Below are 144179 nucleotides of genomic sequence, written 5' to 3' on the forward strand. Positions count from 1 at the left end.
TCCCAGCTTGAGTTTTTCTCTGTCGGTCAGTGCTTCCTTGTAAAATAAATATATTTCAGTAGTGGGGTTCTTTCCAAACTGTCATTATTAAACGATTAGGAATCATGTAAGTTATTGGTAAGGAATACTGACAGATGAAAGTGATTGCAGGTGTTGATTTGGTGGTACAAAGGCCTTGAATATTTAATGGATCCTGCTGCAATCTGAACTATCAGCATTGTTTAAATAGGAGGCATCAATGATATTTTATGAGGAATAATGACAGTTTAAAGTGAGTTTTATGCTGTACTGCTCTGTTGTTTATTTTGGGCCTGCAATTAAATTCTAATCGTATTTGACTTGTTGAGTAATCTCGTGGTGGTGAAATTAAACTCGTGTTAACAAACCAGGGGTTAATGAAACGGTGATCTGTGACAGGATATGAGAGTGGTTCAGTTGTCTAACAAAATGCGGATTTTGAACGAAATGATCAGAATCGAATACTGTTTTGATGTGTAACTTGATAAAAATAATATCGTTCATGCTAGGTGATTGAGCTAATCTCAACCAAGTGCCTCTGTGTACACGATATCTCATCTTCCAATAAACGGAATGACTTGAAATTTCGAACTTAAGGTCCTTACAATAAAAGGATCCGACACGAACAATTTCGATCAAATGCAATTCAAGATGGCGGCTAAAGTGGAGAAAATGTTATCAAAAACAGGGTTTTTCGCGATTTTCTCGAAAACGGCTTCAACGATTTTTATTTAATTTTTACCTAGAATAGTCATTGATGAGCTCTATCAACTGTCACCAGTCTCATATGTGTAAAAATCTCAGGAGCCCCGCCCCATCTATGCAGAGTTTGATTTTAGATTCCCAATTATCAGGCTTCAGATTCAATTTAAACAAAAACTTTCGAGTGGAAAAGATTGAGCATGAAAATCTCTACAATTAATGTTCAGTAACATTTTCACCTAAACCAGATTTTTTCTAATTTGAATGGGAGCCGTTTTGGTTGGAAGCCTATGGTACTTTTCTGTAAGTTGTGTAACTTTAAACGATTGAATAAATAAATAAATAAATAAATTTCCCTAGAGTGGGGTGATTGCTGTACACTGCACCAGGCATTATAGAAGGTCACGCTCTATACTTTCTCCACTTTTTTCTAACCTCTCTCACTATCTACACTACACTCGTAAAAAATCAACCATTAAATTTGAGCCGACGTTTTCAAAATATGCAGCACAAGTATCACGTTTCCTGCAGTTTGAATAGAAAGGAATAGAATTTCAAAATATCTTGAAGCCGTTTCAAGAGATCCTGTTGAAGAGAACCACGTTTCTCGGTAGTAATTTGAAACTCGTTGTAGTGAGAGTCACTACATTCTGTCAGCACTGATTGGATGGGTAGCATTGGAGATCTTAATGAGGAATGCTGAGAGTTTAGAGTGAATGTTTCTGAGAAGAGCGCTTTCACCTTCAAGACTGTGTTTCAGGTGAATTTCAACCTTTCTTTCATCAAGCTTCTCATTCTTCTACGATCTTTGTTCTTTTCTTTCTATTCTCACATTGTCAGTTCTATTCTATTCATCTTCGTACCAGGATTTTCTTCAATTTATAATAATCATTACGATATTCTTGTCGAAGTTCATCATATAATATAATCCTTGATAATATATAGAGTGGTAATATAATATGGTGATAATATATAAGTTGGAGACTGTTGTAAATATAATACTGTAACTTACAGGATAAGTTATTCAATTTCAATTTTTTTTTTTCAATTCATTAAAAACACACAAAACAAGATGAAACAAAGTTACAAAGAATTAGGAAACAAATGAAACACAATAAAATGTTACAAATATAAAAAAACATGGGCTTTGTTAGTTATTGAATCGTAAATACTGTACTTTTTGACGTACAACTTAATTTCCACCCCTCATCAGGAGGTGACTTAGGGGTTGTAATTCGAATATTTTGAACGTAAACACCCATTGTGTGGTACATCAGTCAAAAACAAGAAAGATGACATCGATAAAAATGTTCTATGATACTTCCAAAATGGCGGCCAATTAAAGTTTTAATTTTTGAAGAAGTGAGGGGGTGTAACTCAAATATTTTCAATGTAAACACCCATGTGTGATACTTCATTCTCAAGGCTTTTTTTGAATGAGGAAGGTGACATCAACAGAAATGTTCTGTGATACTTTTATTCAAAATGGCGGCTGATTGAACTTTATCAATTATTTCTTTTAAAACTGAAAATTCATTCAGCCGCCATTTTTGATACAAGTATCATAGAACATTTTTATCGAAGTAATTTTTCTTGTTTCAGGAAGGCCTCAAAAATGATATACCATACAACACTGGTGTTCACATTTTTGGAATATTCGAATGACAAACCCTGAGGGGTTTGAAATTCAGTTGTACGTCAAAAGGTAGAGTTTCTTGACAAATAACTTATCCTGAAAGTTACAGTATTATATCTACAACAGTCTCCAACTTATTGAAGGGTTCCAATACATCATATGACTCACTCTGTACATTCATCAGTGTTTTCTTTAATCTGTAATATCAATCTATCTTCTATCTATATCTATATATTATATAAAAGCGAAATAGCACTCACTCACTGACTGACTGACTCACTCACTCACTCACTCGCAGAACTAAAAATCTACCGGACCAAAAACGTTCAAATTTGGTAGGTATGTTCAATTGGCCCTCTAGAGGCGCACTAAGAAATCTTTTGGCAATATTTTCACTCTAAGGGTGGTTTTTAATGGTTTAAAGTTCGTCTCTTAGCATGTATGTTCTTCTTATTCTCTCAATTGATGATTGAAAAATGTCCATACCATATGTTAATATAGAAACACTTATTGAAATGGGCTGCTTTTAAATTAATAAAACAAAATAAAACTTGTAGCACCCTTTATTTATTAAAAAACTTAAAATAGTTGAACAGCTAGTTTCGGTTCTAAAACCATCTTCAGGTTCTAAAATAAATAAATAAAATTCAATAACTGTTTACTAACTGATATAAAACTGACATATGTTTAAATTCATATGACTAATTATTTATGGTAAAAGTTATTAAATTTAAATTTAAATTTATATTTTAAAATTTTAATTTTATTTATTCATTTTTAATTTTATCAAAAATAGGATTATTTAAGTCAAATTGGATTATATTTATTAAATTATTCTTATTCAATTTTGCAGTTTTATAGATATAAAATTCTTCTTTTACATTCAATTTATTACTCTCACTACCAATGCTTAATATTTTCATATTAGAATTTATATTGATATAATTATGATTATTCTCAATCAAATGTTCAAAAAATACAACAAGAACAATTTAAAAAATCAGGCGTTTATAAACTGGAATGTGGTAATTGTGAAAAATTTTACATTGGTCAAACACGTAGATGTTTTCAAAAAAGGTTCAATGAACATATTCAGGCTTTAAATTCAAAAATACTACTCAAAAATCAGCGTTTGCTGAACATTTGATTGAGAATAATCATAATTATATCATATAAATTCTAATATGAAAATATTAAGCATTGGTAGTGAAAGTAATAAATTGAATGTAAAAGAAGAATTTTATATCTATAAAACTGCAAAATTGAATAAGAATAATTTAATAAATATAATCCAATTTGACTTAAATAATCCTATTTTTGATAAAATTAAAAATGAATAAATAAAATTAAAATTTTAAAATGTAAATTTAAATTTAAATTTAATAACTTTTACCATAAATAATTAGTCATATGAATTTAAACATATGTCAGTTTTATATCAGTTAGTAAACAGTTATTGAATTTTATTTATTTATTTTAGAACCTGAAGATGGTTTTAGAACCGAAACTAGTTGTTCAACTATTTTAAGTTTTTTAATAAATAAAGGGTGCTACAAGTTTTATTTTGTTTTGTTAATATAGAACTATAATTTAGAGAGAGTTCCTCTTCGAAACAGTTGTTCTGGTAACTAAATTAATAATTCTGTCAGGTTGGAATTAAGTGAGTTCACTTTGTTAGGTTGGCACCAAGTTGAAGATTGGAATGTATTTATCGCGGAAAAATTGATTGGGCACTGCTACTTCAATCAGAGCTATCCCTGGGAATATTATATTACTAGCCGTCCGGCTCGCTTCGCATGCCATATCTGTTTAGCCAGACGTTTAGTCTGGACCCCCGACTGGATCGTCCTAACGTATGATAAAAATGCTTAAATGAAAAATGCAGGCGAGCGAAGCGAGCCTGCTGATCTCTTTCTTGGACGATCCAGTCGGGGGTCCAGGGGGCGGAGCACCCTGGCTAGACGGATATGGCGAGCGAAGCGAGCCTGATGGCTAGTACTACGATAAAGGAACGTAGGCTCATACATGAACGGGATAGGAAGTTCACGAATGATGCATCATCACGTTCGAACTACTCAACTGATTGAAATATTTCATATACTGATTCTCAATTCACCGAGGATACTTATTTGTCTGTTTTTAATTATTCAAGGTTTCAGTCCAGATTCCAATTCGTCAAGTTTTAAATTATTATTGGACTCTTGCGGTAGATGGGATACCCGCTAGTCTGTAATAAGCAACACGTAACTTTTGTCAGAATCCATCATCAGAGATCACAGAAATAATCTTATAGTAAAAACAAAATTTACTTTATGCTATCATTTAAATATCACCCATCTTTGACAAATGGAAAATAAAAAAGTTTTTTTTTTTAAATGATCAATAACATTCTTGTGAATGGTAGAAACAATAAGAAAGTGATCAAGCCGCGTTTGTGGATTGTATTGGTAGACTCAAAATCACAGAATGATTGGAAGAAGAGAGAAAAAACATAGAAACTGTGAGAAAGAGTGAATGAAACAAATAAGAGAGAAGATTTTACAAAAGAGTAGTTGTGATAATGCTCCATTGAGTGGAAAAAACGGAAAACTGGAGCTGTAATAAAAGTTAGTCAGGAAATGAGAGCAATGGTGAGGAGTGAGAGAGAGGGTGGATCAGGAAGTGCGTGAGAGAAAGAGAGAGAGAGTGAGTGGAAGAGAAAGTGAATGAGTGAGAATGAGAAAAGAGATTAACAAAGTGATAGTGAAAATACCACACCCTACAACCTTTGAACAAAATTTGAATTAGCCTTTCTCTCCCCATCCAAACATCCTTCCCAGTACTTCAACCTTTCCTATACTACTTTGTCGTTCCCTTCTTCAACTGTTCCGTCTTCTTTTTTCTTCTTTCTTCTTCCTCTTTCTTCCTTCCTCTTCTCTAACCTTTTCTTCTTCTTCTTCTTCTCCCTCGTATTCTTCTTCTTCTTCTCCTTCTTCTTTTTCTTCTTCCTCTTCCTCTCCCTCTCCCACTCCCACTCCCACTTCCTCATCATCTTCCTCGTCCTCTTCCTCTTCCTCTTCCTCTCCCTCTTCCTCTTCCCCATCCCCTTCCTCATCCTCATCCTCTTCCTCTTCCTCTTCATCCTCCTCTTCCTCTTCCTCTTCCCCTTCCTCTTCACCCTTTGTATTCCTCGCTAATCCTCAACACTGTTGAAAGGGCAATATGAATACGCACGTGTCATCAGGAATGTTCCTTTTACACGCATCAATACTTACCTATTCCACACCCCTTTTCTCCTCCTCCTAATATTATATTTTTTATCTTCACCCCTTCTCTACTTCTCCACCAATTTCACACTTCTTCCTCTACTCATACCATTTTTCATTTCTAATTTTCATTACAGTGTCTATTCTTACCTTCTTCAACTTTCTTTTGCATTCCTTTATTCCTCTCTTTTTTCAACCTTTTTTTATTTTCCAATCACCACACACATCTTGATTCTCTTCCACTGCCATATTTTCTTCTCTCTTCATCACGCATTCTCTCTTCTGCTCTCCTCCGTCACACTCATTCGACCTCTCCCTCACACCCCCCTCCTGTTTCTTCTCCCTCTGCTTACCACTACTGCTTTTCCACTCTTTCTTGCATACATACTCATCTACATATTATCTCTCTCGCGTTTTCTTTCTCTCCCTCTCACTCTTCCTTCTTTTCAACCTTCTCATCTTATTCACATCATCCTTTATCTTTTTCCTCACTCCACTAATCAATTCCGTTCATTCTTCTAATCCCTCATGCATTAATTTTCACTTTCCTCTTTTTCATCTTGCATTTCCTTCTCCCTTCACTCTTTTTTTCTTTTTTTCTCCTCTCTTCCTTTCTTCCTCTCTTCCACTGTAAAAACTTTGCCATGGCATCAAGTAAAGAAGTCATTCTATCCTTTTCTTACTTTCTCATATTCTTCCCTTTCTCTTCCATCTTTCTCCTTCCTCTCCCATCATCTCTCCTCATTTTTCTCACTCACTTTCTCACGCACCCCTTCTTCCATTTCTGTAAAAGCTGTCTCACATTTTGCGTTACTTTTTCCCTAACAAAATGACTCCTCATTAGGCAGGGAGAGTGCCCATCGTATGAGGCAGACCTCCCTCACTTATGTGAGGTGTTTCCCTCCAATAATCGGTTTGCTATCGATTCTGAAGCACGACAAACCAGAATAGCAGGCGTTTTTGATGAGTGCTTTTATGGTTGACTTGGGGTCTCAGCAAAATGTATACCGAACGATGAGAACAAAATTTTGGGTGAAAAGGCCTTGAGTTTTCGAAAACCTGAGATTCATCAAGATATGTATTGGGATACTAGTTTTCAATATTACATCATTATATTATAATAAGAAATAAAAATCTGGTGTGGCGCACTCACACAACTTTCCTTGCCGTTATGAGAATTTATCACCTGACACTAGTGTTCCCGCGCATCTCAAGTGAACTATTCAAAGCCAAGCCAGCTGGTGACAGGACAATAAGGCTGGAGACACACGAAGTTTGCTATCTCTTCATAGTGAATGATTTAATAGAATCAACAGTTGCTAACAGTTTGAAATAATAACATTTTCTCGAATTTCGAGCTTATTTTCAATTTTAGGTGAAAATGTTACTGAACATTAATTGAAGAGATTTTCATGCTCAATCTTTTCCACTTGGAATTTTTTGTTTTAATTGTATCTCAAGCCTGATAATTGGGAATCTAAAATCAAACTTTGCATAGATGGAGCGGAGCTCCTGAAATTGTTTACAGATATGGGACTTGTGGCAGTTGATAGAGCTTATCAATGACTACTCTAGGTATGAATTTGATCAGAATCGTTGTTGCCGTTTTCGAGAAAATCGCAAAAAAAATTTTTTTGACAACATTTTCACTATTTTATCCGCCATCTTGAATTGCATCAGATCAAAATTTTTCGTGTCAGATCCTTATATTGTAAGGACCTTGAGTTCCAAATTTCAAGTCATTTCGTTAATTGGGAGATGAGATATCGTGTACACAGACGCACATACACTCATACACACACACACACACATACACACACACACACACACACACACCACACACACACACCACACACACACACACACACACACCACACACACACACACACACACACACACACACCACACACACACACCACACACACACACCACACACACACCACACCACACACACACACACACACACCACACACACACACACACACACACACACACACACACACACACACCACACACACACACACACACACACACACACCACACACACACACACACAACACACACACACACACACACACAGACTAATACCCAAAAACCACTTTTTTGGACTCAGGGGACCTTGGAACGTATAGAAATTTGAAAATTTAGGTGACACACCAAGGTTATAAGGGTACCTTATTTTTTCGGATAGCAATAGCCTACTTTCCTTACCTATGGTAATAGGAAAGTAAAAAATCTTCGTACCCTTGAAAAAGTTTTATTCATTAATATTGGAACATGTTGTGGATGTAGATCAACCAATCAAACAATAATTCTATTCAATTTAACACAATATACATTAGAGAAATCCAATTACAAAAATCACAATCAAAAATGAATTTTCAATAAAATACAAAAAACAGGCTTCATGTTAAGGTGTGCTGGGAAGAAAGAAAGGAGATACCTAGCCTACCATGGTTTTCCATGTAATAGGCGGGTAGAGGGTATAAAAGTAAGGAATGAAGGGTTAAGAGGGGAAGAAAAGGGAAATATTGGAGATGAAGGTAGGAGAAAATAGGGAAAAAATGAGCAAAAATTGTAAGCGAGTCCACTTTCAACAAATGTGTCTGAAAGAAATGGCCTTGCAAACAGTAGTTGTTGCAGAAATCTCGAGATTCATACGTTGATATGGAAGAGGAAGTTACTGTAGGTCCAGGTTTCTATTTATAGTTTAGTTTTTCTTATAATAATTTGCCAACTTTACGGAATTTGAAAAAGGTACAGTCATCCCTGCTCCGTCTGATGACAGACAATGATATTAATCCAATTTGAATCTGGTGCTGAATTTATCAGGCTTCCCCGAATCTCACAAGGGATACATTCTATAGTGAGGTTCACGTTATAATGGTAGTGTTTAATTAGCTATGGTATTGCTATCCTTGTCTATCATTCAACAAAGCGGATAGCGCTATCTTTTTCTCGCTTTGCTCTGTTGTCAAATCGTCTTTCAATAATATAGAATTGATAATTAAATGGACTGAATATTCCATTATAGCTATGGAAATTCATTATGAAGTTATTGAAAAATATATTTTATTGTTTAATAAAATATAATCGATTATTAAAACGAGAATGAACAGTTGATATCACATGAACCCTAAAGAGACACACTGGGGTGTTTCACACCCCAGGGATTTTTTTTCTGTTCTGCAGTTGACAATATCAAACAGGTAGGAATTTTTGCCCAGTCTAAATAAGGTTTGAAGCATTGTAAACTGCTCTCCACCACTTCCAGTCAGTAATAGCATTCTACAAGGTCACCAGCTCATCTTGTTCTAAGTTTGGGGTGTCTAACACCCCAAAGTGTCTTTCACGTAGGACTTTTATCAAATACTTTTTTACAAAGATTTACTTGTATTGACCACTACGAATGTGGTATGGGATGATGGATAAGATTGGAATAAATGCTATGATACTCTACAACTTGAGATTCAAAACAATGAAATGAAGAGACTTGAGTTTTTGATGGAGTTGTCATTGGCAATGATCAAGCCATTCCTTCAAATCAGATTAGGAGCTTCAACACTCAGGCGGAACATACGTACTTCTAAAATTAGTATAAATAAATATTGATAAGCAGTGCTTACTTTCGATTTCTGTATGCACTTGGAACAAAAATGATTGAGAAATGATTAAGTATGGGCTAAGTACTTTTTTCTCTATATTTTTCAAAGAAACAAGCAAAATTGAATTAGGGTGTTCAACACCCCAGTGTGTACTATGTTAGCATAAAGTAAGTGTGTCGCTGTAGGGTTAATATAATATAAGCCTGTATCATTTACCGTCTGTAGAAGGCATTGACTAGGCAGAGGATCGGCAACGATGATCTCCTGTCTTCCTCCACTGACATCATATCGTGAACCCCACTATAGATATTTTTTCCAGAGTTCAATCACATCACACTCCAACTCTCCTCACCAAAATGACAGACATGTAGCATATTCCCAGATGAATAGGGACTTAGCCTTTTCGGCTGCTATACTACAAAAGGTACATTATCAACAGAGATTACACTGAAGTTGAAAAGCCAGCCCAATAATAAAAGGGCAGATATCATGGTCTAGATATTACGGCGGGAATGTTGAAAAGATCTCACAGAAATGCTAAAAAGGTGAATGAACAGAAACCTAAACACAGGCGGGATCTTTTGTGCGGGTGTGACATGAATACTACTTTTCCGCACCCTTTCTACGTTTCTCCCTCTTTTAACTCCCTTCTCCCTCTCATTTTCCCTCTTATTTATATGCTTTTCACCATTCAGGATGCAACCATTCATATTATGACGACACGAAGTTTGAATGTCATCCATCCGGTGACATCTCCGAATTTATCTCCCCTCCATGTTCTCTCTCCTGGTTTCTTTTATCTTTCTCTCTCATACAATCTCATCTTGTACCTATTTATTTGCGTGTTTCCTCTCTCATTCTGGCTCTTTCTCTGCTTTCTTTTTGTTTATTTTAAATAGTCTTGTATACTCCATATCCCTATCCTTTCAGTATATTCATGTTTTTTTCAAGATTCTTCCCAATATCTGGTTTATTGCTCTTGATTATATTCTCTATTCCATCATTTACCCCTCATTCTCACTAACGTTGGTTACCTCTACCCTTCCTTTCCAATTTCTTTTTAAAAAATCATATTCAATCATAATTTAGGCCCCTCCCCCATCATTGAAATTGATTATTTTCAACTTTGCTTTCTGTTTCATGTATATCACAGTTGGGTTTTTGCGATATTCTACACTTATGCTCTTTAACCCTAAGACTATCAAAAGGGACAGTATGTCCCAGCAGAAATGACCAACCTCAGACTACAACTGGGGAAATATTTATTTATTTATTTTATACATTAATAGATACAATCATTCTCAACTATGAATGATTGGGAAAGGAACAACAGGCTTAAAGCCCAAAACTGTTCCTTTCCCAAATTTAGATAGAAATTGTCCAAAAATAGGTTATGTTTACACTACACGTTTTTTGTCCAATTTTGATTCCAAAATATTTATAAACTAGGAATTTAGAATTCAGGAAAGTTGAAAACCAAATTAAATAAGAATACTTCACTAAATCATCACTAATAACTGAAAATACTGTATTAATAATTGAAAATTTTAAAACGCGAAAAGAAACTCAAACGTACTCCTAAAACAACCAATATGTCCCAATAGAAGTTCATCGAATCCCAGTAGGTGAATAGATCATCTAAACTACACAGCAATGCATCCCAGCGGTTGTCTAGGGTCTATTCTGTAAAATACATCAGCTGTTTAGAACTATCTGATCGCCATATTATTGTGAATTGTGGTTATAATATGCTCTCATGCATGCATGTGTCAGATGCTGGTTTTTGATTATTTTGTATTTGACGGGACAAGCTTCATTGACCCTATTTGGTTATCTAAGTGCTAAACCTGTATTCTGCATCCTGACAACTGTATTTAGACAGTCTATGTTTTCTCTCACTCATTATTCATCCTCCAACTTTGCTTTTTTCTCTCCTCATTTCCAATGGAACATTCTCATAAATTATTTCTGCTTCTACTAATTTAATTCATCTTCCTATTCAGCTTCCCGATTTTTTAACTGGTTTCAATTTCATCTTCTCCCATCTATGATTTGTTTTATACTCATTCACTTTCTTACTTGGCAACAACAATCATTCACATATCCCACGTATTTCGATAGAAGTCATTTTTGAATTCATTCTCTGCATTCACTTCCAAACTGTTGAAGTAGCATCTATAGCAGAATATCACGAAGCTTTGGTTGGATTTAATTTTGAACCGTCAGTATTTCCCATGAATGACATACATGCTTCCTTTTCAAACAATGCTGACCTATTGCAGTGAATCTCACTTTAAATCCAGATCCTCTGTTCATTTATAGATTTTCCAACGCTTCGTGACAGACACTGCACTCTGTTGGTGTTTTGTGGAAGCTCCTCCTGGTGTTTCATGTTTTCATTCTAGAAACAGTACAATAAAATTCTCCAGGATTCAATTTAGAAGCACATCTGAAGTTATCATACATTCTGTTGTTGACTGTTCAAAGTAGAATTTTTAAATTGCAACAGTTGTGACAAAAATCTCTTCACTAACAACTATAGTGAAATCCATGTAAGGGAATACTTCATGTCAATATTAAGGGAATTTATTATTGAAGTCATGAAAAATATATTCTATTGTCAAAATAAATATATTTGAAATAGAATCTATCATCAATCCAATGAATCAATATAAAATCAGATTTTTAATCACAGCTAACTACTATAGAAGGCTGTGAAGAAAGATACCTTTTTTCTTGTCTTCCTATAATTTATATTGCTTTCTAACGTGAATGAAATTAGTTTGTACAATATTAAAATAATAAAACAACATTGAAACTTGAAGTACCCTTTATTATTTAAAATATTACAAAGACTTGGAAATGACCTATGGTCGAAACTAGTCGTTGTAATATTTTAAATAATAAAGGGTACTTCAAGTTTCAATATTGTTCTATTAATTTTCAAAAGTAGCCCACGCAAGTGAAGTGTTTTTATAATATTAAAATATTCTGGGTAACTGCATGAATTTTATCTCAATAATAAAATGTCATATTAGTCGATAATGATACATCAATAATGAGTAGCCATATAAAGGAAAACTGAATATTTTTAAAAATCACTCCTCAATCACTCTTCAGTAATTTCACTAATGTTTGATAGTGCTCACAGTCTGTTTATATCTTCTCCTATTTTCAATCAGGATAAAATCTGGTGTGGAACACTCACACAACTTTCCTTGCTCATATTCGAAACTACGATCAGACTTTTGTATATGTGTATATATAATTGTTTTCAGAGTACTTTTTCCTTTGTGTAAATTGTGAAATTCAATGATTTTTCTAGTCGTCATTTTTTTAAAGTCGTCAAAACAGCTGTTCTACAGATAAAATATCTCGACTATGTGTTCTTTTTATGAACTGCTCTACCTACCTACCTCATGCACGAGAAGGAGGTTACAAAGTCCATTTCTCAAGGATGGGGTGGACCCCCCATTAGTTTCCCAGAAAGGAGACTCACGCCAGTTGATAGAGCTGATAAATAACTATACAGAGTATGAATTTGAAAAAAATCGGTCAAGTTATTTTGAAAAAATCGTGAAAAACATGGTTTTTTAGTAATTATCCGCCATTTTTCTCAAGAATATTACGGAGCTCCTGCAATTTTCCAAGGAAAAAACTCGTGTCATTCGATAGGACTTATGAATAGCTACCATGGCTTGAATTTGAAGAAAATCGTTAGAGCCGTTTTCGAGAAAACCGTGAAAAACCTGGTTTTTGGTCATTATCCGCCATTTTTCTCATGAATATTACGGAGCTCATGGAATTTTCCCAGAAATGAGACTCATGCCAGTTGATAGTGCTTATGAATATCTATCCATGGTATGAATTTGAAGTAAATCGTTAGAGCAGTTTTCGAGAAAACGGTGAAAAACATGGATTTTCAGTCATTATCCGCCATTTTTCTCAAGAATATTACGGAGCTCCTGAAATTTTCCCAGAAATGAAACTTATGCCAGTTGATAGGGCTTTAACATAGCTATCCATGGTATAAATTTGAAGAAAATCGTTGGAGCCGTTTTCGAGAAAACCGTGAAAAACATGGTTTTCAGTCATTTTCCGCCATTTTTCTCAAGAATATTACGGAGCTCCTGAAATTTTCCCAGACATGAGACTTATGCTAGTTGATAGGGCTTATAAATAGCTATTCATGATATAAATTTGAAGAAAATCGTTAGAGCCATTCTCGAGAAAAACGTGAAAAACATGGTTTTTAGTAATTATCCGCCATTTTTTCCGCCATCTTGAATTGAATTTCATTGAATTTCTTATTGTCGGGTCCTCATGGTATAGGGACCTTAAGTTCAAAATTTAAAGTCGATCGGTTAATTAGGAATGGAGTTATCGTGTTCACAGACATACACACACACACACATACACACACACACATACACACACACACAGAACAATACCCAAAAATCATGTTTTTGGACTCAGGGGACCTTGAAACGTATAGAAAACTTGAAATTGGGGTACCTAAATTTTTTTTGGAAAGCAATACTTTCCTTACCTATGGTAGTAGGGCAAGGAAAGTAAAAATTAGAAGACACTGATTTGGCATAACCCACTAGGCCTACTACAGTCAGCTATTCAGGCATAATTCATTGTCCAAGGAACTGGGTAGGCAACCCGCAATACATAATCTGCATGATGATTTTAATTATTGAAAATCTAGAAATCTTTCTAAACTACATAGGCATTCACAACTCACAATTTGTAATTTTTATATTATTGTTTCCTCAATTTTTAATTTTATTTTATAGCTTTTGCTACCATGATAGCTCGAAATTCATTGACTCTATTGCTATTGAAAACCAAAACAGAACCACTTCTTTATTTTTAAAAGCTATGTGCATGTAGAAACCTTGTATGAATACCAAATTTATTTGAAGAACTTGAATCGAATCAGATACTTCGCAGTATTATTTTCTCATCCATCAATGATACTTAAGTCCAACATATAAGCTGTTGGAGACGTTTTCAGACGAGTCGGCAGGGCAGTAAGATATCTGATTGGATGATTGAATTGACATTCGGGTATCAGCAGATAATCAGCCAATCAGAGAGCTTCTTGCCTAGATGACTCCTCTGGAAATGCCTGGAAAACCGCTTTGTGTTGTTTGACCATTGAGGTGCATACTGAACGGGTAAGTCTCGATAGAGATCGATGTCACTAAACAAGTGTGCAATGATAAAAGCATTTGGAGTCATTATAATAGACAGAGGAGGTCGATGCCGACCTGAGATATACATCAACTCATACCCATCTATATAAGAGAGAGTGGGGTTGTGTTTGTTCGCATCAAAAAATGTCAACTTGTGGATTGCATACCGGAAAGACTGGAATGATTTAGAATCCAAAAATTGCACATAGATTCTAAAAATATCAATCTCATGCATATAGAAGCCTACATTTTAAATTTACTTTCCAAATTTGTTATAATTATGTTCAAATTCAATTCATGGGACCTGAATATATAATATATATTGCAATTGAAATTTTCATACCATAACTATAATCTAGATCCAGAGAGACTACCTCTTAGAAACAGAATGTTGAAATTTTTTCAGGTTGAAATATTAACCTTCCGGCAGTCGCGCTGTTGTTAAAAGTACAACAGTGTTGGTTTTTTTGCTGCACCAAACTAATGGGGTGGTATCAGTGAATGAGTCACCTATGCAATCCAAAACTTTCCCCCCATCACTCTACTGAAATGCAGTATCAACTGATTCAGTCTTTAGGTGCCATTTAGTCGCGACAGGGCATAAGTCGCACTATGCATAAGATAGGGAAAGACTGTATATGGGGACTGTAAACAACCAATAACACAGAATTGATGGCTTTGCTTGATGTACTTTATTGGGCTATGAAATGGTAATCATTCAAATGTTCATAGGCTTAAAATAGTCAAAGAAGATGGAAAAGTATTTATACAATTAATTAACATGTTTTGACAGTAAACAGGATACATAACACTTGGATAAATGGATGTTGTACAAAATACAACTCGCGTCTGCTCGTGTGATAAGATAGGGCGCGACTACCGGAAGGTTAAGTTAAGGGAGGTTTCTAAACAAGATTTGAGTTCTTTCACTTCATTATGTAAGTACAAAGTTGAAGAACTTATCTTGTAATAATGGAAAGAACTGGCTTATACACGTACGGGATAGGAAAATTATGTTTGACGCATGATCACGTCTAAACTACTGGACTGAAATTTCGCAAAATAGATCAACCGAGGATGGCTCTAGACCTACTTCGAACTCTCAAAGATTCCACTAGGTCTAGTTTTCAGTTTATCAAGTTTCAAAATATACCCTTGTGGAGCACGGGTTACCTGCTAGTATGATTATATATAGATTTTGGGACATTAGGATATTTGTACCTACCTTAAGGGTACGAAGTGAAATACTTTTCAAGTGATACGTGAGAGCATGAGATACATGAAAGCTTGAGATACATGAGAGCATAAGATACATGAGAGCTTGAGATACATGAGAGCATAAGATACATGAAAGCTTGAGATACATGAGAGCATGAGATACATGAGAGCTTGAGATACATGAGAGCATGAGATACATGAGAGCTTGAGATACATAAGAATTGAGATCTCTTACTACTTTCACTCCTGGATACAACCACGTGTATCCACATCCAAATGCTTCTATCCATGACTTAAGCCTCGGGCTTCACAAAGACAACATTATTGTTAATAGTACTAATGGAAGTCCAATCCCTGCACTCTCCTCACCCCACTCCTCTCAATCACTCTCTCACTCTCACAGCTCATCTATTACTCTATCTTCCACTTACCCCTCTCACACTCTCCTCCCTCTCGCTTACTCTCCCACACTCTCCCTTCCACCATTTCTCTCGCCATGATTGAGATCATGCTTTCTGTTTCAATTTCTCTTACCTTTTCGCTCACTCTTTCTCACTCGCTCCAACTCTCTCTCTTTCTCGTTAATAGTATTTATTAACCTTGTTTGTGATTATTGTATATATTTTTTCTCAATATCATTTGTTTATCCCAGTAATTATTTAGCGTTGTATTGGAGGGTTGAGTGTGAGAGAGGGCCGGCTGCGCCCTAACTCCGCCCTCCTAGGTAGAAGTATTCTATTATTCTATTCACGATCTCTCATTCTCTCACTCTCTCTCATTCTCTCGCACTCTCTCTTCCACTCTCTAACACCCTTCCACTCTCTCTCTCACTCTCTCACTCTCTCTTGATCTCTCACTCTCACACTCTCTCTCACTCTCTCTCACTTTCACTCACTCTTTCACTCTCTTTCACTCTCCCAAGCTCTCTCACTCTCTTTCGTTCTCTCACTCTCTCTCACTTGGAAGAGAGTTAGTGGGGAGGATATTTTTAATATTCTTTCCGAAGATTGGACATTGATATGTCCAAAGCTCCGCCAATTTATGTAGATGCATAACAATGTAATTATCTATAGTTATTATATTACAAATTACTTTTTCATATCATATACAGTTCAATAATCATTTTCTTAGTCTATATTATGTAAATTCATCTATAATTTTGCTGTATTGTAAGCTATTGTATATAAGTGTATAAGCCAGTATATATTGTAATCTACATAAATAAAGTACTCAATCAATCAATCTCACACTCTCTCTCACTCTCTCTCACTTTCACTCACTCTTTCACTCTCTTTCGTTCTCTCACTTTCTCAAGCTCTCTCAAGCTCTCTCATTCTCTTTCGTTCTCTCACTCTCTCTCACTCTCGCATTTCAATTTCTCCCTACATCCGATTTTATTTTTATTCGCTGTCTGTCTCATCCACTCTGAATTCCGATAAGAATTTTTTGAAAAATTTTCCCCTCACAATCATAATAATTTGTCTCGTATTTGTCTGAAACTTCCTTGGATATCTACTAATTCATATTCTTCCTTTCCTGTCCACCCTTTCATTTTGTATGAGACGCAATTCTCCTTCCTTTTCAATCTTCTTCCAATTTGTCTTCTCTCACATCTTCCTTCATAATATCTTATCACTATTATCACTTATTCCTACCCCAATACATCTCTTTCACATCGTAATATCCTTCCTTGTACCGAATCAAACTCACCTTCTCAAGGTCTCTTCTCTAATTTCAAACTCCCTCACATTTTCTCTCCATCTCCAGTAAAGTGCTCATAGAAATAATATTCCTCATTAAAACTTTGAGATGATGGACGGTTGATCACTATTCAAGCCTCTGCCAATTTGTCTCAAGACAATAACATTCATATACTTGTAGTGTGTACTGTGATTTATCTCCAACTATTGATCAATAATGCTTCAAATCATATCTTGCACTTGTAAGATTGTAACTCATTCAATAGTTGTCTATATACTTTCCAATTGAATTATCTGACACACCTGATGTTGTTATCCACATAAATGGAGAAAATTTTTCCAAACTACTCTTTAGTCTTTCAGGAAAAACTTTTCATTTTCAATAGGTTTCCACATTTTTCTCATTCTAAAGTTTTTCACCCTTCTTCTTCCAAAAACAATCTCCAAGTTTCTCTCCTCAATTCTCTCTAAATTCTCATTTAGTTGTTTCCTTCTAATTTTTAATTATCATTTAATTTCAAATTTCAATCAATCAAAATTTTTTTATTCACAATACAAACAGTTGAGGGTCCTGCCAAACCCAAAGGTTTTTCGGCGGGTGCCCAGTTACAGGAAAAAAAATGAGTTACAAAAGATAAATAAACTTAGGCAAAATAAATATCACACTTCAAAGATTTCAAGTAAAAAATGAAAGAAAACTAATGCAAAATGAAAAAATAAAATAAAAAATATACATCAGATTGTTATATATATATTGTTATTTTTATGTAACTCATCATCGTGGGTTAAATGGGAGAGGGGGGTTTTATTGCCTCAATTTCGCCCACATCACTTTTATTGTAAAGTGTAAATGAAAGTAATTTATCTATTTACCTATCTAAACCTTCTATACCCTCTCATTCCATCCCATTGTTCCTCTCTCACACAACTTCATATAAACTCTCTTTCTCATTCATCTATTGCTCTTATCCTTATGTTTCCACACGATCTTGTCTTGCCAATCTCTTCCTCTCGATTCATCTCTAATTTTCTGTTTCAAATTACACCTCCCCATTCCAGTTCACTCTCCTGTTTCCAACCTCTTCTCTCTCTTACTGTCGCCCCTATTTCGCTTCTCTCTCCCTCTAACAAATCTCTCCCTCCTTCATCTTTCTCACGAATACTCATTAACGTTTACAACTCCTTCCTCTCTTACATTTCTCATTCATCTATTCCTTTTATCTTAATTTCTCCACACGACCTTGTCTTGCCAATCTCTTCCTCTCGATACATCTCTGTTTATCTGTCTCAAATTACACCTCCCCATTCCAGTTAACTCTCCTCTTTCCAACCTCTTACCTCTCTCACTGTCGCCCCTATTTCGCTTCTCTCTCCCTCTCTAACAAATCTCTTACTCCTCCATCTTTTTCACAAATACTCATCAATGTTTTCAACTCTTTCCTCTCTTACATAACTCAATATTTTCTTTGTTTTTAAATCACATCTTTGGTCTGCAGTTCTCTATTCTTGTTCTCTCTCACTCAGCGGCTACAGGTTGCACCGAGCTACTAGTGCCGACTGGTGGCAAAACGGGGAACTAGCTGCAGCTTTCCACCTGTGGATCTGATCAATAAGGTGATGTCGACTGCTTTCTAGTAAGGAGCCCCTATTATGTGGGAGAGTGCCTCTCTCTGGCTTATTCTCTCACTCTTTTTCACTTATCATCCCTCTCTCACACTTCAACACACTCTCTTCTACTCCGTCTCACTCGAATTCACACGCTCTCAACATTCTCTGTCTCATTGGGTCTCTCGTAACTCTTTCATAGTCTTATACCTTCCTCTCCCTCTCTCTTGGTGTCTCTTTTAGCCCTCCTGAAATATCTCACCTTCCATCCTAGGTACCACTCGCTCCTCTCATTTCCTTTCTCTCTCTCTGTCTCTTATTCACTCTTTCTCTCTCTCTCTCTATCTCTCTTTTAATCAATCAATCAATTTTACATTCACTCTTTCTCTCTCTCTCTCTCTCTCTCTCTCCTCTCTCTCTCTCTCTATCTCTCTTTTAATCAATCAATCAATTTTACATTCACTCTTTCTCTCTCTCATTCACTCTTTTTCTCTCTCTTTCACTGAATCTTTCCCATTCCTCCTGGAGTCTTATCTCTCTCGCGGAGTGAGGTCTCTATCGGTCCCCTGAAATCTTTCACCTCCCTTAGTGAGTATCTATCAAGTCTCTATTATCTCTCTCCTCTATTTTACTATAATCGTTTTCTCTCAGCCCTCCTGTCATACCTTCCGCTCTCTTCATCTATCTTTCTCATACCTTCCTCACTCTCTCTCTCTCTCTCTCTCTCTTTTTTGGTAGAGAGTTAGTGGGGAGGATATTTTTAATATTCTTCCCAAAGAATGGACATTGATATGTCCAAAGCTCCGCCAATTTATGTAGATGCATAACAATATGATTATTATCTATAGTTATTATATTACAAATTGCTTTTTCATATAATATAAAGTTCAATAGTTATTTTCTTAGTCTATATTATGTAAATTCATCTATAACTTTGCTGTATTGTAAGCTATTGTATACAAGTGTATAAGCCAGTATATATTGTAATCTACATAAATAAAGTACTCAATCAATCAATCAATCAATCTCTCTCTCTCTCTATAGTTTATTCCTTACCTATTCCATCTACCCTCTATTGTATTGTATTATGAAGTTCAACATTTCATGGTATACTTTCATGATAAGTTTCAATTCACATGGATGCAAATAACATATTTTCTTTCATCCAGTATTGCCAATGTGATCTAGTATATTGTTCATGGCTTGATGTATACTATGTTATTTTCTTTGATAATGAATTTGTAATTGATTATACTGATGCAGAACTGTTAAATAATTATTTATCTCTTAAGTTTGATTTAATTTTATTGTCAATTTTTGTAAATGTTACCATAGGCAACAGCCTTGTAACAATTATCAATAAATATCTATCTATCTATCTATCCATCCATCTCTCTCTCTCTCTCTCTCTCTCTCTCTCTCTCTCTCCTCTCTCTTCTCTCTCTCTCTCTCTATCTTTAGGGTTGTGTGGCAGAGAGGACCAGCAGTCCTAACTCCGCCCTAATAAAGGTATATAACCAATCAATCAATCTCTTTCTCTCATGTAGTCTCGACCCCCTGAATTCAGGGTTTCAAGTATCTCACCTACCTCAGTGGTTCTCTATTAACCCCTCCGGTCTCTATCATCTCTTCTCCCTATCCGCCCAATCTCCTATCTTTCTCTCTCAGTCTCTGTTAACACCCCCAAGTTCCCAATCCTCTCTCCCATATCTGTTTCCCTCTCTACCCCCTGAAGCTCTCTCCCTCCCACTCTTTCAACATCGTTAGTACCAGATTGCATGTTGAGCTCTTGGATAGCTGTAGTATGGCCATTCATTGAATCACAATATATCGTTAGTGAAGTAAAAGCAAAATATGTTGTTCGTAAGATACCTTCTCAATATTTGAACAATAATTTGTTTTTTAACTTCAATAGTTTTATTCACACAACCCTGGATTCAATGCTCCTGAGATTAATTGAAAGTTGAATTTGAGTTTTCATTGAATCGTCATAAGTGACCCTCAGTAACTAGTTCCAACTCACACTACAACTGATGATAATAATAAATTGCGGGTTATCACGTCGAATCGAATTAGGTTTCTCAAATGACAACATTATATGATACAAAAATACATAGAAAGTTCATTGAATAGCTTTTGATAATAATAATAATAATATCGAGTGACCTGGCTGGCTCAAGTCTGGTGTCAGAGTTTTCAGGTCGCAACTGATCAATTTCAGGGCCTCTGACATGACCTAACGACTGCTTTTTAGGCAGCCGGGAGCGACAGCTTAACGTGTCCATCCGAAACACGGGAGTGGCCCGAGATAAATAGCTTTTGATGAAAAATATCTTTTTGAAGTATTGAATAAATTTGAAAGACAATGAAGTGTTGAACAGTTATCGGTATCAAATCAAATTTAATAAAATTATATAAATAGAGGAACTGGGTGGAAAAACGATCTCAGGCGGCTGAGGTCGTTTTTGCATCAAACGGTTCAAATCATTCTCCATCATTTCAAGCACATGCCATTAAAATCTCATCGCTGTATCTTGAAAACTGACCAAGTTATACGGAATTTTCTGTCAGCATGCTGGCAGACTCTTCAGCACTTATGAACGTCAAGTCGTTGACTCTGATGGCATCGCAGCACTGCACCTACGGTTTGCTAGGTTATGCTCCAGGTTATTATGAGTATCAATCTTAATAGTTGAATAGTTCATTACTCTAAACAATAGATCAATAAACGTATTGAATATATTTGAGAGACATGACTTTCTGCCTTGAAACTGTTGATGGATGCAAAAAAGACCTCAGTGGACTTATTTTCTATGATAAATGTAAAAGTAATAAAAAACGATTTATTCATCATTTCAGTAGCAAAATAAAGACAAAATATTCAATTTTCATTAATATAAACACTTCTAGAAATTGGGTGTGATAATATTGAGAAAAAGTATGAGAAAATCTTTACATGTAATTTTCTCAAAACTACGTTTTGTGACTGAGGTCTTTTTTGCACCAAACTCCTCTATGGTAAAAATGTATGATTCGACAATTAATGAATGGATGTCGGGGAAAATATAGCTGGATATTACACTGATTACTTGAATTCCTCTGCTGGAAATGATGCCCACATAAGATCTAGGCTTGTACTTGGATGATGTGGAGGATAATGATAAGAGATGAGTTGCCCTACAGTTCCTCTTTTCCTGGAGATCTGTAGAAAAATTATTCATTATTTTTAGATTTGATAGAGGTAGCATTTCAAAATACTTCCAAATAAAAATAGATATTCACACGTGAAAATATAGATCATTACTTATTTATCTCTTTTCTGTATAGGGCTACTTGTGATATAAATATAAAGAAAAATAAAATCTCAGTACCCTTTTTTGAAATATTTTATCATAAAATATTTCAAAAAGGGTACTGAGGTTTTATTTTTATTTATATCATTGGTTATATATTGTTTTGTGTTGGATAAGCATAGTGTTGTTTTTTATGTACTGTATTTTAGAATTGTACTGTATTTTATTTTATCAATGAAGTTTTTGATTTGATTCTGACAAATTCAAGCGATAGATCAAGAATTTATTGTTAAAACTTTTTGAGAATTCCCCGCATAATGTGGTTCCATCCTTCATGAAGTAATGAAACAATATAATATAACTTAATTACATAGCTATAAGTTCGCACTTACGTAATTAATTTTAGGTTCACGTACACCATAAGAGAACCAAGAGGAACCGTTACATTACTGTGATTGAAATTCAAAACCCTTCATCAACATGATGCAATAATAATGATAATTACCTGTATTCTCTGACTTCTCCTTCTTCCTCCTCCTCCTCCTCCTCATCCTCCTCCTCTTCCACCTCCACCTCCTCATAATCCTCCTCCTCCTCCTCCTCTTAATATATCAGAGTAATACCAAGTAATATATCAGAGTAATATCAAGAGTAATACTCTTGACGGGTCAGAACGAGTGAACAAAACTTGTAAAAAGGTATTCTCAGCCATGCATGCATTGAAGAAAATGCACGATATCCTCCCTAGAAACATTAAATTATTATTGGTTCAATCTCTCATCTTCCCACATTTAATGTATTGTAATTCTGTTCTTAATGATATGCAAGTCACTCTGAATGATAAACTACAGCGTTGCCAAAATTATTGTCTACGTTTCGTCTACTCTCTCCAACGCCATGATCATATCACCCCAGCCCACATTGCTAGTTCAACATTGAAGCTTCCCGATCAGAGGCTTTTTCGAATAGTCAAGCTTGTTAGAGATATCTTGAAATACGGTAATCCGAATTATTTTAAAGATGATTTCAAATTTGTCTCTGAAGGTAGGAGGATAGATGCTTCACATACTAGAACCGGAGAAAGTACTTTAAGGATACCCAATCATCGAACTACTATTTTCACAAAATCCTTCTTAGTCAGTGCCTGTCGTGCATGGAATACACTTCCTGTTTCTATCAGGTCTATCGAGAGCCGAGCGAGCTTCAACCTGACTTTAAAAAAACATATTTTGGAACAAATGACTGAAACTGTCCGGCCCTAGAACGATCACATGACAACCATCCCTCACCCATTCCACCAATATAAACCTTTAAACCATGTTATAGAACGAATTGTATATATATATTATATAAACTCATGCTATTCCAATTATCCACTGCATACTGCTGTATATTACTGAAATTTGATAACCCTGATCTACTTTCAGCCTACTTCATTTTATTAATCAATTATTTGATCTTATCTACCTATATAATTATTTTACTTTATCAATTTTCTGTTTTTTTTTCTCTTCAATATTCATATTGATTAAAACTTTCACAATATTTCCATTAATCAATAAATCCTTAGTTTAAATAACGAAATTAACGTTTTGGTAGAGAGTTAGTGGGGAGGATGATTTTTAATATTCTTCCCAAAGAATGGACATTGATATGTCCAAAGCTCCGCCAATTTATGTAGATGCATAACAATATGATTATTATCTATAGTTATTATATTACAAATTTCTTTTTCATATCATATACAGTTCAATAGTTATTTTCTTAGTCTATATTATGTAAATTCATCTATAATGAATTAGATATTCATCTTCTCCTCCTCATCCTCCTCCTCCTCCTCCTCCTCCTCCTCCTGTTCTTCTTCTTCTACTACTACTAGTTATTCTTCTTATTTTTTCTTCTTCTTTTTCTCCTTCACCTTCTTTTCCTCAATTCTTTCCTCCATAAATTGATAATCTCAAATCATCTCCAAACTCTAGCTTCCCACATCCATCCTCTTTTATCCTCTTTATCCACTTCCTTTTCATGACCATCTTTTTTATCATATTCCTTCTCATGTCTATCATCTCACATCCTCTTCATCCTTCTCCTTTTCACGACCATTCTCTCTCATTCTATTCTAGTTCGAGTCCATCATTTTCCATTTCCTGCCCATCCTCTCTCTTCTAGAGAGTCTCTCTCTTATCCTCACTCATCCTCCCGATCAGAGGCTTTTTCGAATAGTCAAGCTTGTTGGAGATATCTTGAAATACGGTAATCCGAAATATTTTAAAGATGATTTCAAATTTGTCTCTGAAGATAGGAGGATATGTGCCTTCTTCACATACTAGAACCGGAGAAAGTACTTTAAGGATACCCAATCATCGAACTACTATTTTCACAAAAACCTTCTTAGTCAGTGCCTGTCGTGCATGGAATACACTTCCTGTTTCTATCAGGAAAAAAACATATTTTGGAACAAATGACTGGGACTGTCCGGCCCTAGAACGATCACATGACAACCATCCCTCACCCATTCCACCAATATAAACCTTGAAACCATGTTATAGAACAAATTGTATATATATATATTATATAAACTCATGTTCTTTCAATTATCCACTGCATACTGCTGTATATTACTGAAATTTGATAACCCTGATCTACTTTCAGCCTACTTCATTTTATTAATCAATTATTTGATCTTATCTACCTATATAATTATTTTACTTTATCAATTTTCTGTTTTTTTTTCTCTTCAATATTCATATTGATTAAAACTTTTAAAATATTTCCATTAATAAATAAATCCTTAGTTTAAATAACGAAATTAACGTTTTGGTAGAGAGTTAGTGGGGAGAATATTTTTAATATTCTTCCCAAAGAATGGACATTGATATGTCCAAAGCTCCGCCAATTTATGTAGATGCATAACAATATGATTATTATCTATAGTTATTATATTACAAATTTCTTTTTCATATCATTTTATACAGTTCAATAGTTATTTTCTTAGTCTATATTATGTAAATTCATCTATAACTTTGCTGTATTGTAAACTATTGTATATAAATGTATAAGCCAGTATATATTGTAATCTACATAAATAAAGTACTCAATCAATCAATCAATCTCTCTTTTGGTAGAGAGTTAGTGGGGAGGATATTTTTAATATTCTTTCCGAAGAATGGACATTGATATGTCCAAAGCTCCACCAATTTATGTAGATGCATAAATATATAATTATCTATAGTTATTATATTAAAAATTACTTTTTCATATCATATACAGTTCAATGATTATTTTCTTAATAATGTGTAATCGTATAATAATGTAATAATAATTGTGTAAATTCATCTATAATTTTGCTGTATTGTAAGCTATTGTATATAAGTGTATAAGCCAGTATATATTGTAATCTACATAAATAAAGTACTCAATCAATCAATCAATCCTCCCCCTCCTACTCCTCCTCCTCCACCTTCTCCTCCTCATCCTCCTCTTCCTCCTCCTCCTTCTCCTCCTGTTCTTCTTCTTCTTCTCCTACTACTTATTCTTTTTCCTTCTTCTTCTTCTCCTTCACCTTATTTTTCTCAATTCTTTTCTCCATAACTTGATAATCTCATATCATCTTCAAACTCTACCTTCCCACATCCATCCTCTTTCATCCTTTTTATCCACTTCTTTTTCATTATCATCCTCTTCTTTCATATTCCTTCTTATGTCCATCATCTTTCATCCTCTCCATCCTTCTCCTTTTCACGATCTTTTCCATACTTTTCCATCCTCTCTCATCCTATTCTTTCGTTTATCGATTTCACATACAGCGAATTACGCCAGACCCTCACAAACACAGGCTTAAGCCTACATGTGAGTCTCTCACAACGTAAGGGTATAATATATAAATGTACAGTAACTGTACTGTATTATTTGTAAATTGTGAGAATAAAATTTGATTTGATTTGATTTGATTTGATTCTCTTTTGAGTCCATCCTTTTCCATTTCCTTTCCTGTCCATCCTCTCTCTTCTACCCTTCGTCCATCCACTTTCTCTTTATGTCACCATTCAACTCCTGATGGAAGTGCGATTTTGGAGCGAGAGTGCGGCTGGTAGGTACAAATAAATTTGCAGATGGTATTTGTTCAGCTGTGCTTCAGAATCCATCAACCACGTGACTCGTGGTTTTGCTTTGCAGTATCGAAGGTAATATTATTGTAGCATCGAGGGCTACGATCTTTCCACCCCTACAAACACAATTCTCTCACTTTTACTGGTTTCTCACTTGTTCCTTAACTTGCTTTCTTCTCTCTTCTCAATCACATCTCAATTCTCCTCCCACTCCCCTTCATTCTATGTTTTTGTTGCTCTCTCATTCGTTTTCTCAAGTCTTTTCTATTCTCAATTACCTGTTTTGCTTCCTCTTCTCTTCTAGATTCCATCTTTCTCTCTCGCCCTCAACTATTTAAGTTCTTATTCGTGTACATTTCGTATTCCTATTCGATAAATTTTCATTTGTTTCCATGCCTCGCATCTTAGAAATTGTGAATTTTTGAAATCTCATAGGCAGAAATTCCTATCACAACATCTGAATATAGAAATATTAAACATTTTTCTTTTTTATTTCTGACCAATTCGATGGTTTTTTCTGTCTAGTATCTTGAAAACAACGAATTTTGAATCATTATTGCTCTTCCCTTTCATTCTCCTGTTCTTTCTTTCAACTTCCATCTGTCCAGGAAAAAGACCAGCTAAACTATTCAATTATCAAGTAAAATATATCTGATGGTTCATGGAAAAGTAATCTAGAACACCATATTTCTAATACCAAGAAGAAAAACGATGTTAGATACTTACTAATATTTTGAAGATTTCAATACCCGACCGTCAGTAAACAAAACGAAAATAGTGAATTCCAAACAGTAAACAAACTATTCAGTGATGCTGAACTGCAATGGTCACCAAAACTGGGCCACAGCGCATTTGTGCAGAATTGATGCATTATGGGTATGTTTTAAAGAAAGGTATCTGATAGTTAACTGAGGGATAACATCTGATACGTTGAAAATATGCTCACCAAAACTGTGCCACAGCGCATGTGCAGAAAAGAAGCATTGTGGGTAAGTTTCAAAGAAAGGTATCTGATAGATAACTGAAAGATAGCATTTGTTATGTTGGGAAACGGCCATTAATGATATCTAACTGATGTATATCAGAGACATATCATGTGATATGTATATTTTACATCTGTGTGGGATCATTCTCTTTATTCAGTTTTTTTCTTTTCTTTCTATCCTACTCTCTTATTTTAGTTTCTTTCTTATTTCAAGCGTCTCCATGCAGCTCCATCCTTGTATTCTCTCAATACAAGTCAATTAATTCTAACATCTCCTTCCATAATATTTTCTCCTCTTCTATGTGTCATGTCTTTCTCTTTCTTCTCCGTTTCTTTCTCTTTCTCTCTCTCTCCTTCATCTCTTCCTCTCTCTCCTCAATTCCTTTCTGTCTTTCCTTTATTTCTCTCTTTCTCTTCTTAATTCCTTCCTCTCTCTTCTCCATTTATTTCTCCCTCTCCTACATTTCCTTCTTCTAGATGTAATTTATTCCCTTTTTGAAACCTCTGTCACTGTGTAGCTTACATCCCAGTGTCTCTCTCACTCACTAACTATCTCTCTCTCTCTTTTCTCTCCATCCTCTCACACTATTCCCATCTTTTCTCTCTCTCTCTCTCCTCTACAGGTAAAGGATTTAACTCGTGTATTGACTCCTTTTCCTCTACTAAATCGTTTCTCAAATGTAAACTTACATTCACCAACAAGTAAACATATCGACTTTGCAATCTGCCCCGTATCAAATTCTCATGGCCCGGTTATATCTGTGCAACTGGATAACGGTTTCCCATTTAAATAAATTCCCTTTATGAGCTGTAAGGTAATGTGGGAATCGTGTATGTATGTTCAAGGTTAATTTGCAGTTGCAATCTCATCTGGAAAGATGGATAAATATTTTATCATATAATCTTAATCTATATATATATAAAAGCGAAATGGCACTCACTCACTGACTGACTGACTCACTCGCAGAACTAAAAATCTACCGGACCAAAAACGTTCAAATTTGGTAGGTATGTTCAGTTGGCCCTTAAGACGCGAAATAACAAATCTTTTGGCAATAATTTAATTCTAAGGGTGGTTTTTAAGGGTTTAAAGTTCGTCTTTTAGCATGTATGTTCTTCTTATTCTCTTAATTTATAATTGAAAAGTGTCCATACCATATGTTAATATAGAACTATAATCTAGAGAGAGTACCTCTTCAAAACAGTTGTTAACTGGTAACTGAATTAATAATTTTGTCAGGTTGGCATTGAGTTGAGTTGACTTTTGTTAGGTTGGCACCAAGTTGAAGATTGAAATACATTTATCGCGGAAAAATTGATTGGGCACTGCTACTTTAATCAGAGCTATTCCTGGGAATATTATATTACTAGCCGTCAGGCTCGCTTCGCTTGCCATATCCGTTTAGCCAGACGTTTAGTCTGGACCTCCGACTGGATCGTCCTGACATAATGATAAAAAATGCTCAAATGAAAAATGCAGGCGAGCGAAGCGAGCCTGCTGATCTTATTCTTGGACGATCCAGTCGGGGGTCCAGGGGGAGGAGACCCTTGGCTAGACGGATATGGCGAGCGAAGCGAGCCTGACGGCTAGTTCTCTATAATTTGATAAAGGAAAGAATCATCTTGAACATGTACGGGATAGGAATATTACAGGATTGACGGAGAAGACACAGGCAAAGACAGAAAAAGTAAAACCAAGCACCCTTATTGGTATTGAGTTATCTATCAAGAATCGAACGAACTCAAATTCATTGTTCATGTACATTTCTGGTCCTCTATCTCGTCCTCCAAGAGTCTATGTGCCTGTTGCACAAATACCGGTTGACTTTTAACCGTGATTAATTCCATCCACGAGAACCAATCAGAGAAGCCGTCTTCCCTAAAACACCTTCTCTGATTGGTTCTCGTAAAGTTAGTCACGGTTAAAATTTAACTAGCTTTTGTGCAACCGGGCCTATGAATTATAGATTTATGAATATTATGGTTGAAATTATAATTTTATTGTGAGTTATATTGTGGTATTGTTTCGAAGACTGAACACAAAGTATGATTATCTAAAGGTGCGTACAGACTTTCGCTCTGCTCCGCAACCGAACGTCACTCGAGCAGATCGATTGATGATCGACCGGGGGAGCAAGAGTGGAACGCGAGAAGAGCTAACATCTTCCGTAACGTTCATGATCAGTGCTAGTACAGCGCGGGGGCGGAGCGATTGCGGAGCGATGACGGGACGAGGGCAGAGCGTGCGCGGCGCGGGTTGGAAGCGCGTACATCTGTACGCAGCTTAATATATCAATTCTGGCTAACTCGACTCGATACCACAGCGAAGAAGACAACTGAGAAATGAAATAAACAAATTGAAACAGAAACATTTTATTTCTTCTCTTACCTTGGAGATCAAACACAATGATAAACGTAATAAATGTGGTATCAGTATTGAATTATAGTTATTTCCATTCATGACCCTAATCATTCCCAATATATTCATTCAGAGTATTCCCTATAGTATTCTTTCAGAAGCGTAGTGCTCTCATGAGTGATCCTCTATCTTATTCTGAATATATCTAGCTTATCCTTGAACGATATTTCGATATTCTATTAATCGATTTGAATAGTTAATAAACGGATATGGAACTCATATTGCAACATGATATATAATTATAACAACTGAGCTATTATAACATAATTGTTAGCATTGATCAACATTTCCTGGTTTTTCTGTTATTTTATCTTGATAATATCAATCTACAAATTTCTGTGATCGAGAGACAGGAAATAAAGCGAGATAAGAGACAAGATAAGTCCTGCTGTCCTTTGTATTGCAGACTCTTAAATCATTCCAATCAATCATTATCCAGTTCTTCTACATACTCAAATGAAAAGGTCGTGAAAAATACGGTCCCACCTCACTTCAGACAGGATCTGCATGAGAAAAACAAAATACGTTCAAAGCAGATTACGCAACAGACTAACTGAAGCTTTCATCGAGTTTTCTCCACTTCTAAATCAAGACAGATACACTTTCAACTGTCAGCATCCCTTATGAATAATATAAATGCTTCCGATTCAACCAATGCTGACAGGTTATGGTGAATCACCACTTGTGAAACTGAGTGAGATTCACTTTTAAATTCACCAATACTGACAATTCAAAGTGGATTTTCATTTCATACGACAGAGCTCTCTCTCACACAAGAGGCTAGTTACTATTTTTGTCACTCACACAAGATTTGTAAATAATCTATCTTTATCTCCCACTCAAAGGAAGTGAATAAACCATCCTCGTCTCTCACCCAGGCTGGTGAATATACTGTCTTTCACCAACCTAGCGAATCGCTATCCTTGTCTCTCAATCTAGGTTTGTGAATTACTATCTTGTCTTTCTCTAATCCTTGTCTCTTACTAACATAGTAAATCGCTATCTTTGTCTCTCAGCCTAGGTTTGTGAATTACTATCTTGTCTCTCTCTAATCCTTGTCTATCATTAACATAGTAAATCGCTATCCTTGTCTCTCAGCCTGGGTTTGTAAATTACTATCTTGTCTCTCTCTAATCCTTGTCTATCACTAACATTGTTAATCGCTATCCTTGTCTCTTACACAAGATTTCAAATATACTATCCTTGTCTCTCACCAACGTATTGTTAAGTATTCATGAGGATGAGACTATTGCATGCAAATATATTCGAATTTTGAAACAGTTGTGTCTTTGTTGTGTGTCTAATGTATTCGATTTGTTCTCTGCGCAGGTAAGCGACGTCTTAACACATGTTTGGCATGATGCAACAAGCCGCGTTTACGACTACGACGCTGACTACATTTGAGGTAAGTGAGGTTAATCTTCTGCATGAGGTGTGAACGTGTGTAAGTAATAGAGCTCACTGTAAGCTGTCATCATTGTGATACAACACTAGAATATTGCTACCTTTCAACTTTTTAATGAATTTGTGATATTTTAAAAAAATCTTGTGTTTTATTATGGATGAATATCACTGTATCTCACCGAAGACAGTATCTCTGCTGTCATCATTGGATGAATTAGAAACATCAACTTATCTCTTCCATTTATGAATGTAAGATTCATGATGAAAATTTTTTATTGGCAGAAATATAAAATTACAACATCTTAGAAATACATAATAAAAGCAATACAAATTTTACAACATGATAAAATACTATTACAAAATAAAATGCAATGCCAATTGAGTATTTGCATCTCGAGGTACTGAACCTGTTTGAGATGGTGCTATAAAATTGATTACAAATCTATAGCGCTAAAATGTAGTTACTGAGGCAAATACTTGCTTTGGTTGAATTGTGACCATTGACTCATCTTGAAATCTGGAAATTGTAATGTTGACATTATCTTCACGGATTATAGGTGTCATAGAGTATATCAACTAACCTTTTGCATGTGTACACATGAGATTTACATAAAACTTTTGGTTCAATCGTAAATTTAATAAAAGAAACAATCCAATGGCCCATATGAATGAAACCAGAGCAAATGCTCATGAGCAAGAGCATGGAGCATAAGGTTTTACTCATGAGCAAAAGGTAGAAGCAAAAGCATTTGCTCATTTTCATATGAATAAGCTTTACCTTATACTCTTACCTTATGCTCCTGAACTCTGGAGCGAATGCTCACGTATTTTAAAGATTTTTCATCAGCTGATTCGCTTTTGTAGCCTTAATATTTTTGTTTTTATAGCTTACGGAAGCGCTAAATATGCAAGTAGGGTGCACCGCTTGTGTTTGCGTCGTCTGCTCTGTTTTCTATTTATGAATAGAGCTTTAGGTTAGTTGAGTTTAGAATTTTGAAATAATAGCATGACAAAATGTCATCTCTATAATAATCTTCAGCATATTCTTATAATATCAATAGCCTCCATATAATCGTCTACACTCTCATCTTCTTAAATGCCTATTTCCTATTTTCTGTTGGCTATCTTCATAATAGGTAGCTATCTTTTTTTTATTCTTTTGTAGGGATAATGGTGATATATATAATGGTTGAATCTAAAAAGAGTTTTATAGTTCTCTACTATTGGTTGTGATTGTATCTGGTATAGTTTCCTCTTCCTCATACGAATTGAGCCATTTTACTATGGGCAGAAGGTGATAAGCTGCTCTAGACTATACTCACCTTTTTGAAGCATTTGCTTCAAAAGTTTAGCAAATGCTCTAGTTTATTCATACAATTTTGAGCAAAAGCTTTTACTTTTGAGCAAATGCTCAAACTATTTTCTTGATGAGCATGAGCAAAAGGTTTTGCTCACGTTCATTCATAGAAAATGAATGAAATGCTCCATATTTTAGAAGTATAAGCAAATGCTCAACTTCATTCATATGGCCCATTGACTCATCTTCTACATGTACACAACTAAGATTTAGTTGAAAGTGTTAGTATCGATGATGGGAAATCTTGAATAATCTTTTTCATTTGTACAAGTAAAATTCATTTCGAAATGTTAGCATAAGTTGAATTGGGAGTATTGATGTTATAAATAAGGAATGCCGGAAATTGTAAGTTTATCTCACCATAGTTTCACCATGACTCATTCAGATCGTCTGTCATCTTTTATATCGAATGAATAGATAGTAGTCGACTGTTCTGTATCATTAAGTGAGGATTCACTAGACACTTTCAGAAGGTTTTTAGTATGGACAATCATCATAGACAGGATAGTAAACTATATTGAAATCGAATAAAAATATGTTGAAAAAGAAAAATCGTTTTTTTGCACTTGAAAAAAGCTCTAATGAGTCGGAGCATGTTAGAATATGAGAAGTGTAGGCTATTTGATTATGAACTACAATTCCGTCTTGACAACAAAGCATATATTCTGCTGACAGTCAGTTTGGTGTGGATAAAACTATAAGACAATAAGAGTGTATGTAGTAGCGGAGAGGACTTAGTAATTACTTCAATTCAATTTTTTCAATTCAATTCATTTCTACATGAAATTACAAATTTGTACAATATAGTTAAGTTACAATAGCACAATAAATATAAAGATAAATTACTTTACTATTTTGTTTAAAATTATAACATTATTGAAAAGTGGAATCCCCCAAGAAGACTATATTTCTGTGAATGGGGAAGAGTTCCTATGAGCAAGCTAATAACAAAAAGAAAATTAAGTTTGAAATAGTTATAAGCAAAATAATATATATATATATTATATATATATATATATATATATATATATATATATATATATATATAAATATATATATTCTTAATACTAAGTTAACCTAACATTATATGCTAGTATGATAGAGTGCAATCTACAGACTATTGCACTTCCCTGCCACTGTTTTTGTCACCATCTGTGAAGAGTGCTTAAATGGAAAGAAAGAGCTACAAAAAAAGAGCAAAAGGACTCAAGACTTTGACAATTTATTTTTATTAAATTGTAGAGATTTGAGAAGCATAGGAATGGAGTGAGCCCTCGGTTCCAGCCCAACCTATGCCAATCAACCATTTAAACAGCTTCCTTTTATACACCACTTCACTGCAGCTCTCAGCCTCCCTGATATCATTGGGCAAATTTCTATAGACGATTTGTGCTAGAAAGTGAACTTAGTAGAACTTATTTCATCTGTGATAGTAGTATTTCTTCAATTTTGGACGAGTCCAGCAACACGTTTTACATTCTATAATTAGAATAAACCTTCATTGAGTTCAAAATTTTAATGAGTTGCAGATTAGTAGATGGGAGAGTTCGAGGAAAATTCCATTCGTTTTCAAAGAAGTTGCAGCTTAGTAGAATGAAGAACGCAGGCAGGTCGGCCAATTATCATTGAGAAGTAGAAGAGAATATTTTATATTTGAAAGATGAATGATAATAAAAAGATGAAAAGAATGATAAATATTTGGAGAGGAGCATTCCTTGCTGCAACCGGAATTAGACTCATAGACTTGTCAGAACATGAATCCAGGAAAAACGTAGCGGCCATTATTAATGATGTTGAAAAGTTTCCTGCGCTGCGGAAAAAGAACTGAAATGAGCTTCCCTCACAGAAAAACGAACGTTGAAGCGTCTTTCTCTTTCAAGAAACTTCAAAATTAATCTTCTCCTGATTGTTATGGTTGGATTCCCATCATTTCCTATCGGGAAGATGAAGATGAATTAGATAAAAATCCTCCATTTATTCCTGGACAGATTTGATAATGTATTGCACTCCTTGAAAATTATTTTCCAACTCACTTTGATACCGAGATTAGGGAACTGGGAGTTTTTTAATTTTGGAAATTGAGTTTTGCACTTACCTTTTTACTCTTTTCAAAATATTGAGGAACTCTTATTGAATTACAGGAAATGTATTTTTTTAAGTAATGAGATTACATTTTTCCTTCCCTATTCTGACCCTACTGCTCTCCATTATTTTATAATTTCAACTGAAATAATGATTCGAATGAATATTTTATTTATTCATAATTTACAATCAACTTAAGGACAAAAAACAGACTACAGTCCAAAACTTCTTTTCATCCCAATTTCATAAAATAAATTATCCAAATAAAGGTTATGTGCGACTTTTTATTCTTCACTAACTAATATAATATAATATAATTTATCAAGATTATGATCCTATTTGAATTCCAATGTTGTGAGTGAAAAGTCTTATGTTCAAACTGTTGCTATTATCATCTATTATATTGAGTCAAATTCCGAGATAAAGGTCATCTTCATCTATAAGATCTAAATAATTTACCACTGTATGAATCAGATACTCACACCTACCATAGAGAGATCCACGTTATAATGGCAGTATTTGATTAATATTACTGTTGCGATCCTTGTCTATAATTTGACAAAGCTGTCAAATGTCTAGCTCTGCAGCCGTTGCCGGATTTTGAAAAATATTTTTTGTGTAGTTGAGAAGTTGATATTGTGGTAATTATTCATATTAAATGAAAATACTTTAAATTGTCAAAAACCACAGATTTATTGATATTTAGAAAGACCGGTTTCGGTTGTTACGCTATTGTCAATCTCTGATAAACTAAAACTAAATACAAGAGCAGCAGAATTTATACTAGTAGGCGAATACTGCTATTGGTCAAGGGCATGTACGCCTGCCATTGGCCCAGCTAGACAGTCTCCTCCCACTTAACGGTGTCAAAAAATGGTGGCTGCTTAAGCAACAGACTCGCCATGATAACAAAATTTGTTCATGCCCTAGACAGACCAATAGCAGTACTCGCCTACTAGTATAAATTATGCTGCTCTTGTATTGTATTCAGTTTGAGTTAATCAGAGATTGTCAATGGCGTAACAACCGAAACCAGTCTTTCCAAATATCAATAAATTTTTGATTTTTGACAATTTCTTAGTATTTTTATTTAATCCAGAAACATAATTGATTAACAAAATATTCAATCCCAATTATGGGAATTGATCAATTAACCATTGAGGAATATAATATTCTCTTGACAAATTAAATATAATAGATTATTTGAAATTATGATAATAATAATTCCTCTGATTGCCAATGAATTTCAATCAGAGGAGTTTATTGACAAAACATATACAGCATTATTATATTATACATAAAGAAGTTGCTAATACTAAACTTAGTTCCAATTATGATACCCTACTATAATAATATGTGTCGGGGTGATCATAATTTATTCTTTCTTTCTATTTGTTCTTAGAATGAACAGTTAATATCACATAAGAAATACTGGTATCACCAATATTCTATAGTAGGCAGAGAATCGGCAACACCGTTCTCCTATCATTCTCCACTGCCCTTATAACGTGGACCTTACTATTGTATAAAAAAACTCTAGGGATAGAGTACTGCATTCCAGTGAAATAAGACATATATATTTCATCAATTATTTTTGTACTAGCCGATTTTAGTGAGAAGCTATTATCAGATGAATTGGATTGTTGAGTTCTAAAAATGATTTAAAAAAACTATCCAGTCCATAATCCTATTGCTCTCTTTTATACATAATTTTTGTCATAGTCATTCAATCTCAGCTGTTTTTCATGCAATAAATCAAGCCGGTAAACAGCTGTTTGCAGAACATATAAACATATGATTCTCATTACAGCATATTCTACTGTAATGGAACCATATGTTTTCTGTACAGTCGAGTAAGTTAGGAATTTAGTAATTCAGGAATAGAGTACTGTATTTCAGTAAATTAAGACATAATATATTTCATCAATTATTTTCGTACTAGCCGATTTGAGTGAGAAGCTATTATCTGATGAATTGGATTGTTGAGTTCTCAAAATGATTTGGAAAAACTGTCCTGTCCATATGTTCTGTCCTTAATGCTCTCTATTATGCATAATTTTTGTCATATTCATTCAATCTCAGCTGTTTTCCATGCAATAAATCAAGCCGGTAAACAGCTGTTTGCAGAACGAATAAACATATGATTTCCATTACAGCATACTACTCTACTGTACTGGAACCATATGTTTCCTTCACAGTCGAGTATGTTTCCTAGTTCCTAAATAGAAACAGCAAAACTGCTACAAAAAACCACCTTCAGCGCTCCAGGTGGAAGTTTTGTCAACTTCCACATAATTCCTGATTCGTAATTTGTAAACTAGGTTATATTTATAGAATGCATGTAGTAACTTCAGCACAAGCAGGTAATGTTTTCTGTTTCTCAATTATTCTTCTTTATATTATTATGACAAAAAATAGTGTACGTTACTTGGACGTGAATGTCTTTTGCAGTGCTCGAATGAAATTCTAGTCTCGGCTAACGCCTCGACTAGAAACATCATTCTCGCCTGCCAAGGGCCCCTTTGCGTCCATGAGACGTAGGATACGTCTGGTAAATTTATAATTATTAATTTTTACATAAATAAAGTTTATTTCTTGTGTAGAGCGTAGCGGTCCTACTACTCTAGTCTTGAAATTTATTTTATTTCAAGAGGAGTGAACTCTCCAATAGGGCTTATGCCTAGGTGTGCTCATATTTATTTCGCTTTATGTTTTTGTCATCTAAAGCAAAACATATAATTCCCATTGGTATTGTTTCTACTCTTAGATGGTACAATGTTTTTTAATAATATCATTTTGTGCGGGAAAAATTATTTTTTGAATTGAAAGTTGAATAAAATTGAATTGATACAATTTACTGAAATAATAATTCAACTGAATGTAATTCATCAAGATGTTATGAATTCTCATTAGGTTTTTGATGTTCATGCTGTTCCTATTATTATCTTTTATATTGAGTTAAACTCCGAGATAAATCTCATCTTCAACTATAAGATTCAAACATGGGATGATTCACGTGGGAAGCAATTTTCAGATGAACTTGATTATAATAATTTATTTTCCTCTCTAGTCCCCTCCTCAAGTATTCAGATCCCATACACAATATGATGCTCATATCACTGGCACCTATTGACTTTTCCAGTCGAGATATCTCCGAAATATCTGCGAGATATCTCCATTGAGATCAAACTTGCTCATAGAGCGATTGTAGAAGCAGGAGTGCTCAATGGTGTCATTGAAATTCGGCTTGGTGAAGTTTCGCTCAGTTCGGTTCAGTCATTCGGTCCAACTTCTCAAGTTGCGGCGGGCATAACATCTGACTCGTTATAACTTATCCTTGTTGACCTTATTCCTCCTCTTCTACGTTTTCCATACCATCTTCTTCTTCTTCTTCTTCTTCTTCTTCTTCTTCTTCTTCTTCTTCTTCTTCTTCTCCTTCTCCTTCTTCTCCTTCTATTATAATCTCCAATGTTATCTTCCTTTTATTCTACTCATCTTCAATACATTCCATTCATCCATCTCCTAACATCCAAATTCCATTCATTTCAATTCCAATTCCATTCATTTAAAACCTATTCTATAAACACCAATTTTTATCTATCCTTTCAGGTTGGTTGTCTTCCATCAATCTTATTCTGTAAGGTTTCTATCACTTCTTTCCTTTTTCTATATCTCAACACCGCCATCCATTCAATTCTTATCCTTTCTTCACTATCATGATGAATTTTCAAAGAAATTCCTCCCATTCCCCATCTCTTTCCATTTCAAACATTTCTATTCATCCTGCTCTCGTTGATTTCGCTCTTCTCTTTTGCAACTTATCACATCTGTCCTCAATTTAAATCATTCTCATTCTACGAAATACACTTTATCCATTCTTCACAAATTGATTTCTTCTTATCCCCCATTCCAATCTCCACAATCTCTTCCTCCTTCTCCTCTTTCCTTCCTCCTCATTCCTTATTCTCTTTTATTTTTCTTCTCCCTTCTTGTCCATTCTCCTTTCTTTTTCCTTGTTTTTTCCTTCTCTTTCATCCTTCTTCTCCTCAGTTCTTCGTCATTCTTCACCGTTTCTCTCCACTTTTCTCCTTCTTCTCCTTCCTCCCACCCCTTCACTCTCATCATCCTTTTCCATCATATCCTCTCCTTTTTTCTCACTCTTTATTGTTTTCTCTTCTTCCTAGCAAGTGTAAATCGTTGATCCCTGGCGGAAGATAAATGTGCTGACAAAACTTCTTCAAACTGCAAAACTTTTGTTTTGCTTCAGTGCTTCAACTCACTTTCTTCTCCTCCTTCTCCTCCACCATCTCCTTCTCTTCCTCCTACTTTTCCTCCTCATTCTCGTTTTCCCCCTCTTCTTCTACTTATTCGTCTCTCCATCCTACTCTTTACTACTTCTTCTTTTTCTTTCTCATCTACCTTCCCTTCTTCTCGTCGTCCTTCTTCTTCTTCTTCTTTATAATTCCTTCTTCTTCTTCTCTCTCCTTCTATCCTATCCTCTCCTCTTCTGCCCAATGTTTTGTTTGAGTTGTCTAATTGAAAGCAATACCGACCACATTTCATGCTGACCCGAAACTTTCCATTCACGTCTTACTGTCAGCAATAGTTGAATGATAAGTGTTGGTGATACTGTCGGTAGGTTGTGAATTTCACTGGAGACGCGACTTTGGTTGAGATCATTTTAAGCAATTATTATTAATTCTTCAACTTGTCAACTTCTAAGAGCTATGAGCAGATATTTGAAGTTTATTCGCGTCATGATCCTCATCAACAATGATCAAGTTTAGCTGGGATCTGTGACTTATTGCTATGAATCCTATTCTCTCCATCCACTAGTAATTCGAATCTTCTATCTTCTATCAATATTTTCCATTCTTTCTTCTATTAATATTTAATTATTAATAAACGAAAATCCCAAATAAATGCTGTAAATCACACCGAAGACTTCTGCAGACATTGACAACAGGGTTAACAGCTAGATGGAAATTCGATGAGAACTGCTATCCAAAAATTAGTTGCCAGCCCGGGAATTCCATCTTCTATTAATATTCTTTATACTCTCTTCAACCTCCTGTTCAATTATAAATAATATGATATTCCCTGTTTGAAGGACAGAATAGCCGATAAAACTAGAACTCTGATTATAGCCTTTGGATATGGAACTATGAATAACATTCTAAAGGAGGTTGGATTCAAATACTACTATATCTGGTTGCTTGAATGTCTCTACTGACAACTCAGTAGTGCTGAGTTCACTAACCTTGTAAGCCCGAGTCGAATATTGTAGAATCTTTGATAGTAGTTTTCAATAGACAATGTTGATCAATTCATTTTCCAGCACGAATTTATTATATTCGAATTGTATTGAATATAATACATATTGAATGAAAAAGACTAAGAAATTGCCAAAAAATCACTGATTTATCTCTGATAAACTCAACTTCTTTCATAAAGAGTTTATCAGAGATTGACAATGGTGTAATAACCGAAACCGGTCTTTTTAATTATCAATAAATCAGTGGTTTTTTGACAATTTCTTAGTCTTTTTCATTCAATATGAATAATTACCACAATATCAACTTCTCAACTACACAAAAAGAGAATATAATACAATATAATAAGAATATATTTTTGAAATTGTATTGTTTTTTAATGTATTTTTTGGATAATTAGAACGAAAAAATTGTTCTGTCACATCCTATTGATGTTAGTAATCTGTAGTGGAGCTTCCCGGAGAGATTATTGTGGTTATTTCTAAAAAGGTTTTTTATAAGGAAAGCGCAGTTTCTAACAGAAAGGATTGAATTGGATTGGATTGGAAATATCCTCATTCACTATCATGTGAAGATACATAGAAACAGTATCAATATTCATTAAGCCAAAAAAACAATTATTGAGAACAGTAGCATGATATGATACTTTGAGACCAAGTCCTGTAATACAGGAACAGCTGATTTTATCGGCTATATTGAGCATGTAATTGGAATGGTGATTCTCCTGTATTACAGGACTTGTAACTTTTATGAAACAGGCCCCTGTATGCAGATACTCGGTTCAAACAGAGAAGTGACAGCTGTTTGTTTTAACCCCATATAAAACACATTATGATAAATGCAACCATATCTACAAGTGATCGTAGTTTCACGTGAGTGATGCATATAATATGGCCCTCAAACTGTTAGATATGTAAACTCTTGAACAGAGTATAGGGATAATGCAACTGAATATTCCTTGAGTTCAAATCTCAATTTTCAACATCTTCTATTGATTGAAGCTCTATGGGTAGCATTGCAAAATGGGAAGCATTCTCTCCCCATGATTGTAATGTGTTTCTATTTTATGAAACTCTTACCTGTGTCTCTCTGTAATTCTCCCAAATCTAGTACCATAGCCATGATTGTGTTAGCCATGTTTTATTCATTCTAGTGCAGGAGTTTGTATCAGTAATCAATATTATAGTTACAGTTAGAGTAGCCTACAATAACAACGACAATAATAACCATTTGGGAAGGGGTTAAGTATCCTCTTAAACCACAGAATCGAAGCCCAACGCAACAATTGTTCGAACGCAGCCAGCAGCCGGCATGGCGGGAATTGGCGGGAAATAATTGGCGCCTCAAATTTCCCTCCAAAAGGCAGCTCTGCGCACCCACAATGCAACACGGCGCCATCTATATGTCATACAAGAACTACCTCATCAGTATCTATCCGCTCGTCACAAGCATGGCTACGCTCGCTCGCTAGCACTAAAACATACTGCGTTCAAAACGCCTGCAATACGACGTTCTTTCCTCCGATATCCACTTCTAAAAAACAAACAGTTCCCCAAAATGCGCGCGAGACCGTCGGCGAGAAACCGCGAGAAATTCAAAGTGTAGAAGTGCTTAGTTCTTCCCTCTGCATAATATACATAACCTGTAAGCTGTTATCATCCCCCTGCTTAGTGACCCTGCAGTGATTGTGTGTAGACGTGTATAATATTGTATCAGTGTTTGAGTTTACCTGGAAATAAAAATAGTGCACAAAAAGGATAACTAACTATTATACAGGTAATTATCATGTCCCATATTGTTTGTTTTGATATTCATGTATACAAGGTTGGGTAGGTAATCATGTTTTTCAAATCATAATTGCTAGGGAAGATGTTTTATGCTCAAGATAAGGGTGTTTGAAAATATCTGTTGTAATATGAGGGTATAGATCGATCGATATTTTACAGGCAATAATCATGCTGCTTGTTATGATCGTTTGAAAATATCTATTGTTATATGAGGGTAGATTGATATTTTACAGGCAATAATCATGCTGCTTGTTATGATCATGTTCATGTTATTATTCATGAAATTCAAGAATTTGATTCAATGTTATTATTCATGAAATTCAAGAATTTGATTCAATCACATACATCAAACCAGAACTATCGAGAAATATATCCTTTGATGAAGATTTGAAGGTTTCAGAAACGTTTTATCTGAATTCATGTTCAAAAATATTTATATTGTCCAGTGACGATAGCTATTATGTAGGTAAATATTTTTATTGTGACATAGATTGTTTGGTTTGACTCAGGTTTCCTATGTATACACGCTCAGGATAATTAGTAGGAGAATTGATCATGTTGAAGATTTGACCGTTCTAAGGAATGTTTAATAAAATAGCTCTATATTTTCAAGAATATAATATTCCATCAAAAAAATATTGTATGTTTTGATACTCACATATTCAATATATTGATGTTTAATAAACCGATTCAATAGAAAATGTGTTTCATGATGGAAAATCAGGGTTGAAAAAATCAATATCTATATTGATTATGAATTTAAAGCTCGTGTTACGAGTACTGTCCAAATTATTGTTTCTCTCAGAGCCACGATAATAATGTATATTATTTCAAAATTTTGTGGAAATCTAAAAGACATAACCTCATTTGAACTTTTAATGTTACCTAAATTTGGGAGAGAAATATTACAAGGTATTCTTAGTTCTTCTCACCCGATCTGTGCTTCATTGTAAAAAATAATGAATAAATGAATAAATATCTTCAATTATTCAATGGATTCATAGCAATAATACCGGAATGTTTGTTCATTCACGAATCTCTATTAATAAGTCAACGAAAGGTACATTATTGATTCAAAAGCAAAGCGATTATTATTGTTTATTTGAAACTATTCTTCACATATAAAATATTCGATTGGTATCCACCATTCGTATTGCGTGAGAAACTTGACAGTTTATGAAACATCCTCAAAACCTTTTATTGCAAAATTAATGAAGCAGGAGAAAATATTCCTACTAATAATAACCTCTAACTCAAACCTCTCAACCAAATCCAAACAAATATGTTAAATCATATTGTTACTTAATTACTCAAATTTATTTGATAATATTATTAGATCTTCCAAAGTACAATAAATTCATTATATATGACACGTTATGCCATGAAGGAAAAATGATATCAGAGTTGAGAGAATAGGAATTCCTTGAATATGTACGATTTATTTTTGAGACTAGCAGGTAACCCATGCTCCGCAAGGGTCCATTCTAAAACTTGACAAACTGAAAACTTGACTTAAAGAAATCTTGAAGAATTGAAAGTAGGTCTAGCCATCCTCGGTTGATTAAGAATCCATATGCAACATTTCAAGTTAATCAGTACAGTAGTTCAGACGTGATGATGCGTCAAACATGATTTTCCTATCCCGTACGTGTATAAGCCAGTTCTTTCCTTTATTATATTATAGATGTACATATGCCTATATAAATATAAAATGAATAAACGATGGAAGAGTTCTACAACTATAGATGGGGGATGAGACTTATTGTTTCTACGAAAATTGGCCTTATTTTCTTAGATACTTTCCACACTTGAATATTGAAGATGATTCATGGTAGTTATTAATAATTAAATAAAATTGACGTGAGTTTTCAACTCTTCTTATACCAATTCATGAATGAAACGTATAAATTACTTATTTCTACAAATATTACACGTATCTTATCCGTAAATAGAAGTTTCTCGAGCGATATTATTATCATTACTTACTGTATTAATAGAAGAAAAAATTGAAGTCTTCCCAATGATAGTAATAATACTATTTGAACCATTCTCCAACTCAAGACACCGACGTCACGAATGGTAAATACTATGAGATATTTCCGTGACAAATTTGCTATTTGCAACTGTTTTTGAGGTAATTCTGACCTTTGTTCTCCAATTACTTGCTAGAGTCCTATTTGAATAATAAGTAGTTAGAAATAAGAAGTATTTCATATATTATACTGCGGTCACAAATTTGAAATATGTAAGCTTACTGGAGGTAATTTGACTTTTGTTCAGGTATAACTCGTATATTCCAATCACATCTCGTGTTATGATGAATAATGATAGGTAGCAATTAACAAGAAGTAAGTAGTGAATGATTATTCACTATCAATATTCAATATTCACATTTCACTATCCACTATTCACTATTCACGATCAATCGTTTTATCGTATATTTATATATAGACATCATATATTTTCTTAGTGTGGAAAAAAATAAAAAATAGTGTTTAAAAAAATATTCTTAATATTTTTATATAGACGTCTAGAGTCAAATAATAATTGATGAATTGGATCCCAACAGAACTATCAATAGATAACTTAGACTCAAACCGTGTTGTTCCTTAACAATGAATAGGATGTCAATCATTGACATCTTATCATGAAATTGAATATAATTGGGATTAAATAGATTACCTTAATAATCAATTCACGATTGTAATACCTTGTAGCCTACTATAGAATTTTGATTAGTTAGAGATTATGATACAATAATATAGTGTTTCACACTATTCTGATGTATTTTTATCACATATTTCATTTTTACAAATGCATCTGGGAGATTCATTTTGCAACATTGGGTTTAACCGTGATCAAATGGTGGATGAATGCCACATGAACCACTGAAAGAAGCGAATGATGTATTTAATCCACATTTCATCACGGTTGAATTTGATAGATCCCTAAAAAAAGTAAATTCGTATGGCTTTTGTTGGTGAGGAGTCCCTTGCGGGAAAGTCCCACCGCCTGAATATATCATTTAAGCCGTCAATTGGCCTTACGACTGTCATACTTCAGTCGGGATCGACAATTTAAAGTGCCCATCCGATAACACGGATAGATCCTTAACTGTCCTTTACTGTTAGGTCCTGAACTGATGTTATGCTCTTGACGTTATCTGGTCTACAGTGTGAGCATAAAGTACAGTTCTTATACATATACATAGAATATAAAGAAATAAGAATCTCAGTACCCTTTTTTTGAAATATTTTATCACTACATGTTTCGGACATTTATGCCATTTTGTGATAAAACATGATATGCAAGCATGTAGTGATAAAATATTTCAAAAAAAGGGTACTGAGATTCTTATTTCTTTATATTTATATTTCAAGTAGCCCTATACAGAAAAGAGATAAAAAATATACATAGAAATATAAATCTGAGTACCCTTCTTAAATTATTTCGTCACGACATGTTTCGGCTACTATAGTGAGGTCCACGTCATAATGGCAGTGGATAGAGACAGAACAGCGTAGCCGATTCTCTGCCTTGATTTATTATACTTCTACATTGTTAAAAACGGATTTGGCAACGTTGCGGAGCTATAGAAGGATAGCGCTATCTGTTTTGTTGAATGATAGACAAGGATGGCAACACCAATGTTAATCAAATACTGCCATTATAACGTGGACCTCACTATAATGCCATCATAAAGTCTAATAAATTGAATGAATTAATAAATATATTTAAAAAAAAATCTGATTTAAAAAGGGTATTCAGATTTATATTCTATATTTAAACGTAGCCCTAAAGAAAAAAAGGACAGTACAATTCTTATATATTTTTCATGGAATACAGAGAAGAGTTCTTCTTCTTCTTCTTCTTCTTTAGAAGGTCTATTAGCAGAAAAATAATTTGATTAATCCAAATCCACTTAACGTATGGTTCAGAATAATTGCTTGAGCACGTCATAGTGCACAATTATAATCACCCAATCTCCCAATAGGAAAAAATATGTAATTAATACGTCCTTTGTTCTGAATATAATGACTATCGGCAACACAACTAATTAACACATCATTGCTAGTGGAAAATATAAATAGTCGGCTACGCAAGTGTTAACACAGCGTATTTTCGTTACTGTCCTGACTTGTCCTAATTTATCAGCGCGAAAACTAAGTTTTGATAATGAATCGGTTGTTCAGGGAGGTCTCATTCAGTTTTATAATTAGATACAATGTTGAACATGGAATTCGCCTGACGTCAGAGTTAGCCCTCTGGATCACTCCCAAATATCATAAATACTTCTTCAAGCATTACCACTACTCGTTTTAATAGTAATAAATTAATATTACTAGCAGATGCGGTGGAGTTCGAATTGGTTGATTGCTGCAGTGGCGTATATAGAATATATTTTTGGTGGGGGGGGGGCCAAGGTCAATGTTAGGTTAAGTGATTTTAATTAACACCTCATAATACTTAATATCAGTTTTGCTGCTCATATTCAGAAGCTAATTTGCGCTGTACGCCCTTTTCACTTTCCCGTCAGGCTGTCAAAAATTCAGATTATTGTACTTTTTTCTGTAATTACTGTACTGATTTTTCTTCATATTCATTAGTTGGGGGGGCATTTATATACGCCCCTGGATTTCTGATTTGCTGCAGTGATATTCATTTTTAAACTTGGTATTTTGTTATAATAGAAAGTAATGATTATATTTATATGGATGCTGACTGTTTATAGTGGATTCTATAATAAATAAAATAAGATATATCTATCAAAGAGAAACAAGGTATTCGAATTCTAAAGATAAAGTGGAGGATCTATTTAAATAGAAATAGGATGTGAAAAATTTAATATGAGAGAATTAATAAAATCGTTTGAAATTACTGAGAGTTTTTGAATTTTTATACAAATTGTTGAGTACTCTAGGAATAGATTTGAGGACTTTTGGAAAGATGATTGCAGCGGTTCGAAGGATTTGAGAGCTAGATTTGAGGATTATTCAAAGATTATTTGAGGACCAGATTTGAGAACAAATCTGACCTGAAAAAAGACCAGGTCATAAATCTGACCAGGGAGAAAATCGGAGAAGTTTGAGGTTCTTTTATACTTGGACGATTGGAGAAAACAATATTCATTCAACAAAGAAAATGAATGAATTATTAGGAGAATAACTTTCAATTCGTGGATAAAAAGATGTTGCGAACACTTCTATTTCAGAGACAAATATTGGAACAATAGGAAATGTTGATTGTGATGATAAAAGAGCCATGTGTAAGAAAATATGAGTGTCAGAGACTAGTTCAACATTTAAATTTCTACAAAAACTCAAAAAAATCGAATCATAGCTATGAGTTGTTCCAGAAATTGAATTCGTGATAGACAATAAAGAGAAAAAGGACTTGATGGAGTCCTAAAACCGCTAGATTATTGAAGAAGTTTGAATTTACTAATCTACGTCAATTTCCAGTTAACTCTGGTATACAGTTTACTGGAGATTGATGATGGTGTAACAACCGAAACCTACATTACGAAATCTAATAATATCTAACTGTTCAAGAAAATAGGTGGTTTTGACTTTGAATATCAGTATTTTTCATTTAAAATGGATATCGGCCACAGAAACACCTTCATAGAACACAGAAAATATACAATCAAGTTCTATTTAATGGAATATGAATAAAGAAATGAAGGATATTGATGAAAATGATGAAAAAATATCACTCAAGGTGATTGTCTTTTTTCCCCAGGGCTACTGTTACATATAAATAAAAACTTCTAAGATTGTTCAATCACGATATTACTAAAAAATTAGTGTTGACACGACATGTCAATTTTAAAAGGGTATTTCTAATTTTTATTTACACTGAAGGAAAATATGGATATGATTCAACTCCTTGTCCAGAAATATATAATTCAAATTTTAATCGAAGATCAGATTAAACAAAAAATATTCAATGAGACAACCCTGTATTGGAGGATGAGAATGTTCAGATCAAACCAATTCAATTCAATATAATCAGCAGTCGTTAGGTCATGTCAGAGGCCCTGAAATTGATCAATTGCGACCTGGAAACTCTGATATCAGACCTGACTCAGCCAGGTCTGTCAATATTATTATTTATTACTTCAATATTTACAATTTGCTAGTATCCTAAATTTTGGAACGAAGCACAATAATTGGGTTCCAGACATTGAAGACTGAGTACGGTACAATTCTTCAATAACCAAAGTGTCCTACAAATAAAACAAAATTCAATTTTCACAACTTCGCGAACTATTGTTTGAGAAGTTTGTTTTCGTCGTTCGACTTTCCGTTTGACGACGTTATTGTTATCAATACACCAATTGTCACCAGTAATTATTGTTCGCTTATTCTAGACACGAAAATGCGGTGAACTATTATCATCACACTCTCAAGTCTCCAATGAACTCGTTTGACGGTGTTGGGCTACCAGGTGATTTATGACATATTTACGCACCGGAGTATGACGAAATTTGTTTGTTTTTCAGAACAAAACTTTGCGGTAGTCGATTTATAGTTCTATGGATAGAAAATTGATTATTTATGGTCTTCCAATCCAAAATACGAAGGTGTTAACAGCTATAATGAGGTCCACATTATAATGGCAATGTTTGATTAGCAATGGTATTGCTATCCTTGTCTATCATTCAACATTTCTGGACTGAAAAGTGGACTCAAATCAATTCGAGTGGATAGCATATACCTATCATTCTTATTCATTCATAACACTGTACCTTCATTGTATTATCATTCATCCCATCATCATCTCCTAGGCTTAAAATAATTCTAGAAAGTCGCCTTTGTAAAATAATAAATAAAAGAAAGCGGATAGCGCTATCTCTTTCTCGCTTTGCTCTGTTGCCAGATCGTTTTTTACAATGCAGAATTAATACTTGACAAAATATTTCATCTTAATTATGAAAATACATTATTAAATTATTGAAAAATATGATTTCTCGTTTAATAAAATATAATAATTGATAATTTTAAACAAGATTGAAAAGTTGATATTACATCAATAAACCTGTATCAGCTACCGTCTATAGAAGGCATTGACAAGACAAATCGGCAACGTTGTTTTCCTGTTTTTCTCCACTATTATTTTAACGTGGACCCCACTATAATTCTATCACCGAGATGATTCTATGGTATACCATTGTTAAAGAGATATTGTTGTCAATTATTCTGTAATATGATTAAATAATATTCTCGTCAATATTTGCAGTCTCCAAATTTGAATATATTATCGAGCTCAAAATCAATTTATTGCAGCATCATCCCAAGAATAGTATATAGTATACTATATATAGTATAGTTACGTATATATCTCTTTTCTGTATAGGGCTACTTGTAATATAAATTGAAAAAAAAATCCCAGTACTCTTTTATGCATTCGAAAAGGGTACTGAGATTTTTTATTTTTCTTTCAATTTATATAACTTATAGTTACATACTATTCTTGGTATCATCCTACCCATATCGATCTCTTGACTTGACTTGAAAATTGTTACAGCGTATTTATGGGAAAATTAAGATAATAAGGTTGTCGAAGAAATTCAACATAAACTATTTCACTAATTTACCCGTCTGCTAATAAACGCTCCAATTATCTTCAACTATTCTCTAACTTATCATTCGTGGTAGCTAGACTCACTTGGATTATTTTGCCAATTCTAAACAGTTTTTCATTCAATAAATAAATGAATGAATATAATTTTATTGCAGCTCAACTTTACAATAGTTATGGACAACGTCAGAAATTATAGTATAGCAAACATAGTCAGTCTATATTATAACATGAAGTGTTGATGTAAAAAACACCAGTCAAAATAACATATAAGTGAAATATCACATAGAGGAAATAAAACTGAATACTAGTAAATAGTTCAACTGGAATATCTGAAATATTATGATAATTTTGGAGTATTTTATATGGAGATAACTAAAGTGATGAGACTTATCATACATGGAGATTAGAGTTGCTGATAATTCTTGTGATACATGAAAGATACATTTGTGATAATTGAAGTGAATAGACTTATTATACAGAGAGATTGGAGTTACTGATAACTCTAGATAACTCTAGTGATACAGAAGAGATACATTCGTGATACGTTGATTCTTTACTTATTTTAGCTGATAACATGAGTACTTCATGAGAGATGAGCCCTAATTTTCAATGCAATCCATTATCATACCCAATCAATCATATAACAAGGATGTGGATAAAGATTGGAATGAATCCATCATGAAGTGAAATGTTGAATTTTTTGATGTTTTATTCGTTTTAGCTGATAACAGAACTACCTCATGAGAGAGCCCTAATTTTTAACGCATTCCATTGACATTCCAACCAATCATATAATGAAAATGAAAATAGAAAATGGAATGGAGTGGGATGTTTTATTCAGATCATTAATCTGTGAAGAACGATTTTCATATTAACCAACGATACCCGGGCCGATTTAATTAGCAAAATCAGACTGTCAACAGATTACCAGCATTTAATTTGGTGATAATAAGCAAGTGAGGGTTGAGAGGAATCTCGTTGGACAGCTCATTATATGGGATTACACGGAAAGCCTCCACCTCCACTGGAGAGGAATTCGGATCTTCTTTCGAGACAACAGATTAGAGGGATTAGATGTTTCATGAACGGTTTCTCGGAGATTTTGAAAGTGATTGGGAGTTTCATTTCTTATTAATTTGATAATATTTTTATCATTCTCTGAATATTTCAGGTTTGCAAGATTGAGTTTTAGGAATATAGGCTATTTCAGGTTTCATGGGCCTTATAAATAGAAATAGAAATCTCAGTACCCTTATTTGAATTATTTTATCACAAATATGAAAATTCGCTATGAAATTACTAAAAAATATAGTTTCTTGCTTAATAAAATGTAATTGATTATTTTAAACGAGAATAAACCGTTAATACGTGGGTTATCCAGAAAGTAGATTACGCTTTTGTCTGTGTCTGCAGGGATGGTGTTAGTGCGACCATCTTGGGGTCAGAGCGTTGTGCTAGTATTACATCGTGCGTTGTCCTAGTATTACATCAATAAACCTGTATCAGCTACCGTCTATAGAAGGCATTGACAAGACAGAGGATCGGCAACGTTTTTCTCCTATCATTATCTACTGCCATTATAACGTGCACCTTATACTATACTAAGATGCTCTTAAAAGGGACAATGATAGATAAGAGAATGAATGAGCTCAATAGCTATGAAAGTTAACGAGTAATATAAAACAATATAAGTTGCAAATCACAACTTCCACTTTATTAATAAAACATAGTTTGGATTCTGAAAAAATGCAAATATTGAAACTCCCATAACCGAATCGATCAAAATTTTTTCTCCTGAAAATCATATAGAAGTCAAATTAACTGCACCAAATTCCATATCTCAATAAACGATAAAATACAATATGGTATGTGAAAAATTTGAATTCAGTTAATTAATGCTTTTTCAATGACATGAATATTCATCCGCAACTCATTCATCCTATTGAACAATGTTCAATAACATGAAATGTAGGAATTGAAATCATTCACTTGAAATTTCAATGGATCTCTCTGCTACTGGATTCACTTGACATTTATTCAGTCGAGCATTGGTTGAGAATGAAGCATTGGTGTAATATTTTATTATGGAAGGAATACTGACAGTTCAAAATCGAGAGCAAAATACTGTTTTGATTTTGAAAATCAATAAATGCTCGGAAGCAGTGCACGGTTTTTCAATTGAAATTGACAGTTTGATATCTGCGTACTCTCATCTCTATCACAGCTCACACGCCTCTCTCACCTACTCACTCTCACACACTCTCTCACTCTCTCTCTTTCTCTTTCCCTCACTCCTTCTTTCTCTCACACTCACTCTTTTTCTCTCACTCTCTCTCCCTCTCTATTTCTCATTCCCTCACTTCCTCTCACTCCCACACTCTCTCTTTTACAATCACTTATTCACCCTCTCTCTCTCAAATTTTCTCACGCTGTCTTTATCACAATTCTTTCTCTCTGTCTTTATATCTGTGGCGGAAAAACATTTATTTTCAGAACTCACACGCATATATTCATTTGGCGCGCTCATATCCATCATATTCAGTTAACATTGGATGTGACTTTATCGTATATTTGAATAATTCTGATAGAAATGAAACTGTGGTTGGAAAACTCGAGTTTCAGTGGCTGCTCTGTGATCGAGAGTATCTGAGGGTTTTGATTCGGAAGTTTTTCAGGTTTTTGATTAATTTTATACATTCTTCTTCCTAAAGCACTGTCGTGATACATTAATACATCATTTTCACATTTTTTGTTGAAGATGATATTATATCTACATGAGTTCTAGGTGTCCGCGTGGGTGGAAATATAGATATTATGAAGTTTCAACCCCAGAATGAAGACTTACAGAGTTGAATAATTGTTAAAAATATAAAATATATCATCATGGAGGATTGATGGTGACTATTAATCCATTTTATGTTGGAGATGATGTCCAAGTAAGAAATAGGTATGGGCGAAGGTAATAAGATAAGATACTCTGATGCATATCCATACTTTTTCACTGTTAAAATTAAAAGTGAATTAAAAAAAAAACACTATTGGAGTGAAATGCACTTACTTTTATAGTGACGATCGTTTCGACCTGTTGTTGGTCATCATCAGACTTAAGGTTCAACCTTGGCATCTGAGTAAATTCCCACAGTCTGATGATGACCAACAACAGGTCGAAACGATCGTCACTACAAAATTAAGTGCATTTCACTCCAAAAGTGTTTTTTTTTTTTTAAATCAAGTTTAAGATAAGATACCGTAAAATAAATAAATAAATTCGTATGGCTTTTGTTGGTGGGGAGTTCCCTTTCGGGAATGTTCCACCGCCTGAATATATAATTTAAGCCGTCAATGGGCCTTACGACTGTCATACTTCAGCCGGGACCGACAGATACCGTATTTATTTTTGTTACAAGGCTGGTGTCTATGACAACATTCATAAAAAATTGACAATATAGAATAAAAATTAAATCAAACTTATGAGATAAATAATTATTGAACAGTTCCTCATCAGTAGTATTAATCAATTACAAATATCAAAGTAAGAGGTGGATTGCTGATGGGGGATTAATACTAACTTCTCTTTCTGTAGATGATACCTATTCCACGATTCATGATATCATTCTTTGTTGATGATGATACCCACATGAACTATAGGCTTGTGCAAGTGTAATAGGAGGGACAGTGAATGGAAAGAGACGAATATCCCTGTAGTTTCAGGTGTTCACTGAATCATCGGAAAGTGGTGACTTTAGAGAGTATAGCTGTCATCATGAATTAAGTAGATAAGTACAGTTGATCTATGGTGTCAGCTATTGCACCTGGCATTAACCAGTCACCCTTCCAGTGAGAGAGCTGAGAGCATGACGCCTAATTAAGCTGTTTTACCACATATCTGTGAAAGTGACCGGCTCAGTGGAAATATAATCACTATGAGTTTGAATGAATCGAATGTAATCAATGTGATGAAATGAAATGAAATTTATTTTCCAAAAAAAATTACAAACAAAGAAAGATAAAAGCAATAAGGGAACTTACTTATTGCATTAGCATGATCTTTATATATCAACGAGTTGACGAGAATCGACAACAGTGGAGAGAACATTTTGAGAGAATGAAAAACGGAAGAATCCCCAAAGCTGTGATCGCTTACAAGCCAGAAAGGAGGAGAAGTATTGGCAGACGAAGGAAAATGTGGGAAAATGTTTGAAGGCGGAACAGGTATTAATGCCTACCCCTGTAGGCATATTATGATAAAATATTGACACTCAACCCAGCCAAGCGAGTGATAATGATTATTCAAAATGTATTTATTGATTTAAGCTAAATAATTTAAGAACTTAATATCGGGGACCGAGCTTCGCTCTGGAGTACAAAAGCATAAAAAATTTATTACGAAAGAAGAAATTATAATAACATTCTCACAGAAATGTCCCATCTAATAACAATAGATTGAGATTAATTCCCAGAGGGATGCAGAAATTTCCCTCACAAAGGCCCAGTTGCACAAAAGCTGGTTGAATTTCAATCCTGATTAACTTCACGTGAACCAAATCACAGAAGACCATTTCTAAAAGATGGATCCACTGAATTAATCAGGATTGAAAATTTTTCCAACCGGCACTAAGTACCTGATTGAATGATTACAAAAGTTCAACAGCTGAGTCAAATTTTGACACAGTCCCACACACATGAACTCGCTCACTCACTTCCATCACCAACAGACGACGAAATAATTATCATCAGATGTTTTTCCAAGGATGAATAATAATTATCATCCTTTTAATGTCATTCAGCGAGATCTCTCAGGGATGAGACCTAGTGCAATCGAATCTTTATATTATAAACCTACTATTTTATGAATTTCGTGAGAATCGTTAGAGCCGTTTTGAGATCCGGTGAAATACAAACATAATATAAACATCTAAATATCCATACATCTAAACATATAAACAGAAGTTGCTCGTTCAATAGTATAGGATGAGGATGATGTTCTCACTGTAACGGAAACATTTAAAGCACGGGTATGTGGGAATCCAGATTTGATCTGTGTCCATTCCTAAGGTTCATCAGGTTTGTATTCATGGAAATCAGGTACAAAATAATGTACCTCAACCAATTCTTGACATTGATCTGACCTACACTCTCTCCTCTCTATATTCCTTATCATTCTCTGCCAATCTCTTACTTTTACACTCATACTCTTTCACTCTCTCCCCTCTCCACTCTTCCCTCTACCTCATGTTCAAGTGCTGGAGGAGAGGCTATCCTCGATACCCTCTCTAAGAATGGACATCTAAAGGTTCAAACTTCACCGTTTCATGTGAAAACATTACAGTAATACATTAATATTCGCATATTTCATCATTTTCTCTGCTCAATATTATTGTAATGCTCTTCAGTCTGTATATGATTCATGATTTTATTTTGATCCTACTGGTAATTTTAAGGCTAGAACCATAGATAAACGATAGCATAAGTAGATATCCCATGGTATAGGGCGTTTATGTCGCAACTTTTACTGTTATCCCAAGCCGATAGTTCACGTAGTTTTTTCCTATACAGCTGTGTGACGCTGGTAGTCTCTCAAATTCATACACTATCACCCCAACAAGACAGTAAAAATTGACAATAATCGACAGTAATCGGCTTGAGATAACAGTAAAAGTTGCGACATAAATTCCCTATATCATGGGATATCTACTTATGCTATCGTTTCTCTATGCTAGAACGTAGGGTAAGTTGAATTTTGTTTCAAGGTGCGTACAGATATACGCGCCTACAACACGCTCCGCCCTCGCTCCGCACTCGCTCCGATCATGAACGTTACGGGAGATGTTAGCTCTTCTCGCGTTCCACTCTAGCTCACCGGTCGATTATCAATCGATCTGCTCGAGTGACGTTCGATTGCGGAGCAGAGCGAAAGTCTGTACGCACCTTTAAACACATGAATAAAGGAATCTGAAATCTGAAATCTCTTCTCTCCTATCTACTTTTGTTTTGTTAAAAACATGAATTGATGAATCTGAATCGTTGTCTTCTCTCTCCTTCCCACTCACTTTACCTCTCTCAACGTTCATCCAACCTCTCACCCTAGTACTCTAACCTTCAGCAAATTTGGTGGCCTCCCCAACTAATTCAATAGACATTTTCACGTAGTGGCACATGGCACACAGTACTCAGCCCTGGTCAAGAGGACTCGAACAATTGTGTCGAACGCTTCCACATACAGCCACCAGAGTGCAGCACTTCCGAAATTCAATTACCTACTACTTTATAATTGAATTTATTGGTCAGTCGATTGGGCGTACGTGTGTGATTGTGAGAGTGTCGTGTGTGTGATTCCTCCTCTTTGATCGCGGCGTGAATTCGTGTGCAAACACTTTCTCACTCTCTCTTTTTCTCTCACAATCTCTCTTCCATCCTCTCACTCCCACTCTCTTTACCTTCTATCCCCTTTCTCAAACACACATACTCTTTTATCCTCTCTTGAAACCTCTCTCTTTCTCTCTCTCTCCTTTCTATTCTCTTTCCCAAACACACATACTCTTTTCACTTCTCTTACAACCTCTATCTTTCACTCCCTCTATCACTCGCTCTCTTCCATCCTCACTCACTCTCTCTCTCCCTTCTAACACACATACTCACTTCCACACATGAAAACTCTTTGATCGGATAAATTCGAGGAACCCTCCAATCGAGTGTTGTTGAATTTTGGGAGAGGATTGTGAAACCAAAGTTCTGAAATCTCCGTCCTTTGTTTAAAGTGACTCTCAGCTGCAATATTTGATTATGAAATTCCACAGTGATATTATAGGATTTTTTACTTTGATTTGCTGTTATCCTTGGCATCCTCACAAATCAAAAATGTGTTTCACATATTGGAGAATAAAGTGTTGGGAATTGAAATACCAGGCAATACAACAGTTGTTTGAATGGGATTTTGAACTTGGATTCCTAAACATTGTTTCAATTTATATATGAACAATATGATATTCGTTTTTGAATTGAAATATTGTGGTTACAATACTGCTAACGCATATGACATATGGATGGCTTTTGTGAACTCAGTTTTCGATGATTTTAAGAATGGTTCCAGGGTGAACAACCATCTTCAATGTTGACATGGAAAACTCCAGATTCAAACAATATTCCACGACACAATATTTACTGTACAATACGAATTAATTGGGATACATTGGTAGGCATATTACAAAATGCATTGTGAGCTTCGAATCTAATGTTAGATCCACGGAAACATAGATTTTATTTCTGGTAAAACCAGGAATTGAATTTGACTGGATTGGATATTATAGATTCTCGAGCAAGAAGATTCTCATGACACAACAACCCAAATCAAGAATCCAGTCTTCTGTTTCATCAGCTCTCATTACCGCTTCAAAACATCGCTTTACGCTGTAATTCTATGATTTGTGCATGAAACAATAAACAAATTAGTTCTTCTTCAGCTTCAATCATTTGATTGGTAGGTAGCTTTTCATCGTTTTCTGTCCAGAGCTGTACTTTTCAGTTGGATGTGGCTCTGGATCCCTAGATCTTTGCTAACTTGCTTCAGATATTGTAGCCGGGGTCTTCCAAGAGCCCTTTGTCCAATCATTATACCTTTCAGTATTCTTAACGTGAATTCGTTGTGTCTAAATATATGGCCGAGCCAAGAAAGCCGTCTGGCCCTTGAAATACGCAAAAGAGATCGCTTTAATTTTATTTTATTTATTCATAGACAATAGATACAATTCAGGTAAAAACAACAGGCATCCGCCCAAAACTGCTTTAAACCTTAATTATGGAATACACTGTCTGGAGGTTATGTAAATAATAACTTAATTCACACACTATTTTGAGTCCAAAAAATGTATGTATTACAATAATTTCCCTCTATCCTTTGAAATACTCCCTCATTAGTGAATGATTATTTGTACCTCATTATCATGAATATTAATTGGCTCATGAATTGGTTAAATATTATAAATCAGTGACAGTGAAACTGACCGGTAGAGTGAGAATATTGTTTCTAAAAGCTTGAATGGGATTATTCATACTCCCTAGGCCGTACTGAGTGGAAACAGTCAAATCAGAACTCATAGACATCATATTTGCACTGTGCCGGTCACTTTCACTGTCACTGATGTGTGGCAATCCAGCTTAATTGTGATACAGAAGAAAAGATTCAATGTCGCTGATATGATGTGGTATCCCAGCTTAATTATTGTGAGAGAACAATCAGTGGAAAATAAGAAGTCTATATTATAAAAAGCATGTGAATCAGAAAGGAAGAATGCAATTCTATAACCCTCTGTTCAGACTGTTTCGGAGGAGATGAATGAATGAATGAATAAACAAAATACAAAAAAGCTCTACAAAAAATGAATACGAGTACATGCTACTGCACTTAAACTAAGATACATATATAAAATGATCAAGGAAATATTAATTTATTTCATTAGGAATAAATATCAGGGACCGAGCTTCGCTCTGGAGTACAAAAGCATAGAAAAATTATTACGCAAGAAGAAATTATAATAACATTCATAATATTCATACAATCTATCCAATCACAGTAAATTGAGATTAATTCCCAGAGGAATGCAAAAATTTCCCTTTCAAAGTCCCAGTTGCACAAAAGCCGGCTAAATTTTAATCCTGATTAACTCCACGTGAACCAAATCAGGGAAGATCATTTCAAAAAGATGGAATTAATCAGGATTGAAAATAACCCGGCTTATTTGCAACCGGCACTAGGTACCTTATCGAATGATTACGAAAGTTCAACAGCTGAGTCATAATTTTGACATATGAACTCGGAGTTTCTCAGAGTTTCTGTCTGGCTTGAGAATGTGCAATACCAGCACGAGACGGTCTTCGCCACACCAAAGAATGTGAGTGTTTTTCCACTTTAAAGCTATTTTTAAATATGATAGTAATTATTATCAGCTGTTTTCCCAAGGATGAATGATAACTCCTCTTGATGTCCTTCAGCGAGTTTTCCCAGAGATGAGATCTAGTGCAATCGAATCTCTATATTATAACCTACTATGTTCTGAATTTCATGAGAATCATTAGAGCCGTTTTCGAGTTCCGGTGAAATACAAACTTATTAACATCTAAACATCCAAACGTCTAAACATCTAGGGCCAGTTTCCGAGCTCGGGATTTAGCTAAGTCCTAGAATTAAAAAAGCTGGAGTCAGAAAATTGGTTTTCCAAAACGGGGCGTAGTCGCTGCTTTTATAACAGTAGTCGTAGTTTTTATTTTCTCATTTCTATAATTGGAAACGTTTTTCTTTGACGAAATCAGACGTTCCTAAATAATTCAAAATAGCTGAAACTTTACAATATGTTCTCTTTATTTTATTCCGTGTTCAATTTTATTGTTTTTCGAAATTCAATTCAAACGTGATCATGACAATGACTACGACCACGCCCCGTTTTGGAAAGCCAATTTTCTGACTCCAGCTGTTTAAAGTCTAGGACTTAGCTAAATCCCGAGCTCGGAAACTGACTCCTAAACATCTAAACATATAAACAGAATTTACTCGTTCAATAGTTATAGAATAACGAAATGATATCCTTGAATGAAAAATTGGAGGGATTGGAGGTTCTGGGGAGAGTTTTGAAGGAGAGAATGTCACTCAACAATTTGCATTGAAGCAATTCCAACACACTCTGTTCAGACTGTTTCGGAGCAAAATGACTGAATAATTGGAGGGATTGGATTGGAGGTTGTGGGAGGTAATTGGAGGGGGTTTTGGAGGAGAGAATGTGACTCAACAAGCTGCATTGAAGCGTCCAAGTGAAACGAGCCGTGTAATAGAAGGCGGCACCTTTTTGGCATCGATTGATTGTTGAATGGATGTGAATTAAAGGGAATTGACTGAAATGTTTGTGAATCGAAGTGGACTGACCACGACCATTTAATTCCCTGTTCACATTCAACGTTCTAGAGTTCCAAGTGCACTGATATGGCTTGCAATTCCCTGTATTTATACTGCACTAGTACTATTAGTTTTCTTTGAACAATGCATTTATAGCTTGACAGATTTTTATTTGAATTTCACAGCTAAGGAAGTCAATTAGTACTCAGTTTGTTTTTTAGCAATGCATTTGTAGTTTGATGGATTTCAATTTGAATTCGACACCTGTTTTTTTAGCAATTCATATATTGCTTGTCAGATCCTTATCTGTATTTGACAGATTTGAATCTCACTCACTCTCTTGCACCTCTTGTTAACCCCTCCTCTCACTCACTCTAAGAATAGATTGGAAACTTTACAAAGTAGCTAAAAAAGTAGAATATGAGTAAATTATGCTATGGGCAGTTCTATGCTATTTTAAAAGTTTATCAGAAAATGAAATTCAGTCAGCAACAGCTATCGAATTTTTCAACTCAGCAGCCTAGTTAGTTTTACCATAACGAGTAAAGATATCGTTTAAAGATATATATTATTATTTACCGAGAAAAAAATATAGATTTATTAATATTTTTATTGTCTCTGGTCTCACGTTATGAGTCAGTGGAAATGATAGGATGGCATAGTTGTCAGTTTTTTCTGAATATGTAAACTAAGAACAAGAAGAAGAATTGAAAGAAAAAGAAGGAGGTAAAAAAAATAAAGAAGACGGAGAAGAAATAATATGAGAAGAAGAGAGAGTGAGTAGAAGAAGAAGAAGATGTAGATAATGCAGTAGTGGGAGGTTAGTAAGACATAGAAGATATGACGAAGAAGGAAATAGGGGAGAAGAAACAGCAGAAAAAGGAGGGCAAGAAGGTTGAAAAGTAGAACAACAAGGAGATGTAGCAGTAATTGGAGGTGAAGTAGAATGTAGAAGAAAAGATGGGAAAGTAGTGGTAGGGAAGAAGTTTAAGGGGAAACCTGATAAGTATTACAAAGAGTAGGAGATGATGGTAGGGGAGGAAGAGGGAGAAAACCAATCATTAGCAACAACATGAACAAGAGAAAAAATACGAAGAAATGAAATGAACAAGATTAAGAATAGGACGGAAAGAAGAGAAAGATAATCAAAAACCGACAGAAGGAGAGAAGCAGTAGTAGAAGAAGAAGAAAGAAGAGCAAAATCACAGGGAAAGTCAACATTGGTGTTGAGAGAATTGTACATGACATGAAGTGGAGAGGAATAGGATGCTATTCAATGGAGAGGATTGCTCAGCCAATGCCGCAGCTGCTTTGTGAGCGAGCTGGTCTTGCGATGGACAACCAAATCAATATGAAGGAGAGAGCAAAATTAATGGGCAACGAGGTGGAGTGAAAGAGAGAGAGAAAAACGAAGTTCTTGAGGTTTGGGATGAGTATTCTGTGGGATTGTTTGAGGTGAGGAAAATGAATGAGAAAGGATGTAGTAGATAAATAGGGAGGAAGGAAAAGTGAGAGAGGAAGTATAGAGTGAGAATAGTGAGGAAGAGTGACAGAACGATAGAAATTCAGGTTTGGTAAAAGAACAAGTGCCGGTTGCACAAAAGACGCACAAATTTTAAGTGTGATCGATTTAACGAGAATCAGAGAATCCGTCTTTTTTGAAAGGCCTTCTCTGATTGGTTCTCGTGAAGTTAATCGAGGTTAGAATTTGACCGTCTTTTGTGCAACCCGGCCTAAGAAAATAAAATATAGAGGAAAAGAGATAGTAATTCAGAGTAATGATGGGAGAGAGCATCGGAAGGAGTTGAGATGTTGGAAAGATTGAATTGGGAAAATAGAATGAGAAGAAGAAACATGGATGTAGAATATAAATGAGATGAAGAAAACATGATAAAAAGGAAAGAAGAATGAGAGGGACAATAACAGAGGAGGAAAAAGTGAAGTTAATACTTGGAAAAAATTATAGACAATCCAAAAGAAATTCGAACTATGACTATAATTATTGTGTCGAGATAATAATATAATCAATGATTCAACACGACGGGATAATAATATACTTGGAATAATTCATGTCCACATTTTTTGGGAGTTAGTGGAATGCTTAACACTTGATGACGCATTTATAGACTTATAGAATATTAATATCATTAAACAAGAATCCAAATTGAAAGATGTAGATCACCCCGAAGACTTCTGCCACTGCAAATATTGACAACAGGGTAAACAGCTAGATGAAAATTCGATGAGCGCTACTATTCGTAAATAATTTGTCAGCCCGGGAATCGAGGTAATTAGTAGCGTTTAGTGCAGGGTTCGATTCCCGGGCTGACAAATAATTTTGGAATAGAAGCGCTCATCGAATTTTTATCTAGCTGTTTACCCTGTTGTTAATATTTGCAGTAGCAGAAATCTTTGGGGAAATTTACAGCATTTAATTTTGATTTTTGTTTAATAATAATTATTAGCTTCTTAGTATTCGAAAAAATGCAATATCACAGTAATTTACATATATATATATATATATATATATATATATATATATATATATATATATATATATATATAATATTATTATTATTAGCGTTGCCACATTATTGTTACTGCGTTGAAAACATTATCATATTTATTATTTATATGTACATCTAATTATATCATTTATAATTATGTATTTTGAAACTAATGCTACAAATTCTAATTGCACTTGACGTTGTTATACAAATTATGTTTTGTAATGACAATAAATTTATATTGATTGGTATTGGGTAATTCATTACCTGTACATATTGAATTGAAATGAATTGCCTCAATTGAGGGCGGGGTTAGGACTCTAGCTCCTCTCTGTCACACAACCCTTTACATTTCTTATGTGATTTTCACAAAGGTGAGAGAAAAAAAGATTGGAAGTGAAGAGGAAGATGTAAAAGGAAAAAGAGAGGGAAAACGAACAGAGAGTTAGGTAAGATACAAAGACTCAATGAAATAGACAAAACAGATCGGATATAGAGATAGAGCTATAGAGGGGTATAGATAAGATAGTGATAGAGAGAACGAGGAAGAAGGAAGGAGTAGGCAAGAGAATGAGATTCCCAAAATTCCTAACCATCAACCTCCCATAGACTCTCTCATTGCATTCAATGCCTTACAAAAGGTTCACTCAGTCAGCTAGAATGAGATAGAGTTGGTTTCAAACACACATAGAACAGTGCTTTAGAGAATAGCAGGCTTTAGATGGGATTTCACATCCAATACAAATGAAGATGGGATTTGCCTTGATAGAGCGACAGTGCGATTTTGTCTTCAAACTGTCAGCTGCTTCCTTATGAATGAAATCAACGAACACCATTCATGCAATACTGATAGTATGAAGTGGATTCCACTGTAGCTCACTTGGATATGGGATGATGTTATGTGACTGCATTTGCGGAATGATAGATCTCATCTGTTGTGCAGTTCGTCGGAGGCATAAATAGATGTAGATTCAAGTATCATAGATGTGATATTCGTTGTGTTATCTATGTTATATAGAATAATGTATTAATATTATTGTTTTTATCTAATGTTTAATCTGATTAATGTCTATAAATATGAATGTATCTATACATATTTATGTATAGTAGATGAACGCTATAAAATCAGTGGGAATGATAGGAAGGCATTGTTGTCAATTTTCTTTCCCCATCGCTCTCTACATTAGGTGGCTGTGTTTCAAGATATTCTGTTGTATTCAATCTTATATCGATGATTATTGATGCTTGTTAGAAGTGATCATTAATTCACATACAAATATATAATATTTTTCAAGAAATCATATAGTTTTCGTGATTCTGTCATGATTGAATAATTGGGGTGGAATATTCAGTTCTATTCGAGCAGTCGTCGTGAACGGATGGTTCTATCGCTACCGTTATCAGCTTGATAGCCGTCCAAGTAGACTCCGGCATTAACAGCATTATAACAACGTTTCAACTAACCTTCTAGAATTCTTTAACTCTATCCATTTAATTACAAACCCAGTTGAAAATGAGTAATAAGTGTGATGAATGTGAAATCGAAGTAGATTCGAAAGATTGTATCGAGTGCTCCGTTTGTGAGAATATTTATCATCCGACGTGCACGCGTATTAAAACAATGAAAAACTTTCGTAAACTGGATAAGAAAAAACCATGGAAGTGTGATCGTTGTGTTTCGCAAACAAGTGATGCCAATGAGGGGAATCTTGAACAACGCATAGTTACCTCTCTGAAGGAATTTATTGACGCCAAATTTGCGGCCTTTAGTGAGGAACTTGTCTCCTTAACGACGATAGTGAGGAAAAACGATGACTCTATTAAAGCACTGCAAGCTGATAACATAAAATTAAAAAAAGAGTGTGAATTCTTGAGTCGTGAAAACCAATTGCGTCGAAGAGAGATTGAGGAGCTTCAACAGAGATCGCGCATTGATAATCTGGAAATTTCCGGTGTTCCAACCACAGCTAATGAAAATGTGTACGAGATTTTGAAGTGTATTGCGACGGTCATCAATGTTCCATTCAGAGACGATGATATATCAATTGCACATCGAGTCCCGACAGCAAAGGGTAAGATTGAACCAATAATCTGTAAATTCACCACTCGTAAATGTAAATTGAACTGGTTACTTGCTGCTAAAAAAACAAGGAATAACCTGGTGACCACGGACTTGAATGCTAGACTGCCTCGTGGTAATTTCTATATAAATGAACACTTAACAACGGCGAATAAAATGTTGTTAGGGAAAGCGAGATTTCTAAAGAGGGAGGGCAAATTGAAATTCGTGTGGGTGAAGGATGGAAAAATCCTCATACGTCAAACCCAGGACTCACCAGCAAAGAGGGTTGCCAGTGATGAGGACTTAAAAACTTTTGAATAAGGGTAAAAAACCAACAAGCTGAATATGTAACATAAACTGAGCATAGATTTTTTTTTAATTATTATCCTTTGTAATATTTCATTTTTAGCTAGGTGATTAGTCAGGTTAATTTTGGTTTTGGATTCATTGTATTTTAGTGGAAAAGAAAGATCATCATCATCATCTTTAGTGTGCTTATTGTTGGATATGGATTTATTTCAACAAGAATACTATTATTTTTCAACACTATTATCTATATTTTCTTTACTTATTTTCTTCTTTTAACATTCTGAATTTCTCCATAACGATTATTTTTGAGTCAAAAAATGAAAAAAATGGTTATTTGAGCAGAATAATATTGAGCTAGGAATATTTCTCTTCTCAAGTTTACTTTTGTTCATTTTGATATAATTTAGGAAATTATTTTATTTATTTGGAGTTTGGCTCAACGCTTTTATTAATTTATTTAACTATCACTGAACTAGTAATACTAGCATAATGCTATCATGTTTATTCATCGTTATTATATCTATCGTTTTCTTCCTATAAAAATATTAGGAGCTCTTTCAGGATTACTTTAGAGTAATTAAATAAATAACGGAGCTGAACACTTTAGAAGCTCTGTATTTTTGCTCTAGTAATTATTTACAATACCATTTGATATTCTTAGATTATCCAGAAAATTTATTTTATTTGATAAAATAAAATTTTATTTGATCTGTAGTAAGAGATTATTGTCACATTCAATTGATCAAAGAAAATATACACCTTCTGTGACGATGTTCTGATTATACAATTGAATACCAGTATATAGTATTATTATGTTATCAATAATAACTCATCTCTTTTATTTCAATCTTTTTATTCTCTTATTTGAATTTTCTACAACTATCCTATTGGGATTACGTTTGAGTAAATTAATATCAAATCTTCGGAACTGAACATTTGAACATAGAATATTGTTTTCTTGGAAATATTTTATTTTCTCTAGAAAAGGAATGATATCATTTTTCAATCGCTATTATTATTTTTCTGAGCTGGATTTTGAAGCACTGTATATTATTTTTAAAAAAAAATCATTTTATTTTTACTCTTTGATAATTCAAACAATTATTTTTTCGTAGTTTGGGTTTATTGATTTCACTGAATAACTCTTGGACTGGTAATTATTATCATGTATGCTATTCTCCTATAATTATCACTGCATTTACATTGTGTAGTTTTGTTTACTATTATCATTATTAGTATTGATATAATTATCATACCACTAGCCGGAGTCTACTGGCTCAATCTCGACTTCCATTTGAACAAGGGCAGTAACTGAATGAATGTGTTAGATGAATTGAGTGATTACAGACACGTTGGATGTGAGGAGTTTGATGAATGTGGTGTGTATGCTGACTATTTGAGAGAGAATGGCATGAATGCTTTAAGTATTATACATTTAAATATTAGGAGTTATCGGAAAAATTTTGATGATTTTATCATTCTTTTGGAATGCCTTAAACACAAATTTGATATAGTTATACTGACAGAAACCTGGTTGAGTCTTGATGAGAATATAACACATTTAGAGGAATACTGTAGTTTCCGTACATCAGTTAAAGTCAATCAGAATGATGGAGTGTTGATTTATGTAAGATCTGAACTTAATGCGTCCTGTAAAGAGATTAATATTGGAGGAGTAAATTGTTTAGATTTGGAATGCTATAGAGATGGGCAGAAGTTTGGAGTTTTATGTGTCTATCGCTGTCAGGGCCTGGACTTGTCAAATTTTATCGGTGGACTTGAAGATAGGTATGATGATAGGAGAAATAGTTTTAACGACACCATCGAGATTATAGCCGGTGATATCAATTGTAATATTCTCTCAAATCAAATAAACAATATCAGTAACAGATACCTAGATGCGCTTTATGAGGCCGGTTTTGTTTCTTGTGTTAACGTTCCTACAAGGCGGACGGCCTTCGCTTCGACCTGCATTGACCATATTTTTGTCAGGCACGTTGATGCGGAGGCCCTCCGTCCAGCTGTTTTCCGTGCTGACATTACCGACCATTATGCGACATCAATACTAATTAAAAATAAGAACTACTCACCTAACATGAGACCTGCACCTCTCTATGCTTCCATTGACTACTTGAAATTATCAGAGACTGTTTCACGACAAAACTGGGATGATATAACCACAATAGATAGCGTCAATCAATGTACTGAATCCTTTATTAGAAAAATCAAAGAAGTACAAGATAGTTGTACTACTCACAAATCAAAAACCGTTAAATCTAAAAAAATAAAACCCTGGATCACCGATTCGCTTGTTAACTCCATTAAAAAAAGAAATAAATTGAGTAAGCTTGTTATCAGACAACCATTTAATTTGCAATTAAAATTATACTACAAAAACTATAGAAAAACCTTGAACAGATCATTAAAAAATACCAAAAATAGCTACTACAGGCAAAAATTACTATCCGCTACTAAACCCATATCATTTTGGAGAACTATTAATGAGATATCGGGTATTAATCCTCAAAATAACTCATTCCCAATTCAAAAATTTCTAAATGGTAATTATGCTAACCGGAACCCCCAGACAGAGAGTTGTTCTACCACCTTTGACATAACTAATAAATTCAATATTTTTTTTTCTAAAGTTGGAGAAGCTCTAGCAAATGTTATAAAAAATGAAAACCAAAATAATAACCCACTTCATATGAACTACCCGCCAATCAACTCGGTTTTTGTCTTGCAACAAGTAAGTGAGTTGGATGTGGAAAATTGCATTACAGAGCTGCGTGGTGGTTCTTCACCCGGCTGCGATGGTATACCAGCAAGTCTTTTGAAAAACAATATTAACTCTATTATAGTTCCCCTCCGACACATTATTAATAGAAGCTTCACTACGGGTACTTTTCCAGACGTTCTCAAGCTAGCAAAAGTCATTCCACTCTATAAATCTGGTGCCAAAGACGATTTGAATAATTTCAGACCAATCAGCCTTCTCAGCTTCATTTCTAAGGTTATTGAAAAATGTTTCAAGAAGCAATTCATCAAATATCTTAAGAATAATAACATACTAATAGATAACCAATTTGGGTTTAGGGATGACCGCAACTCTTCCAACTGTTTCTTCCAGCTCAGTGATTATTTGAGACAGGGCATAAATAATAACAAATATATCCTATTACTATTTATTGACCTGGCAAAGGCATTTGACTCTATTGATCATGATTTGCTGATAAATAAACTAACGGCCATAGGAATTACTGGTGTAGCACATGATTGGGTCAAAAGTTTTCTGTCGAACCGCCGCCAATTGGTATCCATTGGAGAAGTAGAAAGCAACGTACAAGACATTAGATATGGTGTGGTCCAAGGTAGCACCCTTGGTCCGATTCTATTCCTGGTTTACATCAATAATATCATTCAGGAAAATATGTCTGGGAAAATGATGCTTTTTGCTGACGACACCGCAATCTATTTTGAGGGGGACAGCTGGGAGCATGCCTACAGAATCGCTTCAAGTGAGCTGAGGCAATTGAAAAGTTGGTTCATTACAAATATACTCAGTATGAACACTAAAAAGACCAAATGTTTGCCTATTTTTCTACGTGACAGCCGTGCTCCTCCTACCAACATTAAACTGAGGGTTCATACATGCGGTGCTGATTGGTGTGACGATTGCAGCTGTGATGTGATAGAAACCGTGTATGATTACAAATACCTAGGTATATGCATAGATAGTCGACTGACATGGAGCACTCATGTTCGATATCTCAATAGTAGGTTGAGGAAGATGATTTATGTGTTCAGCCAGCTGAGGGGAATCTTAAGTATAAATCACCTGAGAACCGTTTATTTTGCATATGTCCAGTCTGTCTTGTCCTATGGTATTGTTTTATGGGGAGGTGCGCCCAAAACCTTACTAGATGAATTATCAGTCACCCAGAAAACAATTATAAAAGCTGGCCTTGGCCTTTGCAGAAGATTTCCATCTGATCAGTTGTTCCTGACTTTTGATGTTTTCAGAATTAGGCAACTCTTCATCAAGGCAGTTCTTTTGTACATGTTTAAGAATAAAATACACTTCAATTCAGAGTCCAATCACCCTCATTTTACTAGGCATGCGCGATTTCATCACTCGGGTCTCCCGCGTAACTTACGCTCAGTTTGCGACAGGAATATATCATTTCTGTGTCACACCATTATGAATAATATTCCTCATGAAATTAGTCAGCCTGGCATATATAAAATATCCAAATACAAAAAAATCGTCTCAAACTGGCTGAAGACTATGGATGTAGATCAATGTGAGCGGCTGCTACAATCTGCCTACCAACACTAAATGGCCTACCCAATTTCCTCTTTCTTTCCCCCTTTCTCTCTTTGTCAACAGACTGTCAAGTGTAGACCCTTTTCTCATGGATATATCCCATGCCATTGCGATTGCTCCGTATTCAACGTGTCTGGGTGTGTGTGTGTGTGTGTGTGTGTGTGTGTGTGTGTGTGTGTGTGTGTGTGTGTCTTTATTATTAAATAACATATAATACTATCAGTAGAATAATAAATAATATACAGTTCTGAACTCATTGACCCACGAACAGGCCCATCAGGCCTATGTGGGCAATTATTATTTCACTATTAGGGTTTAGATTTGCTTTGCAGTGCAATTTTCTCAGATCTTAGGATAAACTATAATAGTCCAAAGCTCTCTATTTATAACACTATTAATAGATATCAACCTTTATTATTTTTTATAAAATGTATCATTATTATAATTTAATATAATTAGCCTATTGTATTACTCCTTAGGTCATGAAGTTTTATTTTACACAATTGTTACGTTGTGCTGCTTGCATTTTGTGCCCTTTTTAAATATTGTAATCATGTATAATTTGGCGAAATAAACTCAATTCAATTCAATTCTTATAATATCCACTGTATTCCATCTACTTGAACACATGTACTCATTCTTATCTACTCCTCATCATTTACTATGAATATCATCAAGCAAATTTCTCTATAAAGAAATCTCTCCTATGTAAACTTTGTAATTAATAAAAATATTCACATAACTCTTATCAAGTCAAGTGCATAAGATCGAATCTCGATATTTCCTACTCTCATTTTAATCATTTGAATATATTTTTTTTATAAGATAGAATTATAGTACCCTTTAAAATGAATAAAATAATAAAATAAGAATAGAATATTATAAGTACTAGTTTTGGTGTTCACACCATCGTCAGAAGGAAAGTAGCTCTGCATTCATACATTTTGAGAAAACATATCTTAAATTAGCATTGGAGGATATAATAAACCACACATTACGGCAGAACGTTGAAATTAACCCAAAAAGTTTGAAGTTGAATGAACCGAACATGTGGAGTCAGCAGACCGCAGATGACATAGACAGTGAGATTCACTTAAAACTATCACCATTCTTCATTTAACCAATGCTGACTGTTTCAAGCGAATCTCACTGCTGTAATAGCGGGCAAAAATGCATTGATAAATCGATTTTAGAAGACAAAATTAAAGTATTCAGTGAATTCTCAATGACCCAGGCTCAGTTTACAAATGGGTGCCAAAAATATAAGCGGACAGGTGCTAGTCTAGAGGGAAGGGGCTTGTGACAGGTGTTGACAACATGGAAGAGAGAGGAGGAGGATGAGAAGAAAGAGAAGGATGAGGAGGAGGAGTGGATGAGGAGGAATGATGATGAGGCGAAGAAAAAGAGGAAGTTGAATGACTCGAACGAGGGAGAAAAAATAGTTGGATGCAAACAAAAAATTCAATAATCGATACTCTATTCTGTTATTTTTTGAAAACTTAAAAATAGTTCAACAACTAGACCTAAGTTAGGGTCGAAATTGGTTGTTGAACCATTTTAAAGTTTTTAAAAATAAAGGTTATTTCAAGATTTTTATTTTGTTTTTATTAATTTGTAAAGTAGCCCATGTGAGTGGAGTGTTTTTATCATTATCATGTATTCATTACATAGACGAACGTACATCGATTATTACAATGTCTAGATCCGTATTTTTGATATTCGAAATAATATTATCAGTTTGTAAATCTTGATTACTATCAATTGAATTTTTTTAAATTATTGTTTATCATTGAATCAATGGAAGAATAGAATAAAAAAAGTAAATCCTGAATGATCATTGGTATCATATCTTTAATTGCATCATCTCACTTCTACCCTATTATAAAAATAAATTATGATAATATTCATTCTTTATGTAAATTGAAATATAGATTAGAAAGGTTGAATTTATTTATTCATTTATTGAGAATAAATTTTGAAGTAATCACATACAATTTTCCCTAATTCCCGTCACATATTGTGGAAATTCATCCGCAAATTCAATTGAATATTGGAATATTATTAAAAAACCCTTCAGAGATTGATTCCTTACTGTGGTAACGTTCCAAGATAATTTATCCTGAATATTCGTTTAGCATAGAAATCCAAAATAGTATAATGCACCGTTGAAGGTAGAAACATACAGAATGGAACCAGCAATCGTCAAGCAATGTTTCCTGAAGCAACCATACTTTTAATGCTATTGTGCCTGACCTTTTTAAAAGATGATAAAAAAGATAATTTTGAATAAAATTTAGAATTTAGAAATAGGCAGACACATCTAGAAAATACCTGAGTCTATACCTAATTCATTGTGCCTGACCTTTTTGAAGGTGATAAAGAAGATAATTTTGAATAAAATTTAGAATTTAGAAATAGGCCGACACATCTAGAAAATACCTGAGTCTATACCTAATTCATGCAGGTGAACGGGCTAGAGTCAAGAAAACTTCAATTAATCTTGCCATGCCTGATTTGATAGGTTTATACTATAGAATAACAATACAATTTGAAATAATTGAAAAATACAAACAGCTTCAATAAACATTGGCAACTAAAATCGAACAACAGAAATAACAATTTCATGTTACTTTGTTGACATTCTTCATCTGATTCGGGGGCGCATTACTATCCCCGTTTAGATAGCAATACGTCACAAAACCAAACAATATCAGTCATCAAATAACAAGTTAATTTCAACATAAAATTACTCAAGGAAGAAAAGCCCGTTGAACCCAAGTTTCGTCGATAGTAACCCATATAACACATTTCATAATAATTTTGAATCCCCACTTTTGATTGACATTCTCGAATGAACCTTTGTTTCACTACACTGCACTTTCGTTGGTCTGTACGTTGCTTTATCGTCGGGGTTACAGTACCTTGTTTTTGGCGGTGAACTTTTACCGGTTGAACTTGGCTTGACGGCGACGTCCTCTTACGTCCCTAGACCTGTCGTCTGAACGGGTGTCTTGAAGCGGTGTTACATAAAGTTGCTGAACCAAAGGGGTGGTAGAACAAGAAGTTGGTTTGGGGACACACATGAACCGCTGTAAATAAATGTATTACAGCATTAATTTCTAACTCTTCCTACAATTCATCAAAAGCTAAAACAGGAGTTATCTATTGATTACAATTAATTAAATTCTCTCATTCTATTTGAATCCTCATTTTATATAGATTTTTATCTTTAAACTACTGATTCTTTGTATCAGAATTATTGGATCTTTCTTCACAAATAATTCAAAAGTTCTGTTATAATTTAATAAATTAGCGTTCAGTTAAAAGCCTTAACGCCATGAGAAAACACAGTCAGAAAAATATAAAATTGAGTCTTAAACTCAATATGAACATAATCTTAAAAATTTCATTCCAATTTAAAGGCTATCTTCCTGACTTTCAGCAATACTCTACGATAATATATCTCCAGAAACAATAACTCAAACGTAAGGTAACTGAAAACTTCCTATACTTCTTTAGAAAAAAAATTATAATTATCTTCCATCACTAAAAAAATCAAAAGGATTATTCTCATCAATATTATTAACTTGAAAAATAACAGGCTTTGTTAATACATTACTCTTATGGAAGATTCAATCAATTAAATTCCCTAAATTATATTTTAACCTTATTTTACGTACCTTAGCGGTTATTTGAAGAAACAATTATTCGTACATGAAGAAGAAACACAATTAAACCTTTCAGGACATGGCACTACTAGAAAATTTAAACTTTAATAAAAATAAAACTAGCTCCTACATTAACTAATTATATAAACTTATAAACTTGCCCAAAAAGGGGGAAACATAGTGACTACATCTTTACTCTCGTAGTGCTCCTAGAAAAGTGTCCTCCGAAACGTAATCTGGTCTCTAGACTGGGGAATCCCCACTACTGTATTTAGAAACAGGTCTCCTATTGGGCGAAGGGAATCAATTTGACCAATCGTCGCGTGGCTTCTAGAGCCTTGGACAAATAGTAACTGCAAAATCGGTAGTTTGTTATAATTTCATTGCTTGCTGTTTTCCAACTTATCGCACTTTATGTCGCGACAGGAAGGCTAAGTTTTAGAGATAATTCCATAATCTACATTCCTCGACGACTCGGAGCCACAATTTTTAAATATCTATCATGGGAAACTCGAAGTCATGGCCGTTCATAATAGAGAGAGAAAATAATTTATTTCGCTAACTCACTTACAATAATGGCTCTAGTCTATTGCGTATTAAATTTACTATTATAACTTGGGAAAAGGCCTGAATTAAAAAGAGTGCTCGGCACAATACTAGCATAAAAAATCAGTAACTACAAGTATTATTATATCCTGTATCACATACTATCTATAGTACTGTGTTTAGAAGTTTGTGTTTCTTTCATTATTTGATTTTTTTTTAAACAACTTGATATAGCCCAGTATCGTTTTAATTGGTAATCGAGTCGAATCTTTCTAATTAATTCATTAATTAAAGCCATCAAAATTCAAAATTATTTACCACTAAAATTGCAAAGGAATTGTACATGTGGGAGACTAACCTCATCGTGGACTGGGCCGTCATTCAAATTTGGAGGAAAAATAGCACAAGGACTACCTGATCATTATATCTGCATCATTACATCGGTATCATAAATGAATAAATAATAGCAGTCAAATAGCTGTACTTTTGACGAATCAAAAGAAAAGGGGTTATCCATCTAATGGAATATTTTTGGACCGTTATTGATGATAATTGAGGAAATATAACCAATTGTACCTAACCCTTGATCTCATCCCTGCGATGTGGAGCTATAAAGGTGCGTACAGACTTTCGTTCCGCTCCAAGACCGAACGTCACTCCAGCAGAGCGATTGATGATCGACCGGCGAGCAACAATGGTTCGACCGGGGAACGCGAGAAGATCTACCATCTTCCGTAACGTTCATGATCGGTGCGAGTAGTGAGCGGAGGCGGAGCGATTGCTGTGCGATGGTGGTACGTGGGCGGTACGAGGGAGGAGCGTGCTCGGTGCGGGTTGGAAGCACGAGTATGTGTACGCAGCTTTATATATAGAGATTTAGAAAACTTCATTCACATCCTATTTGATATTTATAGTCCACCGTTTTTTACCCCATTAGAGACAACATATTCAGAACAAATCAAAAACTTCATGGAGGAAAATAAGGATTTCCTTGCATTGCTATCACCAGTTGTTACTTTCTGTAAGCAGCAGCTCTCTCTTCATTTAGCCTTGTCTTGATAGAAGCCGCTTATCCCCAATAACTTTCCAGATGGCTAGATTCAGGATGTATCATCACAAATACTTCAAGTCTATGGGGAGATATACTTCAACTTCCAGCATTGACTGAATGACAAGCATTGATGCTATTTATAAGAGATTCTGACAGTTTGAAGTAGATATCTCCATAGGGCTGAGCATGGAATGAAACAATCTCAAGTATGAGCTTTCTTCTCTGGTTTGAGGTACTTGTAATGTTTCTTATGTTACAAGCAATGTAAACAATAAATTGATTCGATTTGATACGTTCTGAACCCAGTCATCTGGAAGAATATGGGGGATGATATGCTTGTATTTAATGAAGGCTTTGTCCTCTAGCCAGAGCGAGCTGCGACATACAGTTAGCAACAACTGCTGGTGATAGAAACGTAACTGGAATTATTTGTGTTGAAATTCTATGGAGCTATATACTATTTAGATTGTCAACATTGGTTGAATTTGAAGCATTAAAATATCATACTATGAGGATACAACTGTTAGTCCAGGCGCTGGCTTACATTGAGCATACATAAGAGAGGCAGAGAATTTGACTTCGGATTATTGTTAGGGGGTCTTCAGTGTATATGAAACTCGATGTCGTCACGTCCCAGGGTGGTCGACAGCTTGGGGGGGAGGGGGGTAAGTTGTAAAAAACGCGCGTTTATAAAATCGCCTGTCCTGCAGTTACTATTCATAGTACAGCTTTTAATTTTTTCTCAATATTATGTACACATAACTGGCTTTCAATGTGGTCCTATACATTTTTGCGATAAACCACATAGTTTTTCCGTAAAAAAATAAAATATCTCGAAAAATGTATTTTTTTATTATGGACTTTTTGTTATTTCTCGAATATTCAAGTAATTAGCCGACTTAGAGGAAAAGGCTCCCAATAAACGTTGTAGGCCGTTTCTTGCTGAATCCAATGATATTTATAGTTTGGGGGTTACGATCATAGATGCGGCGGTGGGAGGGGGATAAGTAGCACTGTTACGCTGCGGCGCGGTCCTCCCCCATGATTAATGCGCGTAATGGCCTGTCTATCGCATCGTTCCTACTAGTCTATGCATTCAAATTATGTATTTCAGGAACGCTATCTTATGTATTTTCGGTCGCTGAACACGATTTTTTAACTCTCAAGCCTTAATAATTGATAATTCTCATCACAATATACTAATTATGGTCAAAATTACAAACTTCATCTCATTATCATTATTTATGATTACATTGTAATGATAAACCATCCTGTTAGGAATCCTAATGTGTTTCTCAGTCGATAAAAAACTGATATTCCATTGAGAGAGAATAATTATTCGATTTAGTTCAATGATCACTTTGGAATTGCGAAAGTCAAGTAATGGAGTAAGTTGAACAAATAATATAGGCTACCCCATATAGAGCACCGTGTAACAGGAGTAAAATATTTTCTTAATATAAATTTACAGTTGAATAACAAATAATGCCAATTACTTCCATGTTATATGACTAAATATTTGATTACAAAGGAAATACAACTCTAAAGCTGCGTTTACACCAAAGTTATTAAGGAGATGTTAATATAACTTAATCTTTATAGATTCTATTAGATTGAACATAACTTATCATACATATCAGCTGTAAATAACTGATAGTGAGTAGGTTTTTGATTTTGTATTCAAATTTTTCAAATAAGTACAATATTTCTAAAGTTTTTTATTTATTGTGATACATTCTGTGATTCATTTAGAGTATAACATCAACCTTCAAAATTCAAAATTTTCAAATCATTATTCCTGGACCGAAAATCAAGTGACGAAGCAGTGTGTGATTATATAACCTCAACTTTTGGACAACATTAACATTTTATCAAAATTGATGGAGAGAAATAGTACAGGCTCAGCCTAGTTTTTCCTCCAATGTCATAATTGTATTATGATTATAGTGTTTTATACTATAAATGAATGAATGAATGAATGAATATGATGGACATATGTGTTTGCCAAGTTTCGTTCAATCTAATAGAATCTATAAAGATTAAGTTATTAACATTTTGTTAATAACTTTGGTGTAAACGCAGCTTTATCAACTGATTTCTGTAACTTATATCTACGAATAGATACTTTTCACCTGGCTGAGTTCGACTGAATTTGAAATATTTGGAGAGCATACTGTTGGAAATCTATTGAGGGGAGATCAGTATAATTAAGGTGTGAGAGCAAGCAATCAATTCAATGAAACAACTACAAGGACTCATGAACGGTTCAAATATGAGAGATTGTCAAAGTATATTTGAAAGAAGTCAGGAGCTATTTGTGGAGTTTTTTAGAATCAAAATCAATGACTACTTGAAATTTATGACTGATTATTGTAACATAGTTTAAATTATCTTAAATTGTATTCATGCTCATAAGGAAGGACTCTGGTATTGCACATAGAAACTGTACGAGAAAAGATCCCATACTTTTTTCATTCAATCACACAAACTATGTTATAAAGTCGGTGTTATATCTAGAAAATATAAAAAAATACCCATAGAAGTAGAAAATAATTTCCAATAAGGAAACATTAAATCTATACAGTCAATACATTGATTCTCTGTCAAATGAAACCTTGAAAATTTAATAAATGTGACAACCGATCATGCTTTGGAGCAAACCCTCATTCGATCATCGAAAACTGAGTGATTGGAATAGCTAGTTCTTCAAAGGCTTTCCTAAAATGGCTGCTACTATATAAATAAATCTTCCATCAAAGATATTCTGTTCAAGTATGTTGACATCATTATGGATATCACTGGAGATTGTGAAGAAAGTCATCTAATGAAGTAAAACAAGAATAATGAGAGATGAGAATGATTTCCAGAAGCATAATCTTCTCAAGAGAACATAACATTTTTCTTCAAGACTCTGATGGACAACAGAATCTGCATAATGTTATCAATGGTCTGGAAGCAAGTGAAGAAGTGTGTGATTCTCTTTTGAACGTATAGAAAGAAATAGTTATTCGGTCTCCAACGATTTTTATCTGAACATAGTTGTGGCAAATTGTAAAAGTGTATTCTCACCTATAAAAAGAAACAGAGTTCTTTCATTCTCCACGATGCAAAAATCCTAGTCTTAGTTAATTCTAGAACAAAAAGATCTGATCTCTGTATTTTTACTAGGTAGCTGTTTAAAGATTGAAGTTTTAGTGCAGCATGCATTTCTACAATAACCGCAATCTCTGTCAACATCTGATGGATATTTGAAAAAAAACTCTTAATCTCACTTGGCCCATGAAATTGTAAGTGGAACTAGTTGTGGATTTGACTAAATCCCTAAATATCGTTGACAAATTCGCATAATGATGACATGGCTCTCCTGAATTCAACTCCTACTTCACTTTTCAAAACTTCAATACGCTGCAAGATTATGGAAACTTTGTGATGAGAAGAGTTACGAAAATTCTCAATAAAGATGGAGTGATACAGGTGGGCATAGCTTTTCATGTCTATGGTCTAAAATCAAACAAAGGTAGTGAACATATTAGAAGCAGCAGAGTAAAATAATCACTCCAATAATATGCTCTCCAAACCATCGAGACTTGATTTCTAAATCTGTAGCAGAGATTTATTAATGTGACATGCAAGAATCTATAAAGGTATAATCCATACGTTAGCTACGTGCAGGAATACATACATTCATTCATTCATTTGTGGATAAAATTACAAATCATATAAATATGTTGGGAAAGAATAACAGGCATGGCCCAAAACTATTCGAATCCCAAATTTTGATACTGAATAACTTGTTACCATTTCAAAACAGTCTGAACGGGAATACCATAATGGATGAATCAATCAAAAGTTAGTGAAATATCATTATAATAATACTGTTAGAAATAATATGAATGAATATTTAAATTTTCATTTCATTTTGATTTGACACATATCTATTATTATTATTGGATATAATTTCTCAAAAGTTCACGACAAACTGAAGATTCACGAAAGATTAACATTTTCATACTAAACATAATCATTATGATAATGAATGAATATGAATTCCATTTCCACCATGAAGAACTAAGAAATTCCACAAATATTTCTTGGAAATTAACTGACCACTATATTATATCAAGTAAGCGTGGCCAGTGTGCAATTGATAATATAATTTAGCCTGCAGCGCATCACAATAAATTAATTTGAGATAAAAACAATAGAACATAAACATATATGAATATTATCTTTATTCTATTCTAATATATTTCTTGAAACCCAAGTTTCGTTTATTTCAAACAGTCATTTCTTAGTTTCCTTGCAGAATGAGATGAAGTTTGTAATTTTGACCATAATTAGTATATTGTGATGAGAATTATCAATTATTAAGGCTTGAGAGTTAAAAAATCGTGTTCAGCGACCGAAAATACATAAGATAGCGTTCCTGAAATACATAATTTGAATGCATAGACTAGTAGGAACGATGCGATAGACAGGCCATTACGCGCATTAATCATGGGGGAGGACCGCGCCGCAGCGTAACAGTGCTACTTATCCCCCTCCCACCGCCGCATCTATGATCGTAACCCCCAAACTATATATATCATTGGATTCAGCAAGAAACGGCCTACAACGTTTATTGGGAGCCTTTTCCTCTAAGTCGGCTAATTACTTGAATATTCGAGAAATAACAAAAAGTCCATAATAAAAAAATACATTTTTCGAGATATTTTATTTTTTTACGGAAAAACTATGCGGTTTATCGCAAAAATGTATAGGACCACATTGAAAGCCAGTTATGTGTACATAATATTGAGAAAAAATTAAAAGCTGTACTATGAATAGTAACTGCAGGACAGGCGATTTTATAAACGCGCGTTTTTTACAACTTACCCCCCTCCCCCCCAAGCTGTCGACCACCCTGGGACTACTGGACTGATTTATTTGAAATTAGGCATATAGATTCTCAATTAACCAAGGATGGTTATAGGTCTATTTTCAATTCTTCAAGATTTCATTACGTCAAGTTTTCTGTTTTTTCATGTTCTAAAATAAATCATTCCGGAGCACGGGTTTTCTGCTAGTGTTATATGAGGAATTATTTTTAGTTGAGAATAAATCTTGCTACAGTTCAGTTGGTAAGAGGCTATATGGGATGAGACCTGCAAATTTCCCTTGAAATCGTTGAGAATGGTTCCCTAGATTACTATAAGGTTGGAGTGTATTTTGGGTTATTAGTAGAGCGTTTCGCAAACCAGACTCCAACCTCAGGTTTAATAGTGGCAGGGAAATAACTTCTCATTCTTCCTCACTCACATACTCTCTTCCTCAATCTATCTCTTCCTCTTCCATTCAGTAACTGTCTTTTTCCATTTGTTTTACCTCTCTCTTTTTTCTCTTCTCTTAGTCACTCCTCTATCACCTATCACTCCTTACATACTTCGCTCTTAGTCTCTTTCTTGTTACTTCTATCTCTTTTCATACTTTTCTTCTAGTCACTCCTCTGTTACTTGAGATTCTTCTCACACTTCTCTCCAAATCTTCGTTCACTTCTTCCCATTTTCTCTCCATACTTCTCTGCCGATCTTGTCCAGTTCCTTCTCACTCTTTCGATCTTTCTTTAGCTTCTTCTCACTCCCTATATAGTTCACCAAAAATCTCCCTCTAGCTTCTTGTCATTCTCTCCATACTTCTCTGCCGATCTTGTCCAGTTCCTTCTCACTTTTCCGATCTTCCTTAGCTTCTTCTCACTCTTCCGATCTTCCTTAGCTCCTTCTCACTCTCTCCATACTCTTATCTTGATCTTTATCACTTTCTTCCTCCTTTCTCCTTACTTCGCTGCCAATCTTCTTTAGCTTCTTCTCACTCTTCCGATCTTCCTAAGTATCTTCTCTTTCTCTCCATAGTTTTTCTTAGATCCTCCTCTGCTTCTTCTCACTTTCTCCTTACTCATTACTTGATCTTTATTGCCTTCTTCCCTCTTTCCTCATCTTTCTCTGTCAATCTTCTTCAGCTTTTTCTCACTCTAACGATCTTCCTTAGCCTCTCCTGACTCTCTCTATAGTTCTCTCTCAATTTTTCTTTGCTTCTTCTTACTATCTCCATAATCCTCTCTCGATTTTCATTACCTTCTTTCCTCTTTCTCCATACTTCGCTGCCAATCTTCTTCAGTTATTTCTCGCTCTTTCGATCTTCCTTAGCCTCTCCTGACTCTCTCTATAGTTCTCTCTCAATGTTCCTTTGCTTCTTCTCACTCTCTCCTTACTCCTCTCTTGATTTTTATTACCTTCTTCTCACTTTCTCCATGCTCCTCTGTCAATTTTCTCCAGTTACTTTTCACTCTTCCGATCTTTCTCAGCTTCTTCTCACTCTTTCCTTGATTCTCCCTTAATCTCCTTTCGCTTCTTCTCACTCTCTACATACTCCTCTCTTCATCTTCATTACCTCCTGTTCACTTTCTCCATACTCCTCTGTCAATCTTCTCCAGCTCCTTTGCACTCTTCCGATCTCCTTAAGCTCCTTCTCACTCTCTCCTAAGTTCTCTCTCATTCTTCCTTCTCTTCTTCTTAGTCTCTCCATTCTCCTCTCTCGATTTTCATTACCTCCTTCTCTCTTTCTCTATACTTCTCTGCCAATTTACTGTAGATTATCCTCACTCTCTCAATTTTCATCAAAACCTTTTTTTCGTCTCTCCATTGTTCACCCACTATCATTCTCAGTCTCTTCTCTCACTCCATACTTCTCTCTTGATCTTTCTCACTCTCTCAGTAGCTCGCTATCTCTCACTTTTTCCTTCGTCTCATTGCAACGCTCAACCCCAACTACATGCGAGAAACCCAACCACCGGAAAATTAGATCACTTTGATCACACACCCCGCAACTACCGATCTTACCTAGTGAGATTCACTTTAATCTGTCAGCATTGATTGAACGGAAGGCATTCATGATATTTATGTACGATACTGCAAGTTTGGATGGATTTTTGCTGTAGTGACATTCATTACAACTGTCAGTATTAGTAGAACGGAGTGCATTGATGCTATTTATGTAGGATACTGCAAGTTTGAAGTGAGTTTTGCTGTAGTGAGATTCACTTCAAGCTGTCAGCCTCTCCCATAAATAACATCCAAAACCCAACATCCAACTAATGCTGACAGTTTAGAGTGAATATTACCGAGATTATTCGATTGCCGGAAGATGTGGAGGTGATTGGAGACAGAACGGTGGTCGTATTAGTGGGAAGGTTCAGCCTACTCGAGATTGATTATATTGACAAAAAAATCTCTTTTTTTCCAAATGTGATTAAACACTTTGAGATTCCATAATCTTCTGATCATTTATCAGAACATAACCTCTTGAAACGTGTTTCATTTCCAGAGAGCATTTTTCTAATGAGAGTTTTATGTGTTATTACATCGTTCTACGATGACTTTAGATGAACAATTCACTGATGATACATATTATCTTGAAACTTACACAATTATTGTTGATTGCTGTTCACCAGTACCAACATATGAGCAAATAAATAAAACTCAATGAAAAAATTATCAAAAGCACCCTATATTTTATTGCAACACCTTTTTACTCTTCATAGTGTTGCAATAAAGAGAAGAGTATTTTTCATAATAACAATTTCTCATTGTGTTTTGATAATCAGTAGCAGATGGAATTTAATAGAGAATGCATTTATTCAAATGCTAATCAATATATAATTATTATTCAACGAAAATCCTAAATAAATGCTGTAAATCACCCCGAAGACTTCTGCTACTGATTTACAGCATTTATTTAGGATTTTCGTTGAATAATAATATTATTGATAATCAGTAGCCCTGAAAATAAGAGTTGAACAAATTAGTTCCTGTTAGAACATAATAAATTTTTGCAACCTGACTATCATATCATTGATGGTAATGGGATGAACAATGAATGATCAAACTCAGTAATAAAACAAGCTTTTAATCATATCCTTCAATTATGATTTGATTATTTCTTGAATAATTCAAAAACCATCGTACCCAAGATATTGATAATTTTTTCTGTATTGCGCGAGAATATGAATGGAATGGAGGAGAATGGTTCTGAAGATAATCATAGATTTTCCTAAATTTCTTGAGAAGAAGTAGAATGAATATTGAGGCTGTTTATATCTATCCTAGCAGTAATAATTAAAACTCAAAAACATAGATGATTTTTCCATGGAGATTTATGACAAAAAAAGACTATTGCATGATCACTATCGCCTATTCGTATATACCTAAAACTCTTCACATATACCTGAAAAACGGAATAATATTTTGGAATTTCTGAAATTCAATGGAAAAGTCTACTGGAAAACCTCTCATGTTTTTCACCAATTCTCGCCCTGGATACTAAAATATCTTTCAACAAAAGTGTCATGTTTATCAGCATGAAATAAAAAGGGTGCACCTTCCACGCATATACAATTGGACAGCATATGACAGACAAAACAGAGTTTGAAAAACAAAAGTGGACACTAGAAAAGTTTGATAGTGAAAGTTGTAGCCTGTTGCTTTGTTGGAAAACTGAAACGGAAACGGACAATCATTTTTTGCTGTTGAGTTCATTCAGCGAGTCTCTTGCTAACATTCTTTCTCACTCTCTCTCGTTCTCTCTTAATCTCTTCTTTTCTCTCTCTCTGTTCCACTCACACACTTAATCCCTCTCACTCTTTCTCTAATTCTCTCTCTCTTTTTCTCTCTACCTCTCAGAGTACCAGCCAGTACAACACACACCTGTTCAGTGCTAGTAAAGCAATGATTGATGATCTTTTGCGGACTCGTCGACAATACGCGAGTAAATCTGTTGAAACGTCTCAACTGAGTGATGTAGTTTCCGTTTCTCATCTGTTCCTTTTTATAACTTCATTTTTCCCTCCTCTCTCATATTGCTTTCTCATTTATCTTTCTCTCAATTTTCTGCTGTATCATTCACTTCATTATTTAATAAAGCTTTTCTCTGGATGTAACCTTCTAGATTGCACAATAATTAAGTTAGGCAACCTCCTCCACTTATGTTGGTTTTGGTTATATTGAAAAATGAAAATTAAAATTAAAAAAAGTTCATTACTAGGCGGAGTTAGGACTTTCAAGTCCTCTCCACCACTCAACCTCGATACCTTTGTATACTCTGGTAAATTATTGCATTGTTTAAATGTCAAGAGATACTTCTCAATAAAACTACAAAAATCCGAATTAATTGCAATCAATACTATAAGCTAGAGACTACTTTACTACTAATATACAGCGACTGTAAATATCACTACAGGAATATCGACATGAATCCTCACAGTGAATGAAAGTCTAAAAAATTTCGATTTCTGTTTAGTGATTAAAAAAATGATATCAGTAAGATATACTCCATATGTCCACTCTATTCTTCCCACCAACTCCTTTGCTTCTCCTCCTCCTGCTTTCCTATCTATCTCGATTATCTTTGTTCCTACTTCAATATGAGTCTATCTTTTTTCGAATATCATTCCCTTTTCCATGTCTACCCTCATGAACCCTCTACCCTCTCCTAAATCATTTTCCTGCTCTCTCTTCTTCTTTTCCAATTCATCTCCTTCTATCTTCACAGAAGTCTCTCATGATATTCTCCTCTTCATTCATTCTTAAGAACTTCTCCTTTTTTCTGTCTCTCATCTCTCTTCTTCTATCTCTATCAACGAATTCTCCATATCTTTCTTCGTTTTCCCCCTATGGTGCTAACTTTCATCTTTCACCTCCCTTCTTCAATTATTTATTCTTTATTACAATGAAGCACAGCCCATTAGTTTCTTATGATATTTCCGTCTTCATATCAATCGCAACTCTTTCATTCCTCTCTCTCATCTTTATCCTCTTTCCATAATTTTTTAACTGATCTTTCTCATGTGTTATCATTAGTCTCTCATGATATTGTACCCTCTATATTACCTCTCATATCTCCTCATATTCCTTCCTGCTCTTCTTCTTCTTCTTCTTCTTCATCTTCTCCTCCTTTTTCTCCTTCTTTTTCTTATTTTTCATTTTCTCCTTCTTCTTCTTTTCCTTCTTCTTCTCCTTTTTCTTTTACTCCTTCTACCTCTTCCTCCTCTTCCCCTTCTTCTTTTTTTCCTTCTTTACCGTTTTTTCTTATTTTTATTTTTCTCCTTTTTCTTTTTCTTCCTATCCTTTTTCTTCTTCTTCTTCCCCTTCTTTTCCCTCTTTTCCTTCGCCATCTTCTTTTCCTTTTCCTACTTCTTCTTCTTCTTCTTCTTCTTCTTCTTCTTCTTCTTCTTCTTCTTCTTCTTCTTCTTCTTCTTCTTCTTCTTCTTCTCCTCCTTTTTTTTCTTTTCTAATTTCATTCTCCTCCTTTAGTTCGAACTCTCATCTTTCTCCTCATAACATCTTGCTTCCTCCAGTCATCTCTCGCAAACTTCACCCTCTCTCACTTAACTTTCCCCTCTCCCTCTTCCTCTATCTACTCATATTTCTCTTCCCGTCCTCCTACTTCAGTTCAGCACAACATCACTACCCAATATCATCCTAATAAAATTAATCATCGGGCTCCGGTCATTTTCTGCCCACAAAACAACTCCTTATGAGCTCCAACTGAAACTTGATCAGCTTCGAGTCCTCTCGTTTCATCAACTTAATCTGCTCCATTACCGTTGCTCACAGAATATTCGATATTCTCAAAGTTTCTCGACCTAAATATGCTTCTTCTTCTCCTCCTTCTTGATCTCCTATAGTAAGATTCATTCCAAACTGATAACATTCCTTATGAATAACTTGTAATGCTTTCCATCCATCCAAGATCCAACGATGAAAGTTTGAAGTTATTCTCATTATAGATTCTGATCTGATTTCGTCTGAGTAATAATCGTTCCAACTCACATTTCTGTGATGATTTCCGACACCAACTGTATGATACTGTATGAAGTCCATTTCCGTAATCAATTTGTCTTGGGAATTTGCGTAGAGGCCTTCTTCATTTTAATCATTCTTCATTGTGTGTGGACCAAAAAAGTCATGAACTCTACATAACATCATAGAGAAACAATAGCGTAAGTAGATATCCCATAGTATAGGGCGTTCATGTCGTAACTTTTACTGTTATCTCAAGCCGATTACTGTCGATTATTGGCGATTTGTACTGTTTTGACCAGGTAAGAGTGTATGAACGGCACAATATGAGAGACTACCAGCGTCATAAAGCTTAACGGGAAAGAACTACGTGGACTATAGGCTTGAGATAACAGTAAAAGTTGCGACATAAACGTCCTTTACCATGGGATAACTACTTATGCTATTATTTCTCTATGATAACATCTAGACTGTTATTTTTTTCAAATTCACCTGAATTTGAATGATTCACTAGAATTTTACTTGAATTTAAAAGAAAAAACATGAACTCTAAATAACATCTAGACTGTTTATTTTAAATTTACTCGAATTTCTAAGGTTGAAAGCAGTTTTGGGCCAATCCTGTTGTTTACACCTTGATTGTATTTGTTTTCAATGAATAAATAAATGAGTAAAATGAATTTCTGCTCTGCCGAGCTGAGAATTGTATTAGTTCTCAACTGTAAAAAACTTTCTATCATTCAAGACTCCAATACTCAAATTATTATTAACAATATGAAGACAAGGGAATAGAAAGCAGGATAGTTCGACTGGAATTATATTCCTTTTTTTCTGTCTCCATCACTTACTCACCCTTATCTCTTTCTTTTTCTCTCTAAAGAATAGTATGAAATTTATCAGATATTTGATTTTATTGTATTGGTTGGTTGTATCAACTATTGGTTTCTTGAGGGAATACTATTGGATTTACTTCTCACTATACTATTAGTTCTTGTCAGGTAGTTCATAAGCTGACAGAGTAAAAATGTGTGAATACTTCCATAAGAACCATTTGTATTCTCTCTCCCTGCCTATCGAAGATGAATGTTTCTAATTTACAATATTCTCCAATTGTTCTACAATATCTTTAGAGAATTTCCTTCCAATTTAACTAAGAATTTTCAAAAGAGTATATTTTATAATATTTTAAATTTCATTTCTAAGAGTATTTTTTGAAGACACCATACCTATTATACTCACATATTAAATAATATATCCCATATATTTGGAGAATTGGGTTCACGTATTTCCCTAATTAACACCTATATTTTTATATTTTCCCCACTCTTTGATTGTATTGCATTTCCTAATTAATTTATTCCCATCTAAGAGTATCCAAAAAATCTTTCCGCCAGTGGAAGCCACTATAATAATGATAATAATAATAATAATAATAATAATAATAATAATAATAATAATATAATAATAATAATAATAATAATAATAATAATCATCATCATCATCATCATAATCATCATCATTATCATCATCATCATCATCATCATCATCATAATACTCTTATGAATTTTATTGGTAAGGAGTCCCTAATGGAAGTTTCATCTCGCCAATGGGCCTTAAAACTGTCATACTTCAGCCGGGACTAACAATTTAACGTGCTCATCCGATAACACGTGAGTGACCTTGTCAAGAACTTTTTGAAGCCACTATGATTATAAAGAATAAATAAATTGACTTTTTTCGAGTAGTTCAAGTCACTGAATGTTACTCAAGTATTTTGGAAATGTGAAGTGGATAAATTGTTGAAAACTTGTTCCATCAAGAAATTAATAATGAGAGAATCACAGTCTTCCAATAGTTAGGAAATGAATAGTACAGGTATTGCTTCAATCTATTCCCAAGTTCGCACAAGGATAACACAAAATGATCAACCCTTGTTGAGACGAAGGATATGAACAATAAAACCGCGTCGCATTTTCCGGCTTTCCACGAATTTTCCAGGTCACTCGACTCGGTTTTCACTTACAATTGAAAAGTCCCGGTCACCTTCCCACAGGATTTCCCGACTCTTGAATATTTCATGGTATATTTTCACACCGCACTTCGGTCACCTTTGTCTGGATTTTCCGTGACAATTTTCCGAGAGGAAAACCGGATGCATTGTTGTGGCCACAATGAAAAACGACAAAATTGGATTTCAATTTTAGATGCTCAGTTTTGCAACGTTTTGAACAAATCGTTTCAGGAATTCGTGGAGCTGGAAAAGTGGAAATTATCGATAAGAAGCTTTCCATTCCTAATGAAATCTGAATAAATAAATTTGAAATAAATGAAAATCCAGATTGCCTACTTGAAATAAATATAAGCTTCTCTGAGATTTCTTATGAATGGAACTCGGAATAGTGGTGGGTTATTTCGAAGGATTTAATTCTAATTCAAGTCTAGTATAACCATAAATATTATAGATACTAATTTAGAATGAATTTGAGGATAAATGTGAAATTGCTAGCTGTTTATTATTATTCTTACAGTATCAGCAGTCATAGGGGTGGTTAACAGTATTTTCTTCGAAATTTCATTCAATAGTTAATAGAATATGAAGGAGTTTGGATCAAAGGATTTGATGAACTCTTTTTATCAATGAATAAACATTCATTATCTTTATTGGCAATAATTAAGAGTCTCCTAATCAATAATCCGAAATCATCACTTGATTGTCGTTTTGTCGGAAATGAATTGGCTCGATTACACTTCAATGATCAATCAATTTATTATGCAAATCGAATTCACAACAGTCAATTCGATGTTTTTCAATCATTGATTGTTTCTTTCATGTTGGAAGAGTGTCAATGAACGCACGTGGTAATTGCAATTAGTAATGATTATGTATTTGGGTCAGTCACAATCAATATAGGACAAAGGTACCAAAATAATAGGTCCCAGAATCTTCAAACAATAACAAAACATTTTTTGAGTAGGTTTCCACGTCATATTGTTCAAGTTTACGAGATGGTAGTGTTAGATGTGCCGATATTCTCTTATTGTTGACGTAGTCAACTTCATGTATTTCATTCTACATATCCTATTTATCCATCTATTTCATGAATGAAGCAAAGAAATACATATTCAGATAATGGAATTCTGGATATTACCTGAAACATATTCCATTTCTCAACTCCATCTGAACTATTTCAAGTAGGTTATTTATTCAACATTCTTACAAGCACTTATCATGATAATTGAAAAAAATTCTTTTGTTGTTTGGTTGGAAAAACTATTTTCCATCTTGATTTCTATTGATAAATTGGTGCTATCCAGTTGCGCAAAAGTACTCAATCATTAGTTAAAAAGTAGTTTAATTCATAGCCTCTGTTCTTAGATAAAACTCCATGAATCAAATTAATTTTCCCATAGAATACAAGCAATGACAGTATTTATAAAATAGAATTATAGTACCCTTCAAAATTGATGAAAAAAATAAAACAGGAATACAAATTGTAACGTAACTACTAGTTTCGGTGTCATACCATCGTTAGGTTTCATTATTTTATACATTTTAAAGGTACTACAATTCTATTTTATTAATACAAGAGTGTAGCCCTGAATTCATACATTTTAATGGCAGTATAATATTAGATTCTCTATTTATCCATATGATATCCTCTATGATTTATTGATTCATTCATACAATTCATTCACACAATAAGAGTACATCATGAAAATGATAGGGAGAGAAAAAATAAGGTAACCTCGTGCTATTCCTCTCCCAAATTTAGATAAGGTTACACATAGTCCTAAATAGGTTGAGTCTTGCTGTTTGTTGTTCACTTAATAATAATCCTCTTCATCACATCGTATTTGCCATCACCTGTTTCAAATCAGCTTCCATACCGAACTTCATACTCCCTTCTATTATATCCCCCACTTCAAGAGGTCAGAAACCCATTAAATTCGAACAAATAATAGACTGAAAGGCTTTGATTGCAGGGCAACGGTCAACAAGTTTAGTAGTGACTCGATTGCTAGGGCACCCTCTTTATAGTCCGCTCCATAGTAGGGCTTTCTCAAAGTCCACTATCGCGATAACAGTTCCGTGAAGTTCTGGTTTATTACAACTACTGGTAGGACTCATTTTCAACTGTCAGCATTGGTTAAATGGAGCTCATTATTGTTATACTAAAAGCAACACTGACAGTCTCTGAGCAGCAATTTCAATAAGATTCACTTGATATCTGTCAGCATTGTTTGAATGAGCAGCATTGGTGCTATTCATAAGGAATGCTGACAGTTGTATTTGAGAACAAATTTCAAGAAGATTCACTTCAAACTGGCAGTATTGATTGAATGAGTAGCATTAGTGTTATTTCATGAGGAACACTGACAGTCTATTAGTAGTGATTTCAATAAGATTCACTTAAAATCTGTCAGCATTGTTTGAATGGGCAGCATTGGTGCTATTCATAAGGAATGCTGACAGTTGTATTCGAGAAGCGATTTCAAGAAGATTTACTTTCAACTGGCAGCATTGTTTGAATGACAAGCATTGGTGCTATTAATAAGGAATGCTGACAGTTGTTTTTAAGAACAAATTTCAAGAAGATTCACTTTAAACTGGCAGTATTGATTGAATGAGTAGCATTGGTGTTATTTCATGAGGAACACTGACAGTCTATTAGTAGCGATTTCAATAAGATTCACTTAAAATCTGTCAGCATTGTTTGAATGAGAAACATTGGTGTTATTCATAAGGGATGCTGACAGTTGTATTCAAGAAATGGTCTTAAGAAGATTCACTTCAAACTGTCAGCGTTGGTTAAACGGAAAGCATTTATGTTATAAATGAGGAATACTGACATCCTTCAAGAAACAACTTCAAGGAGATCCCTCTCCAAGTTACTGTCAGCATTGGTTCAATGGAGAGTATTGGTGCTAGTAATGTGAAATGCTGGCATTTTGAAGTGGGACATACTAAAGCTTTTAATGTCACGATAACCGTCACATCATAGTATAATCTAATGCACGCAATCCTTTACCTTATCTTAGGTTAGTGGTAAGTGCTTCTAAACTCTGCAAATAGGTTTCTGGTTGCCTGAGGTGGAACGTGTGATATGGATTCCATAGAAAGTTCAATTTCATTATTAATAATATGCTGTTTGAGTTTCAAGATGTTTTTGAATCGTCTTGGAGGTTTTCATCGTGTGGAATTAATCAAGTTATCATCTTAGTTATCATCGTCATGATTTTCTCAACCGTTATGAATGATTAAATCATGGCCATTCAAGAACCATTTATCATGGCCATGGATATGAATTATTTATTCCATAGTCATTTAGTTCTTGTAGAGAACATATATCTACATTTTGTTCTTATCTAGAGCTCAATTGTCAATAAGATCAAGGAACATTTTGGTAAGATTCGGATAGAGAATCAGTCGATGTATCTCTGTGGCACTTGATGTCTATTTTTCGTGATTTTCTCATTTAATAGTTAAATCTTCTGTTGGATGGATTCCTTTGATGAAGAATCATCCTCCGTTGGAGAGGATTTGTTAGAAGTTAAACAATCCTTCTATATTGTACAAATTTCCGGTGTTAATATGAGGTGCTCTTATAATAATATCGAGTGACCTGGCTGGCTGAGGTCTGGTGTCACGGTTTTCAGGACGCAACTGATCAATTTCAGAGCCTCTGACATGACCAACGACTGCTTTTTAGGCAGCCGGGACCGACGACTCTATGTGTCCATCAGAAACACGGATAAGGTGCTCTTATGATGATGGACAATAAAATGTAATAGATGAATTTTATTATAGTGAGAAATCAGTCCTCCTATATCCTGCATTCATAATCTTATTTTGAATTATATTACGTTTCCTAAACGTTATCTTAGAAGTATCCCGATAGAATAGATTGACTTCTTTACTTTTTTGACGTGGCGAGATTTTTTTTGCATAGGGATCTGATAAGAGCGTTAGGTTCACTTTATTGGATCATTTCATCTAATGAACCATTATAGCATAGATCATTAATCTCATACTTCAGACAATTCTATCATGACATCATACAAATTTATCAGATATTACTTTTTTAGAGAGATCTGAACAGTTCCATCATTAGTTACAGTTATACAGTTTTGAGAATTTTTATTAGAGCCAAATTTCTCAAGAGCCTATTATCCTTAATTCACAAAGGCTTTGTGAGATTTGTGCATCAAAAGATTGGTCTTTCCAGCCAAACGAGATGAAGTAGACCAATGTTTATGTAACAGAATGATGTTCAAGAGGCAGCTTGGATCTTCTGCTTGGCTGTTGGCCAATTTCTTCCTCACTCACTCATTTTCACTCCCAATCCATCTGTCCTTCTTCAACTTTCTCATTCTGCCTCAATCTTTCTCACTCTCTCTCACTCGTTCACTCTCTCTCAGTCTTTCTTCCTCTGTTCCCCCCTCTTTCCTCACTATTCATCTCTTGTTGACATGAGCTTCCCATTATATTATTTGCTCTTGACAACCATCCATTCACTGCAAAAATGATGCTTATTTTCATATCAATACCGTACCACAATCTGATAATATGTGATTTATACAATGAGATAATCTCTGATTGGATCACATATCACATATCAAGTGTATAAGCCAGTATATTTTGTAGTCTACATAAATAAAGTACTCTATCAATCAATCAATATCATTGTGGGTTAAGTGGAAGAGGGATCTCTTATTGCCTCAACTTCGTCCACATCACTTGTAATGTTATCAAGTGCAAATAAAACATCTATCTATCTATCTATCAAATAACATTACAGTACCCTTTTTTGAAAATTTTCCGATATAGAATGACAGATTGAAAACACAAATTAAAAAAATTATTATTAAATATACTAAACGAAAATCCCAATCAAATGCTGTAAATCACCCCGAAGATTTCTGCTACTGCAAATATTGAATAATAATAAATATTATCCATTCATTAGCATTTTAACAAATGCTAATTTCAATTTATACCCATGTGTAGACATTATTTTTCATATTAAAAACGTTTTAAAAAACGCTCACTACGATGTAATGTATAGCGGTGCATTTTGATACACCTCAAATTTATTTGTAAAGATGAATTGCTAGGTCTCATTGAAAGAAACCAGAAACATTATCATCAACACTTTACTATCAGTTGAATGGAATAGATAAGATAATAACGACTCTGAATAGGCCTACTGTAATTATTGGCAACAGTACGAATATGGAATTCATTTTTTAATTATTTAAAAAAAATAATAATGAAGAATTGAAGTTAGGTTCTTTGGTAATAGTGCCAACATCGACATCACAAATGTTATAAATGAAAATGAGTAGCCCTGAATATATATATGCATTTATAGAATATCCATCTATCTATATCATATTATTGTATGACATCACAAATATTGATATTCTGTCATAGAACATAGTTGTTATCAAAATTAATTAATTAATCGATTTCCTCGACTATTAATGAAAAAATAATGTCAATTCAAATTCAAATTTATTTCCACAAAGTAGGTACAAACATTTAACTATAAAACACAAATGCAATTCACCACAATCAATTCAAATGAATAACATTCCTAACTAAAAAATAATAGATTGAAACATAGTAGCATTAATACTTCTATTCCTAACTAGTAAGAGCTATAATACACAATCAAACTGAATGGATTGAGGATTATCATTACATTATTATTCAACACTCAATCATTATTATTCAATTGAATTCGATATAATCGTCCACAAAATTTTCCGCGAAGTATGATAAATTCAAGATACGAAACTCGAAAAAGTAAGAAATTTCCCTTAAATCCCGATCTCATTCCCTTACTTTTTCCGAGTCTGCAATTTGGATTTAAACGCGGGTCGGAATGCGTCATAACGGAATCCAGCAACGGAGATTCAATTTGTAAGGCACAATTTAATTTCCCCTTTCATTGAATGGGGATCAGAAAGCAGGCTGATATTACCAAGCTTGTTCTGTGGATGTGTAAATAGGTGACATTTAGTATATACATGTATACACATCGTGCTATGTAGGGTGGAATTGTTGCAGGGTGAGTGAAACTGTTCTCTCTCACAGTCTCTCACCCACTCTGGTTCACTCACTCCTCCTTCTTCTTCTTCTTTTTCTTCTTCTTCTTATTGTTCTTCTTCTTCTTCTTTTTCTCAATTCCTCTTTATATATTATTTTTCTCTCTCAATGTTTACTCCAACTCTCACCCTCCCTCACTGTATCTCACTTCTTTTTCCCAATTTCTCTTTATATATTATTTTTCTCTCTCAATGTTTACTCCAACTCTCTTCCTCCCTCACTGTATCTCACTTTCTCTCTCTCTCTCTCTCTCTATCTCTTAATTAGGAAAATGTCAGCGGAGGTCAACGCTCATTACAGCATCGCAGTCTGTAGCTTTGCAAAGTCAGAACTGTTTATGAGATTTTACTAATGGAAGGAAATCGGAGAAGGAATAGAAGTAGGCAGTAGAGTGGTAATAATGAGAGGAACAAGATGGGGAGGAACTGATAAGGAGTAGAGATTGAATGATTTGATGGGATTAATTAATTTTTAATTGAACACTTGTAATATTTGTGAGATTCTAGCAATGAAAGATGATGGAAGAAGAATGAAATAATGTATGATATTGAGAAATCGGGATATTGGGTTACTGAAGTAATGAAAAACTGATTAATAATGAAAAGAAATATGAAGATAGAGAGGAATATGTGTGTGAGAAAGACAGGAAGATCGCATGGATGATCAAGCTGGTTTTATTCATATTCAATTTCAATCCCTAAGTTTATTCATCAAGTTTATCTCAATTGTCTAATTTGTTCCACGTGGAGAAGTGAATGGATGTTTACCAACCCCTCACTACGGTAATACCTAAATTTTGTAACATTGCCGAATAAAATTCTAGATAATTTATATTTCGTCTTTCGGAGGAGACGGTAAACCATCATTCCCGACTACCTAAAAAGTAGTCCTTATCTCTCATCATCATCCCTCTCACTCATTACCCACACACAAGCCTGAGAGCTTATGTGGGCATCAACCTCAACATTTGGTATTAATCTATCTTATTGTCCAATGAGCAATGTTCTTATTGATTTAGATCCTACCAAGTGAAATGCATTATATAATAAGGTATATTGTTACCCTTGTTATTATTAATTATCGTATGATCCAAATACATTGTAATTACATAAATTATGGTGATTCACTTGGAGATTACACATCAATCCACAATCCATTGATGGAGAAATCTAATCTCGTCTCACCAGATACATAATATTATGTCGTATTTGGTTTTGCCATACAGATAGAATGATACTACGTACATCTAGCATACTAGATGTACTCTATAATACAATGATAGCATGACAGAATATTTTATCTAGCAAGAGGTGCAATCTCGATAGAAACAGTTTCATGGAACAAAATAAAATCATCATCATTGTCATCTTCTTACAAGGATTGGGCTCTAGTTGCCTGTACCGGAAATGAATGAAAAAAAATTATTCTAGAAATGAACCTACTACAGTCTCACTTCCTACAAAATTCCGTGATTGATTTTTAAATTATTACAATAAATTTTTGCCCAGTTATGTATTCTACTTTTTATAAATAAAAACAATTTATGAAAACTTGTAGTACCCTTTATTATTAAAAACTTTAAAATATTTTTGTACAAATGTATCCTAAATATGTATATTTCGACACTTGTTCTAAAAGATTGGAAAATTTCAAGTGGTATGTGGCATTATTAGCAGAACCTTGGGGAAGCAAGCACGGGGAGAAACTATAATGAAATTTCATAGAATAATGGCTGCTCCAGTCCTCCTCTACGGAAGTGAGTCGTGGGTTACATATAAACCCCTAGAGAGTAGAGTGCAGGCGGCGGAGATGCGATTCCTCCGGAGAACCAAGGGCTGCGATAGAAGGGACCACATCAGAAACGATGATATCCGAGCAGAGCTAGGAATATACAGCTTGTTGGGGAAAGTCACACAATACCGGAAGTAGTGGAAAGACCATGTGGAAAGAATGCCGGCAGAAAGGCTTCCACTACAGATATTGAATTATAAACCGGCAGGGAAAAGATCTATTGGTAGGCCACGGAAGAGATGGCAATAAATACACTACTTGTATATATTATATAGTAATTTTGTAATTGAGATATAGATATTAATAAGCTGTTTGTAAGTCGGAACAGGCATTAACCTAATCCTTGTACGTAAGATGATTATGATGATGATGACAAATGTAGCCCATAAAATTGAAGTGTTTTCTACTTGCTATGTACGGTATAATACCATAGACTTACTCAACAGTTTCGATCTGTTCCAGGTTAGATCTGAGGTAATACATAGTTTTCCATCGGAGAGACAAGTCTATCACAAAAATGAAATACGTCTCAACTGAAATGAAACCCTACGTCACAATTTGTCCTTGTAAAAATTTTTACTGCCTGTTAATGGGCTTCACCTAGACAAAAATGTATCCTTATCTCACTCTGTCTCTGTCTCTCCCATTTTCACTCACACTCTAACACTTCATATCGTTCTCTCACTCCATCTTTTATCCCTATGTTCATCTCCCCAATTTTCTCCATCTCTGCCACAATCTCTCTAGACTTTCCTTCCCTCTGAATGCTATCCTTCTCTATTCCTATTCATTCCTCTTCTACTTCCTCTCTTGTCTCTCATTCCAAGTGAACAGTCTCTTGTTTTCATCTCCCCTACTCCTCCACCTGTTACAGACAGAACATTCATGTCACAGAAGCTGACATGGGATTATAATGAGTATATCCCGGAGCAGTCCAGTCTTGAAAAATTTGATACTCCTGAAATATTACAGTGGAGTTCCTCAAAACCTCACATTCTTATTTCTATTGAATCTTGGAGCTATAAAATATTTATTATCAGCTATTATTGTATTTATTTGGATATATATTTCCTCTACGATATACTATTCATCCTCTTGAAGTTTGCTTCGAGATTGAAATGATATGCAGACGAAATAAAAACAGAAAATGGTTTTCTAGACAACAGGATCAAAACTCTAGAGAGCGGATTACGTTGATAACTCTATCGATACTATCGAATCATACATTTGGACTGTTGTATGAATTCAAATTAATAATAATAATTAATAATTTTCTCTGATTGCCAATGAATTGCGACCAGAGGAGTTTATTGACAAAACATATACATAATTATTATATTATACATACCAAAGTTGCTAAATACTAAACTTAGTCCTAATTATGATACCCTACTATAATAATATGTCGGGGTGATCATAATATTCTTTTCTAAAACATGTATAGAAATGTATTTAGTAATTTCAGTTATAAAGGTTACTTTTTTTTGGTTAGTTATAAAGGTTAGATAGGATATAATACTTATAGATATATTATAGAAAGATGACAATAGTTTATTCTATATCCAATTTACAATGAGCACCTCGGTCTGGTAAACCGAGGGTTTTGGGACCGTTTTGGGTGTAAGCCTGTGGTACTTTCCTGTAAGTTGTGTAATTCTGAATGAATGAATAAAATATATGAAGTTTGAATGAATGAAGTTATTCCCGTAACTTCTTATGGGATTATCTTTCAATACTTGCTTGGCTTGGCTGAAAGCGAATAGTACAATATTAGAACGCATTGGAATTATATTTTCACTGTTCACTGTCACTGTTGAGTAGGAGTCCACCTCAAGTATATCAAAATATTAGTTCGTACATTTTGCTGGACTTGAAATTAAGTGTGTGAATCAAGTGATCATTACAATACATAACATCAAGACTGTCTCTATTCTGAATCAAGGTTTTAACGCATTTTTGGGAGAGTACCTGTTGTTTTTACCTAAATTGTATGTATTGCATATCGATAGATAAATAAATAAATATAAGTTCAAGTTAGCAAGAATTTGATTCAACAAGCTCATCATCCAGATCATGCTTATATATGATATACTATCAAGACTAACATATACCACTCTCCAATATTCCTTTCCATTACGAACTGCTTGTTAATTATCACTTTCAAATACTTGAATTACGACATTGCCTGCTATACTTTAATTACGAAAATCAGACTGCTATGGCTTAATGTAAGTATTTGAGAATATAATGTACTGTACTGTTCTTTGAGTATTATCCTGTTTCTTATTTCATTAAGGGAAAATTCTACAATATCTCTGACCACAAGGAATTTGCAATAACGTCAAAGATACGCCCAAAATTAGCGGTTTTCCAGCGTTTTTTTGCTTTTTCTCAGATTTATCGAGAACAAAGGAACAGAAATTGTTCAAATTTAGTACAGAAGCTCAGCTAGGGTTTAATAATGTTGTGTAGGAAGGAATTTGCAATAACGTCAAAGATACGCCCAAAATTAGCGGTTTTTTGCTTTATCTCAGATTTATCGAGAACAAATGAACAGAAATTGTTCAAATTTAGTACAGAAGCTAAGCTAGGGTGTAATAATGACGTGTTAGAAGGAATTTGAAATAACGCCTAAGATACGCCCAAAATCTGCGTTTTTCCAGCGTTTTTTGCGCTTTCTCAGCTTTATCGAGAACAAATGAACAGAAAATGTTCAAATTTACTACAGAAGCTCAGCTGGGATGTAGGCTAATAATGTTGTGTTAGAAGGAATTTGAAAAAAACGCCAAAGATACACCCAAAATTAGCGTTTTTTTTTTGCATTTTCTCAGTTATTTCATCAAGCAATAGACAGAAAATTTACAAATTTGGTACAGAGGTTCAGCTAGGGTCTAAAAAGTTTGTGATTAGGTGACTTTGATATTTCATCAAAGATACGCCCAAGCGTATTTCGCTCAGCGTTTTTCTCAGCTTTTCTGCGTTTTCTCAGTACTCTGACTTTCTGATGGAATGATGCATGCTCAAATGAAAGATGCAGGCGAGCGAAGCGAGCCAGCTGATCTCAATTTTGGACGATCCAGTCGGGAGTCCAGGGGGCGGAGCCCCCTGGCTAGACGGATACGGCGAGCGAAGTGAGCCTGACAGCTAGTATGATATAACATCTAGACTGAAAAATACTGTACTGCTCTATGATTATTATCCTAAATTATTTTAAATGGTACTATAATTCTATTTTATAAATACAAGAAAGTAGCCCTGAATTCATTCATTTTTAAAAAGATCATTATTCTGTTTCCTATTCCATTATGGGGAAATTTTACAATATCTCTGATCACAATTATTCACTTTATTAGAATACAGACTCGGAACGAAACAATTTTTGCCATCCATGATATCAGGGACACAATTTCGTTTCTTGCATCAACAAATTGAGTGGAATTGACATGATTGCCGCCTTTTTATGAGTGGAGTGCTTCATTGATGAATGACCTTGCTCTGTTGAGTACCAATTAGGCGGTAGCGCTTCACAATCAGTATACCCTTCATTAGGAAATTACTCGCTTCAATAATACCGACTAGCCTTCTCTTCATTCATCCCTTTCTACTCATCTCCTTAATCGCGTTTTTCTGTATTCACTCTCTTCTTCTCTCTCTTCTTATACTATCTCTCATATCACTGATATCTCTTACTATCACTTTTATGTCACTTGTATACTTCTCGACTTCTTTCTGCCATTCTCTCTTATCATCAAATCTGATCCAATCTAATCTAATAATCTTTCCCTGGATTTCCCTTCTCTTATCTAATAATTCCATATATTCTCATAAAATCTATGTGAAATGAAATGGAATGGAATAAAATGAAAAAATTCTTTTCCTACAGTTACCTTGAAAAGTGACCATTCCTGCACTGTTTACAGAACGTAAAGAATCACTTTTCCGCACTAGTGCGCGAAGTGATTACTTTGGGTACTCCAGATTTGCAGCATGACAACGCAAAATAATTAGTAGGTTATATGGAGCACCAGCGCAGCAAAATGAAAATTAAGTTGGTAACAGAGACTGTGGTGCACGTTATAATATCAAGGACATCTTGGCCACCAACCACACAGCACACAGGTTTTTATTATCAATAAAATTACACAGAAAAACATTTGAAGGATTTCAGCCATCATTTCACCCATAATCAACCACTTTTCATATTCGATGGTAACTGTAGGAGAAATTTGATGTGAAATACGTGCGCTAAGTTCCTCTGCTGCACTCAAGAAACCATTCCGCCCTCGCCTACGGCTCGGGCGTAAACGTTTCTTTTGGTGCAGCGAACTGTCACTTTGCGCACTAGTTGCACAAATAACTCTTATCATTCTTATGTGAATCATAGAGCTTCTCATTATTTAAATCGAATCAAGTTTCGACAACAAATTTCACAACAAACCACATTGGATACTCACAATCATTATTATTTTCATTATATAGTTCCACTGTTTCATCTGCTTACAATTTACCTCAGCTAGTAACCCACTCTCTTCATCTAATGTAAATCAATGTGGATTCAACACAGAAATTCAGTGATAATATTTCGAATAGTATTTCATCTCCATATGGTTCAATATTTATCCAGCTCGTACTTTTCAAAATGATTCTTTTCTTTATTTATTTATTCTTTATTTATTCTTTATTGATTGATATAATAAGTATACATCATATAAATGATAGGGAGAGGAAAAATAAGGTAACCTTGTGCTATTCCTCTCCCCAATTTAGATATGGTTACACATAGTCCGAAATAGGTTAAGTCTTGTAGCTCTTCACTTCGCAAAATTTTCAGACCACTAATATGTCCACAAAGTAAATTTTCAAATCTAGATGCTTCAAAACAAAAATAGAACAGATATTTCACATTATTATCACTTGAATAGAGAAGATTCGTATATTAAAGAAATAATTTTGAAAAAGAACCGAATGCTTTTATCAAATGCTTCACCGAATTGTTAGTGTTAATAAATCAAGGAAGCCTGTATAATGTTCATTGTAATCTACTCAACTAAAATAGAGAAGTCTATACTAAAAACACTTCATTCACATGGTCTACTTTTCAAATCAATGAAAACAATAAAAAATCTTGAAGTACCCTTTATTTTTTTAAATCTTCAAGATAGTTTCTAACAACTAGTTTCTAACAACTAGTTTCGGTGATCACACCATCGTCAGGTTATAAACATTTTTATAAAATGGTGTGATGGTGTGATGATCACCGGAACTAGTTGTTGAACTATTTTAAAGTTTTTAAAAAAATATATAATTCAACCTGTCATATGGTTGATCGAATAATCAGCTGATTCGCTCAGTATTGATTCTAATAATTATCGATTTATCCAAGATCGACTAATTCTTTTCAAAATGTAAACAAGTAACTCTAACCTCAATGTTCATGCATTTTATTTTTTATAATCCGCCAATAATAAGTAAGCCGCTTTATAACTTTTTGATCTTACCAATGGGTTCTCATAATTATTAAATCACAATTATACATGTTTTCTTATCATTTGTTGATAATGCTATTACTCCTAATCGCTAATAATACTTGATTTGAGTTGATTTATCCTTTGACTAGGTCTAACCTTCTTTCCAATTTTATAGTTCTATTATATTTCATTAGTTCATTTTAAAATATTTGGTGGTATTAATTTACCACGTGACACTCTTACTATCACTTTTATGTCACTTGTATACTTCTCGACTTCTTTCTGCCATTCTCACTTATCATCAAATCTGATCCAATCTAATCTAATAATCTTTCCCTGGATTTCCCTTCTCTTATCTAATAATTCCATATATTCTCATAAAATCTATGTGAAATGAAATGGAATGGAATGAAATGAAAAAATTCTTTTCCTACAGTTACCTTGAAAGTGACCATTCCTGCACTGTTTACAGAACGTAAAGAATCACTTTTCCGCACTAGTGCGCAAAGTGATTACTTTGCGTACTCCAGATTTGCAGCATGACAACGCAAAATAATTAGTAGGTTATATGGAGCACCAGTGCAGCAAAATGAAAATTAAGTTGGTAACAGAGACTGTGGTGCACGTTATAATATCAAGGACATCTTGGCCACCAACCACACAGCACACAGGTTTTTATTATCAATAAAATTACACAGAAAAACATTTGAAGGATTTCAGCCATCATTTCACCCATAATCAACCACTTTTCATATTCGATGGTAACTGTAGGAAAAATTTGATGTGAAATACGTGCGCAAAGTTCCTCTGCTGCACTCAAGAAACCATTCCGCCCGAGCCGTAACGTTTCTTTCGGTGCAGCGAACTGTCACTTTGCGCACTAGTTGCACAAATAACTCTCATCATTCTTATGTGAATCAAGGAGCTTCTCATTATTTAAATCGAATCAAGTTTCGACAACAAATTTCACAACAAACCACATTGGATACTCACAATCATTATTATTTTCATTATATAGTTTCACTGTTCCATCTGCTTACAATTTGCCTCAGCTAGTAACCCATTCTCCTCATCTAATGTAAATCAATGTGGATTCAACACAGAAATTCAGTGATAAAATTTCGAATAGCATTTCATCTCCATATGGTTCAATATTTATCCAGCTCGTACTTTTCAAAATGATTCATCAAATGCTTCACCGAATTGTTAGTGTTGATAAATCAAGGAAGTCTGTATAATGTTCATTGTAATCTACTCAACTAAATGGAGAAGTCTATACTAAAAACACTTTCACATGGTCTACTTTTCAAATTAATGAAAACAATAAAAAATCTTGAAGTACCCTTTATTTTTTAAAATCTTCAAGATAGTTTAACAACTAGTTTCGGTGATCATACCATCGTCAGGTTATAAGCATTTTTATAAAATGGTGTGATGGTGTGATGATCACCGGAACTAGTTGTTGAACTATTTTAAAGTTTTTTTTTTAAAAAATAAAGGGTACTTCAAAAGTGTATATTGTTTTTATCAAGTCTATACTGAAATATGGTCTATCCTAGCCAATTTGACTATCATATGATATCATATAAATATCGTATGTCTTATTCATTCATAACTCTACCTTCATTGTATTATCATTCATCCCATCATCATCACCTAGGCTTAAAATACTTCCAGAAAGTCGCCTTTGTAAAATAATAAATAATAAATGAATAAATAAATAAAAAATTATATCGTATTTGTACATATTATTGGATATGAGTTTTCTGATCTCTCTCACCAATGTTTGTACACGTCTCCACAATATTCTTTCTTCATCTTCGTTTTGCTTTGTGTGTAGTGTCCCACATTTTCTCCTACTTCTCCTGAATATGGAACTTCATGCCAGGTTCTTTCCAATCTTCTCATTCTACCACTCCTCCACCTCCTCATACTACCCCTCCCTCACCTGCTTCTTTGTTTTTCCTCTTCATCCTCTTCTCCACTCAACTTCCTCTTCTTACTCCTTCACTTCCTTCTTCTTCTTCTCGTCCTCCACTATCTTCACCACAATGAGAGATGATGCAAATACCAACTGATGCAAGTAAATCACCAAAACCCCTACAGCAACAAAATACCAATTCAAATTAAATCATTCGTTCATCATCCTGCATTTCTCAATCAAATCCTCCTTCTCTGAATCTCCTGCTCTCTTGACTTTTTCATTCTCTTTCCTTCTTTTTCTTCATCTTTCACTTCTCCGTCTTCCACTCTATCATCCCTCCTCTTTTTCGCCATCCTCCTTATCTTGCTCTCAATCCTTTTCATCTATCACATTCCTATAATTACGGTTTTCACATAGTATAAGAGCAATGATGAAAGGAACAAATGATTGTCCTTTATAAAACTCACACATTGCATTTAGTCAACAGTACATCATCATATCGATGCATTCAATGATTATAATTGACATACATGATAAGCAATGATGTAAGAGAAATGAATATTGTCTATTTAAATGGCACAAATCGCATCCAGTCAATAGTACATCACATCGGCACATTCAATGCTACTAATTGTCATGCATGATAAGAAATCAAGGGAGATTCAAAATAGTCTAGTTTGAATGACACAAATTGCATTCAGTCAAAAGTGCATCATTGCATCGGTGCATTCATGCTCAATGTGCCAGCAATCATATAATTGCATCTAACTGCAAATCACAAACCATCTAAATTGAAGTTGCCACGACCTTGGCTATCAGTCGCCTACTTGATCTAATGTCCGTATCAATCCATTAGCAGAGCCATTGACGTCATGTTGCGTTCAATGTTCGTGACATTGTTGGCGTGACAACATGTTTGCAACAATAAAAAACATGTTTTACGAGATCCACTTTGAATTGTCAGCATTGATTTAATTGGGCGCATCGTTGTTATCTAACTAAAAATTACTGACAGGATGGAGTTTCCCAGTTCACTTGAAGATTCACTTAAAACTGTCAGTATTATTTGAATGAAGAGCATTAATGTTATTGAATAAGACTACTGCCAGAATGAAGTTTCCTTGTTAACTCGAAGATTCACATGCAATTGTCAGTATTGTTTGAATGGAATGCATCAATGCTATTAAATACGGAATGCTGACAACTTCAAGTTTCTCACTACGGTTCAAAATTAACAGCAGCCTGTCAGCGTTGTTTTAATGTAAAGTATAAATGATTTTTGAAAGAAAGAGTGACAGATTCAAGTGAATCTCACTGTGGGAGATGATGTGAGAAGATGATAGTAGTGTAGTGGAAATGTGGATTTGTTCTGCACGGTTTATCAAATGCCGTGAATCTGTAGTTTATGCTTTTTAGTATAAGCTTTCACGTGTTCAGAGGATTTTAAGAGTGCAATTGTATGGATAATAGCAAATGCGAGATAATATTATTTATCTCTTTCCTGTATAGGGCTACTTGTAATATAAATTTACCCTTTCAAAAAAAGGGTACTGAGATTTTTCTTTCTCTTTATATTTATAATACTATTTAGTATAGAATGACGTTTTTACTTGTTGACGTGATGAAGTTTGGATAGTGATGTTCATTCTAACACTTTATCAATCCGTTAGCAGAAAATACAAATACAATACAAAATATACAGAGATAATACAAAATCGATAAAAAAATGACAATAAAATGTGAATAATAGAATATTGATTGATTGATTCTTATTTTGTTCTAGGTCTAGACAGACCCATTGCACATGAGAACATTTTACAGCAGAATTTATAAGTATCTTGAAAAAAGTATTAATAACAATAATACAAAATATGATGATATTCTGTATAATAATACAGAAATTACACATAATAAAATCCATGCTAAAAATATAGATGTGAGACTTAGTATAATAAAAGACTAAATAGAATATAATTAATGCAATAAGTAGTATAAGTGTAAGACAAATACAAAATATTAATGAATTGAAGACTTCTTCTTTAGGTGCCGTCTCCATTTCGAAGGTTGGCAATCATCAAGGCGATTTTTACTTTTGAGACCGCAGATCGAAATAGGTCATTATTGCTGCATCCAAACCAATCCCGAAGGTTCTTCAGCCATGAGTTTCGTCTCCTTCCTACGGATCTCTTTCCTTGGACTTTCCCCAAATAAATTGAAGACTGAATTTATAATAATAAAGAAACAAAGAGTTCAACATAGGAAAATAAAAGTCTTATAAAATGAGTGTTTCCCAATAATCTAGGATAAATTAAATCACTCCACTGCTGGAAAAGGAGCTGAGAAATATTGAATTTAATGAAGACAATATTCATGATTCGAATCAGTAACAGTTGGAATCAAAGATCAATTTGATGATATCATTATGAATAGTCAATATGGATTGAAGGAAAAAGCCTGTGTAGGCCTAATAGCATTTTATACGTGGGAAAAATAGTAAACAATAGTGGAGAAAAACGAGGCAACAATACTATAGCGGAAAACGGGATATTATTTGAAAGAGAAATAGAACTGAAGGCACATAGAGGTATCTTTGGATAGTCTCTTCGAATAGAAGTTGCACTTGATGTGACATGGAGTTGAATGCAGAATTGAATTGAATTGAATTGGATTTATTTCGCCAAAAAATCACATTACATCATCAAAATAAAATGAAACAAAATAAAAATTTAACTATACAAAAACAGATACAAAATTATAAATTATACTAAATACTTAGGTACAAGAGATTAAGTAAATAGCTAAATAAATAAACGTGACATAGTAGTAGAAGTAAAATAAAATGTTCAGTTGACTTTCAGAAGCTGACATTATTATTTAGTAAGTCTGAATTATTCATTTTTCTTCTCAGAGTATATTATATGACTGGATACAAGTTTCGGTTATTACAACATCATAAATCTCTAGTAAACTGTAAGCTTTCACATTAAGCAGCAGTATTCAGTGTGGGTGAAGCCTTACGATTGGCTTCCAGCTGTCGACCAATAGAAGCCTCCTACTGGCTGCCACTTGGGCGTGTGTAGCCTCGGCCAATGGCAGTCGAGCAGAGCTTCTATTGGTCGACAGATCATGGCCAATCGCAGGGCTTCACTTGCATTCTGCTGCTCAATGCTGGAGCTTTTAGTTTAGTAGGAATTAATAATAATAATAATAAATAATTTCTCTTGATCTCTCTATTTATAATTGATAATGGTGTAACAATCGACACTTTTAGTGTAACTAGAATTGTTTTAATGGATCAGTGGTTTTGTCAATATCAAGTCGTTATCATCTAGTACTCAAATCATCATAATTTCTGTTTTTATAACACTCAATCATCATGAAATGAGTCAGTGCCTATTGTATTCCTCTAATCTTATAATACTATATCACTAATTATAGAATATCAATAACACTGAAAATGACACCATAGGTGTTCGAACATGTATGTGATTTTCGAATAAATTCTTGAAATTTCTAGACAACATTCAAGTGGTTCATTATTCAATAATTATTAGTCATTATTAATTTGAATTATCAGAATCAAGGATAGCTAATAATTTGATAAAAAAAACTCTTTCATCTCATCCTTCTATGTGAATCTAACACTTTTTTACACAAATCTTCAACATTGATACTTTTACTGTTGTAGTCTCAAAATCTTCAAAATCTATGTAAAATTGTATAGTATTTTATTGACCTAGGAAGAACACAGCATAATGTGAATACCATTACTGTAATCACACAGTTCTACAGTACTCTTGTACTGAAGTGTGTGTCCTCACGTAGCTGAGTAGTAAAATAAATCATTAATATTTCTCATCTATTTCAATTGGTCAACTTCATCATTTTTCTTTAATATAATCCACTGAGATATCTCTAATAAAGGAATTATTGATATTGATTTCATTTGAGCTGAGATTAGTTATCCCATTATCGAACAAGTAGAGTCTCAAAAATAATGATAAAAATCTGGTGTGGCGCACTCACACAACTTTCCTCGCTGTTATGAAAATTGATCACATGACGCTAGTGTTCCCGAGCATCTCAAAGCTACTATTCAAAGATTTTAGTCAGCTGGTGACAGGGCTATATCGCTGAAGACACACATGAGGTCTGCTATCTCTTCATAGTGAATGATTCAATAGAATCAACAATAATTTGTAATTGAATAATCATATTTTCTCGAATTTAAAGCTAATTTTCAATTTTAGGTGAAAATGTTACTGAACATTAATTGTAGAGATTTTCATGCTCAATCTACTCCACTTGATTTTTTCTTGTTTAAATTGTATTTGAAGCCTGATAATTGGGAATCTGAAATCGAACTTTGCATTGATGGCGTGGAGCTCCTGAAATTTTCACAGATATGGGATTTGTGGCAGTTGATAGTGCTTATTGATGACTATTTTAGGTATGAATTTGATCAAAATCGTTGGAGCCGTTTCCGAGAAAATCACGAAAAACCCTGTTTTTGACAACATTTTCGCCATTTCAGCTGCCATCTTGAATTGCATTCGATCGAAATTGTACGTGTCGGATCCTCATAGTGAAAGGACCTTAAGTTCCAAATTTCAAGTCATCCCGTTAATTGGGAGATGAGATATCGTGTACACAGACGCACATACACTCATACACACACACACACACACACACACACACACACACACACACACACAGACACAATTTTTCGGACTCAGGTGACCTTGAAACGTATAGAAATTTAGAAATTTGGGTACCTTAATTTTTTTCGGAAAGCAATACTTTTCTTACCTATGGTAATAGGGCAAGGAAAGTAAAAATGATGCTAATATTTAAGTAATATTCTATGTAATGAAAATCGTGAATATTTCTCATCAAGAATATTATTATCCAGTATATTATAATTATATTCAAAGTACCTTCTATGAGATTGTACACTTAACAATAGATGACTCAAGATCTCATATCAATTATCCAGATCCACAGTACTTCGTCTACACAATGGAGTCATAATTCTGACTCCATTTTCCAATATACTCGTGGAGTTTTTCCATTGGAATAATCGTTGTAGTGTGCTCGACCCTTACGGTACATGGGAGATTCAATCCACTCGCTACAATTGACAATGTCTGTGCTAGTGTGTATGTATATTTGTATGTATGTCAGGATGTATCTCCGTCTGTATGTGTGAAGGGTTGAACTGCATTTTATGGCAACATAAACATTGCACTAGACTGAATATTACAGTGGCAAGCACTTCAAAAAAGGTATCCCTAACAGGATCTTTTTTATTTTCCATTCCTTTCACGTTTCTTGCAACCTTTTTTATTATTTCTCGTATCTTTTCTTCCCTCTCAGCTTTCTGGAACCTGGATGAAACGTATATATTGTGTGAAATATCTCACGATTTTGAAGATCTATCGTCTTGTTCTATCCATTGTACAACAGATTATTCATCTCTTCCTTGCCATTATATATTTAAGCTCCTCTTCTTACTGAATTCAATATTTCTTAACGTCCTCCTTTGAAAACTTTTCTTCTCTCTCTCAAATCGTCAATTCTTTGTATTCCATTCGTCTCTTACTTCTTCAATTCCTGATTCTTTTTCTTCTTATCTTCCTTTTCCTGTCTTCTTCTTCTTCTTCTTCCTCATATTTCTCTTCTTGTTCTTCTCTCGACTTCTTTTTCTTCTTCTTCTTCTTCTTCTTTTTCTCCTCCTTCCCCCCCTCCTCATTCTCCTTCTTCTCCTTTTTCTCCTTCTTCTCCTTCTTCTCCTTCTTCTCCTTCTTCTCCTTCTTCTCCTTCTTCTCCTTCTTCTCCTTCTTCTCCTTCTTCTCCTTCTTCTCCTTCTTCTCCTTTTTCTTCTTCTTCTCCTTCTTCTCCTTCTCCTCCTTCTCCTCCTTCTACTCCTCCTCCTTCTCTCCCTCCTCCTACTCCTCCTTCTCCTTCTCCTCCTCCTACTCCTCCTCCTCCTTCTCCACCTCTCCCCATTCTTACTCTTTTTCTTCTTCATCATCATAATCTTCTTCTTCTTCTTCTTCTTCTTCTTCTTTTTCTTCTTCTTCTTCTTCTTCTTCTCTCCTCCTTCTCCTCCTCCTCCTCCTCCTCCTCCTTGTTCTCCTGCTACCATTTTTCACCAAGGATTCTCTTTCTCGAATTGTCAATTCTTTATATTACATTCGTCTCTCACTTCTTCAATTCCTGGTTGTTCTTCTTCTTCCGTCTTCTTCTTCTTCATCCCCTCCTCCTTTCTCTTCTTCTCCTCCTTCTTCTTCTTCTTCTTCTCCTGCTCCCATTTTTCTACCAAGGATTAGATCTAGTAAATAGCCTGTTCTGGTACCCATGTTTTGGTCTTTTCTCCCATATTTCTTCTTCAACTCAACTACTTCCATTCTTTTAACTGTTTCCGTCTTCCTCCACATGCCAATCATTTTTCTATCCTTTGTTTTTTTCATTCAGTCTTCTCCGTTATCTATATCCGTTCCTGTATTTGGTATATATCCGTTTCCTGAATATCTTATTCTTTGCAGGGTTTGAAGCCAGAGGACGTTTAATGAGAAATATAAGGGAATTTCAAGTATTATGAGGCAGCAGGACTTGAGATTCGATGAAAAAATGGAATTTTAAAATTTATAACTGTTGAACTTGCGTTAGCAGGAATATTCTCTGTTAATATATCTTCCAATTCTTATGATCTGATATCAAACCATGGCATAGCGTAGAATCATGGAGTAACTAGTTATTGTTTACCATAGTTAATCTATAACTAGAAAATTATAGACACATCCAATATTGTATTGATCTATAAATGGTAGAATGTTTATACGGTTTTATTCTGGAAGATCAAGAAAAAGTGTATAGACTATCATAGTGAATGAATGGAAATTGTTACAAGTTGAACATTCAAAATTCTGTTCAAGCCCCAAATTCATAGATCATAATGACTGAGATACTAATAAATTTTTGGAATTGAATCTCTATTTCCACCTGAGAATTCATTCCTGCTCATGTAGAGAAGAGTAATTCAAAGTAATTCATGTAGAGCAAAGTAGAGAATTCTTTCTTTGCTCATGTAGATCGATTAATTGAAGTTGGACAATTTATAGGAATGGGGTTGGATATGGAAATTCATGAATAGTTTTGGCTTGTGTGATTTTGTTTCACACACTTCCTGATTTCCCTGGAGCTACTTGAAACAAAATCTCAAATAAATTTCCATGTTGAATCACTATTCTATGAATTTTCTATGCCTCTTCAACCATTCACCAATACCAAGAGTTTTCAATATCACCAGGTCTAGGATCACAAAACTAATGGAAAGTAACCTGCAAAACAAGGGGAAAATCTTCTGACTTCCACGGAATGAGCTAGATTGCCTGCTCCGGTCTTTGAAATAGCCTTGAAATTGAGATTTATCAAAAATTCTAAAATTTGATTTTATAATTGAATGGCTCTCCGGAAAAACGTTAAGCGCCAAAATTTGAGTACTCGATTTTTTTTACGGAAAAAACGTTCCTTATTGTGAATGTAGTGACATCTATTGATAAATTTTACAACTTTTAGTAAAAATTATTGGTGGGAGAAGTTTTCAAAATACTTTTAAAATCAACATTGAAACGTTTTCTTTTAGTCCTTGTGAAATCATTTGAGAAATGGCGCTTGTAGCGTTTTTCCGGGGAGCCATTCAATCGTGACCAGTTTTGAAACCACCTTTTAACTCATTATTGATTTATTGGGACTGCTGCTAAATAAATTATAGATAATTATTATTCTCAACTCCTATCCTATCTCTATTTGAAGAGGAATCATTCAATACCATCACCTCTTGAATGAACTGTGCTAAAAAACGATTCACTAAACTTTCTTCAAATCTTTTCACAGAGCAACTTGGATACTTGCAGAATTCAACTCCTGTTTCTGCTCCAACTATCTGGAGATAACATGCTTCGCAACTAGAGTGTGGAAATTGTCTATCTATAACAAGATGGTGTCAACATAAGTGTAACAACCTCGAAATAATGTGAAACATACACGTGCGGAAAATCTAAAAGTTGTGAGAGTACACCGAAACATCGTTCAAAGTGAAATACGAGTTGTGAATGTCCGTCGTACGTGATAGAAACCCGAAAATATGGATCAGCATTTCGATTATGTTGGAGGTGGAATGTGCTTTTCTTCGCAACCTGTGAGATTGTCGCGGAAATTTGAAGTTCAAAGTGCTTTCGAAAGTGGTGGGTGATTGGGTAGGGTAGTTATATTACAGATAAAATCTGCAAGATTCTCTAAAGGTCTGGGAATATTTGTGAAACTGGTATGTGTTTCTCAAGGACGTCTAGGGATTAGGTAAATATTTTGAGTGTTAGAATCAGTTATCACTTGGAGCTTCCATCAGAGATTATCTTATGAGTCAATCGTGATGAAATATTTGAAATCATGATAAATGATTGAAATAAAATTTCAACAAAGTTCAGGAAGATGTTTGAAAATTGAAATAATTTCAAAATTGTGAAATTCATTGGAAAGGATAACTAAAGGCACTACAAGATAAAATTTGCAATAAATATGTTCAAATGAGTTTTTAATCTCTCAGTATCTGATTAATTCAACAATTTCGTACATGAAATCTTGAGCACAATAAGCCTATCGTACTAAACCATTTCCCAAAACACTCAAATACCAATAAACCTGTAAAAACTGAAAGGCTACCAATCAGTATGAAAATGATGCATCTTTTATCCAAATTCACTTACAAATGGTGAATCAGGGTAGTGAAAATTCATGTAATAATGATAAATCACCATGAAAAAATTCTTATGCATCAATTGATTGTCAAGCTATCGGCATGAATATAATGGGATTCGGACTTATAATAATTGAAAGCGAAGTACCTGGAGACAAAAAGCTTCTTTCAAGATTCATTCAGTATCCAGTCAATAATACATAATAATATGATACTATTTGATGAAAATGAAAATATATATAAGATGAGGGAATACATAGGCTCATGAAAAAAGTATGAGGATTTTTGTAGAAAAAATGCGTTTTACAAGTTTATGTAATGACAGTTTAGTGTGTATTACATAATTTAGAAACTCAGGATGGGGTTGAAAAAATCAGGGTAGCATATCATAATCTTGGAGGGCAAAATGGAATAGTCCATGCTTTATAACTTAGAATGGTGTTGAAATCAGGTTAGTACTGAATGGATTGGGTATCAGTGTAGTAGATATGTGTATAAATACTTTTGACATTATGTTGTGATTTTTTGTGTTGTTTGGGGATCGTTTTAAGGTTGAAATGGGGTTGAAACTAGTGTTTAACTTGTAGTATTTGAGGCGGAAAGTATAGTCAGAGTGTCGGCGTGGGGTCGTCATTGTGCGGGCATTGCAGCTGCGTCAAGCAGTCTGCACGCAAGCTATCCTCCCCGTCTCCAGTCACCGATGTCCTCCATCCGCATCCCGAGGTTCTCGAAGACCGTGAGGACGAGGAACGCGTCTGCGACCCCGCAGTCCGCCTCCTGAAACCCGAGGGACTCTCGCCGAGGGAGGTACTGCTACATCCTCTCCACGACATCGTCGAGGAGGACGACTTCGACCAGGACCAGGATTCTGTGTCGTCTTCAGTCTCGTTGGCACTGCGTCAGCGACTGTGTCAGTCACCGTCACCGAACACTCTCCCGGCGCGCGATCGCAAGAAGGTGCGGACCAGGTCGGTCACCTCTACAACCAGCTCGGATTCTGGCAGTCACAAGATGCAGGCCGAGCAGGGCAGCATCGGAGACCTGCACAAGTACCACAGCAAGTACCTCAGGAACCGGCGCCACACGCTTGCTAATGTTCGGTGAGTCAATTATCTGCAAAAATAACTGAAATCATCTCATGTCATGATTGTGTCTTGCATGTGTTGCATGCACCCTCGAAAGCATTATAACATCATGAATTCAAGATTTACAATATCAGTTCACATTATACTCCACATTTAATATTATTATAGCCTATTATGAGGTCCATGTTATAATGGCAGTGTTTGTTCAGCAATGGTATTGCTATCCTTGTCTATCATCCAACAAAGCGTATAGCGCTATCTCTTTCTCGCTTTGATATGTTGCCAGATCGTCTTTTATCAATGTGGAATTATTGATTGATTAACTAAATATTTCCCTTTTTGTGTAGTTGAGAAGTTGATATTGTGGTAATTATACCGGTTTTTCTAAGTATCAATAAATCTTTGGTTATTGACAATTTCTTAGAATTTTTATTCAACTGAATATTTCATCTCAATTATGGAAATTTATTATAAAATTTTCGAAAAATATAATTTCTTGCTAAACAGAATATTATTGTTTATTTTGAACAAGAATGAACAGTTAATATTACATCAACAAAGCTCTATCAGCTACCGTCTACAGAAGGCATTGACAAGACAATCATCGGCAACATTGTTCTTCTATCTTTCATCACTGCCATTATAACGTGGACCTCACTGTAGATATTTCATATAATTATGGTATAAATTCTTCTCTTTCGAAACTTCAAAACTATGCTATGTTAATTATGATGTTGTCATCCAAAAACCAACAGTAAATTGATGTCATCATGGTGTCCTCCATGTGTATGCTCTAATTCGAAAGATGTTGGAAAGCTTAGTTTACTCAATACTAAAATAACGATTGTACGGATATAAATTAGGACCTTCTTAGACATTTGAACCACGATAGAGTCCAGTAGAACAACCCTATTAACGTTGGCCTATTAGACGTCTATCATGGTGAGTTCTTCTAGATTTCAGTTCATCCAGGCAATGAAATCATATAAACATAACCATTGAATCTATACAATTGTGTTTTGAAGGTACAAAACACGAAGTACAAAACGTACGAGCGAGCGATACGTACGAGCAAAACATGAAATACAGAGATGAACTGGAATACTGGATAAATGTCACCCCTTATTACATTAGTTCATGCTTGTAAACCACAGCATTGGAAAGTCAACTTTTTATTTCTTGTATTGTACCTATTGTGGTATTGACTCCTCATCTAATCACGGACTTATTCCATATTAGAAGAGTAATTTTCAGGGGAATATATTGTAAATTTTTTTTTTTTTTAAATAACATGAATTTTAATTTGAATTACTCAAGAGGAAATGGGTTTGATAATAATTACTATTGGTGTTTCTGTGAATAAGTAACTGAAGCAGCAGTTAGGGCTATAAAGTAAAAGTTCTGAATCAAGATTCAAAAATCAAGAAACAAGAATGAAGAACCAAAATAGCAAATTGAGAAACAATTATCATCTAAGGAAAAGATTTATATCATACCCTCTCATAATAACTAACACGGTTTGAAACAGGGATTCGCCAAGAAATAACATCTTCATTATCTCGTGAGAAGCCAGATACTTCCTCTCCCAAATTGCAAGCAGTGTTGCTGACAAATCGTGTGCATTGACTTGAAGGAATCTGCTACAGTTTGTACAGAACAGCCGTCTACAGTTTGCCTGTTCGACGCTCATTTGTTAAACAGCTGATTGATACATTCTGTCCGCACCAACTCAATCCTGGTTCTGGCGTGTATGAACCGCTTCGCGTGTGTGTACAGTAAGATTCACCCAAATCTGTCAGCATTGGTGAAGTGGGAAGCACTTATAAGTAACAGTTACTATAAAGGTTACTTATAAGTAACGCTGACAGTGAACAGTGGATCAGACTGTGTCGAACTAATTTCTCTGTCAGGTCTGGCTGTTGAAGAGTACAAACTTCATTTTGTGGAGATTCACGTAGTACTGGTAGCATTTATTGAATGAGAAGCATTGATCCTATTTGTTTGAAATGCTGGCAGTTTAAGTGAACCTCACTAGAAATCTACGATGAGGTAAGCTATCTAGAAGATTTTAAAAGGATGTTTAATGTCTCAATCAACAAATCCACTGACTCACTTCTAATTTCTCTCTTGAGTCTTTGAAGATTAAACTCTGGAGACTCGAGGGAATGTTCGTATCAAATACAGAGCAAAGTGTTGATTTGTTTGTATCTGCATCTCTCTTCTCTGTTTGTATGATTATTTGTATTGTAGAGTGTACTTGAGTGTTGATTTTTTGTATCAGAACCTCTTTGCTCCGTTTTTATCAGAGTAGCAAAGACATGTTTTCCTGTATTTATTTATGTACTTAGGTCGAATCAATTTAATGATTCATGTATTCATTTTTCTATGAATTTCCAGGGATCAAACTTTGGAAATCCATTGAAATTTCTCCATGGATTCAAGTTAATGTTTTATGTTAATCTTCAATGAATTTTGAGAGATGAAACATCGGAAATTCATGCACATTTTTGCATGGATTCGCGTTAATGATTGAGGTGTTCATCTCCTTGGAATCTTATGGATTGAATCAAAGACAACCCAGAAATTTTCAACCCCTCTACTACCAACGCTTTTCACATACACGAAATACCAAGTGACGAAAAACTGGGTTACCCCAACAAGATTTCTGTTTTATATAATTGTTTTATATTTTTCCCCAAAGATTGATCGATCAAATGCATTACAAAAGCTATTAATATAGTTTAAAAAAATGTATGCTCAGAAATATTTTTTCAATAAAAAAGTGGCAGGCCAACAGAATTGAGGATTGTATTATAATGTTGTCAAATAATTAAATTATGTTTTTAGAGAAGCAAATTTTCTCAACCCTTCTACTACCAAGCGGGGGTAATTGGTCTACCCCAACCCATATCTTGTCTATTTTTTGTAGATGATGTTGATGTATTTCATTGAAACTTTGAGTACTTTTTAAAAACATATCACTTTAGTCATTTTATCTTCCAAAATGATCTCATTCCTCTTATTTTTGAAATTATCAGCAGATTTATCCTGGTGGTAACTATTACCCCACTTGATATACCATTATGTTATGCAATTTTCTGGTATATTCCATCCATCATCGGAATACATAAGATATCAATTTAATGATCAATTTTCATTTTTTACGAAACCTGCTTCATAATGATCACTTACAACCTTAATTAATAGCGAAAACATGAACATTGAAGATAAATTTGTTTAATTATTATTGAACGAAAATCCTAAATCGAATAAATGCATTCTCTATTTAATTCTATCTATAAATTTGTTATTTATGAGTAAGGGAAGTTCAATGCTTCATCAAGAACTGATAATTAATGTCAAATTTCTGCTACAATAGAAATTCTACTGCTTCCCCCATTCTAGAGACCATTTTTACACTTCCGAAAAATATAGCTACTTTATCTTTTGAATATCCATTGTTTTCTAGATTAAAATCTCACATTCATAAGAATCTTGCATTTGCATCATTGAAATCCACGACTACAAGATTCTGACTGGGTTGAAAACTTCTCATTTTTCCTATTTTCATCGCAGCTGTGAAATACAGCAATTTTGTCTTCAATAAACAGAGAAAAGTCTAAGATTCAATGGGTAACTTTTTGTTCCTTTTCCAATCAAGCTGTTATAAACAGTATCTAGTTCCCATCACCACTTCTGTTTAACGACAATACGATAAGCAATGCTTCATAGATTGATGGAGTTCAGAGACCAAAGTTTTGAAAAGCTGTTTCGAAGGCAATAGAAATTGATAAACTTTGAAAAGTAGCCGCCATTTTGGAATTGGGAGTCGATGCGCTGGGAGTAACTGAAAGTTGAACCGCTTGAAAGTCGTCGAGAATAATTTTCTTTCCTAATTCGTTTCCTTGTATTTTCCTCATAATTTCCCGGGGGATTCGGAGGCATTTCCCAATCCAATATTTCATTTTTCATCATTATTTCTCCTTCTCAAAAACTTCTTCTTCCTTGTATCCTTTCCGTTCTTTCCACACTTCTTCACTCCTGCTGGAATTTCCTTCTTCAATATCATTCATTTTCATAACTAGTAGTAGTACTACCATGAAAGATACATGAGTATCTAGTATTAAACTCTATTTTCCTATGAAACTACAGTATGATTAAGAACCTTATTTTATGATTATAAGCTCACTTTATAGGTACTTCTATACTTCTTGTTTCGCGATCCACTTTTCAAATCAACTTATTGTAAATCAACTTCTCTATAATATGAAATGCTTATCCAGTATCCTTCATCTTTCAGAAGAGTTTCCGTATTTTTCTGTAACAACAATACTCATCACTTGTGCCTTATTTCTCATGTACGAGGGTGAATCAAGTGAAAACCTCAAAAGTGTTTAAAGTTCCGATAAGTTGTAGGATTAATCCGGAAGTTGGCAAGGATGTTCGTTGGAGCTTACAAAATGGCTACCAGGTGCGTTAGTGACCTTGCTACACACGATTAGCAGTGACTTCAGTTACAATATGGCCGCCTCATCATCAATATGCACCGCGTTAGATCAGCAATCAGTCATTAGTTTCTTGAGCAGTGAAGGTGTCATAGCAATGGAAATTCATCGCAGGATGACAGTACAGTATCATGATTCATGTTTGTCCAGAAACAAACATTACCATCAACCAGAAACAAAAGAAGGAATGACGCCATAGCTCATCGCCAAAATCAGAAAATTCCGAACTCAGCGATCAGCAGGAAAACTCTTGCTGACTCTCTTCTGCGATGTGAACGGAGTAATTTTGGAGCATTACATTGGCAGGCGACATTACATTGACAGCGGTTACATTGACAGGCGGTTTTTTTTCATGCTCAATTGTTTTTGTCATTAAACAAAACAAATTTTTTGTTTTAATGACAGTAAACATTAATTCTTATTCAAATCTCTTAAAAATCAACTTCGCTAGTCAACCCTAGTGACTTTCGTGTGTTCGGAAAGCTTTAAGATGCAATGGAAGGCAAGCATTTCCAAAGTGATGAAGAAGTGAAAACCGTGTTGCACGAGTGGCAACCGGCACAAGAAAAATAACTCAAACGTGGTATCCATGCGCTTCCAAAACAGTCAAACACTTGCATATAGCACTTCAAGGAGACTATGTCAAAAAATGTAAGTTTCACTTAGTTGTCAAAATAAATCAAATATAACACTTTCAAGGTTTTCATTTGATTCACCCTCGTAGATACAACTACTTTATCTTTTGAATATCCATTGTTTTCTAGATTAAAATCTCACATTCATAAGAATCTTGCATTTGCATCATTGAAATCCACGACTACAAGATTCTGACTGGGTTGAAAACTTCTCATTTTTCCTATTTTCATCGCAGCTGTGAAATACAGCAATTTTGTCTTCAATAAACAGAGAAAAGTCTAAGATTCAATGGGTAACTTTTTGTTCCTTTTCCAATCAAGCTGTTATAAACAGTATCTAGTTCCCATCACCACTTCTGTTTAACGACAATACGATAAGCAATGCTTCATAGATTGATGGAGTTCAGAGACCAAAGTTTTGAAAAGCTGTTTCGAAGGCAATAGAAATTGATAAACTTTGAAAAGTAGCCGCCATTTTGGAATTGGGAGTCGATGCGCTGGGAGTAACTGAAAGTTGAACCGCTTGAAAGTCGTCGAGAATAATTTTCTTTCCTAATTCGTTTCCTTGTATTTTCCTCATAATTTCCCGGGGGATTCGGAGGCATTTCCCAATCCAATATTTCATTTTTCATCATTATTTCTCCTTCTCAAAAACTTCTTCTTTCTTGTATCCTTTTCCTTCTTTCCACACTTCTTCACCACTGCTGGATTTTCTTTCTTCAGTATCTTTCATTTTCATAACTAGTAGTAGTACTACCATGGAAGATACAAGAGTATCTAGTATTAGATTCTATTTTCCTATGAAACTACAGTACATAATTATAAGCCCACTTAATAGGTATTACTTCTTGTTTCGCGATCACTTTTCATTCCAGTATTCTAAATTTACTTCTCTATAATATAGAATGCTTATCCAGTATCCTTCATCTTTCAAAAGAGTCTCCGTATTTTTCTGTAATAACAATACTCATCACTTGTCACTTATTTCTCATGTAGATACATACTTAATTATATTATCATCAGTACTGTATTTGATTTATTCATTTATCATTCAGAATTACATAACTTACAGAGACGAACCACAGGCTCACGCTCAAAACGGTTCCAATTCTAATTCATACAACAGTCCAAATACAACAGTATTTATATACCGTATCCATTCTGTTGAACTATTCAGCACATTTCTCTCAAAACTTTTGAAAAGTATTCAATATAGTTAATTCTACCTAGGCTTGAATCTAAGCCTCTTATTTATAATAGTTTATAGACCTTCACAAGACATATAATCAAACTGGATTGTTCAGTGACTGGTGAGGATTGTAACACATAGGCCTGTTAAATAATGTTCCCACCATTAAAAGCTGATGTTACATTTTTGTGACATTCAGTTTCTGCTTAGGAATCATTGTTTTATATTTTTATAGTTATACATTCGTATTATAAATACATCTAGATACATTAAATGTATCACATATTCAGCTACATTGTGTGATAGTAAGAAAAATATTCAGTTGTTGGTAGTGGAACCAGAGAAAATAGACAATCTACTTTATATTCATATTTTTCGAAATAAAAACCACTGTCCAAGCTTCGTAGTGCCAACTTATTTTAGTGAGATTCACTTATAACTGATAGCATTTATTGTGAATAACATCAGTGCATCCCACTGAACCAATGGTGACAGTTTGAAATGTATCTCACTGTGGGAACACAACACTGTCATCGAGCTATTTTCAATTCCATTCTCCAGTGTTAAGTATTACATGCCTGACGACCAAAAAGTTCACATTGTATGAACGCTTCCATTTAATCCAATACTTCTCATTCAACGGGGTGATATAAGCCATAAAGCGTAGCATCTGGCAACTGATATCACGTATTCATGTTCATTGAAAGCGATAAACAGTGGCAATAACCCGTTACTATACGGAACTGGTGTGTGTGAATGCTCCCGTTTAATTGCGTAAAGTTTATTGAGTCGTACGTTCATTTAGCGGTGACCCGGTTTTTATTGCAGTGTGAACGCCCACGTTTTGTGCCTGCAAAATCATCTCGGAGCGATCGAATTAATTTCGGAGATGTACGTCATTGTGTGACGTCAGGCAGCTTGAAATATTCTCTGGATTATTAGATTGTTTTTGCATTCTCAATGGCATCCTCAATTAATGTAAGTTTCACTTAGTTGTCAAAATAAATCAAATATAACACTTTCAAGGTTTTCATTTGATTCACCCTCGTAGATACAACACTTAATTATAATATAATTTTAATTACAATATTACAATTATTATTATCAGCACTGTATCTTCACTATGTTGAACTATCCAGCACATTTCTCTTTATCTTTTGAAAAGTATTTCATATACTTGTTTATTTTACCTAGACTGGAATGTAATCCTCTTATGTATTTTATTTCATAGACGTACAAAAGACAAATTATAACTTTTTGTGTAGTTGAGAAGTTGATATTATGGTAATTATTCATATTGGATGAAAAAGACTGAGAAATTGTCAAAAAACCACTGATTTATTGATAATTAGAAAGACCGGTTTCGGTTATTACACCATTGTCAATCTCTGATAAACTAAAACTCAATACAAGAGCAGCAGAATTTATACTAGTAGGCTAGTACTGCTATTGGTCAAGGGCAGGAACGCCTGCCATTGGCCCAGCTAGACAGTCTCCTCCCACTCAATGGTTTGACTTAAGCCGCCATTTTGTCAAACCGTTGAGTGGGAGGAGACTGTCTAGCTGGGCCAATGGCAGGCGTTCATGCCCTTGACCAATAGCAGAACTCGCCTACTAGTATAAATTCTGCTTGTATTTAGTTTTAGTTTATCAGAGATTGACAATGGTGTAATAACCGAAACCGGTTTTTCTAATTATCAATAAATCAGTGGTTTTTTGACAATTTCTCAGTCTTTTTCATTCAACAAATTATAAAACTGGATTGGTCAGTGACTGGTAAAAATTATAAAAAATATATGTTGAACAATGTTCAGACTATTAAAACTTGTTAGTTCAATTCTTGTGACATTTATTTTTAGGTTAAGCATCAGCTTATCATATGTTACATCATCAATACATCTGGATTATAAATCTGTTATACATTCGTATTATGAATACATCTAGGTAGATTAAATTTATCACATATTCAGCTACATTGTGTGATAGTAAGAGAAAAATTGAGTTGTTGTTAGTGGAACCAGAGAAAATAGACAATCTACTTTATATTCATATTTTTCGAAATAAAAACCACTGTCCAAGCTTCGTAGTGCCAACTTATTTTAGTGAGATTCACTTATAACTGACAGCATTTATTATGAATAATATCAATGCATCCCACTTAACCAATGGTGACAGTTTGAAATGTATCTCACTGTGGGAACACAACACTGTCATCCAACTATTACATGCCTGACGACCAAAAAGTACACATTGTATGAACGCTTCCATTTAATCCAATACTTCTCATTCAACGGGGCGATATAAGCCATAAAGCGTAGCATCTGGCAACTGATATCACGTATTCATGTTCATTGAAAGCAATAAACAGTGGCAATAACCCGTTACTATACGGAACTGGTGTGTGTGAATGCTCCCGTTTAATTGCATAAAGTTTATTGAGTCGTACGTTCATTTAGCGGTGACCCGGTTTTTATTGCAGTGTGAACGCCCACGTTTTGTGCCTGCAAAATCATCTCGGAGCGATCGAATTAATTTCGGAGATGTACGTCATTGTGTGACGTCAGGCAGCTTGAAATATTCTCTGGATTATTAGATTGTTTTTGCATTCTCAATAGCATCCTCAATTAATGTATATCTACGTGGCTCCTAACCTTGGAATTGAAACCTTTCTATTAATTGAATCAGGAGATATTCATAGTTGGATGATTGTAATGGTATTAATCAATGAATAAATAATGAGTGGTAATAATAATAATAATGAAATTTGACAAATTTTTAACTTTATCCTCCTGTTCCATTGCTTTCTAGCTTTCTATAACTATTGTTTTATATTTGAGAGTTTAAAGTGAGGTACCGTACCTTCGAATCTTAGTATCATTTTTCAAATACTCTATATTAAATTATTTTTTTATACTTTATAATGTATTTAATCAAGCATTTGCTATCCATTCGAGGTTTCAAATGTCAGTACATTCGTATTCAAGTTTGAAGGTTCATCATTCTTCGAAAACACAAGAGTTCGAAAGTATAAAATATTATAAACATTCTGGTGATTATTTCCCAACATGTATCTCTATATTAAAAACTGAAAAGTTTCTCATTCCACAATTAAAAATTCTTGAATAACTTGGGTTGTGTGCATTCTATCACCCATTATTATAAGTATTTCATCTGAATTTTGAATTGTTTGTTTTATTCCGATTTGTATATTCAGATTGGTGATTTAATGTATAAATTGAAATGGACATAACCTACATAATATTTGGACAATTTGGAAATTGAAGAAGTTTTGGGCAATAGTCTGTTTTTTTTATTTTCTGATTACTGTATTGTTCACTCTATCCAATAAATATAGATAATTATAAATGAAAATGTATATCATTAATGTACACAGTAAATTTATGAGTTACATCAATAACTTCCTTAAATAACTCATAATAACTGTACAAAAGGGTTTTATCATGTTACCTTTTATTATTTATGAGATTCTTTGACAAGAAATCATATCATATAAGATCAAACACCTTTCACCTTTCCTGCAGAATACAGTTCACCAAACTCATTCCCGAGTTAGGATCATATATTTTCTGGAAGTATTCTTCCCGCACCGAAATGGATCTTGCAAAACTCCTGTGGATAAGTTGGGTTTGGCAAGTTGAGAAAATACATCCATTCTGAAATGGTGAGACAACATGTCTACCGTTGACAGAAAGCTGTTAGCAAGCAGCTTGCAAGTTGCCACAACTTTTCAGAAGTTGCAAGGAGAGAAAGATAGACAGTTTGAGATTGGAAGAGAAAGGGAATGTGTGAGAGAGAGAGTGAGCGAACGGTCAACTTTGATTTACATTCCATCATTCACTGTTGCTGCCTCCAACCCACCAGACTGCGAATCTATCTTGTGCTCGTAGAAAATATACTTTTCTTGCGAAAAGTTGCGTAAGTTTCTGATGAGAAAAATGAAGAATGATGAGCAACGAAGAGGTACGGAGAGTTGGGGAAAGTTTGGGTGAGAGAGGAAGAGGAACAGAGGAGATGAACGAGGAAGAGTGGTTGAGTGGGATAGAAGAGCAGAATGAGGATAATTGAAAATGTTGAGTAGTGAAGAGTAAGAAAGAGTTGGAGAAAGTTGAGGAGAGAGAGGATGAGGAAATTAAAGATAAACAATGATGAGGAGACATGAGAGATAATTAAAGAATAATGAAGAGAGTAGAGGAGCAAGATTCAAGTAGACGGTTTGGCGTTTCTCTTTATGTTTATATTTTTATGTTCCACATTTACAACGAAACGGGGCAATAGATTTTCATGAAATTTGACACTTATGTTCCTTTATGGACTTTGCGTCGACTTATATACAAGATTTTTGGAAATTTTGAATTTCAAGGATAATAATATAAAAGGGAAAGAAGCCTCCTTCACGAGCCAATACTGGAGTAAAAATCAGACTATAGAATAAAATTATTCATCATAAATCAGCTTGGATTATAAATTGCATGCAATGACGCATGAAATTCAATATCTCAATGTAACTTATTGAAAACACAGCTGTTGTGTGAAGTATTAATATTCAGTGAGGCATGCAGTTGATAACTTGTAGTAGCTTAGTATTTTCTCCCGACTTTTCTCTGCTTTTAACTTGGTGAGATTTTGATGATAGTAGCATGGCTGTTTACATCAAATTATTAGCATCGTCGATACAACAACCCAAACAGCCATTAGTCGTTTATACACCGATATCTCGCCGACACGACAGGACAGGACAGGACAGAATTTACTCTGATGGACAGTATTAGTGTAGACTGTGGTTTATAACTGCGCGAGGTCCACTGTTCACATAACTACTAGTAATAATAACAATAAAGATACATTTCACTTTGAAAAATAGGAACAGGAAAATTATTCAGCATCGATGAGCATCGGAGGTAATTGACTATATAAAATTATATTGTCTTGGACGACTAGGCCTTTCTACACAGTATTGGGAGAATATACAAGAGGTAAGAAGAGTCTAATAGATTTTTTTTCTATTATTATTAATTCCATTGAAACTAGTCACTAGGACTAACCATTAATTTTGTTCTCTTATTTCTTATCCTAAAATATTAATGTTTATTGCTAAAGTCTTCCAGTGAAGCCTACAGTTCTGATCTATAATTCTTCTACTTTAAATTCTTTCGCTATACATTTATTTAATTTATACTTTTTTACTTCACTAGCACTACAACTCGAAGAACTTTGTTCTCTTCAACCTCCTTGTGAGTTCAGTGCTGTCTAGAAGTTGGATGACTTCGGTGTTTTCGTGTTGATGAAGACGTGACTCATGATGGGCTGCCAATCGTCTTATTTCACTGGTCACATAGGGGATGTGTAGATCTCGGTGCAAATCGCTGTTCCTTATGTACCAGGACGCATTCACCATGTTCCGCAGTACTTTGTTTTGGAATGTTCAAATCTGATTGATGTTAGATGTTCTAGAGCAGCCCCAAAGCTGAATTCCATACGTCCAGTCAGGTTTTAGAATTTGTTTATAAATCAATATTTTGTTGTCCAATGAGAGTTGTGATTGTCTTCCCAACAGCCAATAGATTTTACTGTATTTGAGTCCCAGCTCACTCCCTTAATCTCTAATAGAATAAACGTGGAGGAAGAGGCTGAACTCTTTCCCACTTCGGTCTTTATTTAGAGTGAGTTTCGATCTCCCTCACTCTATACGGTATTTTGCCCGGCGCCAATCAATCACTTTGGATTGATAAAATAATTACTTTACTATAATTTCACTCACTGTGTGGATACTTATATTTCACTCACTGAACTAATAATAGTATTGAAGAAAATGGTGAAGATAGATAGATCAGGGTCGTGTGTAAGGGAATGTATAAAGTGAAAGGCAAAACAAAGGTTAATTATGAATTTATTATTGAACTTTAAATTTATATGAATTTATAAAAAATTGATCAAAAATATAGTAATGATTAGATATAAATACAAGATGATTAAGTTTTTGAAAGTACAACAGTTCAAGTTTAATTTTAAACAACAAAATTTAACAAATAGTTCTTATTACTTTTATCAGGTTACTTGAAAAATAAGTAATAAAATCAAAATATTGAACACCCCTAGTTAAAAATACGATTATAGTCAAAAATAAGAGAATTGATAAATTTTAAAGAATGAATATGATTAGGGGAGCCTTGCTTTAAAAGAAAAAACTATTATTTGTGTTTAGAAGAAAATTTCAACTGTAAGCTTCAAGAAGTTAATTAAAACTGTATCTACAGATTTGTATTTAGAAGAGCTAAATAATTAAATTTGCTGTTTACTTTGATGCTATGTAATTTGATATAGTTATTTGGGCTTTTTAGGGTGGGGTGGTGTGGATTTGAAATGAGAAAAATTGAAAATTCTAAATACAATCTTTACCTGGCTCAGTCAATTCCCTATAGGATAATTGAAGTCTGAGACCAAAAACTCACTCCTACACTGAACACTCTCCAAAATCCAAGAGACTCACAGCAACTAACAGCAACTCAACTGCCACTAACTGCAACTAACTGCAACTAACTGCAACTAACTTGCAAGGCATGGTCTGCCTGCATATATACTAGCACCACGATTTTCCACCCCTCATCACCCTTCGCCCTCTAGCTCCGCCTACCCTCAAACTCATCAGCTAATATTCTGCTTACAAATTGAATTCAAATATCAATTTGAATTCACTATAATGTTTATTATGTTAAATCATTTTAAACTATGGCTCCCCTTCATTATTAAAACAAATGATATCATATATTTTATCAATATTTAAACTCTAATGTTTGGATACTGACAATTTGAATACATTCTCATCAAATTTGATTAATACAGTGATCAATCTTATAAATCTGATATGGCAAATACTTCAATAATAAATACATGAAATGAACAAAATACAATGTCATACAGTACATCATTACAATTGAGTTGAATAAATCAAATTAATGAGATACCAATTAATTACTACTTAATTAATTAAGCAGGTTTCTCATACTCATTGTCAACATGTTTCAATCAAATATACCTAATTTATTCTATTTACAAATTTGTCCTTAGCCTATGAATTCGGATTCAACTAACTTAATTAGCTTATAATAATTATTAAATTATAATTTATTATATAACATTATATTTGTTGAATACTTTATACATATAGCCTAATCTACTTCATGACCTAATTTATAAATACATTTACTCATATATCATGTTTATCGTTTTATGTGATCACCATTCAAATAATTGATCATCAAATAATTGCTTCAATAATATTCATATGCTAACCACGTGGTAAAATTGTAGCATATGCTAACCACGTGGTTACATTGTGAACTAACTCACATATCTATATTTACTTCTCTCCTAACTATATATCTATATCGCTATTCACAATTTTCATTCACCTGCCATCAACTTATGCTATAGATATATACAAGGGTTGACACAAAGCACAGTGGGCCATGTGGTTTGTATTGTAGACGTGTCAGTGACTGACGTTACTGTTATCATATATTGTTAGCAATTCTCTATGACAGAATGATTTTGTCTCAAACTACTTTGAAAAGAATAATGACCCCAGCGTCTGTCTAGCTAGGTAGGCTATTCAAATGGATTCTCAATAGTTTCGAGAAACGGTTCTTTTTATTATTCTAGCTCTTCGAGCGTTCATATTCTTAAATACAATATGTTCAGAGCACGTGTTGCAACAAATAACATATATCTACAATTTTTAAATTTTAGGAGAGCACATGGTCGCCATTTGTGGCTCAAGGCATGTGGATATTAGTAGATGGGTTGAGGCAAGAAATGTGATGCAACTCGAGAGGCAAATGGTGAGGGAAGTTGCAAGGATGAGTTGAAATTCAACTCGAGAGGCAAATGATAAGGCAAGTTGCAAGGATGAGTTGAAATAACAGTCATAAAAGTGTTTATATGAAACCCACAAAGCTCTGTTCCTTATTGACTTGTTATTGTTTATTGAGATCCCCATTGTTAGATTCACTTTAAACTTTCAGTTTGAGTTCAATGGGGAGCTTTGAGGTTATTTATGAAGAATGATAACAGTTTGAAGTAAATCTGGAGAGTTCTTTAGAGTAATAAAAATCATCAAGGCATGAAGAGATGATGGGCTACTTCTGAATGATCATGGAAAATTGTTTTCATTTGGATTGTTAATTTGTTTGTAAAATACAATCAAAATTATGGGTTGATCTTAATAGTGTTATTGTAGTGATAGCGTGGTGGTTTCTTAATGCTTAGATGACTCTGAGTGTAATATCATTCTAGTCTAAAATTATAACGTTAAGAATAATCTCTCGTATAACACTTGCCAATAACATCAAATTGAATTTATTGTTCGCATCATTAATTAACATAAAAATCATCAGTGAAAAAACTTTTCTCCAGTAATAAAGTTTGATGTAAAATACAGATGACCTCCACCATGAAAAAATAGTTATAACTTATAATATTGAAAATGCTGATGATGATGTCAAGAAATAATTGAAGCAAACATAGTTCGAGTATTTGAAGCTGTTCTGTAGAAATGTGTAGGCTACATATAATAAGATTGTGGTTATTTTATTTATTTTAAAACAGTTTTTTCTCTCCTGGTCAGTGATTTCTTGTAAAAATTGAAAATAAATATAATAACCACAATTTTATTTATTTTCTATTTTTACAAGAAATCACTGACCAGGAGAGAAAAAACTGTTTTAAAATAAATAAAATAACCACAATCTTATTATATGTAGCCTACACATTCCTACAGAACAGCTTCAAATACTCGAACCATGTTTGCTTCAATTATTTTTTGAATATTGCATCTTTTGTTCACAGTAATAAGCAGAAATTCATGGAGAATAACATTTCACCCAGATACCCCACAAGACATAAAATGTTTACCCTCCAGTACCCTACTCATAGACTTTCGCTCATGAAGGGGGGACCACATTATGCTGGGCTCAGAATTTTCAACTGTTTGACGGACGAACTTGAGAGTGTTGACAGTCATGGTAAATTTTATACAGCTCTCAAGGTAAGATATACTGACTGAATGCTATCCGTATTCGTTAAGAGAATGTTATGAGATCTTCTCATTGAAATCCTAGAGATCAGAAGTTATCTAGACGATTTTGTAAAATGAAAAACTTTCCCTCAATGCTTTCCTCAGTGGAAACCATAACTTGATATATTTGACATGTCGTACACCGTTTGATCTGTGCTCATCATATGCGGTTTTATACGATGAAATAACAATAATGATAACAATAATAATAAAAATTAATGATAATAATAATGACAACATTCCAGTATTTCATTATGGATGAATTTCACTAACAACCACATTATCATCTCACCAACAACAGTATCTGAATGTGAGATTGATAATTTTGCTTATATATTGATAATATCAATAATTATGATATTATCATGGTTTCTAAATTTCAATTGTATCTTCCAAGAAATAGGTCAATCTTGAATGTTATAAGGAAGACTTGACGCTGTAAGAACCCATTCATCAGTAACTACTAGTTACTGGGATAAAAAAGTACATTCTGTATACAATAGAATTACTTTCCAATCACGACATTGCAGTCCGATATTCATAAATAAAAGCTATTAGTTTCTACTCACATTCGTGAGGTCCTAGGTCCTAGGCCCTTCCTCATGTCTGGTAGACTGAGTGCCAACCAGTGTTGAGGAAGGGCCTAGTGTCCGAAAGCGCTCCACTAATGTGAGTAGAAGCTGATAGCTTTTATTCATAAATAACAGACTGCTATGCCGTAATTTAATTTTTCAAAAGTGAATATATAACCAAGCAGTTTGTAATGTGAAAAAACATTGAATATTACAATAGAATTATGTGTTTGTGAGCTGTTTCACGCATACAAACTCTCAAAACTGTGAATATCCAATTTATTTTCTGATTAGCCTACTCCTGTCATAGTTTCCCACCCACGAACCAATCTCAGACTACACTCAAAACTCGAAACCCGTCAAAATAATAAGTTTCGCGACCGAAATAGAATCAATTTTCGAACTCAAATCCAGATCCGAAGGTCTGCTACGGTCGTTTGGCTGCTTTGATTGAGAAAACTGGGTTATTTCTGAGATACCATTAATAATATATCATAAATAAACAGCGCCGTTGAAAGATCTATTACAGCCGCGCTCCAACTGAAGTATTGGACGGCATGATGAGAGAGGTTTTGGTAATAAATTGCGGCGGCGTTTCTAAAGTCCAGTGGGATTCATTTATATCTGTCAGCAATAGTTGAATGGGAGCTGTCTATGTTGAATTTGTGATCCAAGCTGACAGCTTGGAGCTACTCACTTCACTAGGAAGTTCACTTCAAACAGTCAGCATTAGGTGAAATTTTAGCTACGAGGTTTTTTATGAGATATGCTGACAGCGTGATCTATGCTAAATGCTTGAAATCCTTTCTCACTCCACCAGGAAATCCTCTTTAAACTTTCAGAATTTGTTGAATAATTGGTAGTAACTATATTCCTATTTATGATATTTTCTGACAGCTTAAAGATTCTCTCTCCATTAGAAGATCCACTTCATACTGTCATTATAGTTTGAATGAGGAGTATCAATGTTCGATCCATAAGGTGTACTGACAGCTTGAATTTCCTTACTTCACTAGAAGATCCACTTCATCTGTCAGTATAGTTTGAATGAAGAGTATCAATGTCAGGTCCATAAGGTGTAATGACAGCTAGAAGTTTCTCTCTTCACTGGGAGATCCACTTCAAACTATCAGTTTAGTTTGAAAAGGGAATATTAATGTTAGATCCATAAGGTGTACTGACAGCTTGAAGTTTCCAACTTCACTGTAAAATCCACTTCAAAATGTCAGCATAGGTAAAATAAGAATTATCAATGTTGTTTGAGAGGCATGGACTGACAGATTGAAGTTTCTCAACTCCACTGGAAGATACACTTCATAATTCCAGTATTGGTTTATGATGGAGAGCATTATTTGATACTATTTATAAGGAATGCTTACAGTGTTTAAAGTGAATCTCATTCTACTGGAATTGGCTGCTTGATTATTTTTATGGTCTATTTTTATCTATCTATATTTCTCATCAGTGGCTTATTTATTTGGTTACTGTTGCTGGTATGCCAAGAGATCTGTGTTTCACGGACAAATATTATTTATTATACATTAATACATTAGATATACCCTTTCGAAAGCTCATCTGTTCTTCCAGAAGTACTATTTCAGTTATTATTTTCAGTCTATTATTTATTATTTTTTGTATGTTTCATCCAAAATAATAAGAAGATGACGACATCAATGCATTTTGTATAATAGTCTAAGAGTATTGCCACGACGATTTTCATGATTATAACGATCATTCGACAATGGTTCATCTATTGATTTACAATCAACACGAATATTTCAAATCTTCATAAAAACCATCTATCAAGAAACTCAACTAAACGATACTTAGAACTAAATTTGTGATCATCAACAATAATTCATCTCTGTATAATAATTAATATTTCAAACATCCAATTAATGCTAAAAACTTCTGCTACTGCAAATATTGACCAAAGGACCAAATAGTAGAAGGAAATTTGATGAATGGAACTGTCCAAAAACTGCGCCCAGACAATAGAATAAATAAATCTATATTGATTTACTAGATTCATCAACTATTGATTCACAAGTAACATGGGTTCACTGGTCCTCAAGCAAGTTCTCAAGATGTTGGATTCAAATCCTTTTCAAAGAATTTCCGTAGAAAGATTTTCATATCACATCCTCCTTCTTTTTCTTTCATTCTATTCATCTTCCCTCTTACTCTTCTGCACTGCAGCAATACACCTCTGGAAAACGGTGTGCACATCCCAGAAAATCTCTCGGCCTCGCCCAGCCGGTGAAAACTTTTAACAAGGGGCTAAAAAGGAGATACGAGCCTTCAAATTATTTTGCTTCCTGGGGAAAATTCAGAGACTGGATTTTGCTCATGTGTGCAGCATTATAGACCGTTTTCAAAACGTGGGGGGAGTTTGATAAAAATATTAGAGATATGGGAGAATCTTGACTTATCATAATTTATTGACATACGTCTTCTAATAATATTCTAGCATAGATAGATTTTGAAAGAACTCAGTTTGTAGAAACAGGAAAAGGGTACCAAATGTAATAGAACTTGTAACCTTTTGAAAATAAATCCTGTTCATAACCTATATCTACGGTGATAAAACTCCTTAGAGCTTCTTCAAAAACAGATCCATTCGCCTCAAAAACAGTCGTGTCAGGTCATGTCAGAGGCCCTGAAATTGTTAAAGTGCGACCTGGAAATTCTATCACTGTACCTGAGCCAGCCAGGTCACTCGATATTTATTATTTATTACAGACCTACTTGATGTTGAATATTATTAATTTGATGTGGAAAATTGTTTAAAATATTCACATAAATTTTATGTTGTATAGAGACACTAGTAGGCTACAAAAAAATCTTGTACATAACCCATATCTACGATCGATTATAGAACTCGTTCATCTTTATAGGGATACTTCATATCTATATTATATTGAATCACTACTACCCTTTTGTTTTCTCATAATCTGATTATCCCATTTTCTCTTTTCTTTTTCCTCCATTATTATAATATGATTTGTATTGTTCACTCCAAAATAAAAATTGATTCAGACACTTGATAAGGAGACAAATACTCGAACCGGTCTGTCGTGTTGACAAAAACAGTGTACTAGTCATCGTCGTCTTCCTACAAGGATTGGGCAATTTGCATGTTCCGACTTCAAACTCACCATCACATCCATCTTTTACGGGGTCTGCCCACACTTCTCCTTCCAACCGGGTTATACAACATCACTGCCCTGGATATCCTGTCGCTCTCCGTCCTTTCAACATGGTCTTTCCAGTTTTGCCGATTTTCTTCAATCTTCTGCCATATAGAGATTATGTTGAGTTCGCTTCTTATATCGACATTATGAAGCCTATCTTCCCTTGTGCACCCTTTTACTGCTCTTAAAAATTTCATTTCGGCAGCCTGTAACCTACTCCATTCTTTCTTCTGAGGTATCCAAGATTCAGAGCCATATAAGAGCGTTGGAATAGTCATAGCCTTATAGAATTTGAGTTTTGTCTCTCTCCTGGCTCTGTTTCTCAAAGTCCTATTTATTGTTCCACAAATGGATTGGAATCTATTCAATTTCACATTCAAGTGTTGGTCCATTTCATTTTAGTGGTTCTATTATATCACTAGCCGTCAGGCTCGCTTTGCTCGCCAAATCCGTCTAGCCAGATCGTCCAAGAATGAGATCAGCTGGCTGGCTTCGCTCGCCTGCATTTTTCATTTGAGCATGCTTCATTCCATCAGAAAGTCAAAGCTGAAAAAGCGCAAAAAAACGCTGGTAAAACGCAGATTTTGAGCGTATCTTTGGCGTTATTTCAGATTCCTTCTAACACAACATTATTACACCATAGCTGAGCTTTTGTACTGAATTTGAACATTTTCTGTTCATTTGTTCTCGATAGAGCTGAGAAAACGCTGGAAAAACGCAGATTTTGGGCGTATCTCTGGCGTTATTCCAAATTCCTTCTAACACAACATTATTACACCCTAGCTGAGCTTTTGTACTGAATTTGAACATTTTCTGTTCATTTGCTCTCGATAAAGCTAAGAAACGCTAAAAAAACGCTGGAAAAACGCAGATTTTGGGCTTATCTTTGATTTTTTTTCCAAATCGGTTCTTAGTGCGCCTTTAAAGGGCCAACTGAACATACCTACCAAATTTGAACGTTTTTGGTCCGGTAGATTTTTATTTCTGGGAGTGAGTGAGTGAGTGAAAGAGTCAGTCAGTCAGTCAGTGAGTGCAATTTCGCTTTCATATATATAGACTATGAATGATCTGAGTTCATATATTTCTAAAGCAGATGGATGAGAAAAGGAGATCGTATTACAGGAGAGAGAGATGAAAACAGACAAAGCATTAAAGAGTAAGATACCCATATGTAGAGAAAGTGGGAGAGAGAAAGAGTGATCGTGAGAGAGATTTAGGAAACACTGGTTGAACAGCAGCAGAAGAGCTGAAGTATTAATTTGGCCGGGATGAATATGAATCGCAAAGGCATTGCATACATGCTCCGCTAGAAGGGTGGTCCTCGGCCCATTACATATTCATGTCCATCCAGCTTTTTGGTGCTCGCACAATTCTATTCTGCCAACTTCGGATTCATTTCAAACTTTCAGAATGGGTTTCAACTGCAAGCATCCATGTTATTAATCAGGAATTCAGTCAGTTCATGTTGAAAAGTGATTCACTCTAAACTGTCAGCATTGTTTGAACGGCAAGCATTGGTGTTATCCATCAGGATTACTGTCAGTAATGATTGAAACTCACTGGAAAGAGATTCATTTCGTACTGTCATCATTTCTCATGTATAGCGCTAATGTCTCCCATTCAATTAATGCTGACAGTTGAAAATGGTCAGCCATCCATTCCTGGGTCGAGCTTCTGCCCTTTTTCATACTAAAATTTGCTACGATACTCTCAGGGTCTTTTCGTCCTTGAAAATACCCATTTGGAAAACTTTCCGTGGGACTGGGTTTTATTTTGAATAAATACACATTTTTTACGTTTGAAAGTACCCAAGTTGGATCTAAGAGCTGACCTGTGTATTTTATTTTAAAAAGTGAATTTTTCATTGAGAATGAAATGTGTTTGGTTGCACTAGAACAGACAGAGTTAGACTGGATTATGTAAACATATGTATGTAAAATATGTACATATAGATATTATATATTTCATACGCTACTTGAGAATATTTCATTCAAAAATGTAAGTTAAATGAGAATAGATCTGTTTCTAACGCTCTGTTCTTCAGATCTAATAAATATTAAAGACACAGTAGAGACTGCCCATTCATTCATCTATTTCAATTTCTCTCTGGATAATAATTAACACATGTTGACCCGGTTTCATTGCAGAAAGTTGGCTCAAGAATGTGAAAAATATTTTTTGTTTATTTTGAAAACGATTCTTATTTTTACTTTATGTCAGGATTATCCAGCTTAGCCTACTCCTGAAATCAAGTTTCATGTTGGTATTTCTTCTGAAAACTGTATACCTACATTCAATGAATCAGGAATGTTTTCTTAACATTTTGTAGGGAAACTTTCCATTGAGATTATAATGTTGTGATCAAAAGAAATATTCAAAGAGCAGATGTGTTCCTAATTGAGTAGGAGTGCGGATTAGATAGAGAAGGAATAGAATGGAGATAAAGAGAAAGGTATGAGAGTAATGTGGTGATGAGGAGTGAGAAGGAACGAAAGAGGAGGAAGATAAATAGTTGGCACAATTCTGGCCAGTTTGTCATAACTAATAACTTAAGAAAGTAGCCTGAAAGTGTTTCAATGCGACTAGAAATAGATTCAGTGTGTTTCAAAATAGTTCTAATGATAAATTAGCTCGAGTGTAAGAATTTACAAAATTGAGGAAAGTTTCAAATTTCTGAAAGATGGAAGAAAACTATGAGCGGAAGAAGAACAGAGATGGAATACGAAGTAGAAATAGAAAATGGTATTGAAAATAGACGATGAATTATCACAAATGTAATTCCGTCATTTAATTCTAAAAGAATATAAAGTTTCCATCAAAATTGAGTAGATCATACAAACAAGATTATAGTAGGATCAGGATATAGGATATAGTAGGATTATAGTAGTAGATTATGTAAGATTATTGTAAGATCATACTAGGATCATAAAAACAAGATACAGATTACAGTGTACACTTAAATTAAAAACAACCAAGATGACAATAAGAAACTACTCATCATAATAATAATACAATATTGTGATTGAAAGAGGACAAAAGGCCGAGCCAGAACTGTCTCTCTCCCAAATTTTGATGATCAAAACTTTTCAATCAGAATGAGATACAATATTTAGAAATATGGTGTAAACAATTAAAAAAGCTCAAACATATTTCTGTTTTTCTTTTAAACATTCGTCACCATGGTTTCTATCTTTGGTGGCTTGTGAAGGAAATTATTTATTAAACTCTATAGATCACAAGAAAAACCAATTTTAATAAAATATATTTATAGTTAAAGTGATGAAATATCAATGATACTAATCAATATATTTCAAAAAGTAACATTTTGAATCTCCAACACGATGATTTTTTTGAAAAATATAACTTGTTCAGTCCATCAATCATGTTCTTGAACGGGACAAATGATATTCAAGGGTAGAAACTCTAGTACTGTTTTCAGTGTCAGCTTAATATAGGAAAGTCTCGTACAGATAATGACATTTATTTCACAGTTGATTACAGAAATTACTTCCTTCAGAGGAATTTTAATGAGAGATTTGCATTGAGAATAAATATTAGAAAGAAGCAATATTCGAAAAAAGCAGAACAATTTGATAATGTGAAATAATCAGAAACATATCGAAGTTTGTTTTAGTTCGAAGTGAGAGATTTTGTGAAAAACAGGGTGAAGGTCAAATTAATTTTCAAAGCGCACGGTTCAGAACAGTTGTAAATATCAAAATAAACTCATTCCAAAGATAAACATCGAATTCCATTTGGTGCAAAGAGATTTTCAGCTTATCGATAAAATCCAATCAACAAAGTTTATCGACATGTTTTCATCTATTCAGCGCTCATAAATCGAATCGATTGAAAGAGTTGAATGTTACATTTTTCAATCGCTTCGGATTGGATTGGATTCTAGATTAGAGTTCATCATCAAAGTTGAATCAAGGAAGTTATAAGATCAATAGCTCTATGAGAAAAGTGTAAAATACAGTAGTTACTAGCAAAGTTCACTGAAGTGAGAATAAATAATAATAGCTTTATTTACATTCTTGAAAGAACAAAAGCCTCTCTTATGAGGTATATAATATATACCTCATACCAAATATTATGTGGTTGGCAACAAATACAATTCCACATTAATGAAAAATATAAAATTTTTCACTTTTCAATTCAGAGTCTGTCAATAATTTTTGCCCATCTCCTCCTGTCTCTAGCTTCGGTCAGCCACAAATCTTCAACTCGTTCTAAAAGTTCATCCCTCCACCAAAGTGCTGGTCGCCCCCTTCCTCTGGTCATGTGCTGTGGTATCCATTCCGTGCATGTCTTCGCCCATCTGTCAGCTTCCATCCTTGCCACGTGACCGGTCCATCTCCACTTGATTAGATGAGCTTCCCGTTGCAGATACTTCACATTGATCATTTTAAAAATTTCCGTGTTTCTAACTCCTGTTGCAGTCAAAGCCCGAGTATACTTCTTGACATTTTTGTCTGAGTTGTCTCTAATCTTTTGTCAAGTTCAGCTGTCAGTGTCCAAGTTTGAGCCCCATACAACAGTGATGGATAGACACATTTTCTGAGGGCTTTCGCTTTTAATTCATTCGAGAAGTCTCCTTTGAATATTTTCCTCAGGATCCAATACTTCTTCCATCCCTTGTTTATTCTCTGCTTTATCTTCTTCCCTGTCCGATTCTCAAAAGATAGAAGTTGACCCAGGTACTCATATTCATCCACATAGCCTATCGACCCAGCAGTGACCTCAATCCTTTTCTTGCTAGAGTTGGTCATAACTCTTGTCTTATTTGCATTCAGATTCAAACCCATTCGTTCACTTGCATCTATGAGTTAGTTGAACCTTTCTCTCATCTCTTCAGCATTTTTTCCAATCAACATAACGTTATCTGCGAATCTTAGGTTTGACAGCTGATATCCATTCACGCATAATCCTCTGTTTTCCCAACTCAGTCTTCTAAAAACATATTCCAAACAGCAATTAAAAATAATTGGTGGGAGTGGGCACCCCTGTTTTAAACCTCTTTCCACCTTGATGATCCTTCCTTTTCGCTCAAGCTCGATATAGACCTCATTATTTGTGTACAAACTTCTCAATATCTCAATATAGCCCGATCTCTATATCTCTATGCCCGATTCTCTCAATGCCTTTCACATTTGACCGTGGTTGATACTATCAAATGCTCTGTGAAAGTCCACAAATCCCAGGTATAAGGGAATCTTAAACTCTATGCTTTTTTCGATGAGTTGATTGGCGGCTTGTAATTGGTCAGCTGTCGAGTATCCAGGTCTAAATCCAGCCTGTTCTGTGGGATGATTTAGATCTTGCTTATTACTCGGTTTTTTATTACTGATGCGAATATTTTGTAGATGGTTGATGTCAAAGTAATAAGCCTGTAGTTTCTTTTATATGTACGAGAACCTTTTTTGAACAGAATTATAATTTATTTTACTCCTCCTCCAATCTGTAGACACTGTCTGAAGTGAGAATATCTTTGATCAAATATTCTTAGTCAAGAAAGTCATATAGATCTATATCTCTAAGTGATGAATAGTACAAAGTTCAGTATTTACTAGCGAAAATCAACTTGGTAAGAAAATATCTCAAATCAGATTTTCTTATTTGGAGAGTATTAACACAGATCTAACCCCACCCCCCCCCCACGGTAGCACGTATACTTGGAACGCTACTTCTTCTTATAGGAAGAAGGAATAAAAATATAAATAAAAATGGAAATCCGAGTACCTTTTTTAAAACAGTTTACTCACAACATTTTCGGCTATATATGATACCATTGTCAAGTCATTATCACTTGATAATGGCATTATATAGTCATCTTTCGACTATATTATGCCATTATCAAGTGATAATGACTTGACAATGGTATCATACCATTGTCATGACCATTGTCAAGTCATTATCACTTGATAATGGCATTATATAGTCATCTTTCGACTATATTATGCCATTATCAAGTGATAATGACTTGACAATGGTATCATACATAGCCGAAAATGTTGTGAGTAAACTATTTAAAAAGTGTGATAATGACTTACCATTACTTGATGATGACTCACCATGATAATGACTTACTTGACTAAACATTATCAAGTGATAATGATTCGACAATGGCATATATATAGCCAAAACATGTTGTGAGTAAACAATTTTTAAAAAGGTACTCGGATTTCCATTTTTATTAATATTCAAGAGCGGCCCTGCTGGAAAAAAGACCTGAAGCAGCAAACTATGAGAAATATAACTTCTTTTATAAGAAGCAAGTGACTCTCTTCTCAAATTTAAACAATATGAGACCATTCTTCCAATTCAAAGAATTGATAATGACAGTTATTATGCCATGTACGAGTATGCCACGGGAATCAATTAGATTTGCCTTCAATCAGCGGTTAATCACTGTTAATAAAAATTACTTTAAACAGGTTTCTGACGTTGCGAATCAATACTAAAACTATTAGAAAATCATAGATTTCAAATATTTATCCCCAATCAAATCATGTTATTATATATTGACATTTTCCGTCATGATTCATATTACAGATTGATAAGTGATTGACATAACAGTGATTGCTTTTCACTTGCCGAACTTGCTCCCTTACATTTTGACATATCAATCAGATTGTTTGAAGGCTTCATAGCTCACGGCCCTGGCTCTGTCAATGCCATTGATGTAATCAAAATGGTTGCCAAAGTCTGGACGCTCCATTAATTTATAATTAGGATTCCCATCCGAATTCCAATCGAACGCTCTGTTCCAATATGATGATGTTTCCGCTTTATTAATTGGTAATGTTTGTTTTAGTGAATAATGTATGTATGAATACTACTTATCCATTTAATTAGAATAATAATTGAGGTTTAGTAAGTGAAGTAGGTATGAACTAATTACAGTAGGAATCTTCTTTGTACTACTGTACTGAATTCATCCTTTCCAGGATCTAAAGAGAATATTCCAATAGGCTCATGCTCAATCAGAGTCAAATTTGATGCATTATTTTTCCATTCATGATTTTTCTACAACTACTTTAATTACTCTCCACGATTAGCATGATGATTGAAAAGTCAAACTCTGCACCATTCTTTCATTTAATATGTTTCTACAACTACTTTTATTACTTTCCACGAATAACTTGATATGTACTGTAATGTTAATTATCTTTGAAGCTAAAAGGATATGTTTTGTTTTCATTCTTCAGGATAGATAGATACTTGAGATTTCAAATCAAAGAGTTGAATTATCTATGTTGAAGAAAACGGTTTAGATTGGAAAAACGGCCTGCTTAACTAATATATTTGATTTCTAAGCATAAACGAGAAAAGATTAAAATATTCATTTTTTCGAAATAAACATAGAATCATCATTGGGATTGCTGGTAGCGATGAAGTGTTTATAGTAATTTTGGTGTCAGGATGATAGAATTAGCATTTTTCAGTATTATTTATTCATTTCTTATACAATAATTACAAATCATATGAATATGATGAGGGAAATTGAATTATGATTCATTATAATTTTCAATTGAATTTTTCTTGGGATAAATTTGAATTTAAATATCATTAAAGGTTTCGTATTTTTTGATTGGGAGTTAATGCTCTATTATATACTATTGAGTTTGATGCTCGAAAACTATGGATTAATAATTTGATGCATACTCTATCACTACTTGGTATTTCTATTCTGAAACTGTATAACTGCTGGTCATTTATCCAACGTGCTTATGTGTATTTATTATAATATTCAGGAAATAAAAATGATTTCCCTCTGTTTTTTTCTCATTTAATTTAGGCTATTCAGCTCAGTTTGATCACGTTTTCAACCCTAAATGTGACGTAGACTATTTATGGATCTTAAAATATTTTTAGTAATCTCATCTTCCTCAATTGCATCTATAATTTATGATAATGAAAAGAATTGTCTCATACACGTTCGGGATAGGAAATTCACAAATGACGCTACATCACGTCTGAACTACGGGTTTGGATCATATTAACTTGAAATTTTGCATATAGATTCTTCAACGAGAATTGTTATAAGCCTATTTTAATATATGTTCATGATTTGAGTACGTCAAGTTTTCAGTTTGTTAAGTTATTCATCAGACCCTTTCGGGGCACATATTACCTGCTATTCTATAATATAAAATTAAGGGAAAAATCGGTTTATACACGTACGAGATAGGAAATTCAGGAATGATACATCATCAGGTCAGAACTACTGGAATGATCAAACTGAAATATTGCTCATAGATTATTGATTATCCGAGGATGGTTTTAGGCCTATTTTGAATTTTTCAAGATCTCAGTAGCTCAGGTTTTCAGTTCATCAAGCTTCTTATCAGACCTTTGCGGAGCACAGGTTACCTGCTATTTAAAATCATTCTCGTTCACTTTTTTATAAATACAGTGAAAAATACATGTTGACGATGAAAACGTAACTTAAGTAAAATTATGTTTTATGCATCACTTGACCCTCGAAATACATTAAGCTATATCATAAAAATTTTGGATATAAATCGTGATGAACGCTTCAGCAGTGTATTTCCTACAATGAAGAAAACTGCGTGATGTGGGAAATTTTCAATTCCCTCCCATTTAAATTTTCCCCGCGCATCACTGCTGCAAACGTCGGCTGTCGCTCCGCTATGACGAAACTGACGTTACAAAAAATATTGTTGACATTGACCTTGTTTTTCATTTTGCAAAAACCACCCTACCCATCTCATCCTATGAAACTGATACCAGAATGACGACAAAGGTCCATTCTATCTAATGCTACTCTCAAAACAACGATCCGTTCAGAATTTTTCGTGAACGGACTTGGTATTTGAAAAAAATTGTGAGACCGTAGGGGATGATTTTTGATAACGACCGAGTTGAAAGACCTTGAACGGTTGAATGACACGCAGAAAACTGCGTGTCGGTTCTTGCAACGGTCTTCAGTTTGTCTTTGTCGGTTTGAGGTGTTGACGTGTATTATTTTCGCTGCGGGTTTACCTGTGATAATTGTCCAAGTATTCAAATAATGTGAAATTTACCTTTCAAATACGATTATCTACATTATTCCACGATATTTCAACTACTGTACTCTCCTCCGGTTTTTCTTGATGATTTATTCTAAAATGAGCCTCATCATTTTTGTGTTTTAAACATTGAATCAAGTTCTAGTAAATCAATGAAGCTGTAACAGATTTCGGTTTATTTCTGTGTTGCGAGTGGAAATTATGTGCGTTTGTAAAATTTTATGTATGAGTGAACATTTTTGGAGAATATCATGCTGTTCCAAAATGATGAATCAACGAAGTAGTCCACAGGATCAATTTGAGGTTAGTTAAAATTCTGTATAAGCTCAATAGAAAGTGTGGATAAATGTAACAGTAGCCGTAACATTAGAATGCCCAGCATGACATGTTATGTTACACTGTTCACAGCTATCAATAGACTGCCTATCCTACAGTAGTTATCAGTCCTTCATATTTTATTTATTTAGCGTATGGCAGATACACAACACATATAAAGCTCATTGAATCTCAAATGCCTACATATACATTGTATAATATTTCCAATTTCTTTGAGATGTTGTGTAGTTTTCTGTCAGGAGAACATAAGATTGTCTGACCGCCATCATTTGCTAGTCCATTTGCCGTCCGTCCGATGACGATCTGTGTGCGCCTACCTTAAAGTCAACTAAACTAAAATAGTTCGATGGAAATTGGAACAGATGAGTACAACCACTAACACCATGGAGGCGACCTAGCGTTACTTGAGTTATAATATGAAGTTGTTATAATATGGGTTGTTGAATAATGCGTAAAAATCTCTGAAATACTTCCAATGTTCATTACGAGCGGAGGTCATTAAATTTATAGTAATTATAAATATGGATGTGCGACAGAATCTCTCAGTAAAACTGACATGTACTCTGGTCAGTTTTATGTGAGGCCGCTATCAAATTCAACCGTAATTGAATGACGTCAACACATTGTTAAATTTGATTCCGTTAGAGGTTAGATGATCGTGTTAGTGTATTAATCCAAGGATGGTATATAGCTATTGGTCTATACACTATTTTTGATATTAATCATCGTTCAAATTAATGGACGCGTGAAAAGGAGTAAGTGTCCAGAACGATAAATTTAGCCTAATTCCACCTATATTCAAACCTTAAGTAGGCGTATTTCATACGTTTTTAGACGGCGTTCCCAGAGTCAGCAGGGCAGGATGAGCTATCCGATTGGCTGATTGGGTGGGAGCCTGGAGAAACCCCTAGTATGGTCTAGCCCTTATTGTTTACTGTTCATGAAAGAGGTTTTGGCAGTCAGGCTTAATAATCAGGTTATTAAATTAAGATTTTTTTCATTACTAAATTATTAGTGGTTCAGGCTGGCGGCAGTGACTTTACAACAGATAAAATAATTTGGATCCAGCAAAATAGGCTAATTAAAAAAAAGTTCATTGAACGCAGGCCTATTAGGAATTATTATTCAAATAATGATAATAATATTAATTGTTTATTCCAGCGTTCTATTATCACTGTATTTTATTCTCATTTTGATTTTACTGAATTGAAATTGAGAGCGAATTGTTTATTAAATAGATCATTACATCTGTTTTTGAGTGGTCTCTTATGTTTGCAGGTAGTTTGTTGACGATAAGTTTTCTGAAATATTTCATACATTTAATAATATTTCAAAGATCCATAATGCTACTCAGCAACTCATCCATATTTCATCAACATCTGGATGCCACGACAGTAGGTTGTTTTCATCCGTAAAAATTAAAATCTTTTAATATGTACAGAAGAATTAAGAAGCATATCAAACCTGAATAACGTAAATTCAATCTCGTTCCATGCTCCTATCGCAAATTTTGTCAACTCTTTTTTGAACTTCATCTCTTATTTCAAGCTGCGAATTCAGGAGTCATGTGGTGAAATAGAATATCACCAGAAATATGAGAAACCACACTAGAGTCGAGCAGGTTTTTGAAACTGGATAAAAACGCTGGATGAAATTTTCACAATTTTGATCGTTTCATGATTGATAAAAACATATCAGCTTCTTCAGACTCATATAATCAGTCTCACTTTCAACCGCACTCTCTTCGGCATTCACCACTGAATTTAAACAACTTGTAATCAGCGGATGAGACAATTTCAAGTCGGTTTTATTCAATGAGGATATTTATAGTGAGGTTCACGTTAAAATGGCAGTGTTTGATTAGCAATGGTATTGCTATCCTTGTCTATCATTCAACAAAGCTGATAGCGCTATCTCTTTCTCGCTTTGCTCTGTTTCCAGATCGTCTTTTAACAATAAAAAATTGATAATTGATTAACAAAATATTTCATTATGATCATGTGAATTCATTATGAAATTATTGAAAAATATAATTTTTTGCTTTATGAGTTATAATCGATTATTTTAAACGAGAATGATTCGAGAGTTAATTATTCCATCAATAAACTTGTATCAGCTACCGTCTATAGAAGGCATTGACATGACAGAGGATCAGCAACGTTGTTCTGCTATCTTTCTTCACAGCCATTATCACAAAAGGTAATAAGGCATATTTCCCTTCTCACATAAGTGTTATAAATGTACATGACTGGATAAATAAATAAATAAATTATAACGTGGACCTCATTTTAAGAGCATTGAAAATTGTATCTATCAATAGCACAGAGAGTATCAAGTATGTTATCCTTTCAGGATAGAATTACCATGATATATGAGAAGTAAATCCTCAATATTATTCATTGACCATTCAGGTCGAATCCACTTTCTACATTACATCCATTCAAATATAATAATGATTGATAGATCAGATATATCAGGGGGGAAAATATATAGTTCAGTGAATTTTGGAAAAATAATTACAAGTAGCTAATCTTATGACCTCATGCGGGTCGCAATTTTCCCAATTTGCGGCAATAGCTTAGAACCTCTAACCTCCACTTTTCAAATATCCCTTTCTGTTTATAACAAGGTTTACCAACTTAAATTTGGCGGTAGCTGGAAGACCGCATCCTCAATGCTCCATATACCTATAGATTCTACTTATTGAAGCCTATGTATTGTATATATCATACACCGCTTCCTCAGTAACTTCTATGTACGGTATAGATGTGCAGTTCAGTATCTTGAGAAGCGACATGCTTCCATATAGTTTAGCATTGCTGCCCATGCAAACTTGTGTCTATTCTTCTGGTGAATCTACTATAGAACGTCCTGTTTAGTATATATAATTCAGAGCTTGTCAGTGGTTTCAATATCTATCTGGAAGTTTCCATGGAGTATAAATGTATATACTGGCGTCGAATCTAAACTTTAGTCAGGGAAAGTTTTCCTTTTAATATAAATGAGTTGTGGTGAGTCTTTGTTTTGGAGCGGGTGGGGAGGAAGGAAGTTTCGAGGGGGGTAAGAGGGGTGAGGATACACTTGTGAAAAGCTAATTTAGCATTTGCCTTCCCTCCTCTTGTAGTACATGAAAGATATTTAGTATATATATTTATATATTTAGTATTTAATATAATAGTACTTTAGTACTATAATAGTACTTTAGTACTATAATAGTACTTTAGTACTATTTAGAAAATAGTGAGTGCCATTAGAGAATGATGAGTGATATCTATGAACTACAGTGTTATGAAAATCATCTACTAAAGTTCAAATAAAATTCTCCAATATATCTGTAGCATCTTGCAAGCAGAAATACTTTCAATCGATAATTTATTGGCGTTGTTGGCCAAACATAGCGGATTGTTTGCTAACGAAGAGTCTCTTACACATTTTATCACATGATAAAATGATATACAGGTTCAGTGAGATAGTTTCATAATAATTGTTTTTCGATGCAAAACCTGAGAGTTATCTTGGTGTGAAACATTTATTTGATAAGAAACATAACATAAACTAGTTTGGTCTCTAGTGTGAATGATATGAATTGTAAGAAGAAAAGTCTAGAGCATCGGCCCAAATTTCTCATAAGGTATTATATTGTAAAAATCAAGCCAAGATAAATAATAGAAAGCATTTATATAATTTAACAACTTTCAACTTTTAACAACTTGAGATAACAGAAAAGGTTACGATATAAACACCCTATACCATGGGATATCTACTTATGCTATTGTTTCTCTATGGTATATCTTCAAATTCTGCACTTACAGATTTTTCTGAATCCCAAAGTACTATTTTGTTTTATTGTGATCAGTTTTTGTTGTGTTGTGTTCAGTTTTTGTGCACAGTGGAGATTTCTGTGGACTGCTGTTGATAATTGAGGAATATCATTGAAACTGCTACTATAAATTACAAATTATCTTAGAGAACTCTTGAAAAATATTCTTGAAGAGCATGAAAACTACTATATTGAAAAGAAAAACTGCCTTTTTTCTGCTGGTAATCTTTTATCTCGACAAAACTC

This window comes from Nilaparvata lugens, chromosome 13, assembly GCF_014356525.2.
Source record: "Nilaparvata lugens isolate BPH chromosome 13, ASM1435652v1, whole genome shotgun sequence".
NCBI lineage: Eukaryota > Metazoa > Arthropoda > Insecta > Hemiptera > Delphacidae > Nilaparvata > Nilaparvata lugens.